This window comes from Ylistrum balloti, unplaced genomic scaffold, assembly GCF_031769215.1.
Source record: "Ylistrum balloti isolate Yb309-2 unplaced genomic scaffold, AGI_CSIRO_Ybal_v1 Utg370828, whole genome shotgun sequence".
NCBI classification, from domain to species: Eukaryota; Metazoa; Mollusca; class Bivalvia; order Pectinida; family Pectinidae; genus Ylistrum; species Ylistrum balloti.
In genome coordinates this window covers 116,986-250,667 of record NW_026782478.1, presented here as the reverse complement: position 1 = coordinate 250,667, position 133,682 = coordinate 116,986, and the positions used below count along the sequence as shown (strand labels likewise).

Here is a 133,682-nt window from a genome sequence, read left to right as displayed (position 1 = left end):
TATGATAGTGAATTGTTCAGTATGATGGTGAATTGTTCAGTATGATAGTGAATTGTTCAGTATGATGGCGAATTGTTCAGTATGATGGTGAATTGTTCAGTATGATGGCGAATTGTTCAGTATGATGGTGAATTGTTCAGTATGATGGCGAATTGTTCAGTATGATGGCTAATTGTTCATTATAATGGCGAGTTCTTTAGTAAAAGCTGTAGTATATGATTCCCTGTCGTGAAAGCTGTTAGCTAAGTAGGTGCATTGGTTATGATAGTATATATGTTCGGAAATTTACTACACCAGATCATTTTAAAAGAACGTCATTACAAAAGTGTGAATTCACACAAAATTTCATCTGAATTCCACTGGTGAAACTTGAGAAGTGTATGCTGTTCAGGGAAACCGTAATTCCGCAATCATGATGCAGAATGACCGCCATGGCTTTTTCGACGAGGCCAAAACATTAGAATGCTATGTTGACTTCCTTCACCACCTATTTCGAGAAGAAGTTTAAAATTTGTTTTTCAAGATGCCAGTCACGTCATCCATATTGGATTTTGGACCGACTCAAAACAAAAGAAACTCGGTCAGGACTACCCCAGAATCATTCAGGCATGTTTCAACTCAGTCTCAATTGTTGAACTCGATAAAAGAATTAAAATAAGGGCTGTTTGTTGAAACCCTGTAAATCATGTTGCACCACAGTATACATTATATACAGTATACGCATTCCTTATAATGGATTAAACTGCATCATACAGCTGTTTTCTGTCGTTAGTGATGATTGGGTCTGGAGTATTTTGGTCGAGATTTTCGTCGTTACTATACTGAAAGTAAATGCTTTATAGTGGCTTTACCAAGAAATGCGATAACCCGGATCAGTGCAGTTGAACTCTGCTGGAAAGGAAAGCATCGTGAGGATGTCAGTCTTTAATATTGAATGAAACATGATCACATCATCTATTTGAAATTGACGATGTGAATGTAATGCAATCTAGTATAAACACGGAAGTATCCTGGCGAGCAGAGAGCTAAAATACCCGTCAACACATGTTCAGCGTACAGCATAATCTAACGCACCTGATAGGAGTATTTGTGACTTCTCCTATAAAATATTTCTACCTAGAAATTGTATCAGCATTGTTTTGTTCAAGGGTCCATACCCATATCAAAGTCTACACTCTTCACTTCCAGATTCCAGATTCCAGATTTTATTGTACGCTCAGACACACAGAGTGTGCTACAAGGGGCCACATATAAACAACAAATATTAAACATGGCGGAACACAATAATAACAGTTTTGATACCTGTATACATATATACGTTGAGTTTTCATATATTCAAAGGTTTTTCAAGTTTTTCTAGAAATCTATTAATATGAATTAGCAAACGAACGTTACACAGAGAAAAAAGACCTTCCATTTTCGTACGACTAGGATATATACAGTAATATTTTGGAATATATAAATGTCGGATTTGACATACCAATTCATGTTCACAAATAAATAAATAATGATACTCATCGCCAAGATCTCTAAAGCACAAATTACACATTCTATCCTGACGAGGTTACCGTTCCATCGCCCTGTTTCTATGGGTAAATGCAAATTTGATGTACGTTATTTTAAAATATACTTCCTGTCTCTTTCATTTAATTTCATCAGATAATCTTCTATTTGAAACTAAGACTTAAAAATTGAGTATATCTGTCCTCTAGATGACATATCTATATCGTTAAACCATTTCTGAATCTTAGTCGTTGTTTTAATATAGATTTTAAAGTAGCTTTACTTATTGTGCACATTTCCTGCAGATTCCATACAAAGTTTAAACCGGTGTTGGAAAATATATTTTTCACGTAAGTAATCCATTTGAAACTCTTGTTTCCATTTTCGTGTAGATAATACAATAATTTATAAATGTTACTAGATAACTTATTACTAGATATCAAACTATACCAAAACATAACCATTCTACATTTAATTCCGATACTTAATGGGTATCGACCTAATTCACCGTAAACCATATAATTCGCTGTACTGCATCTCAAATTCAAAATACGTTTACAAAATTGCAAGTGAATTTTCTCAATAATATTTGTATTTTCAAATCCCCATATTTCTACTGAATATAGGAGTATAGGTTGTACAAGGGAATCAAAAATCTTCAATTGTAGATCAACTGGTAAAGAAATGTTTCTAATCTTTCTATACACAGCAAATAAAGTTTTTTTCGCTTGTTGTGCAAGTTTATCCTTTGCTTTGACAAAAGAGCCATTATAGTTAAATAAAACACCTAAATAGGAGAAAGATTCCAAGATTTCAAGTTCTTCATTACAGAGTAAAAAGTGACCTCGTGTATCATATTTTCTTTTAGAGAATCTAACAATTTTAGTTTTTTTAGTGTTGACAGTGAGTTTCCATTCATTACAATAATTTTGAACGTGTTAAGTGCAGTTTGTAATCCATCTGCTGATTCAGAAATTATAACAGTATCATCTGCGTACAAAATAAGAAGCAATCTAATATATATGTCATTACCCAAGTTTTTAATTGATTGGAGACATCTGATATCATTTTCTAGAAAAAAATCTTCTAAATCATTTAGATAAATTGCAAATAAAAATGGGGATAAATTTTCCCCTTGTTTTACCCCGACATTACAATTGAACAGACCTGACATATTGTTTCCTTGTTTGACACATGATTTAGTGTTATCATACAAATTTATTATGACTTTGAAAATTTTCCCGGTAATATTACTTTTCTGGACTTTTTTCCATAACCCGATACGCCAGACCGAGTCGAAAGCTTTTTTAAAATCTACGAACGAACAATACAATTTTTCCCCAGTGAAAAATAAATAGATATTAGAGAATGTAAAATGGAAATGTTATCAGCGGTAGAATGTTTCCTTCTGAAGCCAGCTCGCGCACCACTAATAAGGTTAATTTCATCAGATAGCTTATTCAAACGATTATTCAATATAGCCATGAAAACCTTTCCTAGGCACGAGACAAGACTTATCGCTCTATAGTTGTCCAGGTTTTTCGGGTCGCCTTTATTTTTATATATAGGTTTTATAACGCCTACTTTCCAAGAATCCGGGATACGTGCGGTATTTAAAATAATATTAAACAACTTATGATATGCATGTACAAATAATTCAAGAGTGCTTTTCATATATTCATTGATCATTCCATCGACCTCACTCGCCTTGTTATTATCCAGACTTTTAACGGACTGTTTAATTTCATCTATAGTAATTTCACCGTTTAGAACCTCATCAAACATGCCGTCATATACGTCATCGATATCAAAACTTTCGTCGGAGTTATCTCCCTTATTAAGGTTTTTGAAATATCAATATTTTGATCTTTAGAGGTTCCATCTATTTCATCCAATATTTTCCAGAATGATTTCGGATCAGACTTCGCAGTTCGTTTTGTTTCTTATCGTGATAACTCAAGAATTGTTTATTCAACGAGTTTCTGTATGATTTACTCGCATGTTTGAGCGCTATTTTATTTGGTATGGTCTTACAATTATCATATTTGCGCTTTGCTGTATGGAATTCTTTTCTCTTTTTATGACAATCTTTTGTAAACCAGGGTTTGTTGGTATTAGGTTTAAATGATTTTGTTACTTTTTTTTTATACCAAATACATTTTTAGCTGTTGTTTTAAAAATTTCGCTTACATTATTTACAACATCATTTATATCATTATCTGTACTGCAATTAATCTCTTTAACTGCTATTGATTCTAACACTCATCAAGAAGTTTAATTTTCCCACTTGTATCTTCATGTATATAATTATAGAAAGATTCTTCTTGGTCCGCTCTCCATTTAACATAATCGTTGCAGTTAGAAATGCTGATGTTACCGTCCGCAATTAAAGTTTGCACGTTCTCCGTACTTTTGAAACAAAATTCAAGTCTACAGTGTACATCAGAGAATAAAGGATTAAAATCGACAATATCAAAAAAGATACATGTTTAAAAATACTAGATGACAATAGCAAGTAATCGATCACACTTGTGTCATTGCAAGTAGTTTTTCCTATTGATTTGTCTCTTCCAAGTCTACCGTTTGCAATGTACACATTATTTTGTTTACACAATTCGAGTAACTTCTTGCCAAAGTTGTTCACATTACATTTACACTGACTCGTTCTCACTAAAGGAACACCAAATTGTGTTAGTTTTTCAAAATCATACATATAGTTGAAAACATCATTTTTGTCAATATCAAACATATTCATGAGGGAGTCATCAGGTTCTATGAAATCCTGTAGGTTTTTGGTTTTTGCATTAAAATCACCAATTAAAGCTATATTACAATCAGGATTTTGTAATTCAATCATTTCCTTTTCAATTTCATTAAATGCATCTAGGGAAGAATATCTAGAGTTCTCGGGTGGAATATATGTACACCCTAATATCAAATTGCGTTCTAAACCTAGAGCAGATTTTGTCAGCTTTACCCATATAATCGGACTCAGTATTATAAAAATGTAACAAAGGTTTCAACTTCTTTTTATATATAATGACAATACCACCAGACTTTTTCTTGCATTTCTTCCGGACAAGTGTCAGCCAATCGCTGAATGCTTATGATAAGTATACGTGTTCATAATACACTGTAAATCACGTGTCACAAATTACTTGGCGATAAGAATCAGATCTACGTACAACTGTTCTAATTGTTTCACTGTCAACACCTTCTGTATTGTAACGTTGTTTTTGTCGTTTTCGTTCTTAACTATAATTCGATAGAATGACTTTCAATTGATTAGATACGGGTGTAATAGTGTAATTATTACATAGTAATGATCAATATTGATAGATTATATGATATAACTAACAAAAACATACTTATTATAGTCACCCTATATCACAGATACCCGATGATCTTTGATTATAAGATCATAAGGCAAAATAGTTTTGTAACATTGAACGGTAAGTGTAAACTTCATGCTTTGTGATAAAGATATTATTGTCATGATACATAACTTTATGAGTATATTTGTCGTATATCTGAGAGTCTTGCATATTGTTACCGCGGAAATTTCATTTATCTAAGATTTAAAAATCATTTTTACCTGTATTTGTCAAAACTCCCCCCGGCATAGCCAAATCCATTTCTCTATTCATCATTTGAGGCACCGGTGCCAACCCAGGTAAAGCAGTTTATCTTTACATGTCCTAAAAAAGAGAAATTGTCATTTGTGCCCATCATCCAAATATAAATAGTCGCATTGTTTTATTCAAGGATCCACAGCCGTAAATCTATATCAAAGTCATCTAATGGCTTTATACATTCGGACATCTCGTTAAATAAACACAACAAGAAAATACCAACATGTGTACCGAATCATGATCCAAACTCGAATTCAATACAACTGGGGCAAAATATGAACAAAAGAAAGATTCACACGACTACTCCTGAAAAATAACAAGAAAAATAAGACAATGTGCTCCGGAAGATTAAGCGTCTTCTCCTTTGTCGACGACATCCGCTATGTAAATCTTTATCAATCCAAGTAAGTAATGTCTCGTTCTCAAATAAGAACAAGGTATACAACAACGGAAGCAACAGGCAATCTTATGATCATCAAACCCGTTCATCTTCAAATCACAAATACATATTTCTCCATGAGATCACTATGGCGATTTAATGTTCGCTTTAAATGACAAAGCTCTGTTTGCCTGCAAAGTTCTGTCATTTACATCAAATATAAAAGACAATGCAATGAACATATTTGAGTAAGTTTCAGAAAATTGTCACATTTGTTGAAAAGCAATATTAATCAATATGCCTGAAAATTTGTATTTCCTAAAATACTGTTATACAAAAGAAACGAACGGAGCTTTTCAATATAATAAGATACATTTTAACATAATTATGGCATCAAGTTGGACTACACATTCCAGGACAACACAATTATCACAAATGGTTATTTGAAATAAAACCTTTGTAACGAACTAGCAGATACGTGTTATACTAAAGATTCAAATACACATATAACATGATCCGAATATAAGTCCTCAGCAAGAGAAATTGAACAGAAAATACATTTATAGTTCATAACGACGAAGAATTCCTTATTGTTGAGAAGGGAAATTCGCAAACTGGGTAAGCTAGGATTTTTAGCAGTGTTGCCTCTGACAAGTGACCTGGTTTTCTTACGTCGGTATATTTAAACTTCAGAATTGCTTTTCGGTGAAAAAGAAAATTTACGAAGGAGTCAGGAAGGAGGTTTTAAATCAGTCTAAAACTTGAAACCTGTCGATGCAGCAGTGTTTTATCGTTTATAGCATCGCAGTCGTATTTCGAACAGTAAATGTTATTAGTACCATAAAACGTTTGTATTTCTGTATGTAGGATAGCAATGTTCAATCTTAAGGCTACAAAAAACGGGTCGTACCATTGAGGGGGTGATGGAACATCCCTGTCTTACCTAAACATACGTAAAGCGTATTTGTCTCTCACATTCCACCGAAGATGAGGGGTAAATACAGCGCCGGAGGACACCATTGTTTCCAAAGTTTAGCCATTCCATGGCTCGTTTAAGTTAATTGAAGGATGGAATGCGTCTGGTTTCTATATCTATTAATTGGAAACAAGCCATATTAATTTTCAGTGTAACTGAATTACTTTTGTTTTAATTCAATCTTTTTTAATTTCTCTTGAAAAGATTACTAATGTTGTAGGGTGATGAAATGATGGGGAACTTTCAGCTTTTTCAGGAGTCTCCGTGTAAATCGTTTTTGGCGAGATCAAATCTAAGCGCAATACCAATTTTCAACAAATAAACACTATGATGAATTAGCGTATTCACAAAACTCGCTACACAGGAAACGATTTAATGGCAATTAAGCAGTCATATCTAGTCTTTCACAGCCAAAAACACCAACATAGACAAAGTAAAATAAGATGAATAACTAGGAACCCTTCAAGAATTGTTTTATATACATACCATGACTGTGTCTATATACATACCATGACTGTGTCTATATGCATACCATGTCTGTGTCTATATACATACCATGTCTGTATCTATATACATACCATGACTGTGTCTATATATATACATACCATGTCTGTGTCTATATACATACCATGACTGTGTCTATATACATACCATGACTGTGTTTATATATATACCATGACTGTGTCTATATACATACCATGTCTGTGTCTATATACATACCATGTCTGTATCTATGACTGTGTCTATATACATACCATGACTGTCTATATACATACCATGACTGTGTCTATGACTTTGTCTATATATATACCATGACTGTGTCTATATACATACCATGACTGTGTCTATATACATACCATGACTGTGTCTATATACATACCATGACTGTGTCTATGACTGTGTCTATATACATACCATGTCTGTGTCTATATACATACCATGACTGTGTCTATATACATACCATGACTGTGTCTATACATACCATGACTGTGTCTATATATATACCATGACTGTGTCTATATACATACCATGACTGTGTCTATATACATACCATGACTGTGTCTATATACATACCATGACTGTGTCTATGACTGTGTCTATATACATACCATGACTGTGTCTATACACACCATGACTGTGTCTATATACATACCATGACTGTGTCTATATACATACCATGACTGTGTCTATATACATACCATGACTGTGTCTATATACATAGCATACTGTCTATAACCATGACTGTGTCTATATACATACCATGACTGTGTCTATATACATACCATGACTGTCTATATACATACCATGTCTGTGTCTATATACATACCATGTCTGTGTCTATATACATACCATGTCTGTATCTATGACTGTGTCTATATACATACCATGACTGTCTATATACATACCATGACTGTGTCTATGACTGTGTCTATATATATACCATGACTGTGTCTATATACATACCATGACTGTGTCTATATACATACCATGACTGTGTCTATATACATACCATGTCTGTGTCTATGACTGTGTCTATATACATACCATGTCTGTGTCTATGACTGTGTCTATATACATACCATGTCTGTGTCTATATACCTACCATGACTGTCTATATACATACCATGACTGTGTCTATATACATACCATGACTGTGTCTATATACATACCATGACTGTGTCTATATACATACCATGACTGTGTCTATACATACCATGACTGTGTCTATATACATACCATGACTGTGTCTATATACATACCATGACTGTGTCTATATACATACCATGACTGTGTCTATATACATACCATGACTGTGTCTATATATACCATGACTGTGTCTATATACATACCATGATTGTGTCTATATACATACCATGACTGTGTCTATATACATACCATGACTGTGTCTATACATACCATGACTGTGTCTATATACATACCATGACTGTGTCTATATACATACCATGTCTGTGTCTATATACATACCATGACTGTGTCTATATACATACCATGACTGTGTCTATATACATACCATGACTGTGTCTATATACATACCATGACTGTGTCTATATACATACCATGACTGTGTCTATATACATACCATGACTGTGTCTATATACATACCATGTCTGTGTCTATATACATACCATGACTGTGTCTATATACATACCATGACTGTGTCTATATACATACCATGACTGTGTCTATATACATACCATGACTGTGTCTATATACATACCATGACTGTCTATATACATACCATGACTGTGTCTATATAAATACCATGACTGTGTCTATATACATACCATGACTGTGTCTATATACATACCATGACTGTGTCTATATACATAGCATGACTGTCTATATATATACCATGACTGTGTCTATATAAATACCATGACTGTGTCTATATACATACCATGACTGTGTCTATATACATACCATGACTGTGTCTATATACATACCATGACTGTGTCTATATACGTACCATGACTGTGTCTATATACATACCATGACTGTGTCTATACATACCATGACTGTGTCTATATACATACCATGACTGTGTCTATATACATACCATGACTGTGTCTATATACATACCATGACTGTGTCTATATACATAGCATGACTGTCTATATACATACCATGACTGTGTCTATATACATACCATGACTGTGTCTATATACATAGCATGACTGTCTATATACATACCATGACTGTGTCTATATACATACCATGACTGTGTCTATATACATACCATGACTGTGTCTATATACATACCATGATTGTGTCTATATACATACCATGACTGTGTCTATATACATACCATGACTGTCTATATACATACCATGACTGTGTCTATATACATACCATGACTCTCTATATACATACCATGTCTGTGTCTATGACTGTGTCTATATATATACCATGATTGTCTATAAACATATCATGATTGTGTCTATATACATACCATATCTGTGTCTATGACTGTGTCTATATACATACCATGACTGTCTATATACATACCATGACTGTGTCTATAAACATACCATGACTGTGTCTATATACATACCATGACTGTGTCTATATACATACCATGTCTGTGTCTATGACTGTGTCTATATATATACCATGACTGTCTATATACATACCATGTCTGTGTCTATATGCATACCATGTCTGTGTCTATGACTGTGTCTATATATATACCATGATTGTCTATAAACATACCATGACTCTCTATATACATACCATGTCTGTGTCTATGACTGTGTCTATATATATACCATGGCTGTCTATATACATACCATGTCTCTCTATATACATACCATGTCTGTGTCTATATACATTTTTTTTATAATTAATTTTTTTTTATTCAATAAAATGAACTGATACAGAGTTAGGTATTCATGTGAGAAACACTCCTCCACACCAACATACATTTTCACCTCCATGATTGCATGTATACTTGACCACACACATACAGATGTACATCAAGAGAATACTTGCACATAAACACATAATATGTACACGTAAAGCATACGTGCACCGTACACCTAACAGCAAATATAATAAATATATATATGCATCATGTACATACACCGCACTCGTACATACAAGCTTACGTACATGTACCTACAACCACACCTGTCAATCAAATACAGTGTAGGTATACAACTATATATTACAGGTGTATAAATACCAAAACCAGCAAACCACTTCTAAAGTGGTTAATCATATTAGCTATATCGGTATACTTACATTTATAATGTTATCATAGAGAAATGTTGTTGTGAGGAGGTATAGAAGTGTTACAGTACATTGTATTGTTTTTTTAGAAAAAGAAGAAATTGAAAGAATAGAATAGAGAAAGAGAAATCTTTTCAAATGAATGGAGTAAATGGAAAAAAACTAATAGATATTGCTTAAAACTCGGCAGTTTTCAGGCTGATGACTTCTTCATCTATCCCATTTTTTATATACATAATCTCAATACTGTTCCTTCCATATTATGCGTGTTCTAATTTCTCCTTTTTCGTTCTTCTCAATGCCTTCCTGTTGTCTTCTGCTCTTACTTCTCTTCTATTTCTTTTCCTTTTTATTCTTTCTTGTATAATTTGCAACACAGTTGCTTTGTTGTAGAAGTATTTGATTATTTCCATGGGTTGCGCAAGCCCTCCTCTTAGATAAATATCTCAGAATATATGATAATAACTTATTTTTTTCTCTCTTTCTCTATTCTATTCTTTCACTTTCTTCTTCTTCTAAAAAAACACAAACACAGACATGGTATGTATATAGACACAGTGATAGATACAGACATGGTATGTATATAGACACAGACATGGTATGTATATAGACACAGTCATGGTATGTATATAGACAGTCATGGTATGTATATAGACACAGACATGGTATGTATATAGACACAGACATGGTATGTATATATATAGACACAGACATGGTATGTATATAGACAGACATGGTATGTATATAGACACAGTCATGGTATGTATATAGACACAGTCATGGTATGTATATAGACACAGTCATAGACACAGACATGGTATGTATATAGACACAGTCATAGATACAGACATGGTATGTATATCGACAGTCATGGTATGTATATAGACACAGTCATGGTATGTATATAGACACAGTCATGGTATGTATATAGACAGTCATGGTATGTATATAGACACAGTCATGGTATGTATATAGACACAGTCATGGTAGGTATATAGACACAGGCATGGTATGTATATAGACAGTCATGGTATGAACATAGACACAGTCATGGTATGTATATCGACAGTCATGGTATGTATATAGACACAGTCATGGTATGTATATAGACACAGACATGGTATGTATATATATAGACACAGTCATGGTATGTATATAGATACAGACATGGTAACAGACATGGTATGTATATAGACACAGTCATGGTATGTATAGACACAGGTATGTATATAGATGGTATGTATATAGACACAGTCATGGTATGTATATAGACACAGTCATGGTATGTATATAGACACAGTCATGGTATGTATATAGACACAGTCATGGTATGTATATAGATATAGACAGTCACAGTCATGGTATGTATATAGACACAGTCATGGTATGTATATAGACATGGATGTACATAGACGTATGTATATAGACAGTCATGGTATGTATATAGACACAGTCATGGTATGTATATAGACACAGTCATGGTATGTACATATACACAGTCATGGTATGTATATAGACACAGTCATGGTATGTATATAGACACAGTCATGGTATGTATATAGACACAGACATGGTATGTATATATATAGACACAGTCATGGTATGTATATAGACACAGTCATGGTATGTATATAGACACAGTCATGGTATGTATATAGACACAGACATGGTATGTATATAGACACAGACATGGTATGTATATAGACAGTCATGGTATGTACATAGACACAGTCATGGTATGTATATCGACAGTCATGGTATGTATATAGACACAGTCATGGTATGTATATAGACACAGACATGGTATGTATATAGACACAGACATGGTATGTACATAGACACAGTCATGGTATGTATATAGACACAGTCATAGCTACAGACATGGTATGTATATAGACACAGTCATGGTATGTATATAGACACAGTCATGGCATGTATATAGACACAGTCATGGCATGTATATAGACACAGTCATGGTATGTATATAGACACAGTCATGGTATGTATATAGACACAGTCATGGTATGTATATAGACACAGACATGGTATGTATATATATAGACACAGTCATGGTATGTATATAGATACAGACATGGTATGTATATCGACAGTCATGGTATGTATATAGAGACAGTCATGGTATGTACATAGACACAGACATGGTATGTATATAGACACAATCATGGTATGTATATAGACACAGTCATGGTATGTATATAGACACAGTCATGGTATGTATATAGACACAGTCATGGTATGTAGACAGTCATGGTATGTATATAGACACAGACATGGTATGTATATAGACACAGTCATGGTATGTACATAGACACAGTCATGGTATGTATATAGACACAGTCATAGACACAGACATGGTATGTATATAGACACAGTCATGGTATGTATATAGACACAGACATGGTATGTATATAGACACAGTCATGGTATGTATATAGACACAGTCATGGTATGTATATAGACACAGACATGGTATGTATATAGACACAGTCATGGTATGTATATAGACACAGTCATGGTATGTATATAGACACAGACATGGTATGTATATATATAGACACAGTCATGGTATGTATATAGATACAGACATGGTATGTATATAGACACAGACATGGTATGTATATATATAGACACAGTCATGGTATGTATATAGACACAGACATGGTATGTATATAGACACAGTCATGGTATGTATATAGACACAGACATGGTATGTATATAGACACAGTCATGGTATGTATATAGACACAGTCATGGTATGTATATAGACACAGTCATGGTATGTATATAGACACAGTCATGGTATGTATATAGACACAGTCATGGTATGTATATAGACACAGACATGGTATGTATATAGACACAGTCATGGTATGTATATAGACACAGTCATGGTATGTATATAGACACAGTCATGGTATGTATATAGACACAGACATGGTATGTATATAGACACACTCATGGTATGTATATAGACACAGTCATGGTATATATAGACACAGTCATGGTATGTATATAGACACAGTCATGGTATGTATATAGACACAGTCATGGTATGTATATAGACACAGTCATGGTATGTATATAGACACAGTCATGGTATGTATATAGACACAGTCATGGTATGTATATAGACGGTCATGGTATGTATATAGACACAGTCATGGTATGTATATAGACACAGACATGGTATGTATATAGACACAGACATGGTATGTATATAGACACAGTCATGGTATGTATATAGACACAGTCATGGTATGTATATAGACACAGTCATGGTATGTATATAGACACAGTCATGGTATGTATGTAGGCACAGACATGGTATGCATATAGACACAGTCATGGTATGTATATAGACACAGTCATGGTATGTATATAGACACAGTCATAGACACAGTCATGGTATGTATATAGACACAGACATGGTATGTATATAGACACAGATATGGTATGCATATAGACACAGTCATGGTATGTATATAGACACAGTCATGGTATGTATATAAAACAATACTTGAAGGGTTCCTAGTTATTCATCTTATTTTACTTTGTCTATGTTGGTGTTTTTGGCTTTGAAAGACTAGATATGACTGCTTAATTGCCATTAAATCGTTTCCTGTGTAGCGAGTTTTGTGAATACGCTAATTCATCATAGTGTTTATTTGTTGAAAATTGGTATTGCGCTTAGATTTGATCTCGCCAAAAACGATTTACACGGAGACTCCTGAAAAAGCTGAAAGTTCCCCATCATTTCATCACCCTACAACATTAGTAATCTTTTCAAGAGAAATTTAAAAAGTTTGAATTCAAACAAAAGTAATTCAGTTACACTGAAAGTTAATATGGCTTGTTTCCAATTAATAGATATAGAAACCAGACGCATTCCATCATTCAATTAACTTACACGAGCCATGGAATGGCTAAACTTTGGAAACAATGGTGTCCTCCGGCGCTGTATTTACCCCTCATCTTCGGTGGAATGTGAGAGACAAATACGCTTTACGTATGTTTAGGTAAGATAGGGATGTTCCATCATCCCCTCAATGGTACGACCCGTTTTGTGTAGCCTTAAGGTTGAACATTTCTATCCTACATACAGAAATACAAACGTTTTATGGTACTAATAACATTTACTGTTCGAAATACGACTGCGATGCTATAAACGATAAAACACTGCTGCATCGACAGGTTTCAAGTTTTAGACTGATTTAAAACCTCCTTCCTGACCCCTTCGTAAATTTTCTTTTTCACCAAAAAGCAATTCTGAAGTTTAAATATACCGACGTAAGAAAACCAGGTCACTTGTCAGAGGCAACACTGCTAAAAATCCTAGCTTACCCAGTTTGCGAATTTCCCTTCTCAGCAATAAGGAATTCTCGGCATAGTAGGTTGAAATGTAAAGACAAAATCAGGTCACTTGTCAGAGGCAACACGGGTAAAAAAAAACCCTTGTCTTACCACCATCACAATAATTAAACAATTTTAACAATAAGAAGTTCTCATGTAACAAGGTTGAAATATAACGTAAAGGTAAGAATACCGTGTCACGGGTCAGGGGCAACACAGGAAAATAATGATTTGCCCTCCCCCCAGTACTGTGTCTTATCAAGTGTCTCTCTTCTGGGAAATCATGTCAGGTAATTCTCATCCATGTTGTGCCTAATTCTCATTTTAGTACTGTGTTGCTACTCTTCAAACGGAACTCATTTCAGTCCAGCATACAAGTGAAAATTTTGTCACTTCAACACATCGAAAATAATGGATGGCATACCGATATATGGTCAAAATTTTAAATCAATGTCAAATTTCGTGAAACGACGACAAGATATGAACAAAAGAATAAGTATAAGAACAAGATGTTTGGAAGGGTAAGCGTCTTCTGCTTCATCGACAACTATCGCCTTGTAAACCTTGTTCAACTCATGACGATGTGATGGTTCCCCGTAATTTTCGACATTGTGCAAGGGTAGAAGTGTATGTATGGTCATGGATTCTCATTTCTGGTACATACTTATATAGTGGACGTGGTCAACAACTTTCTAATCATTTAGATATCTACAAAATGAAGAGGTGCAATACCGCCATAATTTAGAAAAAAATAATCATATATCTAATAATTTCCAAAGAACGATATGTATCTACTCTGAACCGTGCCTCTTTTCGAACCAAAGAATCACTTTTAATACTTCCAGTGATTCCACTACAACAGACATCTACGTCATTCTTTTCAGTTGATTTTATCCACGGCAATACCGATGATTAAGAGTCAAAGTAACCGTGGTGGAAAGATTTTAATTCATTATACATCAATAAACATGATATACAAAATAAAACAAATATGTCCCGGAAAGCTGATTGTTTGGAAAACTTCAGTGCTATGTCATGGCAATGTATTCATGGCGTGTCTGTTACTACATCCGCAATAATCAGAAAAATGGTATTACACAACGAATGACGTCAGAAGAATTACGATACACAACGAATGACGTCAGAAGAACTACGATACACGACAAATGACGTCAGAAGAATTACAATACACGACAAATGACGTCAGAAGAATTACGATACACAACGAATGACGTCAGAAGTTTGCGTTGCAAAACAATGACGTCAGAAGACTATAATTGTGTTAAGCAACAAACAACCTACATGGTTTGCACTATTTTCCAGCGGATTCTAATATGAAATAGGCACTGCCTAAAAGCGAGCGCACTTTGATCAAGAAGATGAAGGTCTATGTACAATATTATATCTTTCATTTTGAACTGCCTCAAACATGGCTTCACTGAAGCTAGCATGTTTCTTTAATTTGTTTTATATTTTGAAAACGTAAAAAAAATATACAGACGATAGCAATGTGTTACACAGATAATCATAGTTAGTGTCTTTAAATATAAGTTGATTTTGGCGAGGATAAAGAAAAACAAAAGAATCGATCCTCTGTTTACCTGACGTTGACCTTACCCTGGATATTGCCTGATGATGAACGTCAAAGTAATTGCTTTGAGTAGAAATAAAGTTCCAAACTTTAACAAACAAACAAGGCAGTGATTTTTTTGAATTTGTGTAAATAACTTGGTTCATTACAACATATGAAATCACTTTTTCAACAGCTTTTTTTACTTTTGAACATAATTAGTAAAAAGTAATTTAAGAAAGTAATTCAGTCAAATTACTGCACATGCTAAAATGCAGCTGTTTTCTGTCATTTTCAAATACAGCAAATATATATGTGGTAGGTGCATTCATGACAGTGCCAGTTGCAAGATAAAATACCATCATTGTCATCACTGTAATTTTTGAAGGTTTTTCCTACTTCCTTACTTTTGTGAATCAGAGGATGTTAGCCGAAAATATCAATATTGACAATAAATACCTTGGATAAATGCAATAATGAAATGATATATCCGTTTCTAGTTCTTGCTACGTGGAGGCCTCCTCTTTCAAGAACCAAAAATGTTTTATTTGTTATCTGTGTATGTAATATCATTTTGTGTTGGTCTACTGAAGTACTACCAGGCGGTTTTCCTGAAAGAAATAAAGAACATCATTTTATATCAAAATTGGAATGGAGAAGACATCAGTAATATTGTTTTTGATATTTGTACTAGAATTAAAAATTTAGTAGATGTAATTTGCATATTTTTTGTTAAATGCATCATTGTTGTATATTTACGCATAAGGAATGCGAGGAGGAAAATGACCTTGATTACCAATGTTGATTTATGTGGTGTACATACTGTTGTTGGGCATTAGTGGTGGCAGGGCCAAGGGCAGTGTAGCTACAATGGAGATACTAAGAGCTGTATTTCATGATGATTATGAAATACAAAAATGTTGTGCTTACCATGTTATCACTCCATAATTAGTATTTAATATTCCATCAATTCTTGTCCCAAAGCTTAAAGCCAAATGGACACCAAAATTGTCACTGGGACTTCAGTCTCGAGATCTTCATCTGCATGGAAAGTCTTCATTAAAGAAATGAAGTCATGTAATTATAACATTTTGTGTGCATTATTTGCAAAGTTTCAGATATGAAAATAATAAAGGTGTTCTTGTGGGAAAACTGTTATAAGATTTAATTGATGGTATGAATATATCAGTGTAATTACATGTATAAGTGTAAGACAGTTTAATGAGATACATAACTGTATAAATTTACTTCACTTATCATACAAGGAACATACAATTAATGTGTGTTTAAGTTTAATTCATGTCAAAGTGTTTATTTCTGATAATTTAGTAAAAAATGAAAGTTGTTTGAAAATTGTCGGGGATATTGATGCTCACCTTTATCAGTTGGTGTTCAGAAATTACTGAATCGCAAAGGAGAATCATTCATAGGTCACAGCCATAGGTCACAGCCATGAATCATTCCACCATATATGTACGCCCATCTAATGTATAGTTAGTAAAAAGTATGTGCGGATATTTTTTGGATTAAAAGTAATCGCTGAGCTGAAATAACTGAAGTGTAATTTACGAAATCTGAATCTCACTTCGTTGCATCGGAATTAGACGCTGAGAGTACCGATTTCATTTATTGTTTTCCGAATAGCGGGCTGTTATGATTATGTTGACCAATCGAATTGGTGATCAGTTTCCCGCCAATAGTTGTATGGACTTCCGGTAGCCTCTATCGCGCGGCGAGCCACAAGTGAAAAGTATCGTTGATAGGCTCTCCCATTTTCCTAGCGATATTTATTATCAAATATGAGATGTATATTTGAATTGAAAAAAGATGCGATATTACGACTTTCAAAGACTACGCAGGAATTCGCTCTTAGACGGCGTACCGACGAGCAGATGGTGTTAAAAAGGTGAGTAAACCTAACAGTCGGTGCACTGACGATATTTACAATAGTGAAGTATAATTTTGATGTTAGCTTGTCTTTGGTTCAGAAAGGTACACTGTACATCAATAAAGACCTAACTCTCTCATGGAATAAGCAATTCAACTAAAAATTCAGATTTCACTTGTGCATAGAAACACTTACCGATACGTCTCAGACCTTGATAATCTGCACAGGTTGACAGATTTGTAACTTTTGTAAATTTCCTATTTCTTTCCAAGGACATTTGTAACTAATTCAGCACCAAAATGTCTTTCCTAAGTCCAGTGGACTGGCAAAATGGGTGAAAATACCCCATGGCAACATATAGATTGTCTAAAGACTTGATCATAGATTTGATGTGAAGTATTGGGTAAATATACAGGTCTGTACATTGTCCACTGACGATTTCTACCACTATCAGAATTTTATTGCTTTATCGCTCATTTTTTTGGTTGATTTTAAAGTATACAATGAAGTATTTCACACTGTCAAGCTAAGAAAAAGTGCACCTGGTATGTCTGACTCCAAGACAATATGTAAGATTCTGAATGGTTTTGATTAAGATTTGATGTGTTTTATATTCAAAATATATTCTAGGCATAACTGTTAGATTGAGGGATATAGATCCACCCATCCTTTTCTGTTGTAAAATGCGGCAATGAAGACTCCAATGACAATTAGGACAATTTGACATATTACATGTGAAATTTCATATAGGGTAAATGCTGTTAACTTTACCAACACATTGAAATTTGATTCGAGAGGATTTTGTGTTTTCTTTCACTAGACATAAAATGATATTTCATCAATTTCCCAATGGGCTGACATGAACAATTGAAACTAAAAAAGTTGATCACTATAGTGTTCATTTTTTTACTTACAACATGTACATTAACGTTTGAAGTCCCAAGTTTCAGAATTTGATTCTTCATCATCACAAGGTTCATCATGATTTTCCTCACTGGATGAATAGTTGTCAATGTCTGTACCTAATGTGAGTGAATGTACTATGAATTTGTACCATTTATGTGCTAATTTTGTGTTTGGATGAATTCCATCATACAAGTCTTTGTAAATATATTTGGTAACCTTTCTTGTATTTTGGTTTTTCCTTCCTCGACGAAGGGTCTTTGTTTTTCTGATGTCTCTGTCTAGTTTAATAGACCTGCCTGCATTGATTGTGTTCAGGTCTACAATGTATTTATTTATTTGCTCAATGTCTAATTCCAGTTGTTTTTGTTCTCTTGTTTCTTGTGCTGTGTATATACTTTGGTGTAATTTGTGCTTGCTTTCATTGAATGCTTTATATTTTGAAAGTGAAACTGGTGGGATACAGGCAAAAGCAGTTTTAACATTGTATTTATTATAAGATGATCATTCATCTGTTCTATATCTGTGATGATAGATTCAATTCAGTAATGTTGTGTCTGTAGGCCACTTCTGTACCCCCATGGTGTTTAATTTTTTTGTGTCAGATCACAGATGCCAGCTGCAATGATTAAGGAAGTGATCTTAAGTCCACTTTGCAGTCGGTCATCAATTGTATGTAGCAAATCGTTGATGGTAGATCCTGGTTTTATAATTGTGTAAGGAGTTGGTGTAATTGTGGTTGATTGATCCAGGTATTGTTTTAACTTGGCTCCTCGACTATCAGTTGCAATCAGTGATGAATACATTCTGGAAGAAAGTACATTTGTCATTAATATAACGAGGTCATCAATTTTGTTGTCATTAAATGTGTATTAACTTATATATTCACCGTGTAACAAAGCTAGGTTGATGATAGTCATATCACTCACCTCGGCTTTTAACAACACTGTTCAGATTGATTTTGTTGAAGTATTACTAGTAAGAATATATATTGATAATGCAAAACAATTGTAAATACTGATGCCATTCTTGTTTTCAATTTATTGCAAAGTAATGGTTTCTTTGAAACTGACATACAATTATGTGTCTTCATTGTAACTTAATACTGTTGTGAACTTGTGAGAACATGTCAAGCGTTACGTTTACTTTGTAGAAGATATATCTTAATCCGGAATATTGATGCAGAATACCATTGAGATATTTGATCTAGGTGAAGGTTGCCTTTGCCAAGTTGATATAATTTCATAACACAATATAAAATTAAAGATTAAGATAGCATAGACAAAATATTGAAGCAATTATATTTTAATTATTTCACCAACAACTCATGTACGTTGCTGAATTATGGTATCACTCACCATTGATATTCTGATATTTGTGTCGCTCAAGTTGCTACCGTTAATGATTGTGACCTGAAGTTATTGTCGTTGACAGAATTGTCATTTGTTTTTGTTTGTTTATTTGGTCTCAATTGATAAACTTTCAGAGATACCATCTAATGCTTGAAAATGCTAGTAATTCTGACAAGGGCAATACTGTCAAGTAGAGAGTTGGTTTACATAACCTCAGGTGAAGATCTGAGTTGCATGATTCAATGCTCCTGTGTTGGTTTTTCATAAAGGTGAGGAATGGACCAGTCTGATTGGTGTTGTGTCCTTGGACAAGAGACTTTTACTGAAACGGCTATGAATGACATGCAATAGACCTCCCATATGTGGTTCAATAAAAGAGGCAGCTGGTATACAGTTACACCCTAACTCAAAATGACCTTGGTTATTCACGAGACAAAAAACCCAGCAAAACAATATGAATAAACATTATTGATACGGTTAGCGATTATCAGATCACTCACCGCAACTGGAAAATTGAACGAAATTTTAGTATTTACACAAGTCTTAAGTATCCTTATTCACATTTGGTTTAAGTACTTGGATTCCACATGTTTGATTGAATTTGTTTTGATTCCAGATTATCTAAGGATACGTACAGAAGATCCATGTGTTTTTCTGAGGTCCATATTCATAATCCACGCGGTGTCCATCCTGTGAAGTCAGATTGGCCATTTAGTTGGGAGAAGAGAAGCAGAAAAAAGGTAAAAGAAATGTTTGAGCTACCATGACAGTGATGTTTGCCAATACCAGTGAACAAAATGGTCCTTAGTTTGTGACTTACTTACGACACTATTTCTGAATTCCAATTCAAGATGTTTGTGCAAAATATGTCAAAATATCTTACTTATAAAAAAAAATAGCATGAGACACAGGAAAGAGTACTGGAGTTGGTATTTACTGGATAGAGGAAAAGGTTTCTACTATTCACAACAACAACAAAAATACATTGCACAAAGTTGTATATCAGCATTGCAAGGTAGAATCGCGCAAAGAAAAAGAGTTTATCTGCAGAAGAATTCGGTTGTTGCTATCTTAAAAATAAGACCAAGCATACAATTGTTAAATCATTAAAGAAATAGTCCAGGAATGGCTCATCAAAATGCAAACTAGATAACTCAAACTACACAAACTATAACCAGCTGCTATAGTTGAACTCTGCTCAAACTCAAACAACTATCACTATTTGTTGAAATTGTTCACATGTATTTAGATCTTTAAAACCAATACACAACCCACAGAGATAGATGTAGCTTGTAATGAATTTTTAAGGTTTACCATGCATGTGCTTCCAGAAAACTACTATAACATAAATTATGTCAACAAGTCAAAAATGTACTGGTGAAGTATCTGTCTTCACATCCTATTTGTGTATTTACGATTTCCTGTATAAGCCTTGCTCACTCGTATGCTTTGATAGATATAGTAACCACTCTAAAAAACAAGTGCTTATGTGATAGCCTAGTTTTGATAAAGGTAAACTCTATCAGATTATGGAAATATTGTTGGCTTAATATATATTGTCTTGAATGCTTCAATGTTCATGAAAAAAACCCCATGAAAACCAAGAAAAAGTTGTACTTGTACATGTATTCACATATAAGCATAAAGTCGTAGATTATAATGATTTGATAAAGGAGAGGCTTTTACCATGCAGGACATGAACACCACTTACATGAAAGCTAACTGGATAAAAATTGGTAGATATCAGTGAAACCTGAAACCAGATTTCTTGCATTAGGAAAAACGTCTAAATAGAGATAATTTGAAATTCAGCGTTACTGAATGTTTTTTTCATTTCATGTAATGTCAGGCAGTGTCTATTGAGGATTTCACGCCTCAAAATTTTCCCAATAATTTGTGATGTGTACATCCTTTTCCACTATATGTGTGTAGTTGTTCTTGGTTTGAAGCGTGAGGGATCGAATTCTAAGAATTTCTTTTGCTCTTGCTTGTGTTGTAGGTGTATTAACAACGTGACGGAGACGGTCGTCATTGACATAGAAAGATGGATGCCATGCAAAGTCAGGGTCCACTCCATCACCACCAGCAGTTTTGGCACGAGATAAAGCTACAAAAAGGGCTCCAGGAGCTTTGGACTCAAACGTTTTTGATCCAGGATTAATCACAATGTAGCGATGTGGCTCACTTGTTCCTATGGTCATTCCTTGGCATATGTGTATGGTGGTTCCCCTGCGTAGTCGAAGTGGAACTTGTTTCCTCTTGCACGCTACACAATTGCAGTCAAGACATCTCTCAACAGGCTCCAAGGGTATGACAATGGGATGGTCTTTAAGAAATGGTGGACCAGTGTACTTTGCAAAATGTACCATGACAACATCTGGTAGACTGTCTGAGGGTTTTCTATCGCTTAGATAAAGGATATCAACAACAGTGTCCATAGCACCGTTGTACAATACGTATTTAATATTTAAGTTTACTGACAGCATAACCTTGGCATTTCTACAAAGATAAAGCTTCTGTAGTAACCCTCCTGCTTGATGGTTTGATTTTGAATGGCGCCCTTTTGTGATGGCAGTGAGGGCTGCAATAGGAGTAGTAGTATTCATCTCCAGAAGTTTATTTTTGTTGTGCTTCCATTCCCCATCATGGCTTGAAAATACAAAGAGACAATTGCTACTCATCCTTTGCATTAACATGGTACCATAGGACTTTTTTTAGCTGATCCCACTGAAATTGTTGCAGCCAGTTGGCTTGTTCAACTGTAACCTTGTAATCTCTCAATGCCAACAGGGTATTTTTAAGCTGATGCTGGTCATTGTCCTGTCGTACAATGGTCTTCAGTCTCACGGCAGCCGTAAAAGTTGTCCAGACAAGAGCACCATGTAAAGCTGCAGGATGTTTTGACTTACAGTTGTATACTGGTGAGTCCAGTACTGGGAGTAATTGAACACCATCTCCTAAGAAGACGACAAAAGGCAGACCACCCCAGGATTGGTTCATGTTCTTCATTCCACATCGACACAGATATTCCATCCATCCTAGCGTTGTACAACCTATTAGAGATCGTTCATCTACTAAAAGAACTTTGACACCTTCACAATTTTTTTTGAAGATCTATTCCGGTGTTGCCATCTGGTGGAACCATTTCCCTGGACTTGGATTTAGTTGGTACTTTTAGAAAACTGTGCAAAGTTACTCCACCAATGATATTTGCACTATTTCCTGTAGGGCATAAGACTTGTGCAGATTTGTTTGTTTGAAAAAGATTTCTGATTGCCTTTACCAAGCAGTTAATCAAATAAGATTTTCCTGATCCAGCTGTGCCAGCTACAATTAGTCTTAATGGTTGAAATGTGTTTGGACTTTCAAGATAATCAAACAGATGAGTCATGACTAAATCGAATGCAAATTTCTGCTCTGCATTTAAGCTTGAAAGGGAAACATTTGGAACCCTCAATATTTCATCATCTGTTTGACAATTTTGGTTGAGCTCCTAAATGAATTTTACACCAAAATTTTGTGGATAATGAAGTGTTGTTTCACTCCAGTCATGGTCAGGTCCACCGTCATCAAATCGGAACTCTTCTGTGGCAGAAAATTCTGTATGTGGTTGCGGAAGTTCCATCCACTCTGGCTGGTCCACTTCAGATTTCGATGTTGCTGAGGATTGCAGTTCCTGGTCATTATTTTCATGTTTTTTGACTCGTTCAGTTTCTGCTTTTACAAAATTGGGGCAAATATCCGAGTTCAAAAACTCCCCCGTCTTGAATTTCCATGATTGTGTTGTAGTTTTGATATCAGATATTTGTCTCCAATTGGGCCAGTGCAATGAAAGCATGCTTCTGCAATAATCCTCTGTCAGTGGCCATGTAGCTTGCACCCCAGTGCCTGCTATAACAGGAACTTTTCCTTGTGCACAAATGAGATTGTACCAAGAATCCTGGTTGTCCTTTGGTCTTGCAAGATATTTATCTAAAGGGGTGCTTTTTGTAATGGTGGAACCAGTGCGTTCTAGAATTCTAGACCCTGTCATGTTAACGGATTGAAATGTGGACCTAACCAAAGCCAGAGAAAAGAAGTTTCGTGTTGTAAATTCAGATATTGGGTTGTTGTTGCGTGTTGGCCATGGGATACATATCCTTCCTTTAGAGATTGCAGTAACTGGGTCAGCTTTTTCACCAATCACATCTTGGACAATATTTTCAGCTTGCTGACGGATGTCAATGTTTGGATCAGGAAGAGGAACACTGGAATTAGTCTCGATGTTGGTCATAATTTCAGAATTGGTTTGTAGGGGAGCAGAGCCTTCATCATTTTGATGTTTTGTGAATTTATCATCAAATTCTACAGTATACTAAACAAAAAAAGAAAGGTAACACTACTTTATTCTGTGATTAATTAATTAACCCCTTCATAAATCCTTACCAATCATGTACGAATAAAGTAATTGATCAATTCTGATAAACAGCAGTCATGGTTCATTATAAAACTTTGCGTTCAGTTGATTTTATTCGACTGTAAAGGACGTTGGGGTCAATTTCAAAGGTAACACCATCAGTAACGGGTATGGCCACCGTTTGCGAAGTAAACAGCATTGCAGCGTCGTCGCATGGAACATATTTGTTCTCCCTCTTCTGAGGCTGATAAAAGGGGAATGGTTGTATTTAATGAATTTGCTGCTTTTTACTTAGTTTTGTCTTTCTTTGTTTCATGTGGGCTATGAGACAGATTTTTCTTTTTATTTGTTTGATGTGTTTTAGTTTTCAAATTTATATTAGGTGGTTTAGTAAGTGGCTGCTGCTTGTGGGATAATATTTCCATGTATTGTGGTGTAGTAGTATTTTCCTTTTTGGAATTGGAATTGCATTGTATTCATTCGATGGAAGCGTTTTTTTTTTTTTGCCAAGACTTCTAATTTGTTGGGGGGTTTTTTTGTGCGTCAAGAAAATTTGACTATTTGTCTGCATATTTTTTTTTTCAAAATACTAGCATAGGTTGTGGTTGGAGGTGCAGTGGGTGGTATTGGTTTATTTCTCTCAGGGCAATCACTGACATCCTTGCAGCTTTTTTTTTTTTTTTTTTCAGGTGATGTGATAAAAACTGAAAATGCTGGTTTTGAAGAAGGAGTGTAACTGTAGGTGTTCTTGTGTCTTCTTTGTTGGGATGAAATATTTGTTTGGTGTACGGAGTTCCTTGCAACCACACTACAATGCTACATTTTAGTAAAATACTGGCTGCTCTAATTCCACATGCAGTAGCCCATCCATTGCCTTTTATCATTCTATTCATGTATACAGTTGGGGGTGTGACTAATGCCATGGAGCAAATCTAAGAGGTTCACCCATTCTTGCCAGTTGTTATATATAAATTGGCAGATTGACCTTCTTAATTCATTACTACTCAAAAAGTTTCCATGTAGAAGCAAGCTGAGTGCATGAAGAAAACAATTGCCATCCCCTGGTACATCATGAATATTGAAAGTTTGAGCTTCAGTCTGTACTTGTCTTGAAAGAAAAGATTTAGACAGCTCGATCTCTTGTTTTAGAATGTGAACATGATATTCTTCCTGTAATTTTGGGATTTGAATTGAATAGGTATTATCCATTTCCTGTAATGCTTGGATTTGTTCGGCATATGTGTGATCCATTTTGAGAAGTTGTATTTGATTTGCTGTCAAAATGTGCAGATTTTTATGTAGACAGATATATTTTTGGTATTTATACTAACTGATTTTTTTCTTGACTCTTCCTTTACCTGCAAAGAATAGAAATAGAAAGAAGGAAAAATATGAGTGAAATTGAACAATCATGATCCTTGAAAAGTCCTTGTAATTTAAATGTGAATTGATACTAATGTGCTATCAGTGAATCATTGAAATAATTTGATTACCTTGACCTTTTAAGGATTCCTGTAGCATAACTTGATTGGAAACCAAATTTGGTACACATATCAACGAGTTTATACACAAGTTGAATATTTGGGGGGTTTTTTGAGGACAAAATTTAGCAAGTTTTGAAACTTTAAAAACATTGACTCTATCTTTCAAATAATTTTTGAAATTTTATTGTTGACTTTGAACATAATATATTGCTGTTTATCAATGCAGTCTTTAATTATATTGATAAGGTCAAAATCCATCCATATTTGCCAGAGCAACTTTGTTTTCAGAATGGTTAAACAAATATTTTTCCATTAAGTAACTACTACCATCAGATTTGAGCAAAATCAGATGTGAAATTACAAAATCCTTTCGATTGAATGTCTGGAGCATATTCTTTCTCAAACTTCTTATTTGGTTAACAAAAAAAAATAATGCACAATGTGTGATTTTTGCCTTTGCTTCATTTAATTTTTCAGTTTCGGAAGACTTAATGGCATGTGTTTGTTGTGTTGTATTGACAATTTTTTGTTAAAATTTGTAGACTTTTATCAAACTGACAGGATTTAGATGATTATTGTTATTATCCATATTTGTATTCACTGTGATGCGATAATCACTTGCATGTATACATAAAATTGCTGTATCATGGAGGAACTCTTCTTAATTTCTATACACACAAGGACCGAAAGGTATCAGAGAGATTCGACAACAAATGCAGTACTGTACTACTGTTTATTAAGGAAAAGCAATACAACACACAAGCATGAATTATATAAGGTATTATAGTGTACATATTTGATATTTTACGTGTGTACAGAGATCATTAACAATTTAAAGATAACATAAAGGATCATGTTTTTATTTAAAAATTGTTTCCCTCTTCAGTTGTGATAGAGTGTTCAAAAATAAAAAAAAAATGCATCATTCCAAACACCGGAGTTCGATTATTTGTTATTTGTACAGTCGGTATGATCCTTGTATGTACAATATGTTCGTACATTGAGGTCCAGGTTTTCATGTCGTGTTATAAGACAATTTGCCACTATGTCTTTCTTTTGGTTTTAGGCCTGGACAGGGCACAAGTTAAAAATTGTCCTCTTGTGTCAATTGTGTTTCAACAGTCAATATATCAGTGAATTATGACAATGCATCATATACCGTAATGTTGACTAATGGTTTTGGATTTGAATTGTCTGTCCTAAAGATGTGCCCTCATATCAGATGGCAGATGGAAAGCAACCATGGAAAAATAGGAAGATAGCATAGAGCAGAGAGGTTTCAGAATATCAATTACTTAGACTATAAAAGTGCCGTCTTGTCTTGAAGCAGATGAATGGAGAATGCAGAAAATTACTAGAAACTCTTAAGACTTTCCTGATAACATTCGGCTTATACAATGGTTCTTGCTTATTTTAGTTTGCTAGAATTAAGAAGAGTTGGCAGTGAACCGCGCCTCCAACTGCCAAATTATAGAAAATGTTGATTATTGTTAGTACACAGTGTTGTTGTGCTTCATTGTTCACTATCGAGTTACTATGGACATTACTGAAAGTAGTTTTTTGACCCGCCTTCCAAAAATACACCAATGAAAGGCATATATACTCAACTCATGTGTTACTTTTCAGGCATGGAATTGAAGGCATTGTCGTAAACATTTCACTTGAAAGGTTTGTCTTTAAGATCTGGTCTGCAAAATTTATAATTCAAATTATAAGACAGCTTTATATACAGTGTAAGGTAGATTAGATAGTAAACAACTCCACACATCAACAAATTTCTTACCAATTTGTATGTTCCAGGAATTGTTTCTGAAATTGCATTGAGTGTGGATTTGATGAAAACTTTGATTTTGGGGGAACTTATAGATTTTGAGAAATTACTAGATTAAAACGTTTTATAACTTGCTCTCTCCATCTGTTTTTAGTTTATGTCGGTTTTATTGAAACCATCTAGGCCTACTTTAAAATTTCATGTTCCTGCTCAGGAAGTTTTTCAGGATATCTTTTGGGAGCGGGGAAATGTCATATCATATTTGAAAACTTGATGGAATTTTTTAAAGAGATGAATCAACAAAACCTTGATTTCATGTTTTTCAATGCATCATGGATAAAGTTGATCATGAATATGTAGAACTGGCAGTTACATGTAGGATTTGGTGAAGTTCGCATCATAGATCTGTGTGAAGGCTTAAGTTTTAAAAAGTCGGCAATGCAAGATCAGCTGATTAGTGGAAGTAAGGTGGCAGAATACAATATTCAACAGCCTCTACTTGGAGAAGCTGTACATATATATATATGCAACAGGTACAGGTCAGAGTTTCATATGACTACGTTGGATTGCTTTGTAATAACGTTACTTACACTGTTGACTACGGAATCCAAGTAGTGCTGCTGTCGGTGTCGGAGCGCCGGGAGCAGACGACAAGTGAGCGTTCGCCACTTGCGGTTAAGCTGATTTCAGAAAAATGAAACTGCTCCATTTTAAGTGTTAACACTGCTAATGTAAATAAGAGATCATGTACTCGAGTAATTATAAGAAGGACATATTAAATCGGGTCTTCTTTGGGTTCTGAACCGGAAATTAGTTAATCCGGAATAAAGTGTGCTTTTATTATGAATGGTTAAAAGAAAAAACATTAAACAATTTTTTGAAAGTATGTATTTCAAATCGTTTACACATATATTTTTTAAAATTATATTAATTATTTGCGTCTTTTATTATTATTTTATTTCCACATGAATGCTTGAAAAGAGATTTTGTCGGTCAAAATAATTTTTAACCATTGAACGGGTCGGCAGTTCTCATTGCGTGCTGCGGTAAGTGTATTGTGGGAAATGAAGTTCCAGCCACACTTCCGTTTGAAGTTGATCGTATGGGCAAGTTGTTGGAGTTGAATAACCACACACAATACCATAAAGCGCTCGCTATTGTAATCATATGAATAAAGCGATACATTGACAAGTCTGATTTGGATATATTTGGCTTGTTTTTTAGATTATGAGGCTAACGTCAAGTGAAGCTGTGCATACTGATATATACAATAATATAACGTACATGTGTTACAAACATTGTAATTATAGACAACTACACGTGATTTCCATTTCGATGATAAGACTGACAATATTCACCTAGTGTTAGATCCTATGTGATGTATTACAGAGTCTTGGTGTTTACCAACCTGTGTGTAGTATCATATCATATAAAAGAATGTCGTATCTAAAATAAACTGGAGTGGCAAGGTCGGTTCCTTCCTTGGTAGGTGGTGTTTCATGGTGTTATAAGCTTCAGATAATTATAGTATGTAAATGAAAAACATAAACGTTCCTAATACACTGCTCAAGTCACATTAGGTCACTGGTCCTGGAGGGAAATCGGGTTATGTTGACGCATTGATAAGAAAGCAGATCTTCTAGGTACAACTCCTTTGATGATTTAGGCCAACTCATCCTGGATGGTAGCGTTGTTGATGACACTTTCTTTCAGAACTGTGATTCGGTGGCACGGCTTGCCGGCTTCCTTCAAATATTCCTGTAATAATTATATATCACATGTTATTTATCATAAACGATGATAGTGCGTTTTATTATCAACACAATCATCCATCGTTTTTTTATCAATACCAATGATATGTTCGTATTGAGTGCTGTATCTATAGAACCATGATACGTTTTTATCCTATAAATATCAAATATATTTCTGTTTTGTAATCAATGTATTTATAACCAATAGTGCTTTGTCTCTTGAGTATGATAACATCATCGCGATAATTTGATTAACCTCAGATTAAAACATTATGTCATCACTGGTTTTCAAATATGACTCACTGAAGCATAGTTCAAGCCGTTTTTCTTTTCTTTACTTGAAGCACCGGAGCCAATCCAGACAAAGCAGGTTTTCTTCACATGTACCAGATAGACATCCTAAAAAAAGACCTTGACAATCATTCATAAATTATTCTATTGCAATGTTCATACACATAACCTTGTTGAAGTAATTCAATACGTTTGAATTGTCATTGTGGCATTTATTGTCGTTGTAAATGACAAGAGTTTTGTAATCAAACATTACGCATTATGCGATTATAAATTGATTAATGTAAGGTGAACCATTGGTATTCCCATGTCTATTGATTATGACGTTGCACTGGTGGCGTGCCTAAAAGGTACAGCGTGACTAAATAATACGGGTAATAACGATAAAGTATCTCTTGATAGACTTTTTAAATCCTGTTTGCAAAGTCATTTTGTGATACCAGTATCTGCCATCCAGTAAACAGGGAATGACGAAACGTTATTACCTACTGTTAATATCGATTACGTCATTATGTTGTTACTAAGTCATTAAAGCATTAGGTCTGAATCGTAAGGAAATCAGGCTAGGCCTGAAAACGTTAGAGAATCAGGTTAGGTCTGAACCGTTAGAGGGAATCAGGCTAGGTCTGAATCGTTAGAGGGAATCAGGCTAGGTCTGAACCGTTAGAGGGAATCAGGCTAGGTCTTAATCGTTAGAGGGAATCAGGCTAGGTCTGAATCGTTAGGGAATCAGGCTAGGTCTGAACCGTTAGAGGGAATCAGGCTAGGTCTGAACCGTTAGAGGGAATCGGGCTAGGTCTGAACCGTGAGAGGGAATCAGGCTAGGTCTGAACCGTGAGAGGGAATCAGGCTAGGTCTGAATCGTTAGAGGGAATCAGGCTAGGTCTGAACCGTTAGAGGGAATCAGGCTAGGTCTGAATCGTTAGGGAATCAGGCTAGGTCTGAACCGTTAGAGGGAATCAGGCTAGGTCTGAATCGTTAGAGGGAATCAGGCTAGGTCTGAACCGTTAGAGGGAATCAGGCTAGGTCTGAACCGTTAGAGGGAATCGGGCTAGGTCTGAACCGTTAGAGGGAATCGGGCTAGGTCTGAACCGTGAGAGGGAATCAGGCTAGGTCTGAATCGTTAGGGAATCAGGCTAGGTCTGAACCGTTAGAGGGAATCAGGCTAGGTCTGAACCGTTAGAGGGAATCAGGCTAGGTCTGAATCGTTAGGGAATCAGGCTAGGTCTGAACCGTTAGAGGGAATCAGGCTAGGTCTGAACCGTTAGAGGGAATCAGGCTAGGTCTGAACCGTTAGAGGGAATCAGGCTAGGTCTGAAAACGTTAGAGGGAATCAGGCTAGGTCTGAACCGTTAGAGGGAATCAGGCTAGGTCTGAATCGTTAGAGGGAATCAGGCTAGGTCTGAACCGTTAGAGGGAATCAGACAGGGTCTGAACCGTTAGAGGGAATCTGGCTAGGTCTGAACCGTTAGAGGGAATCAGACAAAGTCTGAATCGTTAGAGGGAATCAGGCTAGGTCTGAATCGTTAGGGAATCAGGCTAGGTCTGAACCGTTAGAGGGAATCAGGCTAGGTCTGAACCGTTAGCGAACTTCAGTGTTTAATTGTATCTTAATTGTATTATTATTATTGTATATATTAATTGTAATTGTATTTACAAGAACTCTTATAATAATTAATATCATAGATGCATCATCATCTATCTGTTGTGTTTGAAGATTTATCCGGGGGAGGGATATATAACATCCTTCAATAACAACTTACCGTGTAGAAATCTTGACATGATATGGTCAAGTGGAGGCAACTCAATGTTACTTAACAAAAGATTGGAGTTCGTTCTATCCATTTATTATACAAGTCTTGAGAGGTTATAGAATACCTCTATGTCATGACACGTATATGCTACTGTTCACATCTTCAGAACTCGGTATACATGGTACTTACATTCGAGTCGAATTCACTCACAGATATATCCCCTTCCGTGATCTGTTCTTTTACATTGTCATCTGTGATCCTGTCAATAAAATTGTCTTACTGTTTAACTAGATCTGACATTAAATTGGAATTCAGCCTTTATTCATATATGTGTAGATGTCGTGGAAGTGTAATGGTTAGGGAGTTAAAGAATTTCTTCACATGGCGGTCTGGTGCCTTAAATCGTGAGTTCGAGACCAGGATACAGGGCACCACTCACATATTGTCATCTTTGGTCAGTTGTGTTACAATGTTCGAATATTTATAAATTAACACAATGCACCACATACAGTACTGTATGTTGTTCCGAGGGTTTCAGATTATAATTATCGGTCGTTATTGTATCCAAGTATGGTTTGTGCTCAGAACTCTTGAGATACTGCAAACCACCTTTTTAATAAGTGTGCTATTCTCTCTTATCTTAACTTAATAAAGAAAATTTTAAATCTTCAACGCCCTCTTCTAAAAACATAAGACCATTGGATGTTTATATGTTTATATTAATATATCCCATTCTAAACTGAAAGACAGCGTTTGTTCTATTGTAACGACAGCTTTCTTTTCAAGAAAGATGAACGGCGGTACCAACATACGCCTCTGAATTATACTGAAACGTGTATCGGGAAAAATTGGTCAAATCAAAGACGGAAGGTTCGACCTATTCGATGACATCAAAACTTCCCAACAGTCTTTTGGAATATCTATCAGATCTGGGGAACTACGCCCTTCTGTTGGCTGACTTGTTTTTGTTTTCATACGAAGCTTAATTTATCGAAGAGTTTATCAAAACAGGTCACAAACACTTCGCAAAGTCGTTTAACTTTACTTACAGATATACTGACGACATCTTGTCTTTAAATAACAATAAATGTATTTGACCACGCCCATCGTATATACCCTTCAAAACTGAAAATCAAAGACCCGATATACTCCTCTATATCATCCGCTTATCTCGATCTTTTCCCACAACAAAAGCAACATGGACAGCTTTCCACACGCTGTATTATAATGATTTCAATATCCCTGTTGTGAATTTTCCTTTTTTTGGACATAGTGATCTCACTCAGAAATATTCTATTTCTTTGTAGAATCTGGACGTGTGCGATTCTCGTTAGTTTGCCTGTTAATTTCGTTGTGGAATTCCTTGTTCTCATTTGAGAATCTGACATTACTTACTTGATTAACCATGGTGGAGTTGTCGATGAAGAAGAAGACGCTTACACTTCCGGAACACGTGGTCGTATTGAATTTGAGTGTATATATATATTGTTTTCAGTACAAATATTTAGAAGATAAAATAATCACCAGCATTATTCTTTATTCCCTTGTAATAAATGTTTTTGTTTCCCCTGTACTTAATATTTTGGTGTCCCTTGTATCAAAGGTAATGGGGATTTTCAGAAAAAAAAAGATATACTGACTTAAAGAGTTTAGGTTCATCCACGGGATCAAGGTCTACGTCAGCTGCGTCTTCTGGATCCTCGTCCGGTAGACCATCCTTACATCTCCCCTGTAAGCCAAGCATATTTCAGATCATACAAGGGTAAATGAACATGAGAATCAGGCTAGGTCATTGTCGAGTTTTAAAAGAACGAAACAGCTGTATGATGTAGCATCGCTGTCGAGTCCTAGAAGGACGAAACAACAGTATGATGTAGCATCGCTGTCGAGTCCTAGAAGGACGAAACAACTATATGATGTAGCATCGCTGTCATGTCCTACAAGGACGAAACAGCTGTATGATGTAGTATCGCTGTCGAGTCCTACAAGGATGAAACAGCTGTATGATGTAGCATCGCTGTCGAGTCCTAAACGGACGAAACAGCTGTATGATGTAGCATCGCTGTTGAGTCCTACAAGGACGAAACAGCTGTATGATGCAAATAAATTCATCATTTGGCGCTAGACTATTTAACTCTTAATTTCTTTTTAAAGGGTACTACTCCCTTGTATGTCTAAACAGAAAGCTTGTTGAATGACAGTGTATACTGACAGTGCATTCACAAATTTCGAATTTGAATAACAGCATTCCTCCTTTTTGGATATCCGATTTGATTTAATTAGCCATGTCAGAAAACTTGGAAAGCATTATACATTTAAACAGAGGGTATCATTCACCAACAAATACACACTCACATAGTCAGAATCTCCTTCGCGAGCTACAATTTTTTCTGCGCCATCTCGCTGACTTGAAATCTTGTTGAACACCACATTAGACTGAAATATCAATATGAAGATATATGTTCCAACATTATTCCAACAGTTATAGAGTGAGGAATTTTGATTTGTTTCTGTATTCTATACCAGTTATACTTGTAAACTTTGCTAAACCTTTGATGATATCTCACAAATAAACCATGAAATATAAAAAAAAATCCAGTGATAACCCAAAGCATGTTTCATAATTTCTTGGAAAACTGCACCCTGTCTGAATCAAACATCACGATACTTCATGTTGAAAATATAACACATAGTCGAAAATTGGACACAAAATGGCCTACGCTAAACGCTCTGCCGTTCCCTCATGCTTAAAGTGATTTTATATGTGTCCACGTCACACACGCCGTATTGTCCATGTCGTACGGCTGTTGTCAGGGCTACATGCCCCTGTTATACATGATTGTCCATATAATACATCTGTTGTCAGGGCTACATGCACCTGTTATACACGATCGTCCATGTTATACGTCTGTTGTCAGGGCTACATGCCCATGTTATACACGATTGTCCATATAATACGTCTGTTGTCAGGACTACATGCCCATGTTTTACACAATTGTCCATATAATATGTCTGTTGTCAGGGCTACATGCCCATGTTATACACGATTGTCCATATAATACATCTGTTGTCAGGGCTACCTGTCCCTGTTATACACGATTGTCCATGTTATACGTCTGTTGTCAGGGCTACATGCCCATGTTATACACGATTGTCCATATAATACGTCTGTTGTCAGGACTACATGTCCATGTTTTACACAATTGTCCATGTTATACGTCTGTTGTCAGGGATACATGCCCATGTTATACACAATTGTCCTTTTAATATGTCTGTTGTTAGGGAAACATGCCCATGTTAAACACGATTGTCCATGTCATGTTGTACGTCTGTTGTCAGGGATACATGCCCATGTTATACACGATTGTCCATATAATACGTCTGTTGTCAGGGCGACATGCCCATGTTTTACACAATTGTCCATGTTATACGTCTGATGTCAGGACTACATGCCCATGTTATACACAATTGTCCATATAATACGTCTGTTGTCAGGGATACATGCCTCTGTTATACACGATTGTCCATATAATACGTCTGTTGTCAGGGATACATGCCCATGTTATACACGATTGTCCATGTCATGTTGTACGTCTGTTGTCAGGGCTACATGCCCATGTTATACACGATTGTCCATATAATACGTCTGTTGTCAGGGATACATGCCCATGTTATACACGATTGTCCATGTCATGTTGTACGTCTGTTGTCAGGGATACATGCCCATGTTATACACGATTGTCCATATAATACGTCTGATGTCAGGGATACATGCCCATGTTATACACGATTGCCCATGTCATGTTGTACGTCTGTTGTCACGGATACATGCCCATGTTATACACGATTGTCCATGTTATGTTATAGGTCTGTTGTCAGGGCGACATGCCCATGTTTTACACAATTGTCCATGTTATACGTCTGTTGTCAGGGCTTCATGCCCATGTTATACACGATTGTTCATGTTATACGTCTGTTGTCAGGGCTACATGCCCATGTTTTACACAATTGTCCATGTTATACGTCTGTTTTTAGGGCTACATGCCCATGGTTTACATAATTGCCCATGTTATAGTCTATGGTCCATGTTATAGTCTATGGTCTTTGTTATAGTCTATGGTCCAAGTTATAGTCTATGGTCCATGTTATAGTCTATGGTCCATGTTATAGTCTATGGTCAATGTTGTAGTCTATGGTCCATATGTAGTCTATGGTCCATGTTATAGTCTATGGTCCATGTTATAGTCTATCGTCCAAGTTATAGTCTATGGCCCATGTTATAGTCTATGGTCCATGTTGTAGTCTATGGTCCATGTTATAGTCTATGGTCCATGTTGTAGTCTATGGTCCATGTTGTAGTCTATGGTCCATGTTATAGTCTATGGTCCATGTTATAGTCTATGGTCCATGTTGTAGTCTATGGTCCATGTTATAGTCTATGGTCTATGTTGTAGTCTATGGTCCATGTTATAGTCTATGGTCCATGCTGTAGTCTATGGTCCATGTTATAGTCTATGGTCTATGTTATAGTCTATGGTCCATGTTATAGTCTATGGTCCATGCTGTAGTCTATGGTCCATGTTATAGTCTATGGTCCATGTTATACACGATTTGTCTTTTTTCCATATATGATAACAATAACTTACTTGGTACACTTTTGTAGGATCTACGTCAGAACCGATCAGTTCTACGACTTTGCTGCTGCTGTCGAATATGAACACGCCGTCAGAAGTTATTGAGTTCTGTACGAATGATACCTGCAATCAAATTAAACGATTATTTCCAAAACATGCCATTGACGGCTCTTTTAGCTTGTAAACACTTATGTATGTACTTCCAATGTACACAGCTGTTACAATATATTACTGAGGGTAATTTGTTCCTACTAGATAGCAAGTGGTAGACACTGCAGGTAATTTGTTTCTACTAGATAGCAGGTGGTAGACACTACGGGTAATTTGTTTCTATTAGATAGCAGGTGGTAGACACTGCAGGTAATTTGTTTCTACTAGATAGCAGGTGGTAGACACTGCGGGTAATTTGTTTCTACTAGATAGCAGGTGGTAGACACTACGGGTAATTTGTTTCTACTAGATAGCAGGTGGTAGACACTGCGGGTAATTTGTTTCTACTAGATAGCAGGTGGTAGACACTGCGGGTAATTTGTTTCTACTAGATAGCAGGTGGTAGACACTGCGGGTAATTTGTTTCTACTAGATAGCAGGTGGTAGACACTGCGGGTAATTTGTTTCTACTAGATAGCAGGTGGTAGACACTACGGGTAATTTGTTTCTACTAGATAGCAGGTGGTAGACACTGCAGGTAATTTGTTTCTACTAGATAGCAGGTGGTAGACACTGCAGGTAATTTGTTCCTACTAGATAGCAGGTGGTAGACACTGCTGGTGGACATTTCGTCCCCGAGGTTTGTATGTGGTAGACACTGCTGGTGGACATTTCGTCCCCGAGGTTTGTATGTGGTAGACACTGCTGGTGGACATTTCGTCCCCGAGGTTTGTATGTGGTAGACACTGCTGGTGGACATTTCGTCCCCGAGGTTTGTATGTGGTAGACACTGCTGGTGGACATTTCGTCCCCGAGTTTTGTATGTGGTGGACACTGCTTGTGGACATTTAGTCCCCGAGGTTTGTATGTGGTAGACACTGCTGGTGGACATTAAGTCCCCGAGGTTTGTATGTGGTAGACACTGCTGGTGGACATTTCGTTCCCGAGGTTTGTATGTGGTAGACACTGCTGATGGACATTTAGTCCCCGAGGTTTGTATGTGGTAGACACTGCTGGTGGACATTTAGTCCCCGAGGTTTGTATGTGGTAGACACTGCTGGTGGACATTAAGTCCCCGAGGTTTGTATGTGGTAGACACTGCTGGTGGACATTTCGTTCCCGAGGTTTGTATGTGGTAGACACTGCTGATGGACATTTAGTCCCCGAGGTTTGTATGTGGTAGACACTGCTGGTGGACATTTAGTCCCCGAGGTTTGTATGTGGTAGACACTGCTGGTGGACATTTCGTTCCCGAGGTTTGTATGTGGTAGACACTGCTGGTGGACATTTCGTTCCCGAGGTTTGTATGTGGTAGACACTGCTGGTGGACATTTCGTTCCCGAGGTTTGTATGTGGTAGACACTGCTGGTGGACATTTAGTCGGTTTGTATGTGGTAGACACCTGAGGTTTGTATGTGGTAGACACTGCTGGTGGACATTTAGTCCCCGAGGTTTGTATGTGGTTTGTATGTTTGTATGTGGTAGACACTGCTGGTGGACATTTAGTCCCCGAGGTTTGTATGTGGTAGACACTGCTGGTGGACATTTAGTCCCCGAGGTTTGTATGTGGTAGACACTGCTGGTGGACATTAAGTCCCCGAGGTTTGTATGTGGTAGACACTGCTGATGGACATTAATTACTTGAGGTTTGCTGTAAACTGCTTGCCGCGTTTTACTTGGCGGTATTCTAAAGTTATTTGATGTATGGTAGTTAGGAAATTTATCTAATTATGAGATATCCATTGACAGCATGATTTACATGGCTGATGACGTCGATGAAGCAAAAGATGTTTACACTTCCGGTACACCTAATCTTATTCTCCTTGTACTGTTTTTAGGAGTATCGGTGTTAATCTCTCTTTTGATAATATTTTTTCTATTTTTCTTAGTTTGGATTATGATTCTTTTGACATGTTGGTATTTTCTTATTGTTTAACCAAGTGTTATATTAAAGTATTTGTCGAGTTGAATATGTATTCTCAGTATGACTTGGTCAGCAGTGTAAGACAAATTTGATTACTTAACTGATACCCTTACAAAATAACAGAAAACTCAAAACGTCATCACATTATAAACAAGTGAACTGGGGTGTCCTCACTGCCACGACAATCATGTGACGTAATTTCCTTGTGACGTCATTTCCCGGTGACGTTGCTTTAGTGCTATGTTGTTTGTGTCATGTTATATTCAAGAAATGAGCATAACATTTAAGAACAGACCATCTGTGAACATAACAATTACTGAACAGACCTGCTGTCAACATAACAATTACTGAACAGACCAGCTGTGAACACAAATATTATAGAACAGACCGGCTGTGAACATATAAATTATAGAAAAGACCGGCTGTGAACACAAGTATTAGAGAACAGACCAGCTGTGAACACAAATATTATAGAACAGACCGGCTGTGAACACAAATATTATAGAACAGACCGGCTGTGAACACTGGTATTATAGAACAGACCGGCTGTGAACACAAATATTATAGAACAGACCGGCTGTGAATACAAATATTATAGAACAGACCAGCTGTGAACACAAATATTATAGATCAGACCAGCTGTGAACACAGATATTATAGAACAGACCGGCTGTGAACACTGGTATTATAGAACAGACCGGCTGTGAACACTGGTATTATAGAACAGACCAGCTGTGAATACAAATATTATAGAACAGACCGGCTGTGAACACAAGTATTATAGAACAGACCGGCTGTGAATACAAATATTATAGAACAGACCAGCTGTGAACACAAATATAGATCAGACCGGCTGTGAACACAAGTATTTTAGAACAGACCAGCTGTAAACACAGATATTATAGATCAGAACAGCTGTGAACACAAATATTAGAAAACCAGCAAACAGTATAATTAAGTTTGTGGTCCAATAAAGATCATCCGGTCATATCATGCTTTGCTTACCTCGTAGGACATGACTTTGTCGTCTTCGAATTGGAGGCGAAGCAGGCGAGGCTGGTACTCTTGACTTTCCACGTGTCTAAAGCCTGAAGCATATCCGCCGGACAAACGCCTGAAAACAGAATCACAATTAACACCAAACCTTACAGGTTGATCGTAAATAACTTATCAACAGTGTCGTTCATGATTTCCTGTTACAAGCAGATGTGTAATGTTTCAGTGCATGAAGAAAGAAAGGACGAGAAAATCAAATGTGCTTTATTTCTTCTACATCCATCAATGCTTGCTATTAAGGTTTACCATGTATGAGATGATACCAAATGGAACATTTAAGTCGATCACATTTTAACTTTAGTCAGTCTAATTCAAGCGACTTGGTGTTTACTTCGGTCATTCACACACTAGGTACTAGCCATAACCATATTCTGAGTGATTCCTCACAGATAGATTGGGATCGTACAAAAAGTCACTATATAATCATGTATCGTCATCAGCTATCTACCCTGGTTATGACACCCACACCAATCACAAAACCTCCAATGGAGGCACAAGATTCATTCGGAAACAGAGTCGTTAGCCGCCTGTATTGAAAGACGAGGCTGAGCAGCCGTACAACAGAAGTACATAATTGACCTTCATCATTCTTTATTAGCCGATGATGTTGTCGCCTTGAATTGTCTTGGCTGGAAGAACATATGAATATGTTGGTGGTAAGGCGTTTTTCCTCCTTCAAACGGATTGCGATAGGTAATGCAATATCTGTTCTCTTCCGTGGCCGTGGCCGACTGTCGTTTAGCGTACATGAGGATTTTTATGAGTATGAAAAGGTGCTATTCAATTGTGTGTCTTTTATACAATCTTTAAGATAGCAGGTTGTAGACACTCCTTGCGGACTTTAAGTCCCGCCCGGAGGCTTGCCGTAACCTCCTTGCCACGTTTCACTCGAACAGTAGCACTGTTCAGAAAATACACATGCAAAAGTAGCTGATGTACGAAAATTAATAATTTAATCATGGGGCTGCTGCACCTCCCTGTCTAGAGTTTGACTTTTCTAAGTCGCCTCTTAGGCTTCCTTAAGGATCAATGACGAGTCCTTGAAAGACGAAACAGTTTAATTCGTCGTTTGGTTCTACTGTAGCTCACTCTAAATTATGAAAAGGTGCTATTCACTTTTGTACAATCCCTTAGTATTATGCTAGAGAAATGGATAGGAAAAGCACAGCAACATCTCAGATATACGTATGCTGTTCGTCTGGATGTCAAGCGCCTATTTGGCGTTGGATGGGTATAAGCAGTATCGACTCGAACACTCGGAGCCAATCTGAGGGTCCTGGCTCAGGGACACGATTGAAAGGTCGCTGATGAATTGTCTTTTAACAAGGTATAGCTTCAGAATAGTACAATGGTGTTCCGCAGTTGCTTGACCCTTTCTGGACGTTTATCTCTGTTCACGGATAGTGCTGGTGATCCGTGGAGATGTTTTAGTGCCTAATGTCCAGGGCACTGAGCATATGGGTATTGGCCAGAGAATTGGGGCATTCAGTGTATAGCTAAATTAATATTTTGGTACGATTTTCTGTGATTGGAAATATTGAACAACAAGATGTTTTCCTATAGATAATCAGTGAGTCGATTCAGTTATTAACAAGATTCTACAAATCCTTCATGAATCTCAGGAACTAGATAATGATGTTACTAACGTTCAATGTTTTGGTAAAAGCTGAGCACATTCCTGGTAAAGATTATGTGAAAAAATATTAAACCATAGTTAAATGGTTAGATATATAAGATGTCGAAATGAAATGTTATATATATATATTAATATATTTGTCAAATGTGAAGAAAACATAACAATTACTTGCTCTAGGATCATTCTTTGTTGTGGTTCGCGTTGTCAATTACTCCCTAGTGGCGCCATCTTCTGCTTACGGTAAAATACTAACCTTTGCCAACTAACGCTACGTATAAGGTAATTTGGTTTTTAAGTGTTCTATGAAATTTATGATTATTATCAAATGAAATGTTTTCCTGTGCCTGCATTGAAATGCATTTACATTAGCGCACCACGCAACATACAGATCCCCCAATGTTGATAAATATTGATGCAGATACAATAAAGAAGATGGTTTTATAAGCCTTCATGTAATAATGGTTAATACTTACACAAATTCAGGAAAGTACGACAAGAACCGATTAGACTCGACACCTTGAACTTCACGATGCTGGACGGCTCTATCGTCAAGGAATGTATCCAGCTCCACCGTTTTGTATGCTGCCGTGCCGTACTCATCCTAAAGCCAACAGATAGATTACGAGTCATTTATCACAAGACATAACATATAACACTGTTTAGGGTCATACCCAAGAAAAAACAAAACAAAAATACCAACATGTCAACATAATCATAACCCGAATTCAAAAACCGCTATAGTGAAATATTAACAAAAGAAATTTTTAAACGGAAACTCTTGAAAAAGTACAAGGAGAATAAGAATGTAGTAAGCATCATCTGCTTCATCGACGACATCCGCCATGTAAATCATGGTAAATCCAAGTAAGTAATATCACATTCTCAAATGAGAACAAGGTATACATCAAGGGGGAAGAAAGCAACGGAACCAACGAGCACCAAACACGTTCTACATCAAGATGTACCCTTCTTATATGTCTCGGCTGTGTAGGCGTTTTATAATTAGTTCCACTGGACATCCATATTATTACAAATTCAACTGAATTATCATTATTAAATGTTATAAAGTATGATGATGTGTTCCATCATCAATTTACCTCTGCATGACTATCATTCTAAGAGAGATTGAATCTTTATTATAAGCTAGATCCATTGACATTGTTATTATCAACCATGTTGGACTTATTCTTTTGAGTTATTTTCACTTTCTAACGTCTGGTAGGATAAAAAGAATAAGCGTGAGTTTACGTTAATTAGTGTTACCTGTGTACTGCTCTCCCCAATCCAAAAGTGGACATCGTACAGCAACTCGTCAGAATCGTCTTTGGTGTAAGTCTGTAAACATAACAAATGGAATTTTGTAAGTCATTTACAAAGCTAACCCGTTTAAAGAAATTCCTTACTATAGAAGCGGGCTGGAAATCAGTTACAAGGCTAAATCTGGTTTTTATGAATTCTATGGTATAGACTACTTGGAAGTAACTTACGAGGCTAAATCTGGTTTCAGAAATTCTTTAATACAGAAATGGGTTAGAAATCAGTTACAAAGCTAAATCTGGTTTAAGGACTTTTATGTTACAGAAATAGTTTGGAAGTAGGTTACAAGGCTACATCTGGTTTCAGAAATTGTTTGATACAAAAGGTGTTTGTAGTCATTCATTTATGAAACGTGTCTTATGTCTTGTATATGGTGCATTGTTTGTATAATTATTTTGGAGAAGTCTGTTGCAATAGAATGTCATGTATCATAGCTGAAATTTGTCCCAAATAGCCATATACGCGTGCTGAAAGTGGCAAATCGGGATTAAGTGAGGCCTGTAACATCTTCATTAGTAACAATTAGTACCAATCAATACTCACGTTCAGGACGATGTAAGAATCTCCTGTGTAAAATTCGCCATAATCTTCTTCCTCTACCGCTTCTACTTCGAATTTCTGCAAGCCAAAAACATTTATTGGAAACGCAAAACAAAAAAAAATTACAATTACCATGACACAAGTCATATCAGGTATGGAAAACAAACTACGACACAAGTCATATCAGGTATGGAAAACAAACTACGAGATCGAAAAAAACCTAGTTACAAAACGTTAATTCGATGTCTGAGATATATGGATGCCTTTATAAGCAATACACAAACATAGTTCAGTGCAATCATTGCAAACTCCGAACGGAACCGTTCATTTCCAAAATAAAACAAACAATACGCAATTGGTAATTATGCAAGAACATTGATTTTATCTTAATGTTGCTGAAATGAGGTAATCACAAGATTAAGATACAACATAGAGTGTCTACAATCATCATGTATGATAGAAAAACTAATGTCTAATTATCCAACAATAGGTTTATAAATTCCGGTGAAAAAACAGTCAGCGGACACATGTTACACTTGTCAATATGTAGTATCTAGGTTCTAAACAGAACTCATCTACCATATTATATCATACTGTTTATATGGTTACTGTGTTGAATTAAACACAAGGCTTTGGTCGTTATAAGATACAGTTATCAGTGCTGTTTATACAGTAAAAGACATCGACATGCAATGTGTTTATGGAATATGATGACGTATTTTGCAGACATACAAATGTAGTGTGCCCGTATTTGAAATGGGTATAAATATTGCCATCAAACCATGTTTGTTCTGTCGCGAGACATTTCACTCCAAGATCAGCTTCCCGCTAGCTCACTCAAGCTAATATTTGCACATGCTTTACGAATTCCACATGATAATGAGTAAAGATTTGATCGCTAAGATGTATCCATATTACATATTTCTTTTAAATAGCTTTATAAGATTGAATGCTACTCTTGTGTTTTATATCATCATTTAACAAGAATTACAAACACCTGATTCATATCATAGTACCATTTTCTCATGTAGAAGCAGTTGCTAATGTCCGATATTGGGACGGGTAATGAACAGTATTTAAAAAAAACAAAATTGGAAAGGAAATTCCAGGCAAATACAAAAATACTGAAAAATATCACGAACTATTGCATGTAGACCCGAGTTCATTATAGGGCCGGGACTACCATTGACAGCTAGAGAAAACATGGATATTGTCATAGTGTAAAACGTTTTCCTTTGCAGAGACCAAATGTAGATTACCGTTCAAGACAAAGACACTGACATTGTATTCTGTTAATCATGCAAAACAACGAAAATTGAGATATTATCTACGATTCAACAGTTTGTGTTAAAACTGGGTAGAACCTGACTTTACGCTATTTTTGGTCAGATGCTGAACAATTCCTGCACGCGTAATAATATTTAAATATCAACCTCTCTATCTGAGTCAAATATGTATGTGATTCGGAAAGTGTTTCCTGCGCATTATAGCATGTGCTATACCACAGCTGATATCACTGCCAAATACAACAAAAAGATATGCGGTAGATGTGTTCCTGCAATGGGCGCCCCATTTGCAGGATAAAATTATTGATGTACAATGTAGAAACTAGAATGAATCATGGGATCTGTCGATTGCAATATATACTTAATCACAGATACATCACATGACTTACATCCCTTTCACGGGTGGTTGAGACATTCTGAAATGGGAACCATCTTATCTAATAATATCTCCGTTTTAAACAAACAAAATCACTTCACAATCGAAGAAACCGATATATGTAATCAACAAACTACAGGCAGGTCTCATCAAAAGAAAATATTGTAATAACTTTATCGTATTGTTTTATTTGTGTTGCAGGATTACACGTTTTAGTTGTAATACATTACTAACATTGATTCTCCACACTTTCAGACCGACAGCCTGTCCTGCGCCTTCCCACGCTGGTTCGGTTTCTGCTGACTCCTCTGTATAAGGGTAAATGTTGGTTAATTAGTAATTACTAAGTATTTCATCAATTACGTTATCCCGAAATAGATGAATCTCTACTGTTATCAATTTAGATGATTTCTAATCTGAGTTTACAGTACTCTATAAGTTATTTACTTAAAAGTTATTTCGAGGCGCTCTATTTTCCTCATTTTCAGAATGAAAGAAAAAACATGAAAATAAAATTCAATAATTAATAAAAATCAATAGAGAAAATAGAAATTAGGCCATATAATCTTTTACAAATACATCCCTGTGTTATAAAGTTTGAAGCACAAGCGGATTTTCGGAATAGTTAAATAAATTCGCTTTACTACCGCCAGTTCTTATGTCTAAACCAGAAAGAATAGTATACTGCCTCAATTCAGTCCTTTTCTGTCTGCCTTATAAAGAACTTGTCGTTGTTATGTTTCTGGAGGTAATTGTGAGAGCTGACACAAGACTATAATACTGGCTTGCAGGGTAACGATGGACTCACTTTTGACTTGTCTGTCGGTGTCGGAACCAAACAATTCCACATTTGAGTCCTTCCAGTCGTAAGTCTTGGCTTTAACTAATCCTATAATAAAGAAAAGCAGATCAGGATTTTTTTTATGACATAAAAATTCGATTTTCATTATAACTGTCAATTTTAACTTGTTACTGGGATTATAAATGAGAGCATATCTATTTACATTACAATAACCTAAAATACCTTCAGTTTCTGATGGGTTCATCAATAGTTTATGGTCAATACATGGATGTAATGAAGATAAACATACCTGACATGTTGATGGTATCTTGAGATTCTGAAACAAAAATAAATTATCAATAACAGAACATCGGTACCCACATCGATGACGTAAACTCAAATATGATATCAATTATATACGAATGATCTAAAGACCCAGAATCATACATAGGCAATTTGTTTTGAAAATCAGTCCAGCGCACCTGTCCTTCTCATAAATTAAGTAACAAAGAGAGAAAAAACATACAACAGAAACAGGTGAGGTCAAGAAATATAATATGAATTTGTACTAACAGGTCTAGAGATGTAGTAAAGGTTTGTACTAACAGGTCTAGAGATGTAGTAATGGTTTGTACTAACAGGTCTAGAGATGTAGTAATGGTTTGTACTAACAGCAAAAAACAACACAATCTTCTGAGCCTGTTTACATTACATATAGTCAGTAACCCTTTGAATTTTGTCATATTAGGGTGAATAGTATAATAATTAGGTCTGAACTTTCTCCTATTAGTTTGTATTGCTGGATTTTCACACAAAAATAAATAATGATATTCATCACCTACGCCATTGTTACAAAGGGGACGTAACCTGTACTCTCTTCTGATACCTGTCCACCTACACAGTTTCTACTGGCAAGGGCATGTTGGAAACTCAATTTACGAAGTAATTTCCTATTTTTAGGACTCATTTTCAACAAATAGGTTTTACAACCGAAATTCATTTTGTATAAGAAATACACATTTCCCCTTGAAGCATTATTTATATCACTATACCACTTTTGAATGAATTGATTATGTAAATTCTGTTTCAGAATAACTTTCAGCTCTGGTAAACAAGGTAGATACTCTCTTTGTAAGGTCCATACATAACTTATGCCTGATTCATTATGTATATTCTGTATAAAAGAAATCCATTTAAATTTAACACTTTTTTCGTATAGTCTGAACATCAAGTTATACCATGTACTGGACAGTTTTTCATTACATGTTATCAATTTATGACAAAATAAAATTGTTCTGAGTTTTATATCACATAACACAGGGATTGATACGAAGAGATCTAGAGGTGGTAAAATAGCTACCGCAATATATCGTCGGCTAAGAGAACTTTTCCTTTACTCGATTGAGCTGAAAACTAGTACGGCCCGGGTTCGAATCCTAGCGGAGACATTAGAATAAGTAATCACCTTGTACTATCTAACAGGTCAATAGTTGTAAACACGGTTAGTATTGCTGAAATGCTAAAATTTACACTAAGTGTCTTCAGATGTTTATAGAATTATTGTTACCTGAACGTGGGAGTTTATTAAAATGTCACATCACCAGATACATAAGTATCAAAGTTTCAAGGTTTCTTTATTCACTCAGACACATGTACGTGTAACAAGAGGTTGTTACAATTCAATTTTACAAAATATAAGGAGCGATGATCGACATAATATATTGTATACAGTTCATTGGGTTAATGGACAATTGTTCCAAATCGATACAAAAAACTATTACAATCAATATTGGCTAATATACGAAGTATGCTTAATATTACTTAATTTTTACAGAACGAAATCATAGCAGGTTTGATAATTTTCGTACAAATAGGCTTACATTAATTAACAACTTTTTGTTAAATATTGTAAACATCCCATTCATTTTATAATAGTTTGGATTCGTATAGAAGTAGGACGGGATGAACTTACGTCTTAACTGTAGTACATTATCATTATTACAAAGAAACAAAAAATGGAATTTATCACCTATACCAGTGTCACATAATGGACAAATTCTGTTCTCTCGCTGGACTCCTGTCCATCTTCCTGTTTCAACAGGAAGTTTTATATTGGAAGTTCTGAATTTACATATTACTTTCCACTCTTTCTCATTTAGACGTTTTAAATAATCTTCAATTCCGAAATGATTTTTAAATATACTGTATGTTTGTCCTCATGTTGAAGTTTCCAACTGCTGAAACCAATTTTGAATAAACTGATCGTGTAATGTCTGTTTAACTTTATTCTTTAAATAGTTAACATTGGGTATGCATGATTTCTGATGTATCCAGACAAAACTAAGTCCGACACTGTCTAAAATATCTTTAACATAATTGATCCATTTGAACTGAATTTGTCCAGCTTCATAAAAAGAATACATTAGTCTGTACATATGACTAGATAACTTATTTTCATTTGTGATTAAATTATACCATAAATTTATCATTCTCAATTTTATATCAACTATAATAGGATATCTTCCTGTCTCTCCATATATCATAAAATTGGAGGTGTGTTGAACACACAACCGTATCAACAGGTAGCGTTATATGCCATTTTCTTAGTCATGATCATTTCATTATTTCCTCGTTGCTAGTTTATCTTGAGACAGCTGTTCTGTGGTGCAACAGGGACAGGTATGTGTTTACAATTTCCGGCAGAGATTGAGGAAAAGAGACGTTTGCTATACCCCATTAAAAAGAAAGCGATGGCTGACAAGTTGAAAACTAAGTTGGTTCGCAACAAACTGTATATTGAAGGCAAATTGTACGTTCCCGACGATCAACGCAGCGATGCGCGCACCGAACGCGACAATGACTCATTCAGTGACGTTGTAAGGGGGGGACTTCTCGCCTGTCTCTCATCCAAGGAATAAGCAGAGACGTCGATTCACATTTACTCCTCCTGGTGCTGCTAATAGGACCGAATCATCCCGTTTCTAGGGGTGTCAGGGGGAAAGACGCTCTCTTAAAATCACCTCGTGGAATGTAAACCGTGGATTAGAGCATAAATTGACTGAACCAGGTTTTATTGACGTAATTTCCGGTTCCGATATATTTTTTTTGTCAGAATGCTGGGTCAGTCATGATAGTGTTTTAGATTGTAATCTCCTCCCTGATAATTATGATATATCGTCATATCCTCGTGAAAAGGGTAAAGGCGGGGGCCTTGTTTTATTATACAATAAGCAATTTGACTTGTCAGTTGTTAAGTATACAGCATACACACTTCTTTGGGTTAAAATAAGACAATATACTGCTGCTGATATTTATATTTAATTTTCCTACATACCACACGATAATAATGTATATTATACTCTGTACGAAAACGATGTATTTGACGTCATTGCAAATGACGTAGGTTTTTACTCACTACTTGGTAACGTCATTGTTGCCGGTGATCTCAATAGTAGAATTGGCAATGTTGCTGATTACATAGAGTCTGATAATGTACCAAAACCTATTGCCCATACACTCTCTAATTTATTCGTATACAATAATGACACTGTTATGTCAAAACGTACATCTTCTGATGGAACTGTTAACACTTTTGGTAGTAAACTACTTCAACTCTGTAAAAGTACTGGTCTTCGTGTATGTAACGACAGATCACCTGGCGATAGGACCGGTAAACTTACTTTTTACAATCACTTAGGATCAAGTGTAATTGATTATGTACTCATACAAAAGGAGTCATTTGGTATTGTCACCAAATTTAATGTATGTGATTTTAATGAATGGTCTGACCATGTGCCAATTGATTTTGTATTTAATGTTACATTTCGTCCGTCTGAAAAACAAGCCGGTGTTGATAATAATGTCAAAAATGATTTATCATCAAATATGTAAGTGGGACACTGATGAAGAAGATCAAATGAAAAGTCATTTAGACAAGACATTGTTAATGATATGCAGTCATCAACAGTCTCAGTAGATCGTGGTATTGATCTTTTTTCGTCTGTTTTGAATGAAGTTTTTAGTCCTTGTTGTAAGTCATTTTCTTCTACGCCATCAAACAAGCAAACCAAACCTCGTAACGATAAACCATGGTTTGATGATAAATGTAGACGCCTATACCACTTGTATCGACGTAGCTTATTTTCTTTCAACTCCGATAGGAGTCCCACAAACAGACTGTCTCTTGTTGAAGCCAAACGTAAATATAAACGTTATGTAAGGTTAGTTAAACGTAGGTATTTCAGATCAGAAGGTGATCGTATAAGTATGTTACGAAGAAGAAACCCTAAACTTTTGTATCAATTTTTTAAGAAAAAGTCTGGCTCTCCAAGTAGCAGTTTGAATCTAGTAGACTTTTTTGATCATTTTAAATTAGTAAGTAGTGGTGATAATAGCAATGAAGTTCCATTGACTTTTTCAGACTATGATAACGCACCAGTGTATGACAAATTAGATGTTCCTATTACAGTTAATGAAGCATTGAAAGTTTTAAAAAGTGCCAGTTTAGGTAAATCGCCTGGAATTGATAATATTCTTAATGAATTTTTCGTCAAGCATCAGGATATATTTGCTCCTGTTCTTTCAAAGCTTTTTAATGTTATTTTTGATATGGGGATTTTTCCCTCTGTCTGGTCTAGGGGTATCATTTTCCCTCTGTTCAAAAAAGGTGACCCCAATGACACAAACAATTACCGAGGAATTACTTTGGTAAGTTGTCTATCTAAATTGTTTACTTGTGTTTTAAATAATAGGCTACTAGAATGGTCTAATGAGTATAACGTCGTCTCCGACGCCCAGTTCGGGTTTAAACCTGGTTTTGGTACTAATGATGTTATTTTTGCTTTACATGGTAAAATTCAGAAAATGTTGTCTAATAACCGGAAGCTATATTGCTGTTTTGTCGATTATCGTAAGGCCTTTGATAGCGTAAACAGAAACAAATTATTTTTGAAACTTTTTAATAGTGGTATTAGAGGTAAGCTATAATATATTCAATCATTATATAGTGGTCTTAAGTCCTGTGTAAGGTATAAGTCTGAACTGTCCGATTTTTTTTCATGCTCACAAGGCTTAATGCAAAGTGAGGGGTTATCTCCCTTTTTGTACTCAATGTATGTGAATGATTTCGAAAATGGACTTATTAATTCCTCGTGTGAGGCTTTATTCTCAAGAGACGTTTCTTTATTTCTATTAATGTACGCAGATGACACTGTTTTGTTTTCAGAGTCTGCTACTGGTTTACAAAATTTACTTGATTCTTTAGAACAGTACAGTAACAAATGGCAATTGACAGTTAATTCGGAGAAAACAAAAATTGTTATATTTCGAAATGGTGGGAGGTTACGTATTGGTGAAAAGTTTTATTTTAGTGGCAATGAAATATAAATTGTTGATAAATTTAAATATCTTGGAGTATTGCTCAACTTTAATGGTAAGTTTACTAAAACTCAAATTACAATTGCTGAACAAGGTCGTAAATGTATGTTTAATGTACTAAGAATTTGCAACAATTTGTCCCTTAATGTAGAATCTAAACTAAATGTTTTTGATGTATATGTTTCCTCTGTTCTTAATTATGGTTGTGAAACATGGGGTTTTAATTCTGCGGATGTAGTAGAAAAAGTACATATTGATTTTTTAAAAAGAATTTTGAATGTAAAAAAGAGTACTCCATCTTTTATAGTTTACTCAGAGTTAGGTCGCTTGCCTTTACATATTATCAGAAAATGTCGTATAATCAAATACTGGCTAAAACTTATTAAATGCGATAATTGTGTTCTTAAATCAATTTATGAAGAAATGAATTAATGTAATCATAGAAAATATAATTGGCGTTGTCAAGTTAAAAATGTGTTATTCTCTTCCGGTTTTGGAAATGTATGATTAACACATAATGTTGATAATGAAAAGTTATTTTTGCAGAGTCTTAAGCAACGCTTGACTGATAATTTTATTCAGGCAAGGAATGAATTTGTTGACCAGTCATCAAAATGTTACCTATATAAGTTTCTGATCGACAGTTTTACATTGCAATTTTATTTGACAAAGTCTATCCCTGATGTGTTTTTTAAACCCATCTCTAAATTACGGCTCTCATCGCACCATTTACCCGTAGAAGAGGGACGGTATCGTAATATTCCGAGGGCAAATCGGCTTTGCCGTCATTGTGATCAAAATCAGGTAGAGGACGAATTCCATTTTGTTTTGGTCTGTCCACAGTATGTAGATAATCGCAAAAAAATTTATAAAGAAGTGTTACTGGAACCGTCCATCGTCTTATAAACTAATTCAATTGCTTCTGTAAAAAATAGAAAAGAGCTGTGTAATTTAGGGAAGTTTTTGCAATTAAGTTTTTTTTAGCTAGGTCTAGATTCTACCATTAAATTACTACTGTTTCTATCTCTAGGTTTATATTCGTTATATTTACTGTTGTCGTCTATCTCCTGACTACACCACTTTGTAACTGTTATAATAAGCTTTATGCCCAAGCTTATGTAACGCTCAGATAATGCAACTTTGTCTTTGTCTTCTGTCGTCCGACTTCAGTTTGTTAGATCCATTATATTAATATATCGTATTCTCAGCATTCCATCTTCCATTAATTTGTATATCTTGTACATCAATATTAATTAACTGTATTTACATTAAATGCGTATATGCTGTACAAGAATGTTATATATGTACTCTGTATACTTATGAGCCGTAAGGCTTAAAGTGAATAAACAATACAATGCTATTGTTAAGGTAACGACACCGTTTTACCGCAGTGCGCCTTACCAACTTACCTGGCTGACATGCAAACAACATCACCGACATACAAGGGTATAGCACAGAAAACTTAATAGATCGGGTCTGACAGGCGAACAACTGTCACCGATCACTGATAATTACTCCCTCTCTCATATCAAACTTCCCTGTCACGAGCTCAGACAATATTGAAATATTGATATTAAACTAGTTATATATGCTTACGTAAACTTAAATACGTCACAGTTTTTTGAAAAATGACTCATGTAATTACATTATACTGGTAGGTATTGAGGTAACTTATATCGAGCGTGTATCATCTTTCTTATATGACGTTAATATTTACCTAATGTATAGCAGGAACACGTCACATCACCAGATACGTAAGTCTCTGATATATTACTGTACAGCTGTAAGTTTGGTATTCACTGACTATATTATAGATGCAATACATACCTGAGGGTCGGTAATGTGATAACAGGCGTCACTTGCTTGTATGTTTGAGGGTGTAGTCTTATCGTCACATTTACATGCGTGTGTCGTGTGTGGGAGGGAATGTCACTCGTGTACAGCGTGTATCAATGTGAATTTGTAATGTTATAAAGGATAACGTTGGAGAGATTTCAGAAATATTTGTGGTTGAGGACGGGTCATGAACTGGTCAATAAAGATAAAACCACTGGATTAAAAGGATATCCACGATACCCCCTTCCTTACTCTCCATCAGACGTCAACATACCGTTAGTTTTCAAAGTTGTAGCCACAGACAGTAAGGCTAACACATGAATGATTCAGTGTGTAATATTCCTGGGGTTCGGTCCGACATTGCTCACATACCGCACGGGTCACTGACTAAGTATGCATACATATATACATATCTTGACCTGAAGATACGTAATGATGATGAAATGACTTTAAAGTCTGTGTCTATATACTCTTCTACTACTAGACACACAGACAAACTTTATTTTACGAGTTTTAGCGTAATGCGTACATCCTGCTGTTACAGTCTGGTAGACGGATATATTGCTGGCAGTGCACTTTTAACACTAGAAACACTAGTGTAAGTATCGATTGAGATAGTGTGTGTATTCTGCTGTTATCTCTATGTTCGATACTGTACATGGGCGTTTCCCTTTTCACCTGCTGGTAGGCAATATATGTAAGCTAGGGTTGCATCTTACCTGTAACGTGTCAGAACTACATTTATATCTACTGTAAAATTAGTCAAACGTTACAAATACGCCATGTCAGGTACACAACAATAACTATATTCTATAACATTATACTGAAGGAAACATTCTTACCTGATCCGGAGTAAGTACGACTTGATGGTTCGGCTGACAGTCACGGTAATCATACGTATATGACCACTTCCGCCTCGTTGTCACGTTTCCTTATATGGACGTATATAACTTTCCAAAAATATCTATATCCGGGCAATTCGCTGGTGTTAATACGTGTTGCTAGGCAATGAACGCTGTTCTTTTCTGCATATAGTCATGTGATATATAGATGTAAAGCTTTTTCAGAATGATACATTTGATAAGCAATACTTTGCAATATATTTCATCACAGTACAGTGTAGCAGTCATGTTACACTTATTCTAGAAACAGCGGTTAATGGATTCAAGAATGGTGAGAACAATATTTTGATTTAATTCAATATTTTATCCCTACGGCAGTTTTGAATCGCCTTTGCGAACAAAATCGATATGGAAAATCAAATGGCATTATTTGAACCTGCAGTGAAAATGAATTTGGCGAGTAACTTCCCGCAGGAGTTACCAAGAGGTATAAGACGATGTCGTTGTCAGAATAAACAGGGAACAAATTCAACCGTCCTTGTCAAGACTCCCAGTCTTTAGTTTATTGCGATAATGACTCTATAAAAGGACATGAAAATTTTGTTAATAAATATTTTATGTTGTTATTTCCTGTAACCGATGAGTCAATTGATTTAAGGTAACAAAGAACCTGAACCCTACGTATTTAAACAAATGATCATTACAGTAAATGTGCAAACAAAGAAAGGAATTAATTTCTTAATCTGATATTGATAGAATGTCCCGACAGGAATCGAACCGGAGTCCTCGACTATCTTGGCGAAGTAATAGAAAATCTTTAACGATGTATAAAGCAACTCCGACCCGATCCTTTTCATCACCTGATGAAATAGACAGTAGACATAACTATCAAACGATAGTCAGATTATATTTATTGTCAATGTGAATGAAGTTTGGATGGCAGATGGATTATCATAGGGCCTTGACTTTCGTCATTTTCAAATTGCATGCATAGATACAATCTTACGATCGCTCAACGGTCAAATATATCATATTACTTTCCTACAACGAAACCATCATGGACGCTTTTCCATCAAGCAGTATGGCAGGCGTCATGATTTCGGTTTCCCTGTTGGTTTTCTATTTCTGGATGGCAATATTCTTGCATTCTCAACCTTTGGTGTTTACATATCGCAGTTCATTCAATATTCAACGACCTGTTCATTATTGTTACATTACAGTGACTGAGTGTGATACTGGGTAGATTTATCATTATTGTTACATTACAGTGACTGAGTGTGATACTGTGTGGAGTTGTCATTATTGTTACATTACAGTGACTGAGCCCCGTGTGATACTGTGTAGATTTGTCATTATTGTTACATTACAGTGACTGAGCCCCGTGTGATACTGTGTGGAGTTGTCATTATTGTTACATTACAGTGACTGAGCCCCGTGTGATACTGTGTAGAGTTGTCATTATTGTTACATTACAGTGACTGAGTGTGATACTGTGTAGAGTTGTCATTATTGTTACATTACAGTGACTGAGCCCCGTGTGATACTGTGTAGATTTGTCATTATTGTTACATTACAGTGACTGAGCCCCGTGTGATACTGTGTAGAATTGTCATTATTGTTACATTACAGTGACTGAGCCCCGTGTGATACTGTGTAGAGTTGTCAGTATTGTTACATTACAGTGACTGAGTGTGATACTGTGTAGATTTGTCATTATTGTTACATTACAGTGACTGAGCCCCGTGTGATACTGTGTAGAGTTGTCAGTATTGTTACATTACAGTGACTGAGCCCCGTGTGATACTGTGTAGAGTTGTCATTATTGTTACATTACAGTGACTGAGCCCCGTCTGATACTGTGTAGAGTTGTCAGTATTGTTACATTACAGTGACTGAGCCCCGTGTGATACTGTGTAGAGTTGTCATTATTGTTACATTACAGTGACTGAGCCCCGTGTGATACTGTGTAGAGTTGTCAGTATTGTTACATTACAGTGACTGAGCCCCGTCTGATACTGTGTAGAGTTGTCATTATTGTTACATTACAGTGAATGAGCCCCGTGTGATACTGTGTAGATTTGTCATTATTGTTACATTACAGTGACTGAGCCCCGTGTGATACTGTGTAGATTTGTCATTATTGTTACATTACAGTGACTGAGCCCCGTGTGATACTGTGTGGAGTTGTCATTATTGTTACATTACAGTGACTGAGCCCCGTGTGATACTGTGTAGAGTTGTCATTATTGTTACATTACAGTGACTGAGCCCCGTGTGATACTGTGTAGAGTTGTCATTATTGTTACATTACAGTGACTGAGTGTGATACTGTGTAGATTTGTCATTATTGCTACATTACAGTGACTGAGCCCCGTGTGATACTGTGTAGAGTTGTCATTATTGTTACATTACAGTGACTGAGCCCCGTGTGATACTGTGTAGAGTTGTCAGTATTGCTACATTACAGTGACTGAGCCCCGTGTGATACTGTGTAGAGTTGTCAGTATTGTTACATTACAGTGACTGAGCCCCGTGTGATACTGTGTAGAATTGTCATTATTGTTACATTACAGTGACTGAGCCCCGTGTGATACTGTGTAGAGTTGTCAGTATTGTTACATTACAGTGACTGAGCCCCGTGTGATACTGTGTAGAGTTGTCAGTATTGTTACATTACAGTGACTGAGCCCCGTGTGATACTGTGTAGAGTTGTCATTATTGTTACATTACAGTGACTGAGCCCCGTGTGATACTGTGTAGAGTTGTCATTATTGTTACATTACAGTGACTGAGCCCCGTGTGATACTGTGTAGAGTTGTCAGTATTGTTACATTACAGTGACTGAGCCCCGTGTGATACTGTGTAGATTTGTCATTATTGTTACATTACAGTGACTGAGCCCCGTGTGATACTGTGTAGAGTTGTCATTATTGTTACATTACAGTGACTGAGCCCCGTGTGATACTGTGTAGAGTTGTCATTATTGTTACATTACAGTGACTGAGCCCCGTGTGATACTTTGTAGATTTGTCATTATTGTTACATTACAGTGACTGAGCCCCGTGTGATACTGTGTAGAGTTGTCAGTATTGTTACATTACAGTGACTGAGCCCCGTGTGATACTGTGTAGAGTTGTCAGTATTGTTACATTACAGTGACTGAGCCCCGTGTGATACTGTGTAGAGTTGTCAGTATTGTTACATTACATTTTTTTCTTTTTGACTAAGATATATGTTGGATAAGAGAGGCTAGCGGTTTTTGTTAGAAAACCGGTACTTTTTTATTGTACTTTGAAAATCATAATAACAAAAAGGTTTCAAAATATCATATAATTTATTAATCGACATTGATAGATATGAAGTAGAGAACATCAACAAGTGAATTAACAAACAAAATAAAAAAGAATCAGGGTCCCAAAAACGTAGCTGTGCTTTGTCAATCATTTATTAGAATCAAATAGATGTTAACAACATTAAAATCTCCTAGAAAATCCGAACAAGTCGACTCTACAAATGTTCTTATAAAGATTTTAAATATTGGACTTCGTTCGAATACGAATTATGATACATTTTTAAAATGCTCAAAATATGTCGGAATTTATATTAGAGAAAACTTTCAACTCACTAACCTTTCCCCACAGGCAAATAGATTACTTTAATCGCGGAAAGGTAGATCATAGATATTGAATTAATAACATGGCTATTTTTACGTTACATTTTGTCATGACTTTGTGTAAGAATTTGGCATGGAATGTGAGACTTGGCTACGAAACTTAAAACGTCAGATTCCGTAATATTTTCGTCACCATCGTCTTTAAGATATTTGGGATTGGTCAGCGGAAAAAGGAGAGATCACACTCATAAAAATTGCGGAAGACGGCTAGTTTTAACAGTGTGAAATAGCACAGTAACTACATTGTCACAACTAGTAACTTTCTCGTCAAACTTCCTCAAACTTAAGACTTGTTTTTTTAAGTTAAATAAAACAAAGGGAAATAAATCAAACAAGAGGGTTTACTATTTTACGGAAGTGCGATAAATATATGTAAGTGTCATCCCATACTGTATATTGATCAACCTCACTCATTACAGTTGGTGAGTGCAGACCTGGAGTCCGATGACCAGGGGATAGATCCTAAAATGGACGGAGGCACAATATGAATCTAAGCGTCTAAGCTACTTTGTGACAGCCAAGCGTCTTACTGAATAGCACATTGTTCATCAGTGTCTTTTAAACACTCAAGCAGTCATGGCAAGTGACAGGTCAGCAGATTGTTGTCCCTCACGAACCACTGTGATAGGGAGATAGCACTGCTTTCTGTCATGCAAAAAGTTCTGGAAAAAATAAAAAAAATCTTAACGCAGATCTTTATACGCTGATTTAGTTTGTCAGTGAAAATCTCAACAAATAAGTGGTGTCTATGGAAATGTCGTGACTAGGAATCATATGTAAAGACCAAAATATAAAAAGCTGTTATCACAAATGTTCTTTTTTTTTTGCAAATTTCTTAATAAATCCTTTTGACAATGACCTACCTAGGTAGATAACCACGTTACCTGAGGGAGGTATATGCAATATGTTATTACTTCTGTAAATATTTGTTACTTACGTGAGCATATGTCATGCCATTCTTTTTCTCTTTTTCAGAAGTTGTTTTGCCAACCCATACAAATACGCCAAGACTTTTGTGAAGGAGCAAAAACACATCCTGTAAACAAGCAGAGGATCTGTTGTTATTGTTGTTGTTGCTGATGTTGCGTACATATCACAAATGATCACATTTCCTCTGTTAAAAGGCTGACGTAAGAATCTGTTTTAGTATTCGATACTCTTGCTTCCCGATATCAAAAGAACAGAGATGTTGATGTCGTATTCGAGAAATATGGTAAGAGAAACCTTGTCAAATGTAAACAGTGATGCTATAAATAGATACATGACGGGATAAGACCCTGGGAAAATCTCGTCGTATGTTGGAGTATAAAAGGTGATGTTAAAACCAGTCCTTAGGTCAAAAAACAATTAAATAGGAAAACAGTGCATTATCTTTCAGTAAACATTTTTGTCATCAAAGAAACGTGCATTTTTCCCTAGGCAAGAGACTTCGTCTCAAGGTTCTGGACAAATACTACATAGTTGTACCAAATATACAACACCATCATACTGTAGTGAGTACACCATCATACTGTAGTGAGTACCAAATATACAACACCATCATACTGTAGTGAGTACCAAATATACAACACCATCATACTGTAGTGAGTACACCATCATACTGTAGTGAGTACCAAATATACAACACCATCATACTGTAGTGAGTACACCATCATACTGTAGTGAGTACCAAATATACAACACCATCATACTGTAGTGAGTACCAAATTTACAACACCATCATACTGTAGTGAGTACCAAATTTACAACACCATCATACTGTAGTGAGTACCAAATTTACAACACCATCATACTGTAGTGAGTACCAAATATACAACACCATCATACTGTAGTGAGTACACCATCATACTGTAGTGAGTACACCATCATACTGTAGTGAGTACCAAATATACAACACCATCATACTGTAGTGAGTACCAAATTTACAACACCATCATACTGTAGTGAGTACCAAATATACAACACCGTCATACTGCGGTGAGTACCAAATTTACAACACCATCATACTGCGGTGAGTACCAAATTTACAACACCATCATACTGTAGTGAGTACCAAATTTACAACACCGTCATACTGCGGTGAGTACCAAATATACAACACCGTCATACTGCGGTGAGTACCAAATATACAACACCGTCATACTGCGGTGAGTACACCGTCATACTGCGGTGAGTACCAAATATACAACACCGTCATACTGCGGTGAGTACCAAATATACAACACCATCATACTGCGGTGAGTACCAAATAATGAATTTGGATCATATATATATATGTATATCTAGTAGACACTATAAGGATGTATGTATATCGTACATATAGAAGTCAGGTAAGAATCCAACTTGAAAAAACAAACAAACAAATACAAAACAGGATGTATGTACATCACGCTCTACCTATTTGAGTCAAGTAAGAATCAAACAAAAATTGTTTACCTCGGATTTTAAATCGCACGGCGTCACGTTTCCGGTTTTCACCTGACTCATGGCCAGTTTACCAGAAGAATCGGAAAGCCTGCAACAAAAGCAAATTATTTTTTCTTTGTTAATCGATGTTTGACAACATTACTTTTACATATATACACCCTCACACACCCTAACACACCCTCACATATCCCCTTACATACACCCTCACACACACCCTCACAAACCTCACATACACCATCACATACACCCTCACATACACCCTCACAAACTTCACATACTTCCTCACATACACCCTCATACACCCTCACATACACCTCACACACCCTCACATACACCTCACACATACCCTCACATACACCCTCACAAACTTCACATACATCCTAACATACACCCTCACAAACCCTAACACACCCTCACATATCCCCTTACATACACCCTCACACACACCCTCACAAACCTCACATACACCATCACATACACCCTCACATACACCCTCACAAACTTCACATACTTCCTCACATACACCCTCACACACCCTCACATACACCTCACACACCCTCACATACACCTCACACATACCCTCACATACACCCTCACAAACTTCACATACATCCTAACATACACCCTCACAAACCCTAACACACCCTCACATATCCCCTTACATACACCCTCACACACACCCTCACAAACCTCACATACACCATCACATACACCCTCACATACACCCTCACAAACTTCACATACTTCCTCACATACACCCTCACACACCCTCACATACACCTCACACACCCTCACATACACCTCACACATACCCTCACATACACCCTCACAAACTTCACATACATCCTAACATACACCCTCACAAACCCTAACACACCCTCACATATCCCCTTACATACACCCTCACACACACCCTCACAAACCTCACATACACCATCACATACACCCTCACATACACCCTCACAAACTTCACATACTTCCTCACATACACCCTCACACACCCTCACATACACCTCACACACCCTCACATACACCTCACACATACCCTCACATACACCCTCACAAACTTCACATACATCCTAACATACACCCTCACAAACCCTAACACACCCTCACATATCCCCTTACATACACCCTCACACACACCCTCACAAACCTCACATACACCATCACAAAGTTCACATACACCCTCACAAACCCTAACACACCTTCACATACACCCTCACATACCCTCACATACTTTCTCACATACATCCTCACACACCCTCACATACACCTCACACACCCTCACATACACCTCACACATACCCTCACATACACCCTTGTATACACCATCACATACCCTCATACACCCTCATACACACACTTACATACACCAGCACATACACCCTCACACATACCATCACATACACCCTCACACACCCTCACATACACCTCACACATACCCTCACATACACCCTTGTATACACCATCACATACCCTCATACACCCTCATACACACACTCACATACACCAGCACATACACCCTCACACATACCATCACATACACCCTCACACACCCTCACATACACCTCACACATACCCTCACATACACCTCACACATACCCTCACATACACCCTTGTATACACATCACATACCCTCACACACCCTCACACACACACTCACATACACCAGCACATACACCCTCACACATACCATCAAATACACCCTCTCACACCCTCACAAACACCCTCACATACCCCTCACACACCATCACATACACCCTAACACACCCTCACACACACACTCACATACACCAGCACATACACCCTCACACATACCATCACGTACACCCTCACACACCCTCACATACACCCTAACATACACCTCACACACCATCACATACACCCTCACACACCCTCACATACACCCTCACACACACTCACATACACCATCACACAATATCACTTGCACCATAACCTGCACTAATTCACACACATATATCCTGTTCATATATTACACTGTTTTTCTTACATTCACCACCATCAGTTTTTTACCTGCACACTCACCACCACCAGTTTTTCACCTGCACACTCACCACAATCTGTTTTTCACCTGCACACTCACCACAATCTGTTTTTACCTGTACACTCACCACAATCTGTTTTTCACCTGCACACTCACCACAATCTGTTTTTACCTGTATACTCACCACAATCTGTTTTTACCTGTACACTCACCACAATCTGTTTTTTACCTGCACACTCACCACCATCTGTTTTTCACCTGTACAATCACCACCATCAGTTTTTCACCTGTACACTCGCCACCATCAGTTTTTTACCTGTACACTCACCACCATCAGTTTTTTATCTGCACACTCACCACCATCAGTTTTTACCTGCACACTCACCACCATCAGTTTTTTACCTGCACACTCACCACCATCAGTTTTTTACCTGCACACTCACCACCATCAGTTTTTTACCTGCACACTCACCACCATCAGTTTTTTACCTGCACACTCACCACCACCAGTTTTTTACCTGCACACTCACCACCATCAGTTTTTTACCTGCACACTCACCACCATCAGTTTTTTACATGCACACTCACCACCATCAGTTTTTTACCTGCACACTCACCACAATCATGGTTATGCTAGACTGGGTTTTTTTTTATCTCAATGGTATATGAACTAAATAGGGTTGTCGACAGTATGAGAAGTAAATATGAACTTATTATCAAGATATATCTAATTTACCGACATAATGTTTGCAAAATACATCTTTAAATACAAAGAGATATAGTATTGGTTGTATGATGAATTGACTATTTCATCCTAACAGATTTCATATTTCAGATTTTATTGTACGCTCAGACACACAGATTGTGCTACAAGGGGCCACATATAAACAACAAATATTAAACATGGCGGAACACAATAATAACACAGTTTTGATACCTGTATACATATATACGTTGAGTTTTCATATATTCAAAGGTTTTTCAAGTTTTTCTAGAAATCTATTAATATGAATTAGCAAACGAACGTTACACAGAGAAAAAAGACCTTCCATTTTCGTACGACTAGGATATATACAGTAATATTTTGGAATATATAAATGTCGGATTTGACATACCAATTCATGTTCACAAATAAATAAATAATGATACTCACAGGAATCGTCAGTGATAATAATGTACTTAAGTATGTAAATCAATAGCTACCAGATTTTTCAGAACCTGTCAAGACCATCATGGTATCGTCTCATAACAGTTATATATATACTCTAAGACCTTAATTGACGACAACAAAAGAAAACGACATTTCCTCTTACGTTTTTAATCAGCATAAAACATATAGCACATATCGAAGTATCCCTTATGTAACCGTGAGTCAGAATAATTCCATGTTTACCTAATAAGTAATATAACACACGCTGTGACGACCACTTTACTTACTGGACAGACACTGTGACGACCACTTTACTTACTGGACAGACACTGTGACGACCACTTTACTTACTGGACAGACGCTGTGACGACCACTTTACTTACTGGACAGACGCTGTGACGACCACTTTACTTACTGGACAGACGCTGTGACGATCACTTTACTTACTGGTCAGACGCTGTGACGACCACTTTACTTACTGGACAGACGCTGTGACGACCACTTTACTTACTGGACAGACGCTGTGACGACCACTTTACTTACTGGACAGACGCTGTGACGATCACTTTACTTACTGGACAGACGCTGTGACGACCACTTTACTTACTGGACAGACACTGTGACGATCACTTTACTTACTGGTCAGACGCTGTGACGACCACTTTACCTACTGGACAGACGCTGTGACGACCACTTTACTTACTGGACAGACGCTGTGACGACCACTTTACTTACTGGACAGACACTGTGACGATCACTTTACTTACTGGACAGACGCTGTGACGACCACTTTACTTACTGGACAGACGCTGTGACGACCACTTTACTTACTGGACAGACACTGTGACGACCACTTTACTTACTGGACAGACGCTGTGACGATCACTTTACTTACTGGACAGACACTGTGACGATCACTTTACTTACTGGTCAGACGCTGTGACGACCACTCACGACGACCACTTTACTTACTGGACAGACACTGTGACGACCACTTTACTTACTGGACAGACGCTGTGACGACCACTTTACTTACTGGACAGACGCTGTGACGACCACTTTACTTACTGGACAGACGCTGTGACGACCACTTTACTTACTGGACAGACGCTGTGACGACCACTTTACTTACTGGACAGACGCTGTGACGACCACTTTACTTACTGGACAGACGCTGTGACGACCACTTTACTTACTGGACAGACGCTGTGACGACCACTTTACTTACTGGACAGACGCTGTGACGATCACTTTACTTACTGGACAGACGCTGTGACGATCACTTTACTTACTGGACAGACACTGTGACGATCACTTTACTTACTGGACAGACGCTGTGACGACCACTTTACTTACTGGACAGACGCTATAACGACCACTTTACTTACTGGACAGACGCTGTGACGACCACTTTACTTACTGGTCAGACGCTGTGACGACCACTTTACTTACTGGACAGACACTGTGACGATCACTTTACTTACTGGACAGACGCTGTGACGACCACTTTACTTACTGGACAGACGCTGTGACGACCACTTTACTTACTGGACAGACGCTGTGACGACTTCTTTACTTACTGGACAGACACTGTGACGATCACTTTACTTACTGGACAGACGCTGTGACGATCACTTTACTTACTGGACAGACGCTGTGACGATCACTTTACTTACTGGACAGACGCTGTGACGATCACTTTACTTACTGGACAGTCGCTGTGACGACTTCTTTACTTACTGGTCAGACGCTGTGACGACCACTTTACTTACTGGACAGACGCTGTGACGACCACTTTACTTACTGGACAGACGCTGTGACGACCACTTTACTTACTGGACAGACGCTGTGACGACCACTTTACTTACTGGACAGACGCTGTGACGACCACTTTACTTACTGGACAGACGCTATAACGACCACTTTACTTACTGGACAGACGCTGTGACGACCACTTTACTTACTGGACAGACGCTATAACGACCACTTTACTTACTGGTCAGACGCTGTGACGACCACTTTACTTACTGGACAGACGCTGTGACGACCACTTTACTTACTGGACAGACGCTGTGACGACCACTTTACTTACTGGTCAGACGCTGTGACGACCACTTTACTTACTGGACAGACACTGTGACGATCACTTTACTTACTGGACAGACGCTGTGACGACTTCTTTACTTACTGGTCAGACGCTGTGACGACCACTTTACTTACTGGACAGACGCTGTGACGACCACTTTACTTACTGGACAGACGCTGTGACGACCACTTTACTTACTGGACAGACGCTGTGACGATCACTTTACTTACTGGTAGAGTAACTTATCTTCGATGCTGTCTTCACCTGCTTCGTCGTCACTGTCCTCATCTTCAAGTTCGGTTTCTGGCAGGGCGGCATAGAACTTGTGCTACAAAGATGTAGATGTACTCTATAACCACGGTTTTGGTTTAAGATTTAAGGTCCTGTCAACAGCTATGGTCTTATTTAAGAACAGCTTCCATACGTATGCGGGGCGTGTGCACGTGTTGAGTGTGCTTTCGGAAAGGTTTTTAATAATAGTGTCTGCCACCTTGTGATAATGTGAACTGCACCTGACATTATGAAATATACTGCCAGCAGGACACTCTACCAGCCGTCATATCATAAAGATAATGGGCAAACCAATCGTTAATCTTCCGCATTGCTGATCGTTAAGAAGAGAGTGCTAACCCCTGTTTTTTAAAGATTCTGGTTTGACACGAAAGGAAGAAATGAAAACCTGGTTCTCATTCCGGAACGACAAACTACTTGCTCTGATCGAACAAAATTCACAACATGACGGGTGTTGTCGATGAAGCAGAAGACACTTACTTTTCCAGAAAACCGGGTCTTATTCTCCTTGTGTCTCCGTGTAAATCTTTCTGACTTTCCGATTTTGCCCTAGTTTTATTGAATTTTAGTTTGAATTAAGACTGTGTTGACGTGTCGGTATTTCTTAGTTTTTGAAAACTCCTTTAAGTACAGCTTGATCATTTTCCGTGGTACAAGTAAGATGGGGTAAAACATGTTTTGCCGGTACCATTTAAAACTTACCTCTGGGTGCAGCATGTCCTCCTCCAGAGTTTCAGACGTAGCTTTTCTTTCGATCTTCAGGTTGGACAGGAAAGACATTGCCTGTTAAGGGAAACTTTTATGTGATTATCACTTTTCGACAGATATATTTCAATATAGGTCATGTCTTTAAAGCTCACCCCTGAATATACCTTTACTTCTTAGTTATCTATCAAATATCAATTCTGTCTTGTACAAATCGTATCTTTACTCCATTACTCCCCCAGGTAGCATCCGTAGATTACCCCTTCCCAACAATATATGCATTTACCCCATATCCCAGAACACTACGTCCACCAGATCAAATCTTACACATTAAACACTACTGTCCTCCGTCGTTTTACGTACTCTGTCCCGTCCACCCATCACATATGTACTTGTTCTCGACTCCAGCTATCCTAAAATCTCACGTTCACTGTAACTACCCAAAATCTCACGTGCACTGTATCTATCCCAAAATCTCACGTGCACTGTAGCTACCCCCCAAAATATTATGCACTGTAGCTACCCCAAACAATCTCACGTGCACTGTAGCTACTCCAAAATATCACGTTCACTGTAGCTTCCCCAAAATCTCACGTGCACAGTAGCTACTCCAAAATCTCACGTGCACAGTAGCTACTCCAAAATATCACGTTCACTGTAGCTACCCCAAAATCTCACGTGCACTGTAGCTATCCCAAAATCTCACGTGCACTGTAGCTTCCCCAAAATCTCACGTGCACTGTAGCTACCCCCCAAAATCTCACGTGCACTGTAGCTACTCCAAAATATCACGTTCACTGTAGCTTCCCCAAAATCTCACGTGCACTGTAGCTACACCCAAAATCTCACGTGCACTGTAGCTACTCCAAAATCTCACGTTCACTGTAGCTTCCCCAAAATCTCACGTGCACTGTAGCTACTCCAAAATATCACGTTCACTGTAGCTTCCACAAAATCTCACATGCACTGTAGCTACACCCATCATCTCACGTGCACTGTTGCTACCCCAAAATCTCACGTGCACTGTAGCTATCCCAAAATCTCACGTGCACTGTAGCTTCCCCAAAATCTCACGTGCACTGTAGCTACCCCCCAAAATCTCACGTGCACTGTAGCTACACCCAAAATCTCACGTTCACTGTAGCTTCCCCAAAATCTCACGTGCACTGTAGCTACACCCAAAATCTCACGTGCACAGTAGCTACCCCAAAATCTCACGTGCACTATAGCTACCCCCCAAAATCTCACATGCACAGTAGCTACTCCAAGATCTCACGTTCACTATAGCTTCCCCAAAATCTCACGTGCACTGTAGCTACCCCCCAAAATCTCACGTGCACAGTAGCTACTCCAAAATCTCACGTTCACTATAGCTTCCCCAAAATCTCACGTGCACTGTAGCTACACTCAAAATATCACGTGCACTGTAGCTACCCCAAAATCTCACGTGCACAGTAGCTACTCCAAAATCTCACGTTCACTGTAGCTTCCCCAAAATCTCACGTGCACTGTAGCTACACCCAAAATCTCACGTGCACTGTAGCTACCCCAAAATCTCACGTGCACTGTAGCTACCCCCCCCAATCTCACGTGCACAGTAGCTACTAAAAAATCTCACGTTCACTGTAGCTTCCCCAAAATCTCACGTGCACTGTAGCTACACCCAAAATCTCATGTGCACTGAAGCTACCCCAAAATCTCACGTACACTGTAGCTACCCCCCAAAATCTCACGTGCACAGTAGCTACTCCAAAATCTCACATTCACTGTAGCTTCCCCAAAATCTCACGTGCACTGTAGCTACACCCAAAATCTCACGTGCACTGTAGCTACCCCAGTATCTCACGTGCACTATAGCTACCCCCCAAAATCTCACATGCACAGTAGCTACTCCAAGATCTCACGTTCACTATAGCTTCCCCAAAATCTCACGTGCACTGTAGCTACCCCCCAAAATCTCACGTGCACAGTAGCTACTCCAAAATCTCACGTTCACTATAGCTTCCCCAAAATCTCACGTGCACTGTAGCTACACTCAAAATATCACGTGCACTGTAGCTACCCCAAAATCTCACGTGCACAGTAGCTACTCCAAAATCTCACGTTCACTGTAGCTTCCCCAAAATCTCACGTGCACTGTAGCTACACCCAAAATCTCATGTGCACTGAAGCTACCCCAAAATCTCACATACACTGTAGCTACCCCCCAAAATCTCACGTGCACAGTAGCTACTCCAAAATCTCACATTCACTGTAGCTTCCCCAAAATCTCACGTGCACTGTAGCTACACCCAAAATCTCACGTGCACTGTAGCTACCCCAGTATCTCACGTGCACTGTAGCTACCCCAAAATCACTCTAGATACATGTTATCCGCGCACTAATCCGTATAAAACCTTGAAACGCTCGTCCTTGTTAGATCCACTTCCATTCCACTGATAGAGATCTCTTCCGAGGTCGAGGATGAAGACATCGTCAGTTTTAAGTGATCGTTTGCTGAACGCTACCTGAACAGAGGATAAACATTACACTGTAATTAACTAATTAATTAATTGATCACACGGTAAGGAATGTTGAAATACATAACTAAAATTAAGATCAACAAATCCAACAAAGATGTTCCATTATAACAATGATTGTTTTTCCTCTCCTTCTCTGACAAAGGAGTAACTGTACAGTTTTGCCCACAGGGGTCATTTGACTGTCACATAATAAATGATAACCGACTTATTATAAGTTTAATACAATGTTAACAATAAACAGTACATCTGAACTGATTATCCCCCATCCCCTTACCACCATTACAGTACATTGTGACCTTCCAAAACTTTTGTCCTACCTCCACGACCTCTACCCTGCTTCGAACTCCACTGAAATGCAGCAGCCTTGGCTTGTATTCTTCTGGGGCCACGTGACGGAAACCAGTCTCAGCTCCACCTTTTAAAATCCTACAAGATCACAATAATGCTATTTATTTCCTTTCATCTAAACATCACTTTATACAAAAACTCCATGATATAACCAATTACATTATTTTTAGGAAAGTGATAAACAGACTTGGACCTAATATCAATTACTTTACATGTACAGCCGAACTTCTTTATTTCGAAGTCGGCGGGGCAGTTGAAAAACTTCACGTGAGTAAGGCTGTTTGGTAAATAGTTTGGCCAACACAGACGAAATAATGTATTTCGTTGCTTAACGATTAATATTCACGTCCGACATCTACAAAGTCTTCGTGGTTAATTGTCTCAGATATAACACTCTCAAAAATGTAACTACATTACAACCGGTTTATTTAAAATGTAACTACATTACAACCTGTTTATTTAAAATGTAACTACATTACAACCTGTTTATTTAAAATGTAACTACATTACAACCTGTTTATTTAAAATGTAACTACATTACAACCTGTTTATTTAAAATGTAACTACATTACAACCTGTTTATTTAAAATGTAACTACATTACAACCTGTTTATTTAAAATGTAACTACATTACAACCTGTTTATTTAAAATGTAACTACATTACAACCTGTTTATTTAAAATGTAACTACATTACAACCTGTTTATTTAAAATGTAACTACATTACAACCTGTTTATTTAAAATGTAACTACATTACAACCTGTTTATTTAAAATGTAACTACATTACAACCTGTTTATTTAAAATGTAACTACATTACAACCTGTTTATTTAAAATGTAACTACATTACAACCTGTTTATTTAAAATGTAACTACATTACAACCTGTTTATTTAAAATGAAAATTGAAGAATATTATTTCATCTGCAAGTGTTGAAGAACATAACGCATGAACTATTAAACTTTAAAATGTCACGGGTATTTGCAAAAGGCGCAACTTACGATCGAACGATAACGCCCCATACAAGCTGTATATCAACTTCATTGAAAATTTTACTATTTTACTAAGTTTCAATTAATCCTCGTTAAATTCCAATATAACTTTCCAGGTGAAAGATTTTGATTGTTAAATACCAATATTGACTCACATGATAGAGTTGAAGTACGATTTGAAGAGTTCTGATTCGTGCCCTTGGACTTCGCGGTGCTGCACTGCTCTGTCGTCCAGTAGAGTGTCCAGCTCTACAGTCTTGTAGGCCGCCGTCCCGTACTCGTCCTGTAATTAGGACGTTTAAAAGGAGAGATTACGAAGCCATGTATAACAGATCTTAAATCGTCCACTTTCACGCTTTTTATACTACTGGCTTTTTATAGTACGGGATGAGGAATTAAAACAAATGCCAATAGGACTGAACATTAGGCATTTCCTGTCAAAGTCCACTCCGTACTGCTTTTTGCTGTAAGAAGATACGACGACAGATCTATCGTTTCCGGAGTCATTAAATAACTGGACGGCAATATCACACATGCTTTTGGGGTTATTTTATGACATTGGACGAAATTACGTTTCCGTGACGACCATAATATTCAATTTTTTGAAGTTAAAATTATAAAAAGAAGAATTGAGATACCTGTACTATTTGTGACTATTTTGGTGCGGACAAAATCCGCCATGTGTAGTTTCCATGGAATCCAGACTTCAAAAACAGACAGAATCAGTATCAACGCGGACTCCTCAAACTTATCAGTAGTGTATATGTTCCTAAGTATTCTAAACAACTCCAGCAGAGTTGATACTAGCGACTATCTAGACACCACTAATCTAATCACCACTAATCTAATCACCACTAATCTAATCACTGCTAATCTAGTCACCACTTATCTAGTCATCACTAATCTAATCACCACTAATCTAGTCACCACTAATCTAATCACCTCTAATCTAGTCACCACTAATCTAGTCACCACTAATCTAGTCACCACTAATCTAGTCACTACTAATCTAGTCACCGCTAATCTAATCACCACTAATCTAGTTCACCACAAACTAATTACCACTAATCTAGTCACCACTAATCTAGTCACCACTAATCTAGTCACCACTAATCTAGTCACCACTAATCTAGTCACCACTAATCTAGTCACCACTAATCTAATCACTGCTAATCTAGTCACCACTAATCTAGTCACCACTAATCTAGTCACCACTAATCTAGTCACCACTAATCTAGTCACCACTAATCTAGTCACCACTAATCTAGTCACCACTAATCTAATCACCACAAACTAGTCACCACTTATCTAGTCACCACTTATCTAGTCACCACTTATCTAGTCACCACTTATCTAGTCATCACTAATCTAATCACCACTAATCTAGTCACCACTAATCTAGTCACCACTAATCTAGTCACCACTAATCTAGTCACCACTTATCTAGTCATCACTAATCTGTTCACCACTAATCTAGTCACTGCTAATCTAGTTTTATATTGTAATTGACAACAGACTAAGGTAAACAAAACTGTTTACCTGGGAGCTGTACTTCCCGATCCAGAAATGCACGTGTAGGGCTAATTCACCACTTCCAGGCTCGTCAGTCGTCTGCCAAAGTAAAGAAAGAGTTCGGTTTGGAATATCGTATCATGTTTAGGGTATTTAGGGGTAACACGTCGGAACGGAAAAAAACAATTCACGCAATTATACAAATCATAAATTACTGTTGAAGCTATGATTAACTTACCTTTAAAACGATGTAAGAATCTCCATCATAGAACTGTCCGTATTGTTCTTTAGGCCAGTGAGTCACCTGGAATTTCTGAAGAAGACAAATTGCATTTGAAAACATAACATTTTATCCTGATTTGTCAATAAACGCAATATACAAATATCAGTATCCAGATATCCGGGGGAGATTCGGTTTTAAATTCATCTCTTATCTGGTCACTATTTATCCAATCGTCACTGATCTAGTCATCCCTTATCTAGTCACCACTAATCTAGTCATCGCTAATCTAATCACCACTAATCTACTCACCACTAATCTAGTCATCCCTAATCTAGTCACCACTAATCTATTCACCTCTAATCTTTTCACCGCTAATCTAGTCACTACTAATCTATTCGCCGCTAATCTAGTCACCACTAATCTAATCACCACTAATCTAGCCACCACTAATCTAGTAACCGCTAATCTAATCACCACTAATCTAGCCACCACTAATCTAGTAACCGCTAATCTAATCACCACTAATCTAATCATCACTAATCTATTCACCGCTAATTTATTCATCGCTAATCTATTTATCGGTAATCTAGTCACCGCTACCCTAGTCACCATTAATATAGTCACCACTAATCTAGTCACCACTAATCTAGTCACAAATAATCTATTCACCTCTAATCTAAATACCGCTAATCTATTTATCCCTAATCTAGTCACCACTTATCTATTCACCGCTAATCTAGTAACCACTGATTTATTCACCGCAAATCTTTTCACCGCTAATCTAGTCACCACTAATCTATTCGCCGCTAATCTAGTCACCACTAATCTATTCATCTCTAATCTAAATACCGCTAATCTATTTATCACTAATCTAATCAACACTTATCTAGTCACCACTAATCTAGTCGCCGCTAATCTAGTCACCACTAATCTAATCACCTCTGATCTAGTCATCACTAATCTAGTCACCACTAATCTAATCACCTCTGATCTAGTCATCACTAATCTAGTCACCACTAATCTATTCATCATTAATCTATTAATACTAAACGAGTCCCCATTGATCTGCTAAAGAAGGACACTCTGATAGCCCTAATCCAGTCACCACTAGCTTGTCGCCATTTATCAGCATTAAACACTTACTTTCGATCACACTTAACCACAAACTGTGCGCATTGAGTTGACATAGACAGAGACGTTTCATTGAATACACGCTAGCCACCTACCACGATCCTCCATATCTGTATGCCTGGAGCTTGACCAGCACCGTCCCAGGCCGGCTCCGTCTGGGCAGCAGACTCTGAAGGATAAATGACACTAGTACGTTGACATAAAATATTTGGTTTTATTGAAAATTTCCCCAACGCCCCGATCACAAAGGTATTGTAGATAATGTATATCCTCAACATGACCTTGTAAAAATAATATGATATATGACCACAAATTATAACATACTAAATTTCTTCTATGTTTAATTTTCGAAATGCGGTCTAATTCGCTCCAAACCTTAATCACATAATTCTTCAATAGAAAATGCTGTCTAAGATAAGGAATGTTCAATGAAATTATCCATATTTATTTGATGAAAAATCCCGGAAATTGTAGAAATATTGAACCTGTCTGCTAGTTATGAAATACCGTTGTAGAATGTTAATGAATTTTCCTTTTCCTCAGATTTAATGAAGCGAATGTTAGTTCTAAAGTATGTGAACCCCGTCTCTTTGATTTTATCACGTAACTCGGAAACTTTACATTTTGACAGGTTTTAAAGAAAACAATATCGAGGACAAAATCAATCGGAGGTAGCCATTTTGTTGCGCAATTTCAAATTCATTACTTAACGTCATAGTTCATGATGACGTCACAATAGATTAACTAGATAACAGGTCGACCATGTTATCAATATGTATATTTTTCTGGCGCCCTGTGTCAAGTTAAACACACACAAAACATTACTTTTGACTTCCTTCTCGACGTCGGAGCCGAACAGTGCCATGTTGGAATCCTTCCAGTTATACTTCTTTGCTTTTCTTAATCCTGAAAGAATCAGTACTAATGATTATCAAACATACTACATATTCAGCACTTTTTGTATCCATAAAGAATATTGCACTATCGATACTTCACAAGCATTTAACACCAATTTAAACATTATATCATTAAAAGGCGCAAAAAGGGATATTTGACAGAAAATATGTCGAGGTATTCGTAATGATTAGATCACAAACATTAACACAAATACGAGATTATGTTCATGCTATACCTACCCGCCATGGTTATGTTCCTTTCAGTAGCTCGTGACGATATTCAAACAAAAAACTGAAATGAAAAATGATCTTCACATAGGATGTTTGTTTCAAAATTAAAACAATAGACATTCATTCGACGAGTTCCTCTATAAAGAAACAAATTCGAAGCCATTTCGCATCAAATCTGTACTCGTCTTTCACATGTACGTGTGCTCCTAAATGTAAAATAAAAGATCAAAAAGAAAAACACTGGTGAGATATTGGAAAGTACTCAGCAACATAAACTTTTCACACATACTTTAGTTCGCATTTGTCAGCACGTGCATCCTTAACATGGATTCAAAATACTTTACTTCAAGGACACTTGAAATTCACGTTGTCAGCAAAGTTCATAAAAAGTGAAAAGACTCCCCGAGGAAGAGGAATTTGTTGAAGGGGAAAATGGCGGCAACTGTAAGCGGGAACAAAAAATGTAGATCTAGAGATCTAGTGTTGTACGTGGTGTCACGGTTATTTCAGAGTGATGACACTGTGATAGTGTCCTTTGATGTCTGTAACTGAGTGAGGTATCACGGTTATGATATTTCAGAGTGATGACACTGTGATAGTGTCCTTTGATGTCTGTAACTGAGTGAGGTATCACGGTTATGATATTTCAGAGTGATGACACTGTGATAGTGTCCTTTGATGTCTGTAACTGAGTGAGGTATCACGGTTATGATATTTCAGAGTGATGACACTGTGATAGTGTCCTTTGATGTCTGTAACTGAGTGAGGTATCACGGTTATGATATTTCAGAGTGATGACACTGTGATAGTGTCCTTTGATGTCTGTAACTGAGTGAGGTATCACGGTTATGATATTTCAGAGTGATGACACTGTGATAGTGTCCTTTGATGTCTGTAACTGAGTGAGGTATCACGGTTATGATATTTCAGAGTGATGACACTGTGATAGTGTCCTTTGATGTCTGTAACTGAGTGAGGTATCACGGTTATGATATTTCAGAGTGATGACACTGTGATAGTGTCCTTTGATGTCTGTAACTGAGTGAGGTATCACGGTTATGATATTTCAGAGTGATGACACTGTGATAGTGTCCTTTGATGTCTGTAACTGAGTGAGGTATCACGGTTATGATATTTCAGAGTGATGACACTGTGATAGTGTCCTTTGATGTCTGTAACTGAGTGAGGTATCACGGTTATGATATTTCAGAGTGATGACACTGTGATAGTGTCCTTTGATGTCTGTAACTGAGTGAGGTATCACGGTTATGATATTTCAGAGTGATGACACTGTGATAGTGTCCTTTGATGTCTGTAACTGAGTGAGGTATCACGGTTATGATATTTCAGAGTGATGACACTGTGATAGTGTCCTTTGATGTCTGTAACTGAGTGAGGTATCACGGTTATGATATTTCAGAGTGATGACACTGTGATAGTGTCCTTTGATGTCTGTAACTGAGTGAGGTATCACGGTTATGATATTTCAGAGTGATGACACTGTGATAGTGTCCTTTGATGTCTGTAACTGAGTGAGGTATCACGGTTATGATATTTCAGTGTGATGACACTGTGATAGTGTCCTTTGTTGGTCTCATCATCTGGCGAAACTGCATTGAATTGACTTTGACTGTTGTGAAGACGTAAACCCCAACACAAACAATGGTCTTGTATGAAGAATGAAGTACCCCTAACCCCTACCCTGAACTATCCCACTACTTGTTAAGGTTGGTATAACGAGACTCGTCACGTAGCTAATGAAAAAAGAAATTTTCAAAAGTTGCCATCAATGTTCCCCCTCTCAGTCATACAGTTAAAGCTTACAGCTGTCTCGACCATTGCTCCTCTACATCTGCCCTCCATACTTACGTGTAAAGAAACCCCTTATCGGTCCTGACTACGGATAAAACCAGTAATGTCAAAAATCATAAATACTGATCAGAACGGGTATATACGCAATAGATTTATTGGGTATAACATCAGGCTTATTCAAGATATTATTGATTATTCGGAAAAGTTCAACATTGATTCATGTATAATTTTTCTAGATTTTTCAAAGGCTTTCGATACAATTGAGTGGGATTTTATGTTTACTTGTTTAGAAAAATTCGGTTTGGGGAACTCATTTATTAAGTGGGTTAAGACTTTGTATACTGATATCAAAGGCTGTGTAAAGAACAATAACTGGTTAACCGGAAGCTACAAAATATCACGTGGAATAAGGCAAGGTTGTCCTCTTTCTTGTTTACTATTTGTCATAGCGGCAGAAATTTTGGCATGCAAACTACGTTCTGATACAAATATTAAAGGTGTAAAGTTAAATAATAAATATGTAAAGATATCCCAGTTAGCAGATGATACTACATTGTTCATGAGGTATAGTGAGGTTAAAAGGGCATTGAAATTAGTTGAGGAATTCGGAAAAATGTCAGGATTAAAATTGAATAAGGATAAGACAGAGGGTATTTTTGTTGGATCAAATAAAAATAAAGACAATTGTCATGCAGGTATCAAATGGGTGAAAACGGCAAAATCACTGGGTGTTCACTTTGGTATGAACAGTAAAGTATGCTCCAATCTTTGTTGGAAAGACAAAATTGTATCTATAGACCAATTAATGAAAAATTGGAAAAAAAGGAAGTTAACCTTGCTTGGAAAATCGATAATAATACAAAGTCTAGTTATTCCAATGATTACTTTTCTCGTTAGTGCAATTGGAATCGATAATGACACGATTAAGGTTTTAGAAAAGATGATTTACGCTTTTATTTGGGATGGGAAGCCTGATAGAGTAAAACGAAATACTATGATCTGTGATTTTGATAATGGCGGGCTAAAAATAAGAGACATCCAATGTCATATTAATGTCTTACGTATTTCTTGGATTAAGCGATTACTTAACCACACTGAAGCCAATTGGAAAATTTTGCCACGCTATTATTATGATAAATTTGGAGCAAATAATTTAATTTTTAAAATGAATACATGTTCAACTATACTCCTGCCAAAATATCAGGAATTACCGAAATTTTATTTTGACTTACTTAGTTCGTGGTTTACACTGCAGGAGGAAAATCGTAATATAAAAAGTTACAGGGAAATAAAACAACAGGTGATATGGGGCAACAAACATATAACATTGGGTGGAAAGGCTCTATGGTTTAAAACATGGATAGATTCTGGTTTGATTTACATAAACGATATTGTGGGAATTTATGGAAAAATAGATGATAATCTTATATATGATAAACTGCATTGTAAAAGTAACTGGTTAGTTGAAATTTTATCTGTAAAACAAGCAATACCACGATGTTGGATAGAAGAATTACATAGTGAAAAATCTAAATCGGTCGTTCAGATATTATGGAAGGATGTTTGTGTGTTTAATACAACAACATACAAAACAAAGTCATTGCAAAATATGTGTAACAAGGAAATGTATGATATTCTAAGGGGTAAAAAATCCCATACTACACATAGCTTCCAAGTTTGGAAAGAAAAACTTAATATCAAGGAAAACAGTAGAGGCGTGTTTACCAACTTTTTTGAATTTGTATTTAAGGTTGTAAGGGAGAACGACGAAAAAGTTTTTCGTTGGAAATTATTCAGTAATATTATTCCCAATGGCGTTTTATTAAAAAGATGGAATATTAAGTCACACGAGAATTGCGAAGTATGTAAAGTTAAAGATGACTATATTCACTATTTTATTGAGTGTATTTGTATAACTCCACTCTGGGATCACGTAAAAGAATCTCTTCGTAGAATAGGCTACACCATAAATATAAAATGTTTGAAATATATAGTTATTGGATATAAAATAACCTATTCTGCGTATGACTGGATTAATAGTTTGTTATCACTGGTTGGGTTTGTTATATATAAATGGTATCACCAAAGTGATTCAAGGACAAAGTACGTGGACATAGTAAAACTATTTAAGTATGAATTGAACAGAAAATTATGTTTAAAGTATTACCAAAAGATGACTTACTTGAAATTATGTTTGTAAAAATGATTACAGCAAACGTGACGAATCACTTTGAATAATCGTTCACGTAGTTACAATGCTATTAAAAAAAAAAAAGGAACACACTGTGATGAAAATGAAGCCAAAAGAATTTCAGCAAGCATGGTGACAGCGACATCGTTCTCTACACAAAAACAATAAATTGGTGATTTAAAATATATCTTAAAGTGAACCAAAATAATTCATTTCTTTTTTTATATATTTCTTTTTTATAACGTCCATACTATGTTAACAAATGTGTTATCTTTGATCTTCGATTTGTGTAGTTAAGAGAAAGAAACTGAGAGAGGGTGATTGAGAGATAGAGAGAGAGGGAAAAGGAAAGACAGAGAGGGGGAGAGAGAGGAGAGATAAGTTAAGAGAGAGGGAGGGAGAGATAGAGAAGGGGGAGATAGAGAGAAGTGAGAGTGAGAGAGGGAGAGTGAATAAGAGAGAGGGGGATGAGAGAAAAGGGATAGAGGAAAGAGAAAGGAGAAAAGATGCGAGACAGTAAAGGAAAGATTAAGAGGGAGTGAGAAAGAAGGAGGGGAGAGAGGGAAAGACAGAACTAAGAGTGACAGAGAGAGGGAGAGAGAGAGAGAGAAGGAGAGAGAGGGGAGAGAAAGAGATGAGAGAGAGATGGGGGAAGCAAGGAGAATGAGGAAACAATTTTTCAGAAAATATGTACAGCGATATTAACAAAACATGAAAAAGCATAAACTGAGTCGCTATGTAACTATGTGAGACCTGCTGATTTGCTATTTTCTGAGTGTAAAAAAAAAAAAAAAAAAAGAAAAAAAGAAACCCCTTTGAAGGACCTCAACCCATTACCCATCATCTTGGTACAGACAACCCCTTCGACGGCCTCGCCCAATTACCTATCATCTGTATGACGGGTCACATATGTATTATTCACTTACAAATTTTATATATCGTAAGGATTCTAACGTTGGGTCGAAATGACTAACTGTTACATTAACAGCTGGGCGAGTCGACTAGCGTGCCAGTTGAATGAATCATGGAGATGTGTGGTATGATACATGTAGTTTGGTACTTTATATCTAATTTTTTTTTATTACTGTTTTGCTCTTAGCTATTTTAGTTAGTGTTTTGACGGGATATGACAGAATTTTAAGACCTCTGCGAGTGTACAGGAACAAATATGTTTGAGACGTGAAGTGCACCGCTCAGATGGACCTCGTTATTCATATGGAGTTCATTTACTTGGTCGGTTTTACATGTATTCTAATGCTAAGACTGGCTTGGTTATAGTTCAAAGGCTTCCTTATTCACTTTATCACTTTCCACAGTGAAGTTATGCTAGTTAAAAGAAAAAAGATTGAACAAATCATTTGACGAAAAAAAAGAGAATAGTCTCCACAAGTTAAACGGCATTTATGATGTTTACATGACGCCATTACTCCATCAATATTGCTTGGCTTGTAACTGTACTTCAGCTCACCATTGTAAGATATAGAAAATTAAGGGGTATGAAATTGATCATTCATATTCGGACGCTGAAGATAGATCCTTGTTTCTTACGCAACATCGCAAACAAAACCTGGTTACCCATTGTATTTTTAACCCTGACGACTCGAAGGAGAACTTTTACAAAGGATGAGCATAACGAATCAGTGTAAATATAGGGGTAGAAAATAACATCTACCAGAAATCTTCTTTACAGTCTCAATTTGCCAGGTACCGCAGTGCACGCTGGGACAGATTCATGTTGCCATAGATACTAAGAATATGTCTGTATCTACAGAGGTCGCCCCTGGAATTCATCACAGAGACACATCAAGTTTTTGTCTGCTGGATACATGTCTGCAGATAAATGTTGGTTTATACATGTCAAACATCATCTGTTTCAAAACTAAAAAGAATTCAAAGCTATCACCATGTTACATGTCAAATTTAAAAACGCACTCTTCGACCTGCTTTGAAAACACAAGATCATGAGAAAGAGAGCTTAACATGCGATAGTACGCTAGACTCGGCTGTCGGCGGGCTAGAAATGTTTGCGTTGTCTGGTCTAAGTGGAGCTCTGTACAGTGATGCTGATCAAGGTTACAATCTGTTAGAAATCCTTGCCAAAAGCTTGTTAGGTTTGTTGTAGTTAGAAGTATGGAACTCCGCTGTTAGATGTACTGTATCTATCGACACATCTACATGTGTATTAACAAATCAGACATGATAGTCTTTCGCAAGGGAAAAAACATTTTATGATTTCACGTAGAAAATTGTCGATTCCAAAGAAAAAAACCCTGATAAACCCTCAAACATAGATCGCAATCAATCTGTTTTTTAATAAGAAAATTTACCTAAATGGTTTATATGTTAGAGGACAGTAATGATAGTTTCTCTTCAGGTTTTAACAGAACGCATCTGCTGCAAATCATCCTTCTTCGCTTATTGTAAGAATTTTAGCAGTTTCAGTATAACAAAAGCTTTGTTAGTGACTTTCTTTGTAAATATTTGGTAATCATTAACAATGAAGTGATAAAGACATCCTCTTAAGATATAAAAACAACCCGTGTGACCACAACGAACAGAAATAGATCAATTCGACATGTTTCGATAACTTTAATATTGTTTGTTTCCACAAAGAAAGAAAGATTTCTTCTTATCTGAAAACCAACGTTAACTCGATATACTGAAACATCACATAAATGGTTGGTGGGTCAATTTAGACAGACCATGTCGGAGCCAGAGAGGGGCAGAAGTAATAATTATATTTGTAACGGCTGAGGATGGAAATTATCCAGCGGCCGGTGATCAGTTCATGCTGTGGATCATTCAAACAGTAGCTCACGACCTTGTAATGGGGAAACAGAGGCCTTGTAATGATGGGAGGGAGAGAGAGGAGGGCTGGCGTTAGTCCAACACTGGTGGCATAACCATCGATACTAGACGAATACAAATAAACACACACGTGGAGGATACATTTTGTGTACTTAAACATATATCCGTACATCAGTGGTTAGTCTGAATATTACGACTCTCTTTAAAAGAGATGTATACACACCTTATCGAAATTCTCCAGTGTTCGGAGTGTAGGCTTTACAAACATTTCTGATTTAGAATCCACAAAATGACATATTCAGATCAAAGAGAGAGATCATTATTTCATATAGCTAACCTAAAAACAATCAACACGAGTTAAATATCACTGTTAACTAACACGAGTTAAACATCACTGTTAACTAACACGAGTTAAAAAAATCACTGTTAACTAACATGAGTTAAACATCACGCTTAACTAACACGAGTTAACAATCAAGGTTAACTAACACGAGTTAAAAATATCACTGTTAACTAACACGAGTTAACAATCAAGGTTAACTAACACGAGTTAAACATCATGGTTAACTAAAACGAGTTAAACATCACTGTTAACTAACACGAGTTAAAAAAAATCACTGTTAACTAACATGAGTTAACAATCAAGGTTAACTAACACGAGTTAACAATCAAGGTTAACTAACACGAGTTAAACATCATGGTTAACTAACACGAGTTAAACATCACGCTTAACTAACACGAGTTAAATATTACTGTTAACTAACACGAGTTTAAATATCACTGTTAACTAACACGAGTTAACAATCAAGGTTAACTAACACGAGTTAAACATCATGGTTAACTAAAACGAGTTAAACATCACACTTAACTAACACGAGTTAAATATTACTGTTACTGTTAACTAACACGAGTTTAAAACATCACTGTTAACTAACACGAGTTAAACATCACGGTTAACTAACACGAGTTAAACATCAATGTTAGTGATTTCACCGTGACAAAATAATTCATATTTACTCGGCTTAGCTTATCTCTTAACAATATCGATAGTTATACACAAACATAATGTACACAATGATATGAAAAAGTACAAAATATGAAAGATGTAGACATTTTGTACGTATAACTGGATTGGTAACATATGTGGTTCATCAACATTGTGAAGTAGAGTACTCAATATTAATTGCCATGTTGATAATAACATCACAAATGACATGACAGTGTACTCGCAGATAATGTCACTCACACTTCCGTGCACGTGTGTGTGTTATATTAGTCACAATATTTGTCTCTGTCTAGAAACTTACAAAACAGCTGCCCCTGTAGGACATTACCTGCCACAAACTATTTTTTTAAAATACGGCTGTAGATGTGACAAGATATAGTAAAATTATTTATGAATATATCTTTCCTCGGGTATGATGATTCTTTGAGGTTAATCTTTCGCGTTGATACGGTAACTTTAATTCCGATTTTCCCTCGTCAATTTGGCTGTCGCTGTTTCGTTTATCCGACCATCTCAATACTGAAATCCGGATTACCGAAATAACAATACTTAGCGTAGCATTCTTACTAATGACTCTTCGCCTTTTTCTACAAGACGCTCGTTCAATCACGCATGCCTCGTTCTTCCTCCCATACATTTTGTATCTCTTAATCAAACTTAGGAGCATGCGAAGACGCCCCCTGAGAAAAATAGCAGCGATATTTTAATTAAGACTGTTATCGAAATGCACAAACTAATACTTCATAAGATTCAGACTAAGGTCACGGGTCAAAGTAGCAGCTATAACGCTAATTGACTGTAACTGCAGATGGAGGTCTCGTTCAATGCTTGTGTGCTTTGATGTAAATAACACTTCTTACCAAAACATCAAGACCATGTTCAGCTCAAACTATTTTTAGAACTATCCGTCTCTCTAACGGTTTTAAGTTTGGATTACTGCCACGGAATTACTTATTAAAAAAACACAAGTTTCTATTTCAAATCTCCATAATAAACATTCATGAAATATATGTATTTAATATTATCATTCCAATTAACATAAGTATCTATTAATTACACAAGTTAATTACATTCCTCATTCGACAAATTCAACTTAGAATTATGACTACAAGATCTCATTTTCAGACATGTTATCTGCTTTTTTTTTATTTTAATTTTTCCAAATAATTTATAGAAGTTCTGTAAGGCGATATCATGCCAGACCTGGGCGTGGCATATCTATTTGCACATGAACAAGTATATTATATCAAACTTATAGGAAATATAATTGGTACTTTAACTCTAAAAAATAAACAAACATGAACAAGATCGATATATTGTGCATTCAAAACCCTAATTTGTTTGAATTACTTACCGTCTCTGTTTTCCTTCTTTCTGTGTTAAACCCCAGCCAAGACTGTTTGTGAAACTTTCGCTTATTATCTCACTTCCGCCTTCTGTGCCAAATTTGGAGGTTCGCAAGCAAAAACAGAATCATCCGGGTCTCGGCCCAGATATTGCTGTCTGAAGCTGTTTTAAAACATTCGCGCACATGCACCCAATAGTGTAACGGAAGTTACTCATTTTCTTAAATTCTATATAATGCAATAAGGCCGAGGAATGCAGTTCTACTCCTATAGACTAGACTTTAGATTTATTTGTGTGGTTTTGTTGTTATGTTGAGGATATGTTACACGAACGAAACATGCAGTTTCCCAACTATCGCGATTTAGTGGAGAGAAAGATCACGCGTAGAATCCCAAAACGCTTTCGTTTCTTCATCAATCCTTCATTTTAAGGTCGTGTCCTTCAGTGTATGCACACCCTTATACCAAGAATTATTAAAATTATCAGTCTGTTTTCATGTGAATACGATTATTTACCAACCTAATACTCGCCGGAAGACAGGTTGATAACTATTTTCTTAAATCACCCCATTATCTCCACATCACAAAATGATCATTTCCTGTAATTGGATAGCGCAGATAGAAGGACATTTTAGTGATCGACAGGAGAAGAGAAAAAGGTTAAAAATCGCAATAAAGACAAAACAGTATGAATTCAAATTTAATGAAAAATCTAATTAAACAACATTAATGTGTAAATACATTTCGAAAGGTAATAAATCAATTTGAACAGGATGATAGTGTTGTCTAGTTATTCAACAAAAGATATGGGGAAGTCCCTTGTTACTATATTCGGATACGATCTAGTGATATTGGATTGTTAAATCAACCCTAAGAGAGAATGAAGGGAAAAAACAGTCACGTGGTAAATTATATTGTATGTACGAGTCGCCCATCATATCTTATAACTTTGGGATTTTTATTAATTTTCTAAAAGTTTCATAACGAGGCAATACGCTCGTACAGAGCGCTCTCTCTCTCTCTCTCTCTCTCTCTCTCTCTCTCTCTCTCTCTCTCTCTCTCTCTCTCTCTCCCTCCCCTCTCTCTTCCCCTCTCTCTCTCCCTCTCTCTCCCCCCTCTCTCCCCCCTCTCTCCCCCCTCTCTCGCTTAAAGAGGGTCATTTGATTGCTATCCAGGTCGAAACTCGTTGTTATTGTTATATATCCGTCTAATAACCGAAAAACTGTGGCTGTTTCCCTCGCTCTCCCTCTCTCTCTCACTCCCTCTCTCACTCCCCTCTCTCTCTCTCTCCTCTCTCTCTCTCCCCTCTCTCTCTCCTCTCTCTCCTCTCTCTCCCCCTCTCTCTCCCCCTCTCTCTCCTCTCTCTCTCCCCTGTCTCTCCCTCTCTCCCCCCTCTCTCGCTTACACAGAAAAAAATTCGTTGAATTCCTACTAAAACACATCACGTATTTACTTTATACAAGTGAAAGTGTTCCCATAAAGAAGGTCATTTGATTGGTATCCAGGTCGAAACTCGTTAGATATCCGTCTAATAACCGAAAAACTGTGGCTGTTTGAAAATGTGAAAATGTTTCGATTTTATACAATTTAAAAGTTAGCCAAAACAAGAAAAAATCCGAATGCTTCTTAGATATAAAAAACAGATCAATGCACTCATTGAAATATTTATGTCTATTCTTATACACATTGCTATGAGGTTATTCAGAGACTATGAAACGAATCGTTCGGTTCATTTGTGGTTACTTACACACAGCACGGAATCCCAAACTGTACTTCAGCACCTCCGTAACCAATTATACTCATGTCTTTGTTTAGATGAGTGTGGAAATGATCAGATAACTACTGGTATATCCGTCACTAACATCCTCAGTTACTGGAGTATTACAATAATACCATTTACTTTATCACGGATGTAAATACTTGTAGACTTTATACAGTGTATATGATACAAGAAAACAACGTACAGACTACAGGGGGTTAACGTCATGAAAATGTCTTCTTATCAAATATTTTGTAGAATTTGAAGTGGCCACCAAAGTCGTATGGGGTGAGATTTTTTTTCAGAAAATATTAATTAGAAAAAGTGTAGTATGAATAATAGACCCCTGTGAGACAGACTACCACATAATTATGTACAGTACACATGACGTTTACGCACGTGTCTGACGAAGTATATTCTTATCTATTGTCGGGGTTGTATTTTGTCATTCAATCTCAAGATGGACGGGATAAAGTCATGAAGATGAATGAAGTCTCCGAGACAGATATTGATGCCCCGGGAGCCGGGCTCTTTATTCGCCACCCACTCAAGAAAAGCCCGTGTTGCCCGGGGTGCAATGCTATCCTTTAGACTTCCACATAGGTGGGCCAGGATGGTGCTAGCCCCAGGGGTGAGGACTCCTTGCCACACATAGAAGTTTCCGTCGCTGTTACGGTGATTCCCCGTGTAATTTCTCTCCAGGAAGTCTATAAGAACTCGGGAGTCACTTGTATTAGGCCAAGGTGACGGAATGGCATAATTTGGCCAGAATTCTTTCATATCTGCACTAGATTTGTCGCTGTAAAATATGATGACGCGCATCCGAGTTTTCCAGATATTTTCCAAGGTCATCTGCCAAGGTGACATGTGCTTATTGACAGGCACAATTAAGGCACCAAACAAACGTTTAAGATCTGACAACAACTGTTTATGGCTGATGTCATCCATATTATGAAAATGGTTAAAATCTAGTATTACAAACTCTTTGGGGTTTCGGACCAAGAATTCTATGACCTCATGTAATGCAGTTATGACCTTTGAACCATACAGTCCGTGCAGAAAATGGGCATCGGCGGTGTCCGGTTTGATACATACACGAAGGTCAAGATATCGGATCCCGGCCTCAAGCTGCTGTCCGAGGGAAAGATCTTGGGTTACTGACCATCGACTAATGACTGAGAGCCCGCCCCCACAACACAATGATCCCAGAACACTAACCGATTTTGGTTCGTCTATAGATACCCCGGCTGACTTGTCAAGTCCGTAGGCACCCGAGTCATGGCTTCCTGAAAGCAAACCTTACGTAATAAACGTTCCCTCGATATTTAACACTTATGATATTATCTCATTATGTAAAGATTATAAAAAACACCCTGATTATTTAGTGTACCTAGAAAGACATCCGATAACGACTACATTCATACTGGAAAAGTTCTCTTTTAAGTCTTTGTGAGAGGGAACACATCGCACGAAACAAAACAGGAGAGAGTGGAGCCTGTGTGAGGGTAATACAGTCCCGATGTGGATTAACGAGAAAGTGTCCAGGTACGTACAAGGGCAAGGAGAGATACATATACAACACTTACTTAAAACAGCCAAACACGGAAGTGGTACCAGAGAGAGAACGGGGAAATAATACCTACCTTAACTAGCCAAACACGGAAGTGGTACCAGAGAGAACGGGGAAATAATACCTACCTTAACTAGCCAAACACGGAAGTGGTACCAGAGAGAACGGGGAAATAATACCTACCTTAACAAGCCAAACACGGAAGTGGTACCAGAGAGAACGGGGAAATAATACCTACCCGCCAAACACGGAAGTGGTACCAGAGAGAGAACGAGGAAATAATACCTACCCGCCAAACACGGAAGTGGTACCAGAGACAGAACGGGGAAATAATACCTACCCGCCAAACACGGAAGTGGTACCAGAGAGAGAACGAGGAAATAATACCTACCCGCCAAACACGGAAGTGGTACCAGAGACAGAACGGGGAAATAATACCTACCCGCCAAACACGGAAGTGGTACCAGAGAGAGAACGAGGAAATAATACCTACCTTAACTAGCCAAATATGAAAGTGGTACCAGAGAGAACGGGGAAATAATACCTACCTTAACTAGCCAAACACGGAAGTGGTACCAGAGAGAGAACGGGGAAATAATACCTACCTTAACTAGCCAAACACGGAAGTGGTACCAGAGAGAGAACGGGGAAATAATACCTACCTTAACTAGCCAAACACGGAAGTGGTACCAGAGAGAGAACGGGGAAATAATACCTACCCGCCAAACACGGAAGTGGTACCAGAGACAGAACGGGGAAATAATACCTACCCGCCAAACACGGAAGTGGTACCAGAGAGAACGGGGAAATAATACCTACCTTAACTAGCCAAACACGGAAGTGGTACCAGAGAGAACGGGGAAATAATACCTACCTTAACTAGCCAAACACGGAAGTGGTACCAGAGAGAGAACGAGGAAATAATACCTACCTTAACTAGCCAAATATGAAAGTGGTACCAGAGAGAACGGGGAAATAATACCTACCTTAACAAGCCAAACACGGAAGTGGTACCAGAGAGAGAACGGGGAAATAATACCTACCTTAACTAGCCAAATATGAAAGTGGTACCAGAGAGAACGGGGAAATAATACCTACCCGCCAAACACGGAAGTGGTACCAGAGAGAACGGGGAAATAATACCTACCTTAACTAGCCAAACACGGAAGTGGTACCAGAGAGAGAACGGGGAAATAATACCTACCTTAACTAGCCAAATATGAAAGTGGTACATGAATACTGAACTCGATATTGCGACTTCCTGGGATGGTCAGATCAGTAACAATGTTATCAGACTTTTCAGAGGATGAGATTAACGACCAAATACCACTTACCTGGGATAGCCAGACATGACAGCGGCACCTGTGTGAGGGGTCGAGGCAGGTCCCCCATCCAACACCGGTACCTTGAATTTTCGACCAGGTCTCTTGCATTCATAGTGATTCTCTATATTGGTTAAACATCAAAATCACCTCGGCTTTACCAAACACGGAGCACCTGATGAAAAACTGGCGAAACCCTTTGGTTTGTTGTGGCCATGTTCGGGCTGAAGGGTTTCTATTTTTAGAATGTGATCTAAACAGGTCAGATAACGTTTTCGAGTATCTGGGTCAATTCTTTTATCAATAAATGGTGAGTTATGAATATCATCGACGGTATCAAATAAAACTTGATACAATAATATTATGTTAAAGGAAAGACAACTGGTGTGGTAGCACACACACCTAAACACACTCACACACACCAACTACCACCACCACCACCACTACCACCACACACACAGACCACCCCCCCCCCCAACCCCCCCCCCCCCCACCCCCCACACACACACACACAAACACACACATACACACACCAAACCAATGCCATTCCAGATTGTGCAATAAAAGCACCTTGTTCCGGGAACTACTTTGCTTTCTGTCTGAATCCGTAGTAGATAGCTTATCAGTCTCAATCAGATTAATAACAGTGATTCAGCATGTATGTGTGTTATTTATCGAAATAGAGTGAAAGTGATAGCATATCATGTTCTTACCGAACCTGCTCACTATCACGCGCAATGAAGGTAAACAGGTGATACTTAGCAATAACATCGACATTAGCCATGTTAATACAGGTTTTATCTCTGTTAAAAAACCATATCTACATTTGTTTTTTTATTATCCTTACATCTACACTACACAGTATCCTTACATCTACACTACACAGTATCCTTACACTTACACTACACAGTATCCACGTACATCTACACTACACAGTATCCTCTTACATCTACACTACACAGTATCCACGTACATCTACACTACACAGTATCCTTACATCTACACTACACAGTATCATTACATATACACTACACAGTATCCTCTTACATCTACACTACACAGTATCCTCTTACATCTACACTACACAGTATCCACGTACATCTACACTACACAGTATCCACGTACATCTACACTACACAGTATCCTTACATCTACACTACACAGTATCATTACATATACACTACACAGTATCCTTACATCTACACTACACAGTATCCTCTTACATCTACACTACACAGTATCCTTACACTTACACTACACAGTATCCTTACATCTACACTACACAGTATCCTTACATCTACACTACACAGTATCCTTACATCTACACTACACAGTATCCTTACATCTACACTACACAGTATCCTTAGATCTACACTACACAGTATCATTACATATACACTACACAGTATCCTTACATCTACACTACACAGTATCCTCTTACATCTACACTACACAGTATCCACGTACACTACACAGTATCCACGTACATCTACACTACACAGTATCCTTACATCTACACTACACAGTATCCTTACATCTACACTACACAGTATCCTTACATCTACACTACACAGTATCCTTACATCTACACTACACAGTATCCTTACATCTACACTACACAGTATCCACGTACATCTACACTACACAGTATTCTTACATCTACACTACACAATATCCTTACATCTACATTACACAGTATCCTTACATCTGCACTACACAGTATCATTACATCTACACTACACAGTATCCTTACATCTACACTACACAGTATCCTTACATCTACACTACACAGTATCATTACATATACACTACACAGTATCCTTACACTTACACTACACAGTATCCTTACATCTACACTACACAGTATCCTTACATCTACACTACACAGTATCCTTACATCTACACTACACAGTATCCTTACATCTACACTACACAGTATCCTTACATCTACACTACACAGTATCCTTACATCTACACTACACAGTATCCTTACACTTACACTACACAGTATCCTTACATCTACACTACACAGTATCCTTACATCTACACTACACAGTATCCTTACATCTACACTACACAGTATCATTACATATACACTACACAGTATCCTTACATCTACACTACACAGTATCCTTACATCTACACTACACAGTATCCTTACACTTACACTACACAGTATCCTTACATCTACACTACATAGTATCCTTACATCTACACTACACAGTATCCTTACATATACACTACACAGTTTCCTTACATCTACACTACACAGTATCCACGTACACTACACAGTATCCTTACATCTACACTACACAGTATCCTTACATCTACACTACACAGTATCCTTACACTTACACTACACAGTATCCTTACATCTACACTACATAGTATCCTTACATCTACACTACACAGTATCCTTACATCTACACTACACAGTATACTTACATCTACACTACATAGTATCCTTACATCTACACTACACAGTATCCTTACATCTACACTACATAGTATCCTTACACTTACACTACACAGTATCCTTACATCTACACTACATAGTATCCTCTGACATCAACATTACAGTCAGAGGAGTTGTATACTTATAAGTACAACTGTGCACTTTACGATTGCAAGAATTTGGTCGTAATTGTGAGGTCAATTATCGTTAATTAATGGTCGTTGGGACTGTAAGAAGTGGTCGTAATACGGAATAGCGGGGTGGTCGTAATACTGAAGCGACCAATACAAGGATATATAGTGGAAAAAAACGGGACTGAAAAAAGTGTCCCTAACAGCGAGGTGGTCGTAATTTTGAAGTGGTCGTTAGGTGAGGTTTCACTGTAAAGGAATGTGAAAACAAACAAAATGATCCCCTGAAATCTCATCTAGATATCAAAATGTCATATTTTTAACAATAAAAGTCTGAAGGACAATTATTTAATGAACAATTTCTTAACACAGAACATGGAAACCCTAATCTTTTTGTCAATAAAATCCACATCCGTATATTGCCTCAGCAACGCATAATCAGTTCTTGTCGTAATAAACCGTGTTCATAAGCATTTTAGTTTGCGTTCCTATTCGAGAAAAGTACCAACATGACATGCGAGTGTAATATAAAGCTGAAAACATTCAAAACAGCACCTCTGTCAGGCTCCCATGAATTACAAATTTACTAGTTTACAGTGTCGTCCCCATGAATTACAAATTTACTAGTTTAAAGTGTCGCCCCCATGAATTACAAATTTATTAGTTTAAAGTGTCGCCCCCATGAATTACAAATTTATTAGTTTAAAGTGTCGCCCCCATGAATTACAAATTTATTAGTTTAAAGTGTCGCCCCCATGAATTACAAATTTATTAGTTTAAAGTGTCGTCCCCATGAATTACAAATTTACTAGTTTACAGTGTCGCCCCCCATGAATTACAAATTCATTAGTTTACAGTGTAGCCCCCATGAATTACAAATTTATTAGTTTAAAGTGTCGCCCCCATGAATTACAAATTTATTAGTTTACAGTGTCGTCTCCATGAATTACAAATTTATTAGTTTACAGTGTCGCCCCCATGAATTACAAATTTATTAGTTTAAAGTGTCGCCCCCATGAATTACAAATTTATTAGTTTAAAGTGTCGCCCCCATGAATTACAAATTTATTAGTTTAAAGTGTCGCCCCCATGAATTACAAATTTATTAGTTTAAAGTGTCGCCCCCATGAATTACAAATTTATGACTATGCAATGCCTTCTACACCAACCGCTTACCCCGGCGTTTACTTACAACGAAACCATCAACAAGGACACCTTTCTTTTAATCGGTATAATAAGCAGGATGATTATAAATTCTATGTTATTTCCCTTTCTACATAGTAATCACCCATGCTTCTCCAACCTATCACGTCTGCCTGTGACTGTTAACTGTTGACAATATGAATTCCGTGATGGATGTTGACTACTAACGGGAAAGTATGACCGATACAGGCTGTAAACACTAGTGTGAATGGTCACAAAGATCTCGTTTTGGAATATGTTGTAATAAAAACACATCCTTGATTTGGCCTTGATTTACTGAATGGCGGGTACGGTCGAAGAAACAGAAAACGCGTACCCTTCCGGAGCCTTTTTGTATTCTCCATCTCAATTTATCCTTTGTTCATACGTTCCACTGATTTTAACGATTTCGAAGCAAACATAACAGTCTCCTTGACACACTGGTCGTTTTATTAATAGCACATCTCGGTCCAATCACTCATATTGTTTTTATTCCGACTGTTCAGACGTGTATCAGTCCAGATCTTCACTGCACCAGAAGTTCCACATTTCCGATATGTCCGGAAGAAATATCCTCCGCGACAAAACATCCAACACTGTTTTCAAGATATCAATAACTTTATATCGACCAGACGGACAAGAAGTGCTGCACCAGTCATGGAAGGTTTTTATTATTTCAGTATTTATTTCAGTATATTCTTACTCTTTGGATATATTTCAAAGTTTCTCTCAAAACTTGCCGTTTTATGGTTTAAGCTTCCCACTCATCCTTACTTTCATATCCATAACTTTACATTTATTTGTCGATAATACTTTATTTATCACAACTTCTGTTTGTTTTTATATTTTTATTCCCTTTTTTCGCAATGATGACTCCGAGTCAACATTTTCTATTGTTGCAGAGACCCCAGCTCTCCGTAAACACAAGAAGTATGATTGGAAGGATTCGAACCTGGCCTTGTTTGGTTCCAAACTAGAACACGACTTGAAAAGTACGTAAGCTACGTCCAGAAAATAAATTTCTTGATATTATCCGCTGGAAATAATGACTGTGGTGGATATAGACATAACGTGAATAATCATACCTGGTAATTATGTTCCGAAAATGGACTCGAGAAAATTGTCTTTGTTTGCAAAGTAATTTAACGCATTACACTTCACGTTTTCATGACAATACAAATATATTGTTATAACATAGTATATATTATACATATGTAAATATTTTTGTGTTACATATTAACTACTTTAAATGCCACATGTATATACTATGAGTTACACTTAACAGAAGAATCAGCGGAACATGAACCAGCTTGGGAGAATGCAGGTAAAGAAGTGGGGTTAAAAATCTGGCGGATTGTGGTAAGTAATCACTTAAATTAACAGAATAAAAATGATTCAAGAATACAAGAAAATAAAGGTTTTTTTATGGAAAATAGTTTTTTTAAGTTCTACCTCTATGATATACCATACAGCTGATAATTTTTTTCAAGGGTCATTTTTTTCAGTTTTCTTTCAAAACGATCGAATAATATTTTCAACGAATCAAATTTTTGCAATCTGGATGTGAAAAGACATCTAAAACACACGCGCCTCTCATTATTTCGAACTAAATTGTCGCGATCACGTAAATGTACCGCAGAAAACATCTCGAAAATAACAGGCCATAGGGGATTGTCATTTCCATTGTGTATAAACAATTAATATTGTTTGTAAATATATCCCGGTTATACCTTGTGGATAATGAAGTATCATAAGTATGCCCAAGGTATACCATCAGTTTAAATATTAAAAGCTACAGACAGAACCACCTTAAGGCATTGTTTTAAAAAGATCTGTTTTAATCTCGATTCCATCACCTTAAACTGATGTAGTCTATATATAGATATAACACTCCCAGTAAATAAATGATATACACAACGATTACAACATTTACAGGTTTTCATTTTTTTTTTCACACACTGAAAAGCTTTCGCTAACATGTGATAATATTTCTATCGACAGAATTTCCAAGTGACAGACTGGCCGGAAGTGGATTATGGGAAATTTTACGAGGGCGACTCCTACATAATTCTCGATGTATGTAAAGTTTTTCCACCGCTATACCAGTTATTCTTTACTTTTGTTCATCACAATAGCTCTACTAATAATCACTAGTGGTCTTAATGAAGTCACTGACATAGAGAAGATTATCAGCTGTATTTTTTCGGGTCACTTGATAATTGGTGTTAATCAAATAAAGCGACCGCTAAGCGACATCATGTTCACCTGTTAAAGAAACAAATATTTGTACATGTAGTCTCGCAAATTTTGAGGCTGTACCTCTGGGCTTACTTTTATTCGATAAAGTAATATTCTGTTCCAGACTTACAAGAAATCCGGAAGCGAAGCACTCTACTACGATATTCATTTTTGGATCGGACAATACAGCACTCAGGTAAGGTATCTTCACGCAGCTGGCGGAACCGGAAGATGTTGTGATGAATAATTTAAAAAAAAAAAACGGTTTGTCGTGTATCGAATGACCTATTTTGATCACTAAGTTATTTAGGATGTTTAATAACGTCTTTAAAATCAAAGTAAGAAGATATTTCTATTTCTGTTCGACTTGTTAAAAGGTCATAACTATATCCATTTTCCATGTAAATTATCCGTACTTTTCACGTCGAAATTTAAGTTCCGTGAAGTTCTTGATTAAAGGAATTTAAAAGATCTTGAAATGAGACAAGAAGGGGAAACTGTTATGAAATAGTGTTAAATAATTAATTTTAGCACATTTAGAATCTATCGTGGTCACGGAAGAAGCTCGATTTTATCGTGATCAAGGAAGAAGCACGATTTCAGTGATGAAAAAGCTCGATTTTATCGTGGTCAAGGTAAAAGCTTGATTTGATCAAGGTCAAGGAATATGCGGAAACATAAACATATAGGAAAGACATAGTGAATTAAAATATTGACACTTCCTTGAAGTTTATACCACTGTTTCTGCGTTGTGAAACCAATGGGCAAAACACTTAGCATGTATCTCGTATAAAACAGTTTTATTTTAACTGTTATTAATAATTACAGGACGAGTACGGCACGGCAGCCTACAAGACAGTGGAGTTAGCTACATATCTGGGAGGTACACCCATCCAACATAGGGAGATCCAAGAACACGAGTCGAAACAGTTCCGCAAGTACTTCGTATCTATCACGTGCGTGCTTGTTTGATACCATCAATAACCTAAAATTCTGTGTGATTAATGTTCATCCTTAACACACACCTCAATAACCTAGAATTCTTTGTGATTAATGTGTGTTTCCTTAACACACATCTCAACAACCTAGAATTCTGTGTGATTAATGTTCATCCTTAACACACCCCTCAATAACCTAGAATTCTGTGTGATTAATGTTCATCCTTAACACACACCTCAATAACCTAGAATTCTGTGTGATTAATGTGTGTTTCCTCAACACACATCTCAACAACCTAGAATTCTGTGTGATTAATGTTCATCCTTAACACACCCCTCAACAACCTAGAATTCTGTGTGATTAATGTTCATCCTTAACACACCCCTCAATAACCTAGAATTCTGTGTGATTAATGTTCATCCTAAACACACATCTCAACAACCTAGAATTCTGTGTGATTAATGTTCATCCTTAACACACCCCTCAATAACCTATAATTCTGTGTGATTAATGTTCATCCTAAACACACATCTCAATAACCTAGAATTCTGTGTGATTCATGTGTGTATCCTTAACACACACCTCAATAACCTAGAATTCTGTGTGATTCATGTGTGTATCCTTAACACACACCTCAATAACCTAGAATTCTGTGTGATTAATGTTCATCCTTAACACACACCTCAATAACCTAGAATTCTGTGTGATTAATGTTCATCCTAAACACACATCTCAATAACCTAGAATTCTGTGTGATTCATGTGTGTATCCTTAACACACACCTCAATAACCTATAATTCTGTGTGATTAATGTTCATCCTTAACACACCCCTCAATAACCTATAATTCTGTGTGATTAATGTTCATCCTTAACACACCCCTCAATAACCTAGAATTCTGTGTGATTAATGTTCATCCTAAACACACATCTCAATAACCTAGAATTCTGTGTGATTCATGTGTGTATCCTTAACACACACCTCAATAACCTAGAATTCTGTGTGATTAATGTTCATCCTTAACACACCCCTCAATAACCTAGAATTCTGTGTGATTAATGTTCATCCTTAACACACACCTCAATAACCTAGAATTCTGTGTGATTAATGTTCATCCTTAACACACATCTCAACAACCTAGAATTCTGTGTGATTAATGTTCATCCTTAACACACCCCTCAATAACCTAGAATTCTGTGTGATTAATGTTCATCCTAAACACACATCTCAATAACCTAGAATTCTGTGTGATTCATGTGTGTATCCTTAACACACACCTCAATAACCTAGAATTCTGTGTGATTAATGTTCATCCTTAACACACCCCTCAATAACCTAGAATTCTGTGTGATTAATGTTCATCCTTAACACACACCTCAATAACCTAGAATTCTGTGTGATTAATGTTCCTCCTTAACACACATCTCAATAACCTAGAATTCTGTGTGATTCATGTGTGTATCCTTAACACACACCTCAATAACCTAGAATTCTGTGTGATTAATGTTCATCCTTAACACACCCCTCAGTAACCTAGAATTCTGTGTGATTAATGTTCATCCTTAACACACACCTCAATAACCTAGAATTCTGTGTGATTAATGTTCATCCTTAACACACATCTCAACAACCTAGAATTCTGTGTGATTAATGTTCATCCTTAACACACCCCTCAATAACCTATAATTCTGTGTGATTAATGTTCATCCTAAACACACATCTCAATAACCTAGAATTCTGCGTGATTCATGTGTGTATCCTTAACACACACCTCAATAACCTAGAATTCTGTGTGATTAATGTTCATCCTAAAGACACATCTCAATAACCTAGAATTCTGTGTGATTCATGTGTGTATCCTTAACACACACCTCAATAACCTAGAATTCTGTGTGATTAATGTTCATCCTTAACACACCCCTCAATAACCTAGAATTCTGTGTGATTAATGTTCATCCTTAACACACACCTCAATAACCTAGAATTCTGTGTGATTAATGTTCATCCTTAACACACATCTCAACAACCTAGAATTCTGTGTGATTAATGTTCATCCTTAACACACCCCTCAATAACCTATAATTCTGTGTGATTAATGTTCATCCTTAACACACATCTCAATAACCTAGAATTTTGTGTGATTCATGTGTGTATCCTTAACACACACCTCAATAACCTAGAATTCTGTGTGATTAATGTTCATCCTTAACACACCCCTCAATAACCTATAATTCTGTGTGATTAATGTTCATCCTTAACACACACCTCAATAACCTAGAATTCTGTGTTATTAATGTTCATCCTTAACACACCCCTCAATAACCTAGAATTCTGTGTGATTAATGTTCATCCTTAACACACCCCTCAATAACCTAGAATTCTGTGTGATTAATGTTCATCCTTAACACACCCCTCAATAACCTATAATTCTGTGTGATTGATGTTCCTCCTTAACACACACCTCAATAACCTAGAATTCTGTGTGATTAATAATTTATTTTGCATTTTCACCTATCCTTCATTTCAACACGACGCAGGGAACCTTTTAAAAATAGCTGAAGAAAAGAGAGAGAAAAATCCAGCTTAATTGCTTATTTGGTCATACTATTTGTTTGTGTATCTTTTGTACAATCTTTGTGTCACTATACAGGTACCTGAAAGGCGGTGCTGATAGCGGTTTCCGGACTGTAAAGGCAGATGAATACACTCCCCGTCTTCTTCACTTCCACGGAGATAGACGCGGCGTCACGGTGAAAGAGGTATCCATGACATACTATGTGATTAAGGAACAATTTGTACAAGTTACCTTGTTTTGCGGTATAAGTAAGGAAATCACGGTAGCTACAAACATCATCAAGTAGTGAATTAAACGCCACTCCATATTCGGGGGCATAGCAAGGAGAAAAAAACAAAACTCGTGAACAAAGATCTATGGACTTAATTGGTGTTTAATCGTATACTGAAGGTTGTTCAGTGCCATCAAAACATGGAATATATCAAATATATTTACACCTTTTGGGCAATTATTTAAAATTTCAGTAAAACCAATTTCTAAGTTGAATATAGTTTTAATGGCAAACTATGTCTTAACACATCAGGAAAAGCAAATATTATAACACAAAGCCCATCATCTTATGTCTTCCCAGACTCTCGTCGTTGTATAAAATATTACAGTATCTCTGATACCATTACACTAGAAAACAAGATAGTAACAAAGTTAGAACTATTGTTAGACTGTTAATACGTTATACACACATTCAAGAAATTTGTTTTGGCCGATCGCCTTGTGCTGTTTATATAAACCTGATTCTCATTTAATAACATAACACTGATTTACATACCACATATCCTTTACGAGTCTTCAGGAGTCCTTGTATATATCCCCTTCGATCAAATTATGTCCTCGTTTCACCAAGACTTCGGGAACAACGACCATAATAACCTACCAGAAGTAATATTTGATTTATTTTCAGATTCCCAGGGACAAAAATAAGTTGGATTCGACAGATGTTCATATACTGGACCTCGGGTTAGAGCTGTACCAATGGAACGGCAAGAGTAGCAACAAGGACGAGCGAGTCAAGGTAGGTTAATGGTGAGGATGTGACACAGAGTAGCAACAAGGACGAGCGAGTCAAGGTGGGTTAATAGTGAGGATGTGACACAGAGTAGCAACAATGACGAGCGAGTCAAGGTAGGTTAATGGTGAGGATGTGACACAGAGTAGCAACAATGACGACAGAGTCAATGTGAGTTAATGGTGAGGTAGAGACACAGAGTAGCAACAATGACGAGCGAGTCAAGGTGGGTTAATGGTGAGGATGTGACACAGAGTAGCAACAATGACGACAGAGTCAATGTGAGTTAATGGTGAGGTAGAGAAACAGAGTAGCAACAATGACGAGCGAGTCAAGGTGGGTTAATGGTAAAGTAGAGACACAGGATAGCAACAATGACGAGCGAGTCAAGGTGGGTTAATGGTAAAGTAGAGACACAGGATAGCAACAATGACGAGCGAGTCAATGTGAGTTAATGGTAAAGTAGAGACACAGGATAGCAACAATGATGAGCGAGTCAAGGTAGGTTAATGGTGAGGATGTGACACAGAGTAGCAACAATGACGAGCGAGTCAAGGTGGGTTAATGGTAAAGTAGAGATACAGGATAGCAACAATGACGAGCGAGTCAAGGTGGGTTAATGGTAAAGTAGAGACACAGGATAGCAACAATGACGAGCGACTCAAGGTGGGTTAATGGTAAAGTAGAGACACAGGATAGCAACAATGATGAGCGAGTCAAGGTGGGTTAATGGTAAAGTAGAGACACAGGATAGCAACAATGACGAGCGAGCCAAGGTGGGTTAATGGTGAAGTAGAGACACAGGGTAGCAAAAAAGGAGGAGCGAGCCAAGGTGGGTTAATGGTGAAGTAGAGACACAGGGTAGCAACAAGGAGGAGCGAGCCAAGGTAGGTTAATGGTGAAGTAGAGACACAGGGTAGCAACAAGGACGAGCGAGTCAAGGTGGGTTAATGGTGACTAAGGATGTTCGACTCTAATAATATCACTAATACAACAAGGATACTGGACCCTAATGATATCACTAATACAACAAGGATAATGGACCCTAATAATGTCACTAATACAACAAGGGTAATGGACCCTAATAATGTCACTAATACAACAAGGATACTGGACCCTAATAATGTCACTAATACAACAAGGATAATGGACCCTAATAATGTCACTAATACAACAAGGGTAATGGACCCTAATAATGTCACTAATACAACAAGGACAATGGACCCTAATAATGTCACTAATACAACAAGGATACTGGACCCTAATAATGTCACTAATACAACAAGGACAATGGACCCTAATAATGTCACTAATACAACAAGGATACTGGACCCTAATAATATCACTAATACAACAAGGATAATGGACCCTAATAATGTCACTAATACAACAAGGACAATGGACCCTAATAATGTCACTAATACAACAAGGATACTGGACCCTAATAATATCACTAATACAACAAGGATACTGGACCCTAATAATGTCACTAATACAACAAGGACAATGGACCCTAATAATGTCACTAATACAACAAGGATACTGGACCCTAATAATATCACTAATACAACAAGGATACTGGACCCTAATAATGTCCCTAATACAACAAGGATACTGGACCCTAATAATGTCACTAATACAACAAGGATACTGGACCCTAATAATGTCACTAATACAACAAGGACAATGGACCCTAATAATGTCACTAATACAACAAGGATACTGGACCCTAATAATGTCACTAATACAACAAGGACAATGGACCCTAATAATGTCACTAATACAACAAGGATACTGGACCCTAATAATGTCACTAATACAACAAGGATAATGGACCCTAATAATGTCACTAATACAACAAGGATACTGGACCCTAATAATGTCACTTATACAACAAGGATAATGGACTCTAATGATATCACTTATACAACAAGGGTGTTAGATGTGATAAGTAACTGATCAGAAAGCAAATAAAACAAGCTGATGGTTGTGGATAGCAGTAAGTATGAAGTTGTACAAGAAAGTGAAAACTGAGGTAAGTTTGCACCTATTATTATGGATAAATTGACATTATAAACAAATGTGAGAACCGTACAACCCTTGAATATGAAGTCGATATATGAGATATATGTGTTTGTTTTAGTCTCCATTCCCTTCCGGTAAAGTCCAGGTATGTGTGACGTTTCGAGAATATGTAAGATAAGTCGATATATGAGATATGTGTGTTTGTTTTAGTCTCCATTCCCTTCCGGTAAAGTCCAGGTATGTGTGACGTTTCGAGAAGATAATTATTACTTGTACTCACTGGTCTACTTTTTCAGGCGATGCAGTATATAGTGGATTTAAAAGAACAGCGTTGTGGGAAGGCTGTGTCGGAAGTTCTGGACGAGGAATTCACCGAGCCGTCAGTAAGTTTGGTTAGAGAGTTGCTGAGGAATTTGTTAGCAACGAAACTAGGAGGACATGTGGTCCAAGAAATAAGGCAGTAAATAAAAGCAATATGATCATGCTGAAAGTGTTTAACAGAGTCAACTGTTCATAAGGTCTAATTAGAGGAAAGTGTTTAACAGAGCCAACTGTTCATAAGGTCTAATTAGAGGAAAGTGTTTAACAGAGCCAACTGTTCATAAGGTCTAATTAGAGGAAAGTGTTTAACAGAGTCAACTGTTCATAAGGTCTAATTAGAGGAAAGTGTTTAACAGAGCCAACTGTTCATAAGGTCTAATTAGAGGAAAGTGTTTAACAGAGCCAACTGTTCATAAGGTCTAATTAGAGGAAAGTGTTAAACAGAGTCAACTGTTCATAAGGTCTAATTAGAGGAAAGTGTTTAACAGAGACAACTGTTCTTAAGGTATAATTAGAGGAAAGTGTTTAACAGAGACAACTGTTCATAAGGTCTAATTAGAGGAAAGTGTTTAACAGAGCCAACTGTTCATAAGGTCTAATTAGAGGAAAGTGTTTAACAGAGACAACAAGGTCTAATTAGAGGAAAGTGTTAAACAGAGTCAACTGTTCATAATGTCTAATTAGAGGACAGTGTTTAATAGAGCCAACTGTTCATAAGGTCTAATTAGAGGAAAGTGTTTAACAGAGCCAACTGTTCATAAGGTCTAATTAGAGGAAAGTGTTTAACAGAGACAACAAGGTCGAATTAGAGGAAAGTGTTAAACAGAGTCAACTGTTCATAATGTCTAATTAGAGGACAGTGTTTAACAGAGCCAACTGTTCATAAGGTCTAATTAGAGGAAAGTGTTTAACAGAGTCAACAAGGTCTAATTAGAGGAAAGTGTTAAACAGAGTCAACTGTTCATAATGTCTAATTAGAGGAAAGTGTTTAACAGAGACAACAAGGTCTAATTAGAGGAAAGTGTTTAACAGAGTCAACTGTTCATAAGGTCTAATTAGAGGAAAGTGTTTAACAGAGACAACTGTTCATAAGGTCTAATTAGAGGAAAGTGTTTAACAGAGTCAACTGTTCATAAGGTCTAATTAGAGGAAAGTGTTTAACAGAGACAACTGTTCATAAGGTCTAATTAGAGGAAAGTCAACACCCGTAACAATACACAAAGCAACTGGTAGAACCGACGGATGCTTCCCAAATAAACACTAAGTATATCATGTTGGTACCTCTTATAGTTATTGTGTCATGCTTATGGACAAAATGGCAGTATAAAAATACCAAATGGCTATAACTCCTAAATTATGCAAAAGAGAGGTTCTTGTACACGGTACTTCTTCCTTATCGAGATACATCTGCCTATTTAAGTTACATGTTGATACCTCTCATATATTTTGTGGTATGCCCCGGACAAAATTATGACCGATGGATACACGGACGGACAAAGCAACGACTATAACATCTTCCTTCGGGGCATAAATACAGGAAATGTCGGCAGTAAAATGTAAGCGGGGGGTGGGGGGGGGATTACACAATTTGTATGAATGTTAAGTCTATAAATGTGGTGAGAGTATTGCGGAAGGAGATCATAGAGTTTGGAGAAGGTATTGAACTAGAGGCGGTTGCTAACATACGCAGCCCAAATTTCACAGCAGGACAGATTTTACTTTTTAAGTTGTGTATGTATACTTCTATATGATACCTTTTTTATCATCAGCATAAGTTCTTCACGTACCTTGATCAGGTAGCTGAAGATGACGATGACCAGTCCTATGATCCAAAGGATACCATTAACGAACTATACAGGTGTGTTATGTCTACGATTAACGCAATTCTGTTTTAATTGGAATGCAATGTGTTACCATTGGCTGCCGGGCGTAGTTGGCTTTGGTGGTGCTAGAGCAGACATACATACAATAAGCAATCAAACATCACAGATTCTCTTTATCATGACTCAGAACTTCGAAGACTGTGAGTCATTAAAGCAAATAACGATTTTTTTTTTCCTTCAAATTGATGTGTATAAGCTAATTCTAACGTAAAGCATCCAGGCATTTACCTTAGGATGGTTGGTTGATTTCCGTGCAGTTATATGAAAACAGCAAATGTCATGTGGTGAGATTTCTTCAGAAATCATTTTAGTTTAACAATATCATTCTTTAAAAAATATTTTTCTCGTCTCAGTTTTAAATAAAATGATCACATCCATACTTTAAATACAAGGTTACCACTTAAAACAATGTTTCTACTGAAACACGTCTGCTGTTTTAATCATATTCGCGATAACCGCCAAAATATTAACCTTGTAAAAAGTACTACTGAAAATAGTATGACCAATAAGAACAAATGTAACATCCACAGAGGTTATGTAATGACTTTCTGGTAAAACGATAGATCTTCTACAGATGATAGCTGTAAAACAACTTTGACTCTGAAATAATATGATACTAAATCAAATTCTGAAAACACTGCTATAAAACTTTTTGAAATTGATTTTGAATTATGATGTTATATAATGAGTATTTTTGTCTATCGTGAGAAAATTTTCATGATACCATAGGTATCCGGATTATTTCTATAAAAAGGTGCAAGCTTATACATGTATAACTTTTATTTAAGAAGAATGTGGGTGGCAGTGATATTTCTATCGTTGTAGGTTATCTGACGAGAGCGGTTCGATGTTCTTCAGCCTAGAGAAGACGGGGTCAGTCACACTGAAGGATTTTGATGGAAAGGTGAGAACAGCGCGAGACTATTCCGTCATTACGTCTCTATGTTAACGCATGCAGTTATAATTGAAGTAGAATTAGATATTTTATGTTCTATTTTCTAAATTGTATTCAATATTTTGAACAATATATATAATGTATAATAAAACAATCTTTAGCAACGATTTTTGATTTTTCCACTTCTAGTTGGTAATATTCATGCTTCCCTAACGAATGATATTTCACTATTGACGCCGTTGATTAAGATGTCAAGAACCTGTCTCAATATCACGGTGTTCCTTCAAATTGTCGACATGAAGTTAAATGTATTCCAGAGATGAATGCTGATGGTAACATTGAAGTTATTTATAGTAAACAACTAGGTCTCATTTGGGATTTACGTTTCCTTGTGCGACATGAAGTTAAATATTTCCAATGCTCGTAAGTAAGGCAGGTGGTTTCGTAGTTAATGTTATTTGAGAACGCGGTATTACTGACCAGAATTTATCAACATTATGGCAAATGTGAACTTTATTTACTTTGAGAAACTTTGAAAACGTACAGGGGTAAAAGAGTACCAAAGGAAAGATAAGCGTATTCTGCTGTTTCAACGACGATAAAATCAACGCAAGAAATGTCACGTTCTCAAAACTGTTACCACGTCAAGAGCAACCAGACCAAAAGACACACACATGGTCACCTCGCACTTAATACCACACATGAAACTATGATTACCCCTAATGAGGTCGTGACGACAAAGAGTTATTCCAATAGTCTTAGTCAACCTGCATCTCGGGAAACGCTGTTAATATTGAATTAACAGTGACGTGTAAATAGTTCACACGTTAGAGAAGAATACAGTGGTTACTACAAAGGAATGGATCACAAGAACACAGGAAATTTTCAGGCTAACCACAACACATTAAAGAAAAGTTGCGTTGTCGTTTATAAGCGACTTTTCCAGGATGGTCCTTTGTACCCTAAACTTCAAGTTTTCTAGGATTTATCGGATCGACAAATAAAAAAAAAATACTTAGAGACCATCTAAAAGTGAAATTGAAGGACTTGATAAGAAGACATTTAGCCTGTCGGAAGATCTTTCCAACAAACTGGACCAAAAAAATCAACTAAAAATCCCATCATTCTCACGATTTAATATCAGTTTTGTATGACTTAGTATTAATGACAGCACATCAATGCTCGTTGTCCTAGAGTTTCATCAGGTTTAATTAAATAGTATTTGTTGTCTATCAAATGTATATCTTTTACAGGACGTGTTTATATTTGATACAAAAACGGAAGTGTTTGTGTTCATTGGAAAAGATACGTCTGCTGATGAAAGCAAGTTTGCCATGACGTATGCACATGTAAGTAAAACCGTTTACATTGCCTCGCCACATACATATTCCTGAAAAGTCAAAGACTCATATTCTGCCACCAGAACGTATTTTAAATCTTGTCTTATTTTTTTTTTCACAGACGTACCTGATGAAAACTGACCATCCTCTCGTCCCTATAAGCTGTATCTTGGAGCAAGCTGTCGACGCTGCCTTCAACTTCACTGCTGCATTGGCAGCCTAAAGGTCACTATTCTACCGACCTCGTAGTCTGGACTTAAACATCATTGTTAGATTCTTCTGGCGGGCAACTTCCTTCAGCCTCGTTTCTGAAGTCTAACATAACTATGTACGTTTTCATGTTTCCTGTAGGATCAGTTTTGAAATCTCAGATGGAAATTAAGTTGGACGTATAAATTTCAATCTGTACATTAAAATCATCAGCATGCTATGATAGCTAATATCTGACGTTTTTGCACTGAGAATCGTCTTTTCAAAGCGACAAAACGAAATAACGGGGAAAATTACTCTTTCGCGTTGCATATTTTATCATTCTGTTCTTTCGTAAAAATGTTTAGCGGAACAAAAAAAGACGACAACGACGCATATCATAGCCACTATAGTAAACTGGCTTCGAATGTTTGTCTCTTATGAATATGTATAATAGCACCGTCATAGTTTTAAGATATTTTACAGCTTTAGTACAAATGTCAATTCTAGTTGTAGCTTTGCTGATACAGTGAAACTGGTATAAATCGATATTTATTGCATGTTTCATTTAGTAAACAAATTAAAGTGTATCTATGAAATAGTGGTTTGTTTATTTTGTTCGTTCCTTTTGTGAACAAGCGTTACAAAATACGCCCGTCCTAAGTTGAGCAACCATAACTGGATGAATTTCAGGTGGATGATTTTGGTTTCTAGGTTGTAAGATTGATTTCCAAGATTATCTACTGAATTTCTATAAAGTTAATGGTGCTTGTGCAAAAACTGCTAAGACGATTTGTAGCAAGGGATATTTTTGATTCGTAGGAAGGATTACTGACAGCTCTTAAACAAACGGACATTGATGATTGGTAGAAAGGTTTCATTCATAGGAAGGCTTATTGATGATTTGTAGGAATGTTTATTATGATATTTACTAAAGTTTACAGACTATTCATAAATATTGTAAGTCCACTGACATTTCGTGATAAAAGTTCACAGACGATTCATAGGAAGGTTTATTGCCATCATTTGTAGGATTGGGTTGAAAATCATGGATTAATGGCCCTTTGTGGAATTAGGGGAATTGTCCAGTGCAGTATCACATATAGTAAAACCGATGAGATAACATGGCCATGTAATGGTATGTTGACTGGAAGTAAAATTGTAAGGATTACCTTACCATGTTAAAGTGTCATCCAAATAATCTTGTGATCAGAGAAGAAGGTTTCTATCACACCTGTAAGAAGTTTATTAACAGTATTGGAAAACATCAAGTCAATGGTTGTACAAAGCCTGTGGTAGGTTCCGTTATGAGTTGTCGATAAACCATCTTTGAAGTCAGCGACTGAAGTTGTTTTTGGTTAGCGGACTTGTTGCTAAAATCAACGTTGAAATCTCCCATTATGACAGTTTCACAGCCCTATAGATACTTCCTCTGTACGTCTGTGAGCACAGCTTCTATGAAATACACACGTGTCGATGGTGGTATGTACAAGAAGACCACTTTCGTTGTCAACAGTTGAGTAATTGTTATTAGGAAAGTTATTGAAGGGAAACCTATTTTGCAAATGTACCAAGGGCCATAACTGGCTTTTAAGGTAATAAACCTTCATGTGGAGTTTCCAAATAATCAGGAAAAAAATTCACGAGTTATCGATTGAAAACCTATTTTGCAAACGTACCAAGGACCATAACTCTGTAAACAATAGGGGAAAAAGTTTGGTTATCGAAGCTGACCTGGCTTTTATGGTAATAAACCTTCATGTGGAGTTTCAAATTAATCTGTAAAAAATTATTCAAGAAATCGAACGGAAACCTATGTGCGGCCGCCCGCCTGCGTGAAAACAATACGTCCCGTCTTTTGTCTTTGAGGACAGTTTGTTCAACAGACAAATGATGACCAAGTCAAGACGTCTGCAAATTCTGTGAAATAAGTCTTCTTTTTAATGCATTAAACATGATTAAAACAACATAAATGAAACCTGTCTATTAAGACCACCGTAGGTACTGAACGAAAATGGTCGTAATAGCGAGGCTTCATGTATTCTTGTAGATGAAAGTAACGCTTGTCTTTACCAGTATTCTATCTGCTGGCTGGATAGAGATCAAAATCCACAACTTGTAAGCACCACAGTTGTAGGGTCGAGGTCATTGTTACTATTGAAACTGATTGTCGGTGCTCTAGCAGCTTCATTTCTTCAGGGGTTGTAATCAAATGTCAAACACCGATAATTCTCGGACAAGTTCGATTTTCAGGATTGTTGGGTCGAGATCACGGAACTACTTTTAGAAAAGTAATTCACCATATCTCCGACAAGTTCGATTTTCTGGATTGTTCGGACGAGATAACTACTTTTAGAAAATTCTTGTCAGCACTCTACAACTTCATTCTTCAGTGGTTTTATTTGTCAAGTAGTGTGGATCAAACTTTACACATGTTGGCTTCTTTATGGAGTCAATGTGGAACTCCTCCCAGGGAAAGTCTTGTACTAGGGTCCCTGAGTAAGCCTCCCATGTTGGTATTTCAATTAAGACTTATTGAGACTTAAGAACTTGTTATGTTGATCTTCTCCAGTCACACAAATAATTACAAGTTCAGTTTTATAATGACTTACCAAGCTACATACTCCACATCATTACCATTAACATTCAAATATTGAAAAAATAAGAATGTAACAACAGATGTATGGCGTATAAAGGCACTGTTTATTGCTAGGTAAGTAAATTAGATTTATGTATATATCAGAAATACAAGTAAATATACACAGGCCTGGCTAATTGTGGCAGGTCTACATGGAGCTGAATGGGACTCAACCAAGTGATTGCTTTGAAAATATATGCATTAAATTCTAAACAGAATAAACCAGTCCATAGAAAAACGTTATAAGAATCAAAACTCAATCTCAATTTGGTAATACTTTCAATGTTCAAAATGGTGTGTTATAACGGAGATATAAAGTGAAACAAGAAGTATAAAAAAGCTTGTGTACATGATATGTTTATACATACTGCATCTGCCAAAAATAAAATAACCTCAAAAAAGAACAAACACATAAGCATAACACAGGCTAATGATTAACAGTTTAGGTGTCGGATGTATTCCTTTAATGTACGTTCTCAAAGTGACGGCCAAAATATAGCACAGTGTTTCACTCACACCGTGTTCTTTATTTTATGTGCCGATTCTGTTCAGACTATTCCAAATACAAACTTCATATCATAGATACTAGTCTCAATACTATAATCTGGATCATCTTACTGGCTTAGATGTAACTCAGATTTTACACATGTCAATAGACTGGACAATTCTTTTGTAAGTCAGTTTGAATTGAAAACCAAAGTACATTTCATCTGCCTGTATCAGTTTGAATAGCAACACAGTTACCGTCTTCATGAACAAAGATAGATAAGGAATAATGGAGAATTAGTGACTCCATGTATGATAAAAAAGATAACAAAATTTGGTCCACAAATATAACATATCAAAAATGGTGCAAGTAACCATAGTATTGTCTGATAGTTAATAAAGGAAATATTCTGGGGGAAAATAGCTTTTGGTGGGAGACGGTTTACACATTTCTAAACTGTTACATAGGAAATTATTAATTGAAGTGTAGAGGGCAAAGCGTCAATGAAGATAAAAAATAAAAGATAAATATTTTGCTGTAGTATAATATTCCCATATGTTACCAAACCTTGTGTTAATTACTGCACCAACAAGACATTAACTTAGTATAACAATGGTTAGTTCAACTGACAAACACACCTACAATCACCAGAACTAAAAATGTCCATGCTTTGTAACAGTTTAAATTATACCTCAAAACCTACATCTTATCTTTTATAACTTTTTAATTGAAGTTTCAGATTGTATATATTCCTTCCTTTCTTTTTGTATCTGAAGCATGTAACATTACTAAATGAGATTGAAGGCTAGAGTTTCAGCACTACTGAATGTGTAGGAGTACCACTGTGCAGCTGACTTGTTCAACAAGGAGCTTACACGTTCCTGCATATCTAATTGAAGGCGTCTTCAAATTCCTTGACAGGTTTGCTTGTTTCTGTCAAACATGTCACAGGAATAAATGGGTGTTTGGAGCCCTGCAAGTGTTTCTGAAATTAAACAAACTACAGTTATCAACCATTTCAGTCAATGACACCAGAAAATGTAACAGAAAATGCCTGAGGAATCCTAGGACCAACAGACAAGGGACAATTCATACGATCAGATGATGGTGGACTAAAACAATTACAGTCAAACCATTTCTATTAGATCAACAAGAGGCCTCTAGGGCCTGTATTATTCACATAGTTTGGTTTGGTCACAATTGCTTGAACTATTCGGCTATGTCCCTGCCCCCAAAGAAGTCAGACCCTTAATGTAAACAAAATTGAATCTTCTCAAACTTAGTAGTGTCCAAATGCTCTAACCCAGGATGGGGGTCAGACACACTGTTTATAAAAACCTGTTTCCCCATTACCCAACAATCCAAAAATACAAACCAAATACAAGACTCAACACATTTATTCTGCTTCCCCATATTGGCCCCTACTCCTCAATAAACCATATTCTGTTTTCCCTATTGGTGCCCCATCCCTCTACCACAGAGGGGACCAACCTACTGTTTATATAAAATGGCTAAAATTGAGTTCCCTTCCCTTATTTTGGGTGAAATGCAGTTATTCCTACAGAAGATACAAAACTGAATACCCTTCAACATAGGATGCTCTAGACCAAATTTCGTTAAAATACTTTCATCCATAAAGAAGCAGAAACATTTCAAAGCCTTTCCCCTATTTGCCCCTTTAAGCAAAGACACCATACTACCATTGAGTAAGTATTTTTTTTTTATCTAAATAATACTTCAATAACATACTTAAATTACAGTAAGGTTTATCATAATGATGAGTCAGAAATATCTGACACTTTTAAAGAATTACTCATCCTGTCATTTAAAACAAATATTACAATTTTTACTGATACTCACATGAGCATAAGCAAAGGCATTTCTCCTCTCATCTATGGACGCTTCCTTTCCAGTCCAGATAAACAGATGAGTCACATTGTCCACCAGAAACACATCCTGTAGTAAGAGACAATCAATTCCTAATTATCAGGAGCCTTTCACTTCTGAACTTTGACCAAGCATCACTAAATCTAATCGGGTGTAAAAGCTTGACGTTATGATTTAACGGTGAAAATATTAATTAAATCTCTTGCAAACTATTTATTTCAAAAGTTGTCAAGTGTAACCTTTAACCTTGGCCAATGACCACCAAAATCTGACAAGATGAAGAGCAAAATATTGAAATACTATGATAAGTACAGGAAGCAAACTAATGAGGAGACTCTGGGTACAAAATGTGTTAATTAGGTCACCTCAGTCTCAAGTGACCTACTGCAATCCTCTTTTGACAGTACTATATGTTAATTAACAATTGACACTTTTTAACTCTTCAAAAAACCCTCAACAAATTTCATTTTAAAGAACCTTTTCTTGGCTGAAGATGAACCAGAACAGTCAAATCCTCACAGATTTATAGGAATATAATGTTTTTTAAAACATTTATTGAAATTTCAATAATTTGCATCACATGTACAATGCAGTTCAAGCTATTTAAATTAAATTTCTTTCATATGTCACAACATCATATCATAAAACTTGGATGACAGTTATAGCCGTTTGACCTTTGTTTAAAATGTTATGAGTTAACTTAACCTGTGACCTTGACTTAACTTATATTTAATCATTAACCTTGACAGATGACCACACAAATGTAATCAGGTGTGTAGAACGAGGTGTGTTCTAACAAAATGAGACGATAACATAATAAACAGGATCCTCTTTACGTACTTCCCTTATCAAGGTGCAATCAATATGTACCTCATCAGGAGACACCACTGATAACAACACCTGTCCATCTAAAACTTCTCATTATTCAAAAGTGGAACGGTGTTCAAACATTTGACAAGGTAATAATGAGTTTAGGTCAGTATTGTTTCATACTGCACAAAGCTATCTGATGTTCTCGGCTTATACACCTGGTTAAGTTAACTAATCTTTCATACTCAACTTATCTGAAATTAGCCTTCATACTCAGCTAATAGGTGTGCAACGGTACAACAAGATTGTATATTGATATATATTGCAATTCAGTACTACCATATCGTAATATGTATTGATATATTGTTTCCTATTTATATTGCTTTTTTCCCATTCTTTCAGCCATGTTCAGACCACTTTGTATCATAACATATTCATTTACTTCAATTCAGGTTTTCATTCTATTAAAATATCAAGATTTTCAGCACCAGTTTTGGAAGTAAGGCATCCTGTTTTAAGCATTTTATCAGAACTATCTACTAACTTACCCATTACTGTTAATACTAACAAGCAAAACATATCATAAAGAACCTGTTCTAGTAAGTGATATTCATATCGCTAGGCATTGGACTGCAAAACACTGATATACTAATAAATCGCTGCACCCCTATAAGCTAGTCTGAAATCAGCTTTCACACTTAACCTGGAATTAGCTTTCATACTCAGATAATCAGAAATTTGCTTACACACTCAGCTAATCAGAATTAATCTTACATACTCAGCTAATGTAAATTCAGTTGACTAAGCTAACTTGATTCTCATATTAATTAATCAATCTATGACCTTACCTTGGAATTCAACATGGATTTCTCGAGCTTTCCTGAAGCAATCTGGGTGAACTCAAGGTGACCCGATTCGTCACTGATTCTGTGTAAACAAATAAGCCATTATTTGCTATCTTAATATGTATTCAGTAACTATAAATATTGTAACGAATCTGAACACTTTGTTATTAAGTTACACATTTGCTTTACTTAAAACTATGGTGGCATGTAACTGACTTGTCATGCTGCTACAACAATCGTGATGAACTGTAATAATAATATGACTTGTTATACTAAGCTGTCTTACAAAGTCGATAATCACTGCAATGAATTTGTCTTTAAGGAACCATAAGTATCATGACAGCATAAGTTTTTGCTGCAGTAATGCTGGGAAGTGACATAATAGACTGATGCGTTATTCAGGATGCTTTTGTATTTAGGATTTTTGTTGAGAAGAAATGAAGGTATTTCACTGGCGGTTGTATAGGTGTTGTGATCTACAGACTCCACTGCTTGCTTATAATATAGATACATAAATAGCCTGATTGGTGCATGAATTGCTAAATAAAAATACTGGGCTAAAACGTCCATCTCAGGCCTTTCAATTTATTTACTGCTAGGCACCCCTAATAATGTGCAATCTCAGGCCCTTCAATTTACTTACTGCTAGGCACCCCTAATAATGTGAAAATCTATTTCAAGTAACAATTAACTTTTAGCACATGTAACTTCCAAGCATTGTGATGACAAAAAGTAACAATGTCAAGATACATAAGCTGATTTAAGGATAGATTTATTATACTAATTATCATGATTAGTTCACTTTATAAGATGTCTTTAACACAATATTTTTGTCTTGATATGACGATTTGTCACAATCAATTATCCTGGCAGCTTGACCAGTTGATGGCAGTTACATGCCACCATAAAAACTGCTTACCAAACCCATAGTTAACTTTTTTCTCTAAAACCCCAAACTGCACTTCATGCTAAAGTAATTTTTATTTTTAGCCTCCTAGTAAAAGAATGAATCAGACCATTCATTACAGTTCACATTTCCCTATGTACAGTATAACATCACTCTTCATATTGTTTAACCTGATATGGTCATTTATTACTATTATTCTCAATCTGAACAGCATCTGATATAGTCAATCTATATAATATTTCACCTTAACAGGACCTGAAATGGTCACTCGAAATTTTTTTCCCTGTCTGAACAGGTCTGGAAATGGACTCTTATTAATACTTTTAACCTGAACAGATGTCAACTTTTTTTTCCCTCCTACAGCTCACTTTTTCACACAACCAATAAGCATGTAAAAATTTCATTATTTGAAAAAGTTGGATTTTCTAACTGCCAAGATCTTCTTCCTCTTCATACTAAACTTACTATCTGAATATTTCATAGTTTTTTTTAAGTACTTGAACAGGTAATTTCATGCTTATATTATTAACCTGAAAAGCGATCTCTCAGATCCACTTTCGTCCACTTCATCATCATCTTCATCATCATCATCATCACGGTCATCCTTCAAGGCGCTCAATTCCTGACACTGGATACAAAGAAATATTAATCAAAAGTTAGTACTATACAACAATGGTAAAACAACTCGCTCAAAACTCATCATAGGCTGACTCAACACCAGTCATCATTTCACTCAAAACTTGTCATAGGCTGACTCAACACCAGTCATCAGTTCACTCAAAACCTGTCACAGACTGAATCAACACCAGTCATCAGCTCACTCAAAACCTGTCATAGGCTGACTCAACATTGGTCATTAGTTACTCAAAACCTGTCACAGACTGAATCAACACCGGTCATTAGCTCACTCAAAACCTGTCACAGACTGAATCAACACCAGTCATCAGCTCACTCAAAACCTGTCATAGGCTGAACCAACACCAGTCATCAGCTCACTCAAAACCTGTCACAAACTGAATCAACACTGGTCATCAACTCACTCAAAACCTGTCATAGGCTGACTCAACATTGGTCATTAGTTACTCAAAACCTGTCACAGACTGAATCAACACCGGTCATTAGCTCACTCAAAACCTGTCACAGACTGAATCAACACCAGTCATCAGCTCACTTAAAACCTGTCACAGACTGAATCAACACCAGTCATCAGTTCACTCAAAACCTGTCACAGACTGAATCAACACCGGTCATCAGCTCACTCAAAACCTGTCAGAGACTGACTCAACATTGGTCATTAGTTACTCAAAACCTGTCACAGACTGAATCAACACCGGTCATTAGCTCACTCAAAACCTGTCACAGACTGAATCAACACCGGTCATCAGCTCACTAAAATCCTGTCACAGACTGAATCAACACCAGTCATCAGCTCACTAAAAACCTTTCATAGGCTGAATCAACACCAGTCATCAGCTCACTCAAAACCTGTCACAGACTGAATCAACACCAGTCATCAACTCACTCAAAACCTGTCATAGGCTGAATCAACACCGGTCATCAGCTCACTAAAATCCTGTCACAGACTGAATCAACACCAGTCATCAGCTCACTTAAAACCTTTCATAGGCTGAATCAACACCAGTCATCAGCTCACTCAAAACCTGTCATAGGCTGACACAAAAACCTGTCATAGGCTGACTCAACATTGGTCATCAGTTACTCAAAACCTGTCACAGACTGAATCAACACCAGTAATCAGCTCACTCAAAACCTGTCATAGACTGAATCAACACCGGTCATCAACTCACTCAAAACCTGTCATAGACTGAATCAACACCAGTCATCAGCTCACTCAAAACCAGTCACAAACTGAATCAACACCGGTCATCAACTCACTCAAAACCTGTCATAGACTGAATCAACACCAGTCATCAGCTCACTCAAAACCAGTCACAAACTGAATCAACACCGGTCATCAACTCACTCAAAACCTGTCATAGGCTGACTCAACATTGGTCATTAGTTACTCAAAACCTGTCACAGACTGAATCAACACCAGTCATCAGCTCACTTAAAACCTGTCACAAACTGAATCAACACCAGTCATCAGTTCACTCAAAACCTGTCAAAGGCTGAATCAACACCGGTCATCAGCTCACTAAAAACCTGTCACAGACTGAATCAACACCGGTCATCAGCACACTCAAAACCTGTCAGAGACTGACTCAACATTGGTCATTAGTTACTCAAAACCTGTCATAGACTGAATCAACACCAGTCATCAGTTCACTCAAAACCTGTCACAGACTGAATCAACACCGGTCATCAGCTCACTCAAAACCTGTCACAGACTGACTCAAAACATGTCATAGGCCGACTCAAAACCTGTTATAGGCTGAATCAACACCAGTCATCAGCTCACTCAAAACCTGTCACAGACTGAATCAACACCAGTCATCAACTCACTCAAAAGTCATCTGTTCACTCAAAACCTGTCACAGACTGAATCAACACCTGTCATCAGCTCACTAGAAACCTGTCACAGACTGAATCAACACCAGTCATCAGCTCACTCAAAACCTGTCAAAGGCTGAATCAACACCAGTCATCAGCTCACTAAAAACCTGTCACAGACTGAATCAACATCGGTCATCAACTCACTCAAAACCTGTCACAGACTGAATCAACATCGGTCATCAGCTCACTCAAAACCTGTCAAAGGCTGACTCGAAACATGTCATAGGCTGACTCATAACCTGTCATAGGCTAATTCATAACATGTCATAGGCTGACTCATAACCTGTCATAGGCTAACTCATAACATGTCATAGGCTGACTCATAACCTGTCATAGGCTAACTCATAGCCTGTCATAGGCTAACTCATAACCTGTCACACTCCTAACCTGTTACAAACACACTCAAAACCTGTCATAACACTTTTCCACAGAGTAGAGTGTCATCTGACTTTAATACATCTCAACATTTCTTTTGTCAAGATGTGAAGTTGAAAGTAAAGATGAACTTAAAACAAAGGCCCATGAACTGTAACAGTCCTCTGACAATGACCTATTGACCTTTAAATGATGTCACAACAATAATTCTAAATACTGTAGTAGTCAAGGTTACAAAACCAAAACTGTTCAGTTCTCCACATCTCCAATTACAGCTCAAAAGCATCAGTGAAACTAGACAGGGATTTTTTAAAATCTTTCTCAAGATGGAGAGTAGGAGAGGGGGAGGCAAAGTTTACAACAGACAGCAGAATTATCAAAATGGACCAATGTATGGATGCACACAGGGACAGACTGAGACTATTTCAACATCCCCCATAACCTTTGTTTGTAGTGTAAAAACGTACCTTTTTAAATGAACCCTTATTGTTCTCATCCTCCTCCAAATCCAACACTTCACTCTTGCCCTTGTTATCGGCTTTAAGTTTCTGTAGGTATTGTAAAGCCTGAAATGAAGTATAATGTTTATGTTCAAAAGCTTTCCAACCTTGCAACCTCATTTTCTGACAACATCAACAAAATAAGCAATCCACTTTACACATCCTTCCTTGAACATAATACATAACTTTATCACATGACAAAAGGTTAACACCCATCAATAGGATATGTCACACCCATCGATAGGATGTATCACACCCATCAATAGGATATGTCTCACCCATCAATATGATGTATCACACCCATCAATAGGATATGTCACACCCATCAATAGGATGTATCACACCCATCAATAGGATATGTCACACCCATCAATAGGATATGTCACACCCATCAATAGGATATGTCACACCCATCAATATGATGTATCACACCCATCAATAGGATATGTCATACCCATCAATAGGATGTATCACACCCATCAATAGGATGTATCACACCCATCAATAGGATGTATCACACCCATCAATAGGATGTATCACACCCATCAATAGGATATGTCACACCCATCAATAGGATATGTCACACCCATCAATATGATGTATTACACCCATCAATAGGATATGTCACACCCATCAATAGGATGTATCACACCCATCAATAGGATATGTCATACCCATCAATAGGATATGTCATACCCATCAGTAGGATGTATCACACCCATCAATAGGATGTGTCACACCCATCAATATGATATGTCACACCCATCAATAGGATATGTCACACCCATCAATAGGATGTATCACACCCATCAATAGGATATGTCACACCCATCAATAGGATGTATCACACCCATCAATAGGATATGTCATACCCATCAATAGGATATGTATCACACCCATCAATAGGATATGTCACACCCATCAATAGGATATGTCACACCCATCAATAGGATGTGTCATACCCATCAATAGGATATGTCACACCCATCAATAGGATGTATCACACCCATCAATAGGACATGTCACACCCCTCAATAGGATATGTCTTCAAAAAATGTTAAAAAAAAAAACGAAAGTTGCCAAACAGTGTTTTATGGATATATATGTGAACCTAAGATGTTCTGACAGTAAATGGTCAGTAAATGGTCAGTGGTATTGGATGTAAGGGCTGTGGTATGCTAATGACCATCTATCCAACCTTGACCTTAAGGGTAGTGACCGTGGAATGCTGTATGACAAGACATGCACATTCATGAAATTTCCGAAAAGTAAAGATATCAGAACATGTACATCAGCCCTGATATTAAGGAAGATAATGTTACATAGAAATTATTCTATATTTGTTGATATTTTTATTCAGATACAATGATAAACACTATATAGATATCAACACTTGACGGTCCTGGATATATGTAAAAAAAGATGATAAACACACATCAATTATGTCTTCCCTTTACAACAAGATTTTCCAACCCTAGAAAGACAAACACTTAATGTTTCATCTTCATTTAACAATATCACCTTGCATTCTGCAATTTGGCATTGTTAAATGGCCATTCTTGGTGAATTAGCAAAATGATGAAGCACATCCGTTATGGTTGCTATATAAAAAACAATCAGAACTGCAGTAAGTGTTATCATATGTTAGCATGATATTTTTTTCTCTACGAAAAGCAACAAAAATAAGATAACTGTTTAAATATATAAGTTTTCAGTATGTAGTCGAGTTTTACTGCTAGATCCTTATTCAGACTTTGAAAGAATTCTATACTGAAGACAGATCAATTTTCCGTCAAAACAATTTTATGAACAAGATGAATGAGAGAAATTCTTCCCAAGTAGTGGAAAGACATACAAACCTTGAAGCGCTCGTCCTTGGTGGCGTTCTGGCCATTCACTTGGTATAATTCACGACCAAGATCAAAGATAAACACATCGTCAGAGTTCAAGCTCGACCAGGCTGTTGGTACCTATTAATTAAATATACGTAATGATGTATCATTTTATAAATAATGCAAAGGAGTCTCTCTTCAATTAACTCTACAACTTAAAATGCCTGCTATCATACACGGTAAAGGCAAAGACCTCATTTTGTATAACAAACATCTTCTTTTGTTTGACAAAGCTGACAAACAGGGATGGCAATGATCTTTTGTTTGACAACGCTGACAAGCAGGGAAGGCAATGATCTTTTGTTTAACAATGCTGACAAGCAGGGAAGGCAATGATCTTTTGTTTAACAATGCTGACAAGCAGGGAAGGCAATGATCTTTTGTTTAACAATGCTGACAAGCAGGGAAGGCAATGATCTTTTGTTTGACAAAGCTGACAAACAGGGAAGGCAATGATCTTTTGTTTAACAATGCTGACAAACAGGGAAGGCAATGATCTTTTGTTTAACAACGCTGACAAACAGGGAAGGCAATGATCTTTTGTTTAACAAAGCTGACAAACAGGGAAGGCAATGGGACAGGCAATGATCTTTTGTTTACACACAGGGAAGGCAAACAATGCTGACAACAGGCAATTATCTCCTTTTGTTTAACAATGCTGACACACAGAAGGCAATGATCTTTTGTTTAACAATGCTGACACGCAGGGAAGGCAATGATCTTTTGTTTAACAATGCTGACACACAGGGAAGGCAATGATCTTTTGTTTAACAATGCTGACAAGCAGGGAAGGCAATGATCTTTTGTTTAACAATGCTGACACACAGGGAAGGCAATGATCTTTTGTTTAACAATGCTGACAAGCAGGGAAGGCAATGATCTTTTGTTTAACAATGACACACAGCTGACAAATAGGGAAGGCAATGATCTTTTGTTTAACAACGCTGACAAACAGGGAAGGCAATGATCTTTTGTTTAACAAAGCTGACAAACAGGGAAGGCAATGATCTTTTGTTTGACAAAGCTGACAAATAGGGAAGGCAAAGATCTTTTGTTTAACAATGCTGACTAACAGGGAAGGCAAGTTCTCCTTTTGTTTAACAATGCTGACACACAGGGAAGGCAATGATCTCCTTTTGTTTAACAATGCTGACACACAGGGAAGGCAATGATCTCCTTTTGTTTAACAATGCTGACACACAGGGAAGGCAATGATCTCCTTTTGTTTAACAATGCTGACACACAGGGCTAGATTTCCATTTCATGACCAGTCCCTTGTTGTTTGAAGGCTAATCAGGTTCAACCCTGGCTTGTGAACATTTCCTAAATAATCTGGGAACATAATTACTTCATAGTTGTAGATCTGTTGAGACAGGTCAGATTGATACATTTATAGTCAAATTTTGCCTTTTAATTATCTTGTTTTTTCAATGACAATAATTAGAATTTTTCATAAACTACCAGTTAAAAATTATTATTAACATTCAAACAACAGGGGCCTAATAATAGCATTAAGAATCATTATCCGATGGAGACTTTCCAAAAGATTTTTTCATGTAGCAGTCAAAAAAGAGGGCATTGTTTCAGGTGTGTAACTGATTATACGACCATCTTTCACCAAATGTAGTCAGTTGTTTGTCTGGTCATTTGATCATCATTTGTCAGACGATAAAGAGATCCCAGGGAGTTCTTGATGCTTAACATGAATTATCTACACTGGTTCTATGCAAGACAGATCTTTTCTCTCCCTTTCCCCGTCTTTCCTGTTTCCTTTTAATCATTTGATAACAAAGTAATCACACATACGAAATCAAAGAAAGGCCTGAAAAGAGTTTTCAGAGAAATACTGACAACAAACTTCAACTGTCAAAATCCAAGATGACCAGCTGTCAGCCATATTGTTTCACTGATCAGTCAAAAATCAACACTCACACATCTCAAATAAAACATACAGACCAAATCTGAGAAATACATACCTCAATGCTTGTAAACAAATGTAAACATTCTACAATGACATTTTACCCCCGCAACTTTTTCCAACAATTCTACAATGATGACATATCTCAGTAAACAATTGTAACAATTCTACAATGATGTCACACTTCAGTAAACAATTGTCACAATTCTACAATGTTATACCTCAGTAATCAATGGTAACAATTGTACAATAATGTCACACCTCAGTAAACAATTGTAACAATTCTACAATGCTGTCACACCTCAGTAAACAACTGTAACAATTCTACAATAATGTCACACCTCAGTAAACAATTCTAACAATTCTACAATGTCATACCTCAGTAAACAATGGTAACAATTCTACAATGCTGTCACACCTCAGTTAACAATTGTAACAATTATACAATGATGTCATATTTCAGTAAACAATTGTAACAATTCTACAATGTCACACCTCAGTAAACAATTGTAACAATTCTACAATGTTATACCTCAGTAAACAATTGTAACAATTCTACAATGTCACACCTCAGTAAACAATTCTACAATGTTGTCATACCTCAGGAAACAATTGTAACAATTCTACAATGATGTCATACCTCAGGAAACAATTGTAACAATTCTACACTGATGTCACACCTCAGTAAACAATTGTAACAATTCTACAATGTTATACCTCAGTAAACAATTGTAACATTTCTACAATGATCTCACACCTCAGTAAACAATGGTAACAATTCTACAATAATGTCACACCTCAGTAAACAATTCTACAATGTTGTCATACCTCAGGAAACAATTGTAACAATTCTACAATGCCACACCTCAGTAAACAATTGTAACAATTCTACAATGATGTCATATTTCAGTAAACAATTGTAACAATTCTACAATGATGTCATAGTTCAGTAAACAATTGTAACAATTCTACAATGTTATATCTCAGTAAACAATTATAACAATTCTTCAATGATTTCACACCTCAGTAAACAATTGTAACAATTCTACAATGTCATATCACAGCAAACAATTGTAACAATTCTACAATGTCACACCTCAGTAAACAATTCTAACAATTCTACAATGTCACACCTCAGTAAACAATTATAACAATTCTACAATAATGTCACACCTCAGTCAACAATTCTACAATGTCATATCACAGTAAACAATTGTAACAATTCTACAATGTTATACCTCAGTAAACAGTTGCAACAATTCTACAATGTTATACCTCAGTAAACAACTGTAACAATTCTACAATGATGTCATACCTCAGGAAACAATTGTAACAATTCTACAATGCTGTCACACCTCAGTAAACAATTGTAACAATTCTACAATGATGTCATACCTCAGGAAACAATTGTAACAATTCTACAATGATGTCATACCTTAGGAAACAATGTTGTCATACCTCAGTAAACAATGGTAACAATTCTACAATGTCACACCTCAGTTAACAATTGTAACAATTCTACAATGTTGTCATACCTCAGGAAACAATTGTAACAATTCTACAATAATGTCACACCTCAGTAAACAATTGTAACAATTCTACAATGTTATACCTCAGTAAACAACTGTAACAATTCTACAATGATGTCATACCTCAGTAAACAATTGTAACAATTCTACAATGTTATACCTCAGTAAACAATTGTAACAATTCTACAATGATGTCATAGTTCAGTAAACAATTGTAACAATTCTACAATGTTATACCTCAGTAAACAATTGTAACAATTCTACAATGTTATACCTCAGTTAACAATTGTAACAATTCTACGATGTTATACCTCAGTAAACAATTGTAACATTTCTACGATTTATACCTCAGTTAACAATTGTAACAATTCTACAATGTTATACCTCAATTAACAATTGTAACAATTCTACAATGATGTCATACCTCAGTAAACAATTTTAACAATTCTACAATGTCATACCTCAGTGACTTTAATATTTTTCCCGGTGCCACAGAATTTAAGCAGACGTGCTTTATATTCCTCTGGTTGTACACGACGGAATCCAGTGTCTGCTCCTCCCTTCATTGTCCTGTAACAATCAACAATTCAAAGTTATATCCTTTTTCACACAGAAGGGTCATCCAACAGATTCAGAAAAGCTCTTGACCCAAGAAAACTGAGTTCGACTGTTGCTTCAGAGTTTATCAAACAAAGGAAACTAATTCTTTGTGCTTCTTTCTCCTGTTTGAAATACTCTAACAATATCTAGAATATTTATTTGGAGATTGTACAAATGACACAAATAAATAGCACCGTTTAAAGATTTAGAGTTACATAAGTACAGCCAAACAATGAATTAAACTGCATTATACTGCTGTTTCATTCTTCCAGGTCTATCAGTGATGCTACAAGCCTAAATTTTGAAGCCTAGGAGGTGACTGAAGAAACATTTTTAAAAAAGATGGTAAAAGGCAAAGTCTAGATGAGGTGCAGCAGCCCCATAATTCAATAAAACTATACTAGGTAAGAAACTTGCGTAATGGTTTCAAAATAACTCTTGAACATGTCACTCTCATGTCCTTCAGTCTCACGATGCTGGACTGGTTTATCATCAAGGAAGGTATCCAGCTCCACAGTTTTGTAGGCTGCTGTCCCATATTCATCCTGTCAATGAAAAAATTGTAAAAAAGTTTCATTTTAATACATCTCAAATAAAAATTCTGTCACAGAAATGTAAAGATCTGAAAGAGAGAATTCTAGTTTTGGGATTAGCTGTATCTAAAGCTACAGGATAACAGGATAAATCATATACATTAACAGTATACATGTATTTGGACATAAACTTGGCAAATTATTAAGTTTTTTCAATAACCATCCTTGTTGTTTCTCTTAAAGGTAAAAATTGCTCAATATGTTTTTGGAGTATCCATTGTTTCTGATTTTAAAGTAAACAGAAGTCTACTGTTATTGTTTGGGTAAATATGTGTATAGGATCAGAAAGGATTTTTTAAATCAACAGATTTTATTTATGAAACGAGTCTTAGAAAATCTTCGTTATTTTGAGCCGTGACAAGCAAAAATTAAAACTTCAACATGAGTTTCATAAAATATCAAATGAAAACAGATTTAAACTTCTTTTGATCACATAATTCAGGAAAGTTACGATTTAACAGGGACAAAATCAAAATGAGGAAGCCGTTTTCTTGCACCACTTTCTACTCATGACGTATTATTGACCATATAATGGCATCACAATTGATTTCTAACTGCTGATAAATACAACGTTCAAATAAATAACTTATGTTAGTCAACAATAAATTAATACAACACACAGTCCTTCCATACAAGTATACAGACAACCCTGACCTCCTTTATTACACACAGCTTATTATACAAGATATCAACACACACCAGATGGAAATCTCAAGAAGCAAGCTTTTTCAAATATTGAACTTGCCTGTGTGCTATTCTTTCCAATCCAGAAGTGAACATCATGTAACAGTTCGTCCCCTCCTTCCTCTACGTAAGTCTAAATGAACAAATAATTAAAACATCAGGACACGATCAGCTTCAAGGGCACATTTTACTACCAAGTGTATTGTATACTTGTACAGTGAATTTATTCTTAGCTAATTTGTGTGTATGATGTACACTTAGTAATGCTTGCCCAGTTTTAGTTTTTCTGAGGATGATATAAGAATTTCCATACAAGATGTTCCTGGCTAATTTGTATGTAGGGTGACTAAACAATATTTGTTCAAAAACAAGAGACATAGCAGCCTGGATGGTCACCCGAGATAAGCAATATTGAATATAAAGGTTAAAGGGTCATAAAACAGAAATTGTGACTCTGTATATAAGTCAGTGTCAATACAAAGTTATTTACAGTGGGGAAAAAACCAACAATATAAAGAAATGTGAGACCCATTTTGGTAATAAAAGATGCTTCCATTCATACAGAGCATTTCATTCTACCCTACCTGAGTGTTGAGAAGATTTTTGAAGTTTAAGTCTATTTAACCTCTTTTGGCCCAGCCCATCAGCCCCTGAGGGTCAGTCAGGATCAATATGGGCATACCATCAAGCCGTCATCCTTCACTCATAATTCTAACCAAGTTAGAAATATTTCCAATAGAAATTAAACAAATTATTCTCAAAAATCTATTTTTCCTATATAAACTATGATAAAATTGACTTCCTCCCCATGGGGAAATGTGAGACCCTGAAGCCATAAAATCATCAATTTTGGTAAAGCACCTTAAGATGCTTCCATCCTTCCATATCTGGGTGTTAAGAAGAAGATTTGACCACTTTTGGCCCTGCCCCTCAGCCCTGAGGACTGTAAAATTTTGTACAAATCTGTACAATCTGTACAATTTTGGTTCATCTTAGACCAGCAAAGGCTTCTGCACAATTTCCATGAAATTGGATCTGGAGTTTCTAAGAAGTTGTCGAAAATGTTTAATTGTTTAAGGACGCACACTGTGGGATGAAGGTGATTGCAATAGTTATCACGACACTGACCTAATTATGTGGGCATTAAAACTTAGGATTGGTCTAAACCATTCACATGCGTATTGACCATCATTACTTAATATACAGATCCTAAAATTGTAAACGATGTTTTATTAATGACTGTTGAGATAATACACAAGTATTAGTGTTGTGGACATATGTGATAAGGATTTCAAAGGGAAATAACTCTTCTGAAGAGCCACATAAATCAGACGAGAACTACATGAAGTATCAATATCCTTACATTGAGAATGATATAGGAATCTCCATTGTAGAATCTGCCATAATCTTCCTTTGGCCAGTCAGTCACCTTGAATTTCTGAAAAATAAATGACAGCTTTTTAGAAGCGAATAATGGAGAAATATAACTAGAGAAACGTAATACACAATGTTCAAGTGCTGTCCGTCAGGATTGTTTTTTGTTTGAATTAAGTTGAAAAGTAACCAATCAGAAATGAAATCTTCATAAAAATGGCAAGAATGGGAATTATGTACAAGTATAAACAAATTCAATAGAGAATTGGGTTCATGGATATCCTCAAGGTAAAGCCCTTTCTGGTACTGGAAATCCCTGGTAATGTATCATCTCCCATAATCCATATCATCACCATTCAGAAGAAGAAAAATAAACATCCGATATGGTGTACAAGATACAACAAATCATTCAGAAACCTCAGTAATAGGTTAACAAGTTATATCATGTTTATTTTTGTTATCATGTAGAGGTCACCATTCTGACATCATGGTAATTTGACCTTTACCACTGACCTTGCTACTGACAATTCCATGTACATTAAAAGCGACATTGCACTACATAGATCAGATTGTAAAATTTTTCAGTGTTATATCTATCCAGCAAGTTTTTCAATGCTTTTTGACATTTGGTATCACTTTTTCACTTTTAAATAAAATAGTCATATTGCTTTTCATATTCTCATGAAAGTCAGAAAACTAAGAAAGTAGGCCAGCACTGGTATTTACTGACCACAATCCGCCAGATTTTGATCCCAGGTGCCTGTCCAGCACCCTGCCATGCGGGCTCTTCCATGGCTGACTCCTCTACAAGCACAAAAGAAATTAATAAATGAACAAGAATTCTACAGAAGTGGGTGTGTCACCTGTATTCATTCCAATTATATAATTTCACCGTTTGTTTGAGATGCGATGAGTAAGTTTGCAGAGTTGATGTATAGTGTGGATCCTGAGGATCTGTATATCACAATCCTATATAAAATCAGATTTTAAACAGAATACCACAGGCACAACCCACATGAAAAACAGTCTCAAACAAGCCCCTTTGGTTAAGAAGAACTGAATGAAGTTTGAGTCTAATTTTCCAAAGAAAACTCAAATCACAGAAAACCAATTTTCTTTATACTGCTTCAGTGAGCTTGACCTTTAACATTTTGGCCTGAAAAGCAATCCTAGTGAAGTACCTTTGATAAGGTTATTGTACAAAATTTTTCTTATTTATAGTAATAGTGACCTTGACCTTTGACATTCAAACAATTCCAAAACAAGCCCCTTTAGTAAGGAAGCACTGCATGAGGTTTGAGTGTAATTGTCCAAAGAAAGATTATCACATGAAAACCAATCTCCTATATTTATATATTGTTTATATAATTATAAACTTATGGTAAAATTGCTGTAGTTCAAATTACTGACAATTATTCTCAGATGAAATATAAATTTCTAATCTCAAGACCTATTATCACTTTCATTCACAAAGTGAAAGTTTTCTAGGTTTTTCTTCTTCATCTGTATTAAGCTGACTAGTTTCAAATACGTCTGTTGTAACAGTCCTATATAAATTGTACTGGACGGGCTTAGCACAGTAAAGATATTGTGTCAATACAAAAGCAGGTCTCCCAAGTGTTGGTATATAAAACTGCTGTTATTCCTGTTTCAGCCTTATACATTATTTCAGTAACAAAAATGTAACTTATGACAAAGTTTAAATATTTTGGATTGACACCAAGAAATGTTTGAATAATTACTTTTGACTTTTCTGTCTGTGTCTGATCCAAACAGGGCCATATTGGAATCCTTCCAGTCATATTTCTTTGCTTTCCTTAAACCTGAAACATACAAAAACATGTTCATCACTTCATAACATACATTATGTTCATCAATTCATAGTGTGTAACATGTTCATCAGTTCATAGCATACATTATGTTCATCAATTCATAGTGTGTAACATGTTCATCACTTCATAGCATACATTATGTTCATCAATTCATATTGTGTAACATGTTCATCAGTTCATAGTGTGTAACATGTTCATCACTTCATAGCATACATTATGTTCATCAATTCATAGTGTGTAACATGTTCATCAGTTCATAGCATACATTATGTTCATCAATTCATATTGTGTAACATGTTCATCAGTTCATAGTGTGTAACATGTTCATCACTTCATAGCATATATTATGTTCATCAATTCATAGTGTGTAACATGTTCATTAGTTCATATTGTGTAACATGTTCATCATTTCATAGTGTGTAACATGTTCATCAGTTCATAGTGTTCATCAGTTCATAGTGTGTAACATGTTCATCACTTCATAGCATACATTATGTTCATCAATTCATAGTGTGTAACATGTTCATCAGTTCATAGCATACATTATGTTCATCAATTCATATTGTGTAACATGTTCATCAGTTCATAGTGTGTAACATGTTCATCACTTCATAGCATATATTATGTTCATCAATTCATAGTGTGTAACATGTTCATTAGTTCATATTGTGTAACATGTTCATCATTTCATAGTGTGTAACATGTTCATCAGTTCATAGTGTTCATCAGTTCATAGTGTGTTACATGTTCATCAATTCACAGTGTGTAACATGTTCATCAGTTCATAGTGTGTAACATGTTCATCAGTTCATATTATGTAACATGTTCATCACTTCATAGCATGCATTATGTTCATCAATTCATAGTGTGTAACATGTTCATCAGTTCATAGTGTGTAACATGTTCATCAATTCACAGTGTGTAACATGTTCATCAATTCACAGTGTGTAACATGTTCATCAATTCTTGATGTGTAACATGTTCATCAATTCATAGTGTGTAAAATGTTCATCAATTCATATTGTGTAACATGTTCATAAATTCACAGTGTGTAAAATGTTCGTCAATTCATAGTGTGTAACAACATTCATCTATTCATGGTATGTTCACTAATAAAGGGTTTGGTTTTTTTTTTGCATGTTTAAAATATCAACTATCTTCCTGCTCTAGGAAGAGTCTTGATTTTACAAACCCTTAGAATGATATTTAGATGTTTATGGCAAATAATAACAGACAATCCACAGTTGTTGAACTATATATTACCAGGGTATGTTAAATCTGGATTGTATGTGAAATAGCTTAACCATGTCAAGCCCCAGCACACTGGATAGATTCCTCAGTAAACAGGTTTAAGCAAGCCACATGTCAACCACACAATCATAGTCATACATTTCTTATTTCTATCCACCTGATCAACCAAGTGTGATATTTGTCCCGTAAACAGGTATAATAACACATGTTTACTTACTGCTCAATATTGCTTATCAGGGCTTGTGTCCTTGCTATTTTAGAGTTTCAAATGTGACAAGAAATCCCAATTTTTTGGGTCATAACAATTTATAAAGATGAATTTATTATTGAAGACTATATGAAAATACTGTCAGAAAAGAGAATAATCTCCCACACATGTCTTGCCCAAAGTTTGTGTAACTCTTTACCTTAATACTACATTCTGATCTCTACTTTCTGATACCACCCACTCTGATCTCTACTTTCTACTTCTGCCATCTTTAACCTCTACTTTGTAATGCTGCCCACTCTGACCTCTATTTCATAATACCAACCTCTCTGACATATACTTTATAATACTGCCCTCTCTGACCTCTACTTTATGTCACTGCCCTCACTGACCTCTACTTTACAATACCAAACCTCTCTGACATATCCTTTATACTACTGACCTCTCTGACCTCTACTCCTGATATTGACCTCTCTGACCTCTACTTCTGATATTGACCACTCTGACCTCTACCTCTGATATTGACCACTCTGACCTCTACTTCTGGTATTGACCACTCTGACCTCCACTTCCATTGACCACTCTGACCTCTACATTCAGATATTAGCCTCTTTGACATCCACTACTCAATATTGACCTTTGTGACCTCTACTTGTGATTCTATCATCTGGGATCCTAAGTTATCTTATTGCCATTGTATGTTATTCCTTTCAAATTTAAAAACAAATCTAAACCCATTAAATACATTATACACATCCTTTATAGATAGCTTTAGGAGAAATTAAGATAAAGAACCAGACAACTGAAGTATGCTTAACTGAAAAGCTTCCCTGTAAATAAATCTCCATCCTGGTGGAAGATGTGTTGAATTATACTGCCCACAGCTAGCAGTACTGTAGTGTTATAATAAACCAGATTCTAACACAGAACAGGAAATCAGCATTTGATTTCAGGATATCTACATATATATACAAACTTGGTCAGACCTGGGCTGGCTTCACTATAAAACAAATTAGTCATATGGAATCATGTGTGTATGATTTATATCCTGAAATTCTAACTTCCTTAACCGTTGGGGGGTGGGAGGGTATATTATATATCTGTAGCCAATCCAAACAATTGTCTGGATCCATACATGAATTTTTATGTGATATAAATAAATCAGGACCCTGTACAAGGAAGTTATTACAGTATACTACTTATAAATTGCTATAGTATCCTGTAGTCTGAAATATTGTTTTCCGTTTGATAAACTCCACAGTATGCAAGTCATCACCTTTATCCAACCTAGTACAGCCGTTTATAATCAAGCACTTGTCATCAATTATAAATGTTTATTAAGAAAAGACAACAGCTTGTACTGTGATAATAGATAACAGCCAGAACAGACAGCATACAGCTCTAACTTATGTTAATTCTCAGCTTGGAAGTAAACTCCAAGCCAAGGATAACATGACCCCATGCCATGTAATGGCACAAGTCCAGTTTTATCACACAGGAGAAAATTTTGCATCACTTATCACGTGAGAGAAAAATTTGCATCACTTATCACGTGAGCGAAAAATTTGCATCACTTATCACATGAGAGAAAATTTTGCATCACTTAATAAGTTGAGGCTTTTAGACATTGAAGCTATGAAAAAATATACATAAATGTAACAGAAATATGAACAACCCCATATATGGTCATACTGGCTATACATAAGAAGTGAATTCAAGGTATAATATTCCAATAGAATATTATCTACCAGTAATTATGTAAAGATTTGAAATTTCATTATAAATAAACTTTAATCTTAATCATATAAGAGTGAATTTTACCACAACAGCCCAGACAGAATGCTTTGTCACTGTGCATATAGAAATTATCTCATTATCATAGGCTATCCCTACACCTTTCATTATTCTTTAGTTTGTTTGCCAGGTTTTTTACGCCTGGGAACATTTTGACACAGGATCACTCTGTAGGAGCTGGTAGCTTAAAACCTGTACTTTAGTGAACAATAATACAGGAAGCTTATCACATCCCAAATGATATGTGTTAAGTGTCTTATCCATGAACACAACCACTACAACAGAAATTTCAGGTTGTCTTTATCAACAAAAAATAGCTTATCAGAGAGGTCAAACCTCATACCTCAGCACTTTAAACTAGAAAAGGTCAGACTTAGCTTTTTTTTGTTTTTTTTTTTTAAATATGTTACTGTGAAAGTGGATTTGTTTCTGGATTTTCCCTGTAATTTCAGCATCATACATAACAAAAATGTCCATTGGATAGGTCCTCTGTGATGCTTTTCATGTAGACACGTATCTTTTATCATCCCAATCACTAACAGCATTGCTAAAGCAATTTGTTCTGAGCCAAATACTTGATATAACCTTAGCTACTAAGTGTAGAGAGAAGACAAAAAGCAGAATGGGATATTATTAATACATCAAACACACAGGAGCAGACATGAATGCCCGTGTGATATATATTACCCATTAAAAGTTCCAGGACAACCATGTTGCTTCAAGTGGTATATATTCCCAGTACTTACATCTGGAGCCAATATGGAGGGCAAATTCTGTAACTGGTTTGTATATCTGCACTCTTGATTTCATGAATTGACATTTCTATACCTAATTATCCAACCTCAATTTATGATTCTACTCCTATCTCCTGAGAATCAAATCATATTGTGATATGACACAGGTAATTACGTCATCTTACATTTCACCTTATAGTTCTAGAAATCAAAATTTGCATCAGTTAGTGTAGGCATTAGGAGTAATTGGACTGTGTGGTCCAAGTATACATTTCATCTAGGTGAACACTTCACACTGATGTTTTATAAGTAAAGAATACTTATTATATTCACCAAGTTTGTTTAGTTTTTACCTTATACTGTAATTTTATTATTTTGTAGGGTGTACAAGTTTTTGCCATTTTCAATGGTGGAATAAAACTACGAAAAATATGATACCTTAAGAATTATATATATATTTTTTTTCAAAAAATAGTCAAGATCATGTGTTTCTTAAAAACTTATCCCTTTGGCAGTAAACTTTTGATTACACCATCAAAAATCTGAACCACAAAAAAAAAAACATTTTCACGGTACTTTGAAGTACAAATAATTCAGGCTGAAGGAGACTTTAGTTACAAACCAAGCAGTGTATACATCACCATAACATCTCCCTAGCTTTATTTAGAGTTTGTCTTTGAAAAAACCAAGCAGTGTATACATCACCATAACTTCTCCCTAGCTTTATTTAGAGTTTGTCTTTGAAGGTAAAACAGAGTATTCTGTACACCCTGTAAATAATTCAGGCTGAAGGAGACTTTAGTTACAAACCAGGCTGTGTATACATCACCATAACTTCTCCCTAGCTTTATTTAGAGTTTGTCTTTGATTACCAGTAAAACAGAGTATTCTGTACACCCTGTAAATAATTCAGGCTGAAGGAGACTTTAGTTACAAACCAGGCTGTGTATACATCACCATAACTTCTCCCTAGCTTTATTTAGAGTTTGTCTTTGATTACCAGTAAAACAGAGTATTCTGTACACCCTGTAAATAATTCAGGCTGAAGGAGACTTTAGTTACAAACCAGGCAGTGTATACATCACTATAACTTCTCCCTAGCTTTATTTAGAGTTTGTCTTTGAAGGTAAAACGGAGTACTCTGTACACCCTGTAAATAATTCAGGCTGAAGGAGACTTTAGTTACAAACCAGGCTGTGTATACATCACCATAACTTCTCCCTAGCTTTATTTAGAGTTTGTCTTTGAAGGTAAAACAGAGTACTCTGTACACCCTGTAAATAATTTAGGGTGTAAGAGACTTTAGTTACAAACCAGAAAGTTGTTTACTAGTTTTATTTAGAGCTCGTCTGTGTCAGAGAAATCTTGTGTGTGTGCACCATGACTGAATGTTGTTTTTATTGTTTACTGCTGACTGTGATAACATTCTGAATTAGCTAACTCCTATAATCCCTGGGGCTTGTTAGTCACAGTCTGCTAAAACACATACCACCTACTCTCTCTTAGCCTCCATTAACAAAAATAGTTGCCATATATTATCAAATTGATAGTTACTATTATTTTAGAAATCATTAACATTTGACAACATCTGAAAATTTTGTTTTCCTATCATTACAAAGCCTATTTACTAGTCATCAATTAATCACTACTAATTCAAACTTCTTTTCACATGTAGAAGTCAGCCTAGAGGTCATAGAGGTCACTATAGATATAGGGGCCCTGGACTGGTCCCTGTCTCTAGAACCATAGAATCATCAATTAAATTGAGCTTTATAACAATGATGAACCTTGTGGATAATCTGGTTCTAGAAAGTTAAAAATTATTTTACAAAAACTGAAGAGCAGGTAGCCAGTCTATTTGAGTCCCAATGAGAAGGACATATTTCATTATACCTCTACACTAAATGTAACTTAAAGGAGAAGCTGGCTGTGATTGTCTTGGTTCGGCAGATTTTAAAAACAAGAAATTTGTTCAGTTTAAAAGTCCTGAATGTGACATTGTGTCTACCTAGCAAGGACATGCCCTTTAATTAAATAATGGCAAAACATTTCTCTTAGCCTGTCAGATTAAGTTTTTAGTTGTTAATGTGAGGTATCTAACTTTCATACACTGAAATTTCCTTCGTCATGATAAAGCTAACATAGCAGCAATTAAATCATATACGTGAACATTTCAGATATATATACATTTAATGAGAACATGGATAGGAATGTATGCATGCATGTGTGAGTGTGTGTGTGCATGTGTGTGAAAAGGTAGGGGGATCTCCACTCAGTGCAACCCTTAGGGAAAGGGGATGAAAGATTTTATTTGTTATCAGCAGATACAGATTTACTGACGGACTGGTCACGCCTGCTACATAATGACTTGTCTAAATACCCTAGACTATGCTCACCCCATCTCGCATATGATTTTAGAGGTCATTCTAAGGTCGTATGTATATGGCAGCTACCCAATAGGTATTGGAAACATACTTAACAAATTGTTAACTAATGTTTTTCTTGTGTTTACATTCACCGGCCCATCATGGTAATAATCATACACAACAGTCACAAAACAAACTGACAGACCCTAAGTCAGATGGACACACATATAAAGCATTGGCAAGTTGACTTTACATTCTGTTTGTGAAGTTCTCTTCCGTATATATAACATAAAACTGTATTGAAATGGACTGAAAGTCAGGTTATCACATACATGTCAATATCTTATATGTTTGCCAGATTTATATACACATCTATGTATAATTTTCTAAATAACAGTTGTCGATAAATAAATACAGTGTATGATCCCCCTTCACATCAAGCATTGACATCACTTAACAAATCAGATCAGGACCATGGTGGTACAACATACCAGTGAATGTAAGAGTTCTCACCAGTTTAAATGTACTCTATATATTTGCAAGCTTTCTAAATCACAAAGAAGCACAAAGTGTTTACTAAATAAACCTGTCTTAAAAACCATGGAGTTTTAAAAACAACTAGAGTCTGATGTAGACAGAAACTTTTTTTATCCATGCAGACATACTGGTAAGTAGAGAATAATGTATTGGCTTCATGTGAATGTCATGCCACTGTTTTACTTCAGTTTGATGGCACTTACAAAAGCCCTGAAAGATGAATTTGACTCACACAAGTGTTAAATAAAGATAAGCACAATGCATCATTATTTGTTGTGATAGCACTTCAAAGTGGTCCTTCACTGTCACTGAAACTGGTGTCAGCCCACTCACCACCTATATATCAGGGTCAAGTGTCCAAGGAAACAGCCAGTCATAGTTAATACCAGGCAGAAATGAACAAGGCATTTGTAAGAGCAGTCATCTCTAGTTTTAAATCAATAAAAACTCATCCTGCCTAAAATTAATGGTAGACTCTCAGAGCTGACCATGGCAGAATCATTTTATAAGACAATGGAGAGTTTTCCCCGAACTGCACATTGCTGGTTAGTGACCTATTGTTAGTCATTATCTCAATCTTATGGCCATGTCAAACAAAAACATGCAGGTGGATTAATTAAATACTTAAATATTCAGACTGCATTGTTATAAAGTTGTCTCCGATATTTTGAATTACAATTTTTAACTCGTATAC

At 36.5% G+C, this 133,682-nt stretch overlaps 5 protein-coding genes across 9 annotated transcripts; 1 reads left to right on the top strand and 4 right to left on the bottom strand.

Moving 5' to 3' along the window:
- Positions 1-29,120: 29,120 nt before the first annotated feature.
- LOC132558837 (severin-like) lies at positions 29,121-53,585 on the bottom strand. 4 transcript variants are annotated; one of them, XM_060223450.1, is made up of 14 exons: positions 53,526-53,585; positions 45,782-45,808; positions 45,499-45,579; positions 44,925-44,998; positions 43,032-43,106; positions 42,435-42,506; positions 41,645-41,772; positions 39,485-39,593; positions 36,418-36,528; positions 34,127-34,207; positions 33,412-33,500; positions 31,961-32,030; positions 30,030-30,125; positions 29,121-29,733 (listed from the first exon to the last, which is right to left on the bottom strand). In XM_060223450.1, the coding sequence occupies exons 2-14, from the start codon at positions 45,786-45,788 to the stop codon at positions 29,638-29,640; spliced, it is 1,089 nt and encodes a 362-aa protein (XP_060079433.1). In that variant the 5' UTR covers positions 45,789-45,808; positions 53,526-53,585; the 3' UTR covers positions 29,121-29,637. The 4 variants fall into 4 exon arrangements, with proteins under 4 accessions (XP_060079433.1, XP_060079432.1, XP_060079431.1 ...); XM_060223449.1 differs by lacking the exon at positions 53,526-53,585 and adding an exon at positions 52,675-52,744; XM_060223448.1 differs by lacking the exon at positions 53,526-53,585 and adding an exon at positions 52,565-52,634.
- A 3,255-nt stretch (positions 53,586-56,840) lies between these two features.
- LOC132558813 (gelsolin-like protein 2) lies at positions 56,841-84,681 on the bottom strand. 2 transcript variants are annotated; one of them, XM_060223422.1, is made up of 14 exons: positions 84,632-84,681; positions 73,731-73,782; positions 73,420-73,500; positions 72,690-72,763; positions 71,479-71,553; positions 71,268-71,339; positions 69,884-70,011; positions 68,705-68,813; positions 68,262-68,372; positions 65,863-65,943; positions 65,100-65,197; positions 59,635-59,713; positions 58,136-58,234; positions 56,841-57,860 (listed from the first exon to the last, which is right to left on the bottom strand). In XM_060223422.1, exons 2-14 carry the CDS (start codon positions 73,735-73,737, stop codon positions 57,765-57,767), a joined length of 1,110 nt encoding a protein of 369 aa, XP_060079405.1. In that variant the 5' UTR covers positions 73,738-73,782; positions 84,632-84,681; the 3' UTR covers positions 56,841-57,764. The 2 variants fall into 2 exon arrangements, with proteins under 2 accessions (XP_060079405.1, XP_060079404.1); XM_060223421.1 differs by lacking the exon at positions 84,632-84,681 and adding an exon at positions 82,893-82,968.
- A 385-nt stretch (positions 84,682-85,066) lies between these two features.
- On the bottom strand, positions 85,067-87,650 carry LOC132558819 (PI-PLC X domain-containing protein 2-like). The gene is made up of 2 exons (XM_060223429.1): positions 87,548-87,650; positions 85,067-85,929 (listed from the first exon to the last, which is right to left on the bottom strand). Exons 1-2 carry the CDS (start codon positions 87,648-87,650, stop codon positions 85,067-85,069), a joined length of 966 nt encoding a protein of 321 aa, XP_060079412.1.
- Positions 87,651-91,604: 3,954 nt separating this feature from the next.
- On the top strand, positions 91,605-104,744 carry LOC132558818 (gelsolin-like protein 2). Its single transcript, XM_060223428.1, has 13 exons — positions 91,605-91,611; positions 92,206-92,295; positions 92,589-92,662; positions 93,305-93,379; positions 93,666-93,737; positions 94,370-94,497; positions 97,130-97,238; positions 97,953-98,063; positions 100,379-100,465; positions 102,173-102,261; positions 103,112-103,190; positions 104,435-104,530; positions 104,643-104,744. Exons 1-13 carry the CDS (start codon positions 91,605-91,607, stop codon positions 104,742-104,744), a joined length of 1,119 nt encoding a protein of 372 aa, XP_060079411.1.
- Positions 104,745-107,392: 2,648 nt separating this feature from the next.
- Positions 107,393-126,108, bottom strand: LOC132558814 (gelsolin-like protein 2). The gene is made up of 12 exons (XM_060223423.1): positions 126,009-126,108; positions 124,997-125,070; positions 124,256-124,330; positions 122,954-123,025; positions 122,033-122,160; positions 121,477-121,585; positions 117,536-117,646; positions 115,644-115,742; positions 112,815-112,912; positions 111,381-111,459; positions 109,696-109,791; positions 107,393-108,820 (listed from the first exon to the last, which is right to left on the bottom strand). Exons 1-12 carry the CDS (start codon positions 126,106-126,108, stop codon positions 108,725-108,727), a joined length of 1,137 nt encoding a protein of 378 aa, XP_060079406.1. The 3' UTR covers positions 107,393-108,724.
- Positions 126,109-133,682: the final 7,574 nt, after the last annotated feature.

Excerpts from the sequence above, each read along its gene's own strand:
- LOC132558819 (XM_060223429.1), bottom strand. The coding sequence starts at position 87,650 with ATGAATGCAAGAGACCTGGTCGAAAATTCAAGGTACCGGTGTTGGATG. Across the intron at positions 85,930-87,547 it reads GTCATGTCTGGCTATCCCAG|GAAGCCATGACTCGGGTGCC; the intron begins GTAAGTGGTATT and ends GTTTGCTTTCAG.
- LOC132558818 (XM_060223428.1), top strand. Across the intron at positions 93,380-93,665 it reads ACTCCTACATAATTCTCGAT|ACTTACAAGAAATCCGGAAG; the intron begins GTATGTAAAGTT and ends ATTCTGTTCCAG. Across the intron at positions 97,239-97,952 it reads GCGGCGTCACGGTGAAAGAG|ATTCCCAGGGACAAAAATAA; the intron begins GTATCCATGACA and ends ATTTATTTTCAG.
- LOC132558837 (XM_060223447.1), bottom strand. The coding sequence starts at position 52,287 with ATGTCGGTGATGTTGTTTGCATGTCAGCCAG. Across the intron at positions 43,107-44,924 it reads TGAAAGTGTGGAGAATCAAT|AAATTCGAAGTAGAAGCGGT; the intron begins GTTAGTAATGTA and ends TTTGGCTTGCAG. Across the intron at positions 41,773-42,434 it reads TTGGGGAGAGCAGTACACAG|GATGAGTACGGCACGGCAGC; the intron begins GTAACACTAATT and ends TGTTGGCTTTAG.
- LOC132558814 (XM_060223423.1), bottom strand. The coding sequence starts at position 126,108 with ATGTTTTTGTATGTTTCAGGTTTAAGGAAAGCAAAGAAATATGACTGG. Across the intron at positions 122,161-122,953 it reads TTGGAAAGAATAGCACACAG|GATGAATATGGGACAGCAGC; the intron begins GCAAGTTCAATA and ends TTTCATTGACAG. Across the intron at positions 111,460-112,814 it reads TCTGAGAGATCGCTTTTCAG|AATCAGTGACGAATCGGGTC; the intron begins GTTAATAATATA and ends TTGTTTACACAG.
- LOC132558813 (XM_060223422.1), bottom strand. Across the intron at positions 70,012-71,267 it reads TCGGGAAGTACAGCTCCCAG|GACGAGTACGGGACGGCGGC; the intron begins GTAAACAGTTTT and ends TCCTAATTACAG. Across the intron at positions 58,235-59,634 it reads CGTGCGATTTAAAATCCGAG|GATGTGTTTTTGCTCCTTCA; the intron begins GTAAACAATTTT and ends GCTTGTTTACAG.